Source organism: Mytilus californianus, unplaced genomic scaffold (assembly GCF_021869535.1).
Source record: "Mytilus californianus isolate M0D057914Y unplaced genomic scaffold, xbMytCali1.0.p SCAF_3, whole genome shotgun sequence".
In the NCBI taxonomy this organism is placed as follows: Eukaryota; Metazoa; Mollusca; class Bivalvia; order Mytilida; family Mytilidae; genus Mytilus; species Mytilus californianus.
Genome location: NW_026262679.1, coordinates 69,882,282 through 70,026,460, shown reverse-complemented (window position 1 = coordinate 70,026,460; position 144,179 = coordinate 69,882,282). Strand labels below are relative to the sequence as shown.

Genomic DNA, 144,179 nt, shown 5'->3' with positions numbered 1-144,179 from the left:
GTTATGCTTTTACACTTCATACTTGGTACATGTATATCAATTTTTCTACTTCAAATTAACATAACTTGAAGGATAAAGATTTGCAAAATACCTGATTAACAATAGAATCTTCCAATTACTTTAGACAATTCAGATATAGCTCAAACAATAACCTAACAACAAAAATTAATGCTTTTGGCATAAAGAAAAGAAAAAAAAAACAGTATAAAAAAATCTCATCCATCCTCATTTTTTTTTTTTAATCTTACAAAAAAATTGACTTCAGTGTCTGTAAATAAGTATTGAACTACAAAATATAATTCCTTATTGGGATCAATCACTATTCACTATCAATTATCAATAGAATTGGTTGAAGGTTACCTTCTAACCATATCCACACAAAGATTAAATTCCCTGGGGGACTGAACTAGATGGATCATGGTCTGTAGATCATCATGACTTATACTTTCTTCACTTTTCATTTTATTTAACATCTTCAACACAAAAGTCTCTGAAATAAAAATTGAATATTGTCTTTAATTTTTTGCCCATTTTTTCACATTTCGCATAAATACTGACATGAATTTTGTTTTACTTTGTGCCAATCTGACGAGTCAAGCCCTTTCCAACTGAATTTTACTAGTTTTTTTATGTTGGTAATGGCAGGTTAGAGGGAGGGTTAACGCTCAACAAACATGTCTTACCCTGCCACATTCTTTATCTGCCTGTCCTAATTGTTCAGGAGTCTGTAGATGTTGTTGTTTGCTGCATGCATCAGTTTTTTCTGTTCATTTGTTTAAAGCATTGTTGTTTTTCAATTTTGAATTGTTTCAGATTTGTTATAAGGTATGGGTTTTGCTTATTGTTGAAAACTGAACAGTGGCCTTGCCATCTATAGTTTTTTACTTCCTCATAAATTAGTCTCCGATGGATAGATGTCTTTTGAGCAATCATACCACATCTTATTTCTAAAAAAAAAGGGAAATGTGGTAGATTAGACTTACTTACTAGGCAAGTTGTCTTAAGAGGAAGATTTCCAATTTTTTTGAAATTATTGAGAGGCTCTCATTTATATCTTGAGAGGTTGACACTTGTGTAAAATAAACTCCCAATGAAACTCTCTAGTTATAAACCATGTACCTGATTAAACCAAACACCTGTCAAATTTGAACAAAATCTGTCGACCTTCAGGGTTTAAATTAAAAATGGGCTTGGCTGTAATATGAAGAACATAAATTTCTACCTACTTTTTGAAACCGCATCATATTTTCTTTGATATTCCTCGCATCTCATAAAATATTTATTCATTTTTAGTAATTGGTTATCCATTAAAAATCGTCTGCCTGCAATAATAATACATGAATGAAAATAATTCCATGATGTGCAAAAATATTTTTCATTCTGGAAGCTGATTTTTGTGGTTGATAAAAATGAAATAATATGGTGAATGAAGACATCAATGAACAATAGAACAATTTATAAACTTCTAAGAACTTGTAGAGTTTAACTGAAAATAATATCCAAATACATGTACTACAAACAGGGTGCCAAAGAAAGAAGGTTAATAAAGCAGTGATATCACAATGAACAGAAAATAACTCGTCTTGAACAATACATTCTACCCAACATGCAATGCCAGGTATATAATGCAGTGAAAAAGGGCTTTTATTATGAAAACAAACAAACAAATAAACAAGTAAAATTTGTAACTCCCACTACTTGCATGCTTTTAAAAAAAGAAGATGTAGGGTATCTGTCAATAAGATTGCAGTTCTATTCTTTTCTACCAAATAGTGACCACCTTCAGACCTTCAACAAATAAAAGATTACTTTACTAGAGAATTACAACAAGAGAGATTAATTATATATGCAAATTAAAACAGAGGAAACATTAATGTAACAAAATGAAGAATATATACATTTAAAAAAATATCATGACATCTAAGATTAAAGGCGCATTAACTACGACAATGTACGAGATATAAATAAAATAAAATATGATTTTCTTTTGTTCAAACATTAATGAAAGTGAAATAGTGAAATAATAATTTGGTTCGATTTTGTCAAAATAAGCTAAGAAACATCGCTGACGAGTTATTCACTTGCAAATGAACAATTTCGACCTCATTGAATCCGTATTCATGTGACCTTCAATTTAACCCCTTAGCTGGACATGGGCTACACATCTATTCAGCTATTAAAAGGAAAAGAATGTCAACATTGTAATTGAATAATGGATGAACCATTTAATTGACTAATTCGATCCACAAATAAATCATTCTTATACAGGTAAAAATGATGATACTTTTTAACCTTCAATACGAAATCAAACAGACCAAGAAAAATCCAATTGCACGTGGTCACTATCTGTTTATATTTATATTTATATGGGGCTATATGACCGTCGGCAGTCTTCGGAGGTCATCTCGGTGGTTAATTAGATGGCGTCTAGACAATAATACACACGAAATGTTGATACATATTATTGAGTCCATATATTGTTGATTGTTTATATTAGACATTTCGTAATTTGGATATACGTTCTAGTATGTTGTAAATCAAATATGAGAATTTGAGTCAAATTGGTGAACATGAATTTGACAGCTTATGCACCTTTAAGTAAATTTGTTGTCTCAAATTAAGCTGATTTGTTTTTTTTTATAATATATGCAATTGGTATAACCTGTCACCAATTAATATACATATACATCAATATAGGGCTTTTCAAGAAAAGTTTCATTTAAGGTAGAACTCCAGTCAGTTTTTTCTCGAGTTGAGTAATGATGAGTGGTATTTTAAAACAGAACATTATTAAAATTCTGTCATGTCTGTAGGTGTTATCAAATATGAAAATAGTGTTTTAACTTTTTCCAAAATGAAACTAGAGGCTCTAAAGAGCATGTCACTCATTGAGGACTAGAATAGAAGTCATGACAAAATCTCTTTTTTGTTGACCTTGTATTGCTGATCTTTTTTTCTGATGACAGGATCTCTCTATCTTCTATAGTTTTTGGACAAAATGATTTCAAGATAATAGGCAAAAACACTAAAAATGGGTATAATCATCGTCATTAAAGAATAATAAGTCCAAAACATGTTGTGACTTATTTGTAGATCTTATTTTAAAGAACTTTTTTGTTATATATTTTTGCTAACTATTTCAGTTTATATAAAATTAAAATGGTCATTCAGGAGTAAATACTACTGTAAGGAGTCAGTTGAAAATTTGACTTACTTGTAGATCTTATTTGTTGAACATCTTTCGATATTTAAAATTTCACTCTATCTTTTATGGTTTCTACAGAAAATGCATAAAATGGGTAAAACCATCTTTCAAGGACAATAACTCCTACAGAGGTCAAATTTACAATTTCAGCAATGTTGACTTATTTCTAGATCCAATTTTGCTGACCATTTTTTCGATTTAGACTTTCTCTCAGTCTATCATGGTTCAAAAATTATGTTTCAAAGGCAATAACTCCTATAAGGGGTCAATTGATCATTTCAACCATGTCGATTAACTGGAAGATCTTATTTTGCCAAACATTTTTTCTATATATATATACAGTGTATTTCAAAGTCAATTAATCCTATAAGGGTTCAATTGGCAATTTCGCCATGTTGGTTTAATATTGTAGATCTTATTTGCTGATCATATTTGCTTTTACAATTTATCTCTATTGTGGTATACGAAAAAGAAGGTAAAAATTGGCTTTCAATGGCAATTAAACTTCTATAATAGGTCAATTAATGATTTCCTCATTAACCTTTTAGATGCAACTCCAAAATGGATTGTCCCATATTTCTGAAAATTACATAATTGCTCTAACTGTTTTAGTTTAAGAGATAAAGCCAAAATCCTTTGTAAAAAAATTGATATTTCAGCCATTCAGGGGCAATAACTACAAAAAGGGTATTGCGATTTTTTAGGAATATTATACAGAAAATAGACCTTGACCTGCTGATCATTTTTACCTATGTAAGTTTTCTGTAACTACTTAAGGTTTTTGCAATTGTAACCGTTAAAAATTTTGGCACGCACTAAAACTCCCAATGCTTATTTGGTGTTGTATAATTATAACAGCTATCAGTTCATATAGAGCATTAATTTCCATGTGTAAAAAAGCTAGAAGCAATCATAAACATCATTGACATCAACAATAATAAACTTTAAGCTCACACAATTATTCTAATCATTCACTATTCCAAATCAAAAGGCACTAAAATATTTAGGGTAACTACATATTTTCACACCACCAAAGCCACTTATAACAACAATCATGATTTTCAAACACATTACAATAGTACCAAATAAGCTTTGTTAATACCAATAAACAGTAATCATGAATAATTACCATTTAATAATTTCAATCAAACAATTTATTTCAGAAAAAAAATTCTCGAATTTTTATTCATGAAAATATAAATATTTTGATATATATACATCTTAAAAACATCTAATAATTCAACCTTTATTTGAATAAAAATAGGATTCGAACTTGTAGGGTGTGAACGGCCCCCGAGGGAAACCTGTCGGGTGCTCACGTATAGGGTGCAAATGTATTAAGGGAGCGAACAGACCCAATACCGTCTAGAGCATCAAATCCAGAAACAGTTAGATTAACTCCCTGACATCATATTCATTTGGACTGATAGTATATGAATAGTGTATAAAGGAACTACAATATCTTGTACATCTTCAGGAAACATGATGCACAGATGAACTGACACTGGACTGTGATGATTATCGGGATGCAAATTATTCATCATTTATCCATGTAGCTGGACCCTTATTGTCCTGGTGATATTGACAATTTGCAGACCATAGAAAATTGTCAGAAATTATCACATGTACCATAAGATCTATGGTTTCGCAGCTACAATACATTTAGTTCAACTTGTATGCATCAACATGTCTGAACTATAATTTTGAAGGTCAACAAAACTCCTAATGTATGCCATTGCATTTACTCATATATAACTGCTGATATCTCAACTCAAATTTGGATTAATATAAACTAATTGCTTACTTTGGAATGACGGCTGGTGACTGATGATTGACCATCTCATTATTTGACGGAAAATTGTCCCCATTGGGTCATATTGGTTCGGGAAGAAACTAGAATAACTAAACTATTAATACTATCTGAGTAAATACCTCCTATCTTGTGGAACACCGCCAAAATATGGTAAAGATTATCAAGAATATCAAAATCCTTGAGTAAAAATAACAGATTTATTTGCGCAACTTGCCAGAATATTCATCATGTTGAATGTGGGCAGTATTTGGAAGAAGAAGAAGATTTTTTTCAAGCCAAAGTTAAAAATGTTTAAAAAAAATGCTATTTCCAAAAATATATACAAGTTATTTCTCATAGCTTATATAATCTCAAAACTAGGAACCAAATTGGTTTGGCCTCAAGATATAATTCATATGCAAATAATAGACTGAAGCAATGAATTTTTAAGCTTAATACATACAGACTATAATTAAATGTACCTGATTTAATGCTAAAGCTGCAGCATATGCTCTTGTTCTTAGTGATGTTATTCTCTTGCTGTTGTGATATGTAGCTTGGACTAAATTTGTAGCTTTTTCTAATGCTTGTGGACTGTTCTGAAAAATATATTTAAACAAACTCATTCAAGACAATGATTAAGAATAGTGCTTGACCATTTTGTAGATCTTTCATTTTCAGTCCATAGTAGTGCCAATTGTCACACAAGTCATAAAAAAACTGGTCAGAACCTATGAAAGTACCTCCCTACAAACGCTGGTTGTAAATTGTCAGGAAAATAGACAACTCTGGTTAAGTTGTAGATTATGGCATTCATGGCAAAACTGATCATGTGTTTCATAAAACAGCCAATAAGCATACCTGTCAACTGACCTGTATCCTGTGGGTCACACCCAAGAATTTCTACCCATACCCGGGATTTTTTAAATACCCGCCGTGTCGTTAAATAACCTGTGCATTAGGAAAATGACCTGTTTTCAAACGGATTCTTGAGCCTTTAGACTGATTTCATAAATGATTTTCCTTTGAAATACCAGCAAATTCGTAATTCTTCCTGGACAGGAAGTTCAACTAGCTGTGTTAACTGACAAATTTAGTGACCCATTAAGTGCATGGCTTCACTTGACACCTTTGGTGTTAAACACACTGTTAATATTAACACCAATTACCTTAGTTTAAGGTTGTAAATAATTTGTCTATTTCAAAGTTGCTTGACAAGAAATTTCAGTTACTTCCCCTTTTTTGTCACCTCCTTAATTTTATGTTTTTTTTTATAAAAGGATTAAATCTAAAAAAAATACTGAATGCAAATACATATCACAATATTACTTTCTTTTATTTTTCTACCTTAGAACAATTAAAAAATTATTTTGAAAATTATTTTTTTTATCTCTACTTCCTTTAAATGCGTAATTATTTTATTACATTGCAATATCAAGAAGATGCACAAAATGTTAATTACTGGAAAACAAGTAGCTTTGAGAATTGACATAATACTATGAATGAAACAAGGAGAGGGGGTATGGCTTACTTTGAAATGATAAAGTATAACACAATAATATTTCAATGGCTTATTATGCAATGAAAAAATAAAGCTTTAAATTATTTTTAGTTAGTACTTCACCATGTGAACATATTTTGGAAACTGTTTGATTTAAAATATAAAGAAATGTTTGCTAATTACTTAGATTCAGCTGAATAATTTTTGTATGCGTTTTGATCCTGAGATTTTCTTCTTCAATGCAGGTCATGACCTGCATTTTCATTTTCATAGGTTGACAGGTATGCGAATAAGTAAGAATAAAATTTATTACAAGTATTAAAATCAAGGGGCTACTAAGAGCCTAAATCACTCATCTGTCAAAATATATCTTGCATTGCTGATCATTTTTACTGTTTACAGTTTAATTTTCTACCATATAATAATATTTTTGAGATAAAAGTTAAAAACTAGAAAAAATCTTGTGATATATCCAATTTTTACTGATAAATATCAAAATCAAATGCTTAATTACAAATTTCTTTTCATAGCATTGCATAACGATGTATAAACAACAAAACATTAACCGTCATTTGTTCTGATTTGGTGTTTCATACTACTGCATGTGTTTTGTTTTAGCTAAAGGTCCTTCACATATAAATGTGATGAAAAAATTGAATGTATCTTACTAAAGAACTGCACTGTTTTACTTTCAAAGTCGTATTTCTTGTAATATCTATTAAGTATGGAATTAAATCACACTCTCATCTTATTTGTTTGTAATTTAAACATTCTTTTCCTATCTCCATTAATGACAAAGACAACTTATCCAGCTGTTCTTTTTTTTTTTTACAGTTTTGACTTATTCTAACACTTATGTTCCAGAATCATTTACAGCTATTTTCTACTTCTACTTGATCATGAAAAACAGGAATAAAAAAATTAATGTAACTACTGCAATGATCATGCATGACTTGAAATAACAGAGTATCAGTTTTACTACATGTTTTCAATGCCACTTCCATTTTAGACAAAAACTGTCTGAAAATTAGCACAAATGCTAAAATTGTGAAGAATTCGATAACTTTGCATGAATTAATTATGCTAGTAGTACACAGAACACCACCAAGCCTGTCACTAACTTCTTCGTTTGAACAAATGATGAAGGTAAAATTTTGAATATATCATTAACTATTTTTATAGAACTATGGCACAAGTGTTTTCATAGATATAAGAAGATGTGGTATGAGTGCCAATGAGACACCTCTCCATCCAAGTCAAAATTTATAAAAGTAAACCATTATAGGTCAAAGTATGGTCTTCAACACGGAGCCTTGGCTCAAACCGAACAGCAAGCTATAAAGGGCCCCAAAATTGACTATTATCAGTCTTCTTTCTCTTTTAATATTTTAAATATAAATAGTTAATTGTCTTTTGGTCTTGATTCTAATGATATGATTTTATTTGTTATAATGTAAACATTTACAAGTATTCATCAGTTTAATTTGTGAAATGTCAATTATTTACTGTTGATAAATAATATCTTTAGTCATTTAAAAGTGATAATATATGTACAATATTTTGATTATGATCATTTAATAATCATCTAAAATTGAGTAAATATTGTAAATTCAGAAATTATTGCAATGTTTTTATTATTGCGAAAAATGCGACAGGGTTATAATCGCAATAATTTAAACTCGCATTTTGAAATTTTTTATATGAATTAAACAGGATTTTTCTCAATATCGCAAAAAATAAAATCGCATTTTAGTCCAAAATGACAAAATCGCAATAATTTCTGAATTTACAGTATTTTAATTATTTAATCTGTTAGTAAAAACCACTATTGAATTTCTTAATTGCATGATAATTAAATTATACATGTTGATACGGGAAGGTCTAAAACGCGGAAGTGGGAAAACGCGGAAGGGTAAAATTGATATATTATAAGTGATTTCTCTGGAACTGCTTAAGATAAATTAACACTTGAAACGGATTTTGAAAGCTTATATGATACTCTATAAGTTAAATTAAAAAAAAAAAAATTTTGATAATCATTATGACCAAAAAGTTGACAGGAAGCCTTGTTAAGCGTGACTCTGGCAATCCAATTTCGAATCTTTAAACTTAAATTCACGAAAAAACATATAACCCGGTCAAAATCTAAAAAACGATTTCTATAGACAATTTAATAACAAATAATATGGTATAAAAATAATTAGCAATACATTAGAAGAAAAGGGCAAAATCTTGACCGGAAGCCTCTCTTGTATATAAATGAAGAAGTCAAAATTTCAACTTTGAACTAAAATTCACGAAAAAATATATACAACTTATTGCATTGTTTTCTTACTTAATCTCATTAAGTCATAAAGGTAAAATTCCTTACACGGCCTTCATTATTGACTTGATTGTTAACCATTGGTTGTTTATTAGAAGGCTAAAATGTATTCATAAAATGCTGTAGATTTATTATTTTTATTTTTTATTTTTCAGGTATTATCAAAGCTGAGGTCATGTGGTCCAACTTCATAGCACAGCACAACATCTCCTTTCTACTTGCAGACTGCTTCACAAAGCTGTGTAAAGCCATGTTTACAGACAGCAAGATAGCTACAAAGTTTGCATGCAGCCGTACAAAGACTACACAAATCATCAAGAAGTCACTTGCACCTACTCTTCATCAAGAAGTTGTCCGAGACCTGCAGTCCAAACTGTTTTCCATAGCCATTGATGAGAGCAACAACCACAACTGTGACAAGTCTCATGCCATTCTGTTTCGCTACTTCACTGACCAAGTAACAACCACATTCCTAGCCATGCCAATATGTAATATAGGAAAAGCATCTAACATCTTTGACCATTTTCAGGAAGTGTTTGTACAAGTTATTTTCTAATAAACTTTAATTTCTAATTTTAACACCATTTATTAACTGATTGTCATTGATAGATTGATTATATGCTTTATGTCCAGTGGACAATATTTCATACATATACAGGTATATGACAATAAGAAGCAACAGCTTCAAATTCATGTTAGTAATACTTATAAAAATAAGAAGATGTGGTATAATTGCCAATGAGACAACTCCCTACCAGAGACCAAATGACATAGAAGTCTAAAACTTTATTTTGTTTATACAAGTTCATGTTAATTGTGATTTAAAAGTATATATTGCATGTGTGCATGTACTTTTAATAATCATTAAATAGTACCTTTTGTATTTGACATTACAACTGTTGGTATTGATCTATATTATATATTGTTGCCTTTTTGTTATCAAATTATTAAAATGATTATTTTTTTTATTTCTTTACAATGTACGTATCAGATAAACAACAAGAAATCTTACTGGTGTTTATAACAATAAAGAGAGTACAACAATCATAAAAGTAAAAAAGAAGGGTTATAACCTCATCTTCCATCATCACCCAAAAAAAAGAAGTATGCCACTATTTCTTGGTCCAAATCAGCACATATTTTTTCGTATGTGGTGATTTATTAATTGGCTCGGTTCTTTAATCTTTTGTTATTTTTTTTTTGTTGTTGTTTGTGTCGATCTGTTGAGTCAATCCTTTTTCAACTGATTTATATATTTTGTTCATATGTTGTGCTGTTACACCACTGTTCCATGTTAGGGGAGGGTCAACTTGACCATTCACAAGCATGTTGCATGAGGAGGGAATTACTCAAACTTATTATTTTCTTTTCAATGGGAGTTTTGTGTAACGGTATTATCTATTTTCAAACTAAGTCCATAATCATTATTAATGTCAATTTTTCCCATTCATTATTATGACCATATAGAGTTTAGGAATAATTGAATTTCGCTCACTGTGATGATCAGGTAAATTCCACTCAGTTATGCCTCAATGAACAGATTTCTATTGTTAAATTTAAAATAAAAGTTAAAGGTCAACTGTCCCTATTGTTGTTGATCAGGTGTTCAGATGGTACACAATAGATTGCAAGTTCTGTCAGTTCAGAAAACTCATGGGCGTCACAATTTTTAGTAAAGTGCAATAATTGATACCTTAGATTTTACCCAATAATACTAGAAAATAAAATCTTCCTGCTTTAATCCATTCTAAACAAATATGTTCCTCTATATAAGGATAATCACTCTATACAGGTATTATCACCATATATAGGGGGTTTGTTCCCAACCTAGGCACGGTCAGGCATGTATAAGCTTTTAATCTTCTTCTATTGGATATCAACCCTATTTGCAGGGTCACCACATCAAAAATATAGGCCTATATGCGTTTATTTTAGAAATAATTTACCTTGTTAATAATATAATTATAAATGTTTATTAAATAAAATAATGATAGAATGGTAAAAGGAGAGATTGATTGTTGGTTGCTTAACGTCCAGTGGTAAAAGAAAGAGAGAGCAAGAAAAGGTATCGGTGATTTTTAACACCCTTAGCTACTACCGAAAGAGAGTACATGTATTTACTGTAATACACTGAACACATCCGTGTGACAAGAAATTATAAAACTTATATTATTTCAAAATGGATAAAACTCATTTGATATGACTTTGGTTAGATTATCTATAGCTGAGACTACTATAACTATGTGTTATAGTAGTCTCAGTCTATAGTTAAAAATTTCCACTTGTTATAATTAAAGTTTTCATGGTTTTTCATTGTCTGGGACATAGGGTAATCACACGGGTGCGACTTTTTTTTAAACTTCCAAATTATGTTTAAAACTGTTTTTTTTTTAGGTATATTGGGGTATGTTGGGGTATATTGGGATGTATTGGGGTAAAAAGTCACGCCGAAATCACACTTCCGGTACATGTATAACAGTTATCTTTTCTTTTCCCGCAATCGTCAAGTAGAAACTTTGCAGGTTTTTTGGGGGTTTCGAAAGTTTCTTATGTAAGGTAGGTTTTATTCTTTCTTTATGAATAACATATGGTCTAGTAATATAATGTATAAATATCAAGTTTTAAGTGTTACACAGTACGAAAGTCAAGATTAGTTTGGTGACTCGAAAATGAGTGGAGCCAATTTGACAGCTTGTTTTGTTTGCAATTATTTAAGCATAATAATTTTTTACAAATAAATTTAAGTTTTTAATGTGTGATATTTTGAAAAATATAACCTTAATTCACATTTTTTTTGTCACTCACTATTATGTGACTAGTTGCATCTCTTGTCAAAATCTTCTTCCCTTGAGGGACTAGAAACTCTCAGTACTTTCACCCTCCAAATTTGTTATTTTTAGCTAATGGAAGTATAAGACAATTCTATCGACCTTATACAAAACTTCTTATGAAAAACACCTCAAGGAATATGCAAACAAAAATGAGAGTTATTAATCGGATAAGCAAAATTGGCACCTTTTGATCTAAATAAACAAATTGATTTCATAAACATTTAGCTATAAATGAAAACTTTACTTTCAAATAAGCTTGTATTTATAATTTATTCTATCATTGAGATAACCATCAGCATTTTGTTAAAAAATGTCTTTGGGTGACTTTTACAGACAGAGGCGTTACAAGTTCAATACACATAGATTCAAAATAATTTGTTGTTATATTTGTCTATTTTTTTAGGTTCCATTTCAAACAGGCAAAGTTGAACTTAGATAGTTTCTGAAAAAATGTAAGCACCTAAATCAAGTATTTATACATGGCCATTTTTCAAATAATTGAATTTGAGCGTTCCCGATGAGATAAATAAAAAGTGCTCGACGGATGCACCAAATTATTAAAATGCTATTTTTGTGAGACATAGGTAATATACATCCAGTGGTGGCGGCAATGGTGTAAACTATTTGTTTAAAGCTTTATATTTCAGAAGGTAGAAGACCTGGATGCTTCAGACTTTGTGTGCAGATACTTTATGTTACAAAGTTTCCTTCTGTCATATGTCCATTGTCCTTGACCTCATTTTCATGTTTCAGTGACTACTTGAAAGAAAATTATTTTTTTTGTTAAGTGAAATACTCGCTTATTATGAGTAATTGGATAACTTATTTGGTATATGGGTTCCTCGCAATGTCTACATGTCTGTCGGGTACAATGTAAGGTTCACCTGACCTCGACCTAAATATTCCGTGATCAAGGTTAAAGTTATGTGGTCAAGTCCATATCTCAGATACTATAAGCAAAAGGTCAACTATATTTGGTATTTGAAATGATTGTAAGGCATACATGTATGACTGACAGGTTTCATCTGACCTTGACTTCAATTTCATTGGACAATATTTAGTTTTTGTGGGTTGGTCTATTTCTAAGATACTATAAGCAATAGGGCCACTATATTTGGTGTATGGAATGATTGTCAGGTGTACATGTCTGTCTGGCAGGTTTCGTCTGACCTTGTCAAATATGGGACGAGATTGACATTTGTACTTATAGGATGCACATTTACAATTTTCATTCAGCTGTTAAATAACAGTGACCTTGACCAAATTCAGAATTTTTACATAAGATTCGATACAAGTGATCTCTAGAGATGTTTTATAGATATTAACATTTATAAGTTGCCCTCCCAAAATGTTATTTTTTTGTCTTTTGATAGAAGGTGTTTGTAATGATTTTCTGGGTAAATATCCAATTTTCTTTAGGTGAGTGTAGAAGCACATCAAACTGTACTTAGTTCCAAAACTGGTGTAATATTGACACAGAATGGATTGAATTAGCAGGTCTGAGTATAACTTTGCTTTATAGAAATAAGAAAAACTGCAAACGGTGAAAAAGGGGAAGGGTTTCTGTTAAAGTTATGAAAATAAAATGACAATTAGAAACATGTTAATCACTCCATCTTACACACTTATATGACTTATTAAACATAAATTAATTGGCCTATAATTGACACGAAGTTAAAGGTTATCTACTAAAAGAGGGTTATGTACAGCATCGATGTATTTTACAAACACTTGTAAACAACATCAATCTTATTGAATGTAGATCTCTGATTTTGTTATTCCCATGCATATGAGCTTATATATACGAGCACGGGAGTTGATATAGATCAGAATTTTCATCAGATAAAAACAACATAGAAAAATTGATGAAGCTAGTAAGTAGCTATTACATTTCATTGTCTACTGTTAAGTTGAAAGCCTTCTGACCAGGTTTAGGTTAGAGAGCTAATTTCAGTTGGTTTTTTTTAAGTCGCAGAATGCGAGGCATACAGAATAAAATCTGATGGTGGAGGCGGCAACGCCGTAAATTATTTGTATAGCTTTATATTTCAGAGGTTTTTTTTTGTATAGCTTTATATTTCAGAGGGTAGAGGAATAGGATGTATATATTTTGTATATAGGTCCATTGTGTTATGTACCAGTCTGTCATATAATCATTGTTCTTGGCCGCATTTTCATGATTAAGTGACTGCTAAAAAACTGTATAGCTTTTTTTCGTCATGTACATGTCTTATTTATCATGAGTTCTAGGATAACTATTTTTGGTTACTAATATATGGTATCCTTGCAAGGTCTACATGTCCGTCAAACATGGTTCACCTGGCCTTGACTTCATTTCTTGGATCTGTGAACAAGGTAAAGTTTCAGTGGTCAAGTCCGTATCTCAATTACTTTAAGTAGTTGGTCAAATAATATTTATTGCATGGAATGGTAGCAAGATGAACATGTTTTTGTGGCAGAGTCCATCTGTCCTTATCCCATTTACATAGAAAAGTGATAATGTTAATATTATATAATACTACTTATATAATATAAAAATAAGGAGATGTGGAATTCGAATTAAGCAATTAAAGGCAACCGTACAGACTTCAAAACTGAGAAAACTGAGAAAAACCCATACCGTATGGTCGCCTATAAAAGGCCCCAATATGAAAAATTTGAAACAATGCATTTGAGAAAACTAACAGCCTTATTTATAACAAAACAATTTACCATGAAAAATATGACAAACATGAACCAACGACAACCACTCAAACTCGATCCTGACTTGGGACAGGCATATAAAAAATTTATAATCCTTTTCTCTTAGACTTTCGACATAATTCAGTCAATTAGTAAAGCATGCTGTACCTGTTGAATCCTAGTTTTTACTGTCATGATGTTTATGATAATACTTTTCTCAGACTATTGATGACGTCCTTTCATTAGCTTTGAGTAGGAGACTACCATTTGAGTTAGAAAGGGGGCAGGGGAGGAGGATTTAAAAAGAGAATAACTTGGACTGGTATGAACTGAAAATAAATGACTGCACAAGACAGGATGAAAATAAATACTCTGCAACATGAAATGCAGAATAGTTATGTGTACAAATGTGAAAATAACCAGGCCAGGTGCAGATGCAGGAACATATAAAGATAAGTATATTTTTACTTAAAGTGACCCAATAGCTGTATAATCAATATAAAACTAATTTATACTTTTTGTTTTTCTTTCAGAGTACCTCAGGATGTCTACGTCACAGACCAAGCCAGGCTTAGATGCAAGAACACCTTAAGATAAGTATATTTTTTACTTGAAGTGCCCCCATCATCTGTGTTGTCAATATGAATCTAATATATACTTTTTGGTTTTTTTTCAGAGTGCCCCTGGATGTCGACGCCACGGACCAAGCCATGCAGGCACAGATGCATGAACACCTAGAGATAAGTATATTTTTTACTTGAAGAACCCCCACCATCTGTGTTGTCAATATGAAACTAATATATACTCTTTGTTTTTCTTTCAGAGTACCACCTAGATGTCGACGCTATGAACCAAGCCAAGGCACAGATGCAAGAACACCAAAAGATAAGTATTTTTTTTTTTACTTGAAGTGCCCCCCACCTTCTGTGTTGTCAATATGAAACTAATGTATACTTTTTGTTTTTCTTTCAGAGTACCAACCGGATGTCGACGCCATGGACCAAGCCAAGGCACAGATGCAAGAACACCTAGAGATAAGTATTTTTTCTCACTTGAAGTGCCCCCCACCATCTGTCTTGCAACATGAAACTAATATATGCTTTTTGTTTTTCTTTCAGAGTACCTGACCCAGATGTGGACGCCATGGAACCAAGACAAAGGCACAGATGCAAGGACACCAAGAGATAAGTATTTTTTCTGACTTGAAGTGCCCCCCACCATCTGTCTTGTCAACACGAAACTAATATATGCTTTTTGTTTTTCTTGCAGAGTACCTGACCCGGATGTGGACGCCACGGAACCAAGACAAAGGCACAGATGCAAGGACACCAAGAGATAAGTATTTTTTCTGACTTGAAGTGCCCCCCACCATCTGTCTTGTCAACATGAAATTAATATATGCTTTTTGTTTTTCTTTCAGAGTACCTGACCCGGATGTGGACGCCACGGAACCAAGACAAAGGCACAGATGCAAGGACACCAAGAGATAAGTATTTTTTCTGACTTGAAGTGCCCCCCACCATCTGTCTTGTCAACATGAAACTAATATATGCTTTTTGTTTTTCTTGCAGAGTACCTGACCCGGATGTGGACGCCACGGAACCAAGACAAAGGCACAGATGCAAGGACACCAAGAGATAAGTATTTTTTCTGACTTGAAGTGCCCCCCACCATCTGTCTTGTCAACATGAAACTAATATATGCTTTTTGTTTTTCTTGCAGAGTACCTGACCCGGATGTGGACGCCACGGAACCAAGACAAAGGCACAGATGCAAGGACACCAAGAGATAAGTATTTTTTCTGACTTGAAGTGCCCCCCACCATCTGTCTTGTCAACATGAAACGAATATATGCTTTTTGTTTTTCTTGCAGAGTACCTGACCCGGATGTGGACGCCACGGAACCAAGACAAAGGCACAGATGCAAGGACACCAAGAGATAAGTATTTTTTCTGACTTGAAGTGCCCCCCACCATCTGTCTTGTCAACATGAAACTAATATATGCTTTTTGTTTTTCTTTCAGAGTACCTGACCCGGATGTGGATGCCATGGAACCAAGACAAAGGCACAGATGCAAGGACACCAAGAGATAAGTATTTTTTCTGACTTGAAGTGCCCCCCACCATCTGTCTTGTCAACATGAAACTAATATATGCTTTTTGTTTTTCTTGCAGAGTACCTGACCCGGATGTGGACGCCACGGAACCAAGACAAAGGCACAGATGCAAGGACACCAAGAGATAAGTATTTTTTCTGACTTGAAGTGCCCCCCACCATCTGTCTTGTCAACATGAAACTAATATATGCTTTTTATTTTTCTTTCAGAGTACCTGACCCGGATGTGGACGCCACGGAACCAAGACTAAGGCACAGATGCAAGGACACCAAGAGATAAGTATTTTTTCTGACTTGAAGTGCCCCCCACCATCTGTCTTGTCAACATGAAACTAATATATGCTTTTTGTTTTTCTTGCAGAGTACCTGACCCGGATGTGGACGCCATGGAACCAAGACAAAGGCACAGATGCAAGGACACCAAGAGATAAGTATTTTTTCTGACTTGAAGTGCCCCCCACCATCTGTCTTGTCAACATGAAACTAATATATGCTTTTTGTTTTTCTTTCAGAGTACCTGACCCGGATGTGGATGCCACGGAACCAAGACAAAGGCACAGATGCAAGGACACCAAGAGATAAGTATTTTTTCTGACTTGAAGTGCCCCCCACCATCTGTCTTGTCAACATGAAACTAATATATGCTTTTTGTTTTTCTTGCAGAGTACCTGACCCGGATGTGGACGCCACGGAACCAAGACAAAGGCACAGATGCAAGGACACCAAGAGATAAGTATTTTTTCTGACTTGAAGTGCCCCCCACCATCTGTCTTGTCAACATGAAACTAATATATGCTTTTTATTTTTCTTTCAGAGTACCTGACCCGGATGTGGATGCCACGGAACCAAGACTAAGGCACAGATGCAAGGACACCAAGAGATAAGTATTTTTTCTGACTTGAAGTGCCCCCCACCATCTGTCTTGTCAACATGAAACTAATATATGCTTTTTGTTTTTCTTTCAGAGTACCTGACCCGGATGTGGACGCCACGGAACCAAGACAAAGGCACAGATGCAAGGACACCAAGAGATAAGTATTTTTTCTGACTTGAAGTGCCCCCCACCATCTGTCTTGTCAACATGAAACTAATATATGCTTTTTGTTTTTCTTGCAGAGTACCTGACCCGGATGTGGACGCCACGGAACCAAGACAAAGGCACAGATGCAAGGACACCAAGAGATAAGTATTTTTTCTGACTTGAAGTGCCCCCCCCCCCATCTGTCTTGTCAACATGAAACTAATATATGCTTTTTGTTTTTCTTGCAGAGTACCTGACCCAGATGTGAACGCCACGGAACCAAGACAAAGGCACAGATGCAAGGACACCAAGAGATAAGTATTTTTTCTGACTTGAAGTGCCCCCCACCATCTGTCTTGTCAACATGAAACTAATATATGCTTTTTGTTTTTCTTGCAGAGTACCTGACCCGGATGTGGACGCCACGGAACCAAGACAAAGGCACAGATGCAAGGACACCAAGAGATAAGTATTTTTTCTGACTTGAAGTGCCCCCCACCATCTGTCTTGTCAACATGAAACTAATATATGCTTTTTGTTTTTCTTGCAGAGTACCTGACCCGGATGTGGACGCCACGGAACCAAGACAAAGGCACAGATGCAAGGACACCAAGAGATAAGTATTTTTTCTGACTTGAAGTGCCCCCCACCATCTGTCTTGTCAACATGAAACTAATATATGCTTTTTGTTTTTCTTGCAGAGTACCTGACCTGGATGTGGTTGCCACGGAACCAAGACAAAGGCACATATGCAAGGACACCAAGAGATAAGTATTTTTTCTGACTTGAAGTGCCCCCCACCATCTGTCTTGTCAACATGAAACTAATATATGCTTTTTGTTTTTCTTTCAGAGTACCTGACCCGGATGTAGACGCGACAAAGGCACAGATGCAAGGACACCAAGAGATAAGTATTTTTTCTGACTTGAAGTGCCCCCCACCATCTGTCTTGTCAACATGAAACTAATATATGCTTTTTTTTTTTTTGCAGAGTACCTGACCCGGATGTGGACGCCACGGAACCAAGACAAAGGCACAGATGCAAGGACACCAAGAGATAAGTATTTTTTCTGACTTGAAGTGCCCCCCACCATCTGTCTTGTCAACATGAAACTAATATATGCTTTTTGTTTTTCTTTCAGAGTACCTGACCCGGATGTAGACGCGACAAAGGCACAGATGCAAGGACACCAAGAGATAAGTATTTTTTCTGACTTGAAGTGCCCCCCACCATCTGTCTTGTCAACATGAAACTAATATATGCTTTTTTTTTTTCTTGCAGAGTACCTGACCCGGATGTGGACGCCACGGAACCAAGACAAAGGCACAGATGCAAGGACACCAAGAGATAAGTATTTTTTCTGACTTGAAGTGCCCCCACCATCTGTCTTGTCAACATGAAACTAATATATGCTTTTTGTTTTTCTTGCAGAGTACCTGACCCGGATGTGGACGCCACGGAACCAAGACAAAGGCACAGATGCAAGGACACCAAAAGATAAGTATTTTTTCTGACTTGAAGTGCCCCCCACCATCTGTCTTGTCAACATGAAACTAATAAATGCTTTTTGTTTTTCTTTCAGAGTACCTGACCCGGATGTGGACGCCACGGAACCAAGACAAAGGCACAGATGCAAGGACACCAAGAGATAAGTATTTTTTCTGACTTGAAGTGCCCCCCACCATCTGTCTTGTCAACATGAAACTAATATATGCTTTTTGTTTTTGTTGCAGAGTACCTGACCCGGATGTGGACGCCACGGAACCAAGACAAAGGCACAGATGCAAGGACACCAAGAGATAAGTATTTTTTCTGACTTGAAGTGCCCCCCACCATCTGTCTTGTCAACATGAAACTAATATATGCTTTTTGTTTTTCTTGCAGAGTACCTGACCCGGATGTGGACGCCACGGAACCAAGACAAAGGCACAGATGCAAGGACACCAAGAGATAAGTATTTTTTCTGACTTGAAGTGCCACCCACCATCTGTCTTGTCAACATGAAACTAATATATGCTTTTTGTTTTTCTTTCAGAGTACCTGACCCGGATGTAGACGCCACGGAACCAAGACAAAGGCACAGATGCAAGGACACCAAGAGATAAGTATTTTTTCTGACTTGAAGTGCCCCCCACCATCTGTCTTGTCAACATGAAACTAATATATGCTTTTTGTTTTTCTTTCAGAGTACCTGACCCGGATGTGAACGCCACGGAACCAAGACAAAGGCACAGATGCAAGGACACCAAGAGATAAGTATTTTTTCTGACTTGAAGTGCCCCCCACCATCTGTCTTGTCAACATGAAACTAATATATGCTTTTTGTTTTTCTTTCAGAGTACCTGACCCGGATGTGGACGCCACGGAACCAAGACAAAGGCACAGATGCAAGGACACCAAGAGATAAGTATTTTTTCTGACTTAAAGTGCCCCCAACCATCTGTCTTGTCAACATGAAACTAATAAATGCTTTTTGTTTTTCTTTCAGAGTACCTGACCCGGATATGGACGCCACGGAACCAAGACAAAAGGCACAGATGCAAGGACACCAAGAGATAAGTATTTTTTCTGACTTGAAGTGCCCCCCACCATCTGTCTTGTCAACATGAAACTAATATATGCTTTTTGTTTTTCTTTCAGAGTACCTGACCCGGATGTGGACGTCACGGAACCAAGACAAAGGCACAGATGCAAGGACACCCAGAGATAAGTATTTTTTCTGACTTGAAGTGCCCCCCCCCCCCCCCCCATCTGTCTTGTCAACATGAAACTAATATATGCTTTTTGTTTTTCTTGCAGAGTACCTGACCCAGATGTGGACGCCACGGAACCAAGACAAAGGCACAGATGCAAGGACACCAAGAGATAAGTATTTTTTCTGACTTGAAGTGCCCCCCACCATCTGTCTTGTCAACATGAAACTAATAAATGCTTTTTGTTTTTCTTTCAGAGTACCTGACCCGGATGTGGACGCCACGGAACCAAGACAAAGGCACAGATGCAAGGACACCAAGAGATAAGTATTTTTTCTGACTTGAAGTGCCCCCCACCATCTGTCTTGTCAACATGAAACTAATATATGCTTTTTGTTTTTCTTGCAAAGTACCTGACCCGGATGTGGATGCCACGGAACCAAGACAAAGGCACAGATGCAAGGACACCAAGAGATAAGTATTTTTTCTGACTTGAAGTGCCCCCCACCGTCTGTCTTGTCAACATGAAACTAATATATGCTTTTTGTTTTTGTTGCAGAGTACCTGACCCGGATGTGGACGCCACGGAACCAAGAAAAAGGCACAGATGCAAGGACACCAAGAGATAAGTATTTTTTCTGACTTGAAGTGCCCCCCACCATCTGTCTTGTCAACATGAAACTAATATATGCTTTTTGTTTTTCTTGCAGAGTACCTGACCCGGATGTGGACGCCACGGAACCAAGACAAAGGCACAGATGCAAGGACACCAAGAGATAAGTATTTTTTCTGACTTGAAGTGCCCCCCACCATCTGTCTTGTCAACATGAAACTAATATATGCTTTTTGTTTTTCTTTCAGATTACCTGACCCGGATGTGGACGCCACGGAACCAAGACAAAGGCGCAGATGCAAGGACACCAAGAGATAAGTATTTTTTCTGACTTGAAGTGCCCCCCACCATCTGTCTTGTCAACATGAAACTAATATATGCTTTTTGTTTTTCTTGCAGAGTACCTGACCCGGATGTGGACGCCACGGAACCAAGACAAAGGCACAGATGCAAGGACACCAAGAGATAAGTATTTTTTCTGACTTGAAGTGCCCCCCACCATCTGTCTTGTCAACATGAAACTAATATATGCTTTTTGTTTTTCTTTCAGAGTACCTGACCCGGATGTGGACGCCACAGAACCAAGACAAAGGCACAGATGCAAGGACACCAAGAGATAAGTATTTTTTCTGACTTGAAGTGCCCCCCCCCCCCCCCCCCCCATCTGTCTTGTCAACATGAAACTAATATATGCTTTTTGTTTTTCTTGCAGAGTACCTGACCCAGATGTGAACGCCACGGAACCAAGACAAAGGCACAGATGCAAGGACACCAAGAGATAAGTATTTTTTCTGACTTGAAGTGCCCCCCACCATCTGTCTTGTCAACATGAAACTAATATATGCTTTTTGTTTTTCTTGCAGAGTACCTGACCCGGATGTGGACGCCACGGAACCAAGACAAAGGCACAGATGCAAGGACACCAAGAGATAAGTATTTTTTCTGACTTGAAGAGCCCCCCACCATCTGTCTTGTCAACATGAAACTAATATATGCTTTTTGTTTTTCTTGCAGAGTACCTGACCCGGATGTGGACGCCACGGAACCAAGACAAAGGCACAGATGCAAGGACACCAAGAGATAAGTATTTTTTCTGACTTGAAGTGCCCCCCACCATCTGTCTTGTCAACATGAAACTAATATATGCTTTTTGTTTTTCTTGCAGAGTACCTGACCTGGATGTGGTTGCCACGGAACCAAGACAAAGGCACAGATGCAAGGACACCAAGAGATAAGTATTTTTTCTGACTTGAAGTGCCCCCCACCATCTGTCTTGTCAACATGAAACTAATATATGCTTTTTGTTTTTCTTTCAGAGTACCTGACCCGGATGTAGACGCGACAAAGGCACAGATGCAAGGACACCAAGAGATAAGTATTTTTTCTGACTTGAAGTGCCCCCCACCATCTGTCTTGTCAACATGAAACTAATATATGCTTTTTGTTTTTCTTTCAGAGTACCTGACCCGGATGTAGACGCGACAAAGGCACAGATGCAAGGACACCAAGAGATAAGTATTTTTTCTGACTTGAAGTGCCCCCCACCATCTGTCTTGTCAACATGAAACTAATATATGCTTTTTGTTTTTCTTGCAGAGTACCTGACCCGGATGTGGACGCCACGGAACCAAGACAAAGGCACAGATGCAAGGACACCAAGAGATAAGTATTTTTTCTGACTTGAAGTGCCCCCCACCATCTGTCTTGTCAACATGAAACTAATATATGCTTTTTGTTTTTCTTGCAGAGTACCTGACCTGGATTTGGTTGCCACGGAACCAAGACAAAGGCACAGATGCAAGGACACCAAGAGATAAGTATTTTTTCTGACTTGAAGTGCCCCCCACCATCTGTCTTGTCAACATGAAACTAATATATGCTTTTTGTTTTTGTTGCAGAGTACCTGACCCGGATGTGGACGCCACGGAACCAAGACAAAGGCACAGATGCAAGGACACCAAGAGATAAGTATTTTTTCTGACTTGAAGTGCCCCCCACCATCTGTCTTGTCAACATGAAACTAATATATGCTTTTTGTTTTTCTTGCAGAGTACCTGATCCGGATGTGGACGCCACAGAACCAAGACAAAGGCACAGATGCAAGGACACCAAGAGATAAGTATTTTTTCTGACTTGAAGTGCCCCCCACCATCTGTCTTGTCAACATGAAACTAATATATGCTTTTTGTTTTTCTTGCAGAGTACCTGACCCGGATGTGGACGCCACGGAACCAAGACAAAGGCACAGATGCAAGGACACCAAGAGATAAGTATTTTTTCTGACTTGAAGTGCCCCCCACCATCTGTCTTGTCAACATGAAACTAATATATGCTTTTTGTTTTTCTTGCAGAGTACCTGACCCGGATGTGGTTGCCACGGAACCAAGACAAAGGCACAGATGCAAGGACACCAAGAGATAAGTATTTTTTCTGACTTGAAGTGCCCCCCACCATCTGTCTTGTCAACATGAAACTAATATATGCTTTTTGTTTTTCTTTCAGAGTACCTGACCCGGATGTAGACGCGACAACGGCACAGATGCAAGGACACCAAGAGATAAGTATTTTTTCTGACTTGAAGTGCCCCCCACCATCTGTCTTGTCAACATGAAACTAATATATGCTTTTTGTTTTTCTTGCAGAGTACCTGACCTGGATGTGGTTGCCACGGAACCAAGACAAAGGCACATATGCAAGGACACCAAGAGATAAGTATTTTTTCTGACTTGAAGTGCCCCCCACCATCTGTCTTGTCAACATGAAACTAATATATGCTTTTTGTTTTTCTTTCAGAGTACCTGACCCGGATGTAGACGCGACAAAGGCACAGATGCAAGGACACCAAGAGATAAGTATTTTTTCTGACTTGAAGTGCCCCCCACCATCTGTCTTGTCAACATGAAACTAATATATGCTTTTTTTTTTTCTTTCAGAGTACCTGACCCGGATGTGGACGCCACGGAACCAAGACAAAGGCACAGATGCAAGGACACCAAGAGATAAGTATTTTTTCTGACTTGAAGTGCCCCCCACCATCTGTCTTGTCAACATGAAACTAATATATGCTTTTTGTTTTTCTTTCAGAGTACCTGACCCGGATGTGGACGCCACGGAACCAAGACAAAGGCACAGATGCAAGGACACCAAGAGATAAGTATTTTTTCTGACTTGAAGTGCCCCCCACCATCTGTCTTGTCAACATGAAACTAATATATGCTTTTTGTTTTTCTTGCAGAGTACCTGACCCGGATGTGGACGCCACGGAACCAAGACAAAGGCACAGATGCAAGGACACCAAGAGATAAGTATTTTTTCTGACTTGAAGTGCCCCCCACCATCTGTCTTGTCAACATGAAACTAATATATGCTTTTTGTTTTTCTTGCAGAGTACCTGACCTGGATTTGGTTGCCACGGAACCAAGACAAAGGCACAGATGCAAGGACACCAAGAGATAAGTATTTTTTCTGACTTGAAGTGCCCCCCACCATCTGTCTTGTCAACATGAAACTAATATATGCTTTTTGTTTTTGTTGCAGAGTACCTGACCCGGATGTGGACGCCACGGAACCAAGACAAAGGCACAGATGCAAGGACACCAAGAGATAAGTATTTTTTCTGACTTGAAGTGCCCCCCACCATCTGTCTTGTCAACATGAAACTAATATATGCTTTTTGTTTTTCTTGCAGAGTACCTGACCCGGATGTGGACGCCACAGAACCAAGACAAAGGCACAGATGCAAGGACACCAAGAGATAAGTATTTTTTCTGACTTGAAGTGCCCCCCACCATCTGTCTTGTCAACATGAAACTAATATATGCTTTTTGTTTTTCTTGCAGAGTACCTGACCCGGATGTGGACGCCACGGAACCAAGACAAAGGCACAGATGCAAGGACACCAAGAGATAAGTATTTTTTCTGACTTGAAGTGCCCCCCACCATCTGTCTTGTCAACATGAAACTAATATATGCTTTTTGTTTTTCTTGCAGAGTACCTGACCCGGATGTGGTTGCCACGGAACCAAGACAAAGGCACAGATGCAAGGACACCAAGAGATAAGTATTTTTTCTGACTTGAAGTGCCCCCCACCATCTGTCTTGTCAACATGAAACTAATATATGCTTTTTGTTTTTCTTTCAGAGTACCTGACCCGGATGTAGACGCGACAAAGGCACAGATGCAAGGACACCAAGAGATAAGTATTTTTTCTGACTTGAAGTGCCCCCCACCATCTGTCTTGTCAACATGAAACTAATATATGCTTTTTGTTTTTCTTTCAGAGTACCTGACCCGGATGTGGACGCCACGGAACCAAGACAAAGACACAGATGCAAGGACACCAAGAGATAAGTATTTTTTCTGACTTGAAGTGCCCCCCACCATCTGTCTTGTCAACATGAAACTAATATATGCTTTTTGTTTTTCTTGCAGAGTACCTGACCCGGATGTGGACGCCACGGAACCAAGACATAGGCACAGATGCAACGACACCAAGAGATAAGTATTTTTTCTGACTTGAAGTGCCCCCCACCATCTGTCTTGTGAACATGAAACTAATATATGCTTTTTGTTTTTCTTGCAGAGTACCTGACCCGGATGTGGACGCCACGGAACACACCAAGAGATAAGTATTTTTTCTGACTTGAAGTGCCCCCCACCATCTTTCTTGTCAACATGAAACTAATATATGCTTTTTTTTTTTCTTGCAGAGTACCTGACCCGGATGTGGACGCCACGGAACCAAGACAAAGGCACAGATGCAAGGACACCAAGAGATAAGTATTTTTTCTGACTTGAAGTGCCCCCCACCATCTGTCTTGTCAACATGAAACTAATATATGCTTTTTGTTTTTCTTGCAGAGTACCTGACCCGGATGTGGACGCCACGGAACCAAGACATAGGCACAGATGCAAGGACACCAAGAGATAAGTATTTTTTCTGACTTGAAGTGCCCCCCACCATCTGTCTTGTCAACATGAAACTAATATATGCTTTTTGTTTTTCTTGCAGAGTACCTGACCCGGATGTGGACGCCACGGAACCAAGACAAAGGCACAGATGCAAGGACACCAAGAGATAAGTATTTTTTCTGACTTGAAGTGCCCCCCACCATCTGTCTTGTCAACATGAAACTAATATATGCTTTTTGTTTTTCTTTCAGAGTACCTGACCCGGATGTGGACGCCACGGAACCAAGACAAAGGCACAGATGCAAGGACACCAAGAGATAAGTATTTTTTCTGACTTGAAGTGCCCCCCACCATCTGTCTTGTCAACATGAACCTAATATATGCCTTTTGTTTTTCTTTCAGAGTACCTGACCCGGATGTGGACGCCACAGAACCAAGACAAAGGCACAGATGCAAGGACACCAAGAGATAAGTATTTTTTCTAACTTGAAGTGCCCCCCACCATCTGTCTTGTCAACATGGAACTAATATATGCTTTTTGTTTTTCTTTCAGAGTACCTGACCCGGATGTGGACGCCATGCAACCAAGACAAAGGCACAGATGCAAGGACACCAAGAGATAAGTATTTTTTCTGACTTGAAGTGCCCCCCACCATCTGTCTTGTCAACATGAAACTAATATATGCTTTTTGTTTTTCTTGCAGAGTACCTGACCGGATGTGGATGCCACGGAACACACCAAGAGATAAGTATTTTTTCTGACTTGAAGTGCCCCCCACCATCTGTCTTGTCAACATGAAACTAATATATGCTTTTTGTTTTTCTTTCAGAGTACCTGACCCGGATGTGGACGCCACGGAACCAAGACAAAGGCACAGATGCAAGGACACCAAGAGATAAGTATTTTTTCTGACTTGAAGTGCCCCCCACCATCTGTCTTGTCAACATGAAACTAATATATGCTTTTTGTTTTTCTTTCAGAGTACCTCACCCGGATGTGGACGCCACGGAACCAAGACAAAGGCACAGATGCAAGGACACCAAGAGATAAGTATTTTTTCTGACTTAAAGTGCCCCCAACCATCTGTCTTGTCAACATGAAACTAATATATGCTTTTTGTTTTTCTTTCAGAGTACCTGACCCGGATGTGGACGCCACGGAACCAAGACAAAGGCACAGATGCAAGGACACCAAGAGATAAGTATTTTTTCTGACTTGAAGTGCCCCCCCCCATCTGTCTTGTCAACATGAAACTAATATATGCTTTTTGTTTTTCTTGCAGAGTACCTGACCCAGATGTGGACGCCACGGAACCAAGACAAAGGCACAGATGCAAGGACACCAAGAGATAAGTATTTTTTCTGACTTGAAGTGCCCCCCACCATCTGTCTTGTCAACATGAAACTAATAAATGCTTTTTGTTTTTCTTTCAGAGTACCTGACCCGGATGTGGACGCCACGGAACCAAGAAAAAGGCACAGATGCAAGGACACCAAGAGATAAGTATTTTTTCTGACTTGAAGTGCCCCCCACCATCTGTCTTGTCAACATGAAACTAATATATGCTTTTTGTTTTTGTTGCAGAGTACCTGACCCGGATGTGGACGCCACGGAACCAAGACAAAGGCACAGATGCAAGGACACCAAGAGATAAGTATTTTTTCTGACTTGAAGTGCCCCCCACCATCTGTCTTGTCAACATGAAACTAATATATGCTTTTTGTTTTTCTTTCAGAGTACCTGACCCGGATGTGGACGCCACGGAACCAAGACAAAGGCACAGATGCAAGGACACCAAGAGATAAGTATTTTTTCTGACTTGAAGTGCCCCCCACCATCTGTCTTGTCAACATGAAACTAATATATGCTTTTTGTTTTTCTTTCAGAGTACCTGACCCGGATGTGGACGCCACGGAACCAAGACAAAGGCACAGATGCAAGGACACCAAGAGATAAGTATTTTTTCTGACTTGAAGTGCCCCCCACCATCTGTCTTGTCAACATGAAACTAATATATGCTTTTTGTTTTTCTTTCAGAGTACCTGACCCGGATGTGGACGCCACGGAACCAAGACAAAGGCACAGATGCAAGGACACCAAGAGATAAGTATTTTTTCTGACTTGAAGTGCCCCCCACCATCTGTCTTGTCAACATGAAACTAATATATGCTTTTTGTTTTTCTTGCAGAGTACCTGACCCGGATGTGGACGCCACGGAACCAAGACAAAGGCACAGATGCAAGGACACCAAGAGATAAGTATTTTTTCTGACTTGAAGTGCCCCCCACCATCTGTCTTGTCAACATGAAACTAATATATGCTTTTTGTTTTTCTTGCAGAGTACCTGACCTGGATGTGGTTGCCACGGAACCAAGACAAAGGCACAGATGCAAGGACACCAAGAGATAAGTATTTTTTCTGACTTGAAGTGCCCCCCAACATCTGTCTTGTCAACATGAAACTAATATATGCTTTTTGTTTTTCTTTCAGAGTACCTGACCCGGATGTGGACGCCACGGAACCAAGACAAAGGCACAGATGCAAGGACACCAAGAGATAAGTATTTTTTCTGACTTAAAGTGCCCCCAACCATCTGTCTTGTCAACATGAAACTAATATATGCTTTTTGTTTTTCTTTCAGAGTACCTGACCCGGATGTGGACGCCACGGAACCAAGACAAAGGCACAGATGCAAGGACACCAAGAGATAAGTATTTTTTCTGACTTGAAGTGCCCCCCCCCATCTGTCTTGTCAACATGAAACTAATATATGCTTTTTATTTTTCTTGCAGAGTACCTGACCCAGATGTGGACGCCACGGAACCAAGACAAAGGCACAGATGCAAGGACACCAAGAGATAAGTATTTTTTCTGACTTGAAGTGCCCCCCACCATATGTCTTGTCAACATGAAACTAATAAATGCTTTTTGTTTTTCTTTCAGAGTACCTGACCCGGATGTGGACGCCACGGAACCAAGAAAAAGGCACAGATGAAAGGACACCAAGAGATAAGTAGTTTTTCTGACTTGAAGTGCCCCCCACCATCTGTCTTGTCAACATGAAACTAATATATGCTTTTTGTTTTTCTTGCAGAGTACCTGACCCGGATGTGGACGCCACGGAACCAAGACAAAGGCACAGATGCAAGGACACCAAGAGATAAGTATTTTTTCTGACTTGAAGTGCCCCCCACCATCTGTCTTGTCAACATGAAACGAATATATGCTTTTTGTTTTTCTTGCAGAGTACGTGACCCGGATGTGGACGCCACGGAACCAAGACAAAGGCACAGATGCAAGGACACCAAGAGATAAGTATTTTTTCTGACTTGAAGTGCCCCCCCCCATCTGTCTTGTCAACATGAAACTAATATATGCTTTTTTTTTTTCTTGCAGAGTACCTGACCCAGATGTGGACGCCACGGAACCAAGACAAAGGCACAGATGCAAGGACACCAAGAGATAAGTATTTTTTCTGACTTGAAGTGCCCCCCACCATATGTCTTGTCAACATGAAACTAATAAATGCTTTTTGTTTTTCTTTCAGAGTACCTGACCCGGATGTGGACGCCACGGAACCAAGAAAAAGGCACAGATGCAAGGACACCAAGAGATAAGTAGTTTTTCTGACTTGAAGTGCCCCCCACCATCTGTCTTGTCAACATGAAACTAATATATGCTTTTTGTTTTTCTTGCAGAGTACCTGACCCGGATGTGGACGCCACGGAACCAAGACAAAGGCACAGATGCAAGGACACCAAGAGATAAGTATTTTTTCTGACTTGAAGTGCCCCCCACCATCTGTCTTGTCAACATGAAACGAATATATGCTTTTTGTTTTTCTTGCAGAGTACGTGACCCGGATGTGGACGCCACGGAACCAAGACAAAGGCACAGATGCAAGGACACCAAGAGATAAGTATTTTTTCTGACTTGAAGTGCCCCCCACCATCTGTCTTGTCAACATGAAACTAATATATGCTTTTTGTTTTTCTTGCAGAGTACCTGACCCGGATGTGGACGCCACGGAACCAAGACAAAGGCACAGATGCAAGGACACCAAGAGATAAGTATTTTTTCTGACTTGAAGTGCCCCCCACCATCTGTCTTGTCAACATGAAACTAATATATGCTTTTTGTTTTTCTTTCAGAGTACCTGACCCGGATGTGGATGCCATGGAACCAAGACAAAGGCACAGATGCAAGGACACCAAGAGATAAGTATTTTTTCTGACTTGAAGTGCCCCCCACCATCTGTCTTGTCAACATGAAACTAATATATGCTTTTTGTTTTTCTTTCAGAGTACCTGACCCGGATGTGGACGCCACGGAACCAAGACAAAGGCACAGATGCAAGGACACCAAGAGATAAGTATTTTTTCTGACTTGAAGTGCCCCCCACCATCTGTCTTGTCAACATGAAACTAATATATGCTTTTTGTTTTTCTTTCAGAGTACCTGACCCGGATGTGGACGCCACGGAACCAAGACAAAGGCACAGATGCAAGGACACCAAGAGATAAGTATTTTTTCTGACTTGAAGTGCCCCCCACCATCTGTCTTGTCAACATGAAACTAATATATGCTTTTTGTTTTTCTTTCAGAGTACCTGACCCGGATGTGGACGCCACGGAACCAAGACAAAGGCACAGATGCAAGGACACCAAGAGATAAGTATTTTTTCTGACTTGAAGTGCCCCCCACCATCTGTCTTGTCAACATGAAACTAATATATGCTTTTTGTTTTTCTTTCAGAGTACCTGACCCGGATGTGGACGCCACGGAACCAAGACAAAGGCACAGATGCAAGGACACCAAGAGATAAGTATTTTTTCTAACTTGAAGTGCCCCCCACCATCTGTCTTGTCAACATGGAACTAATATATGCTTTTTGTTTTTCTTTCAGAGTACCTGACCCGGATGTGGACGCCACGGAACCAAGACAAAGGCACAGATGCAAGGACACCAAGAGATAAGTATTTTTTCTGACTTGAAGTGCCCCCCACCATCTGTCTTGTCAACATGAAACTAATATATGCTTTTTGTTTTTCTTGCAGAGTACCTGACCGGATGTGGACGCCACGGAACACACCAAGAGATAAGTATTTTTTCTGACTTGAAGTGCCCCCCACCATCTGTCTTGTCAACATGAAACTAATATATGCTTTTTGTTTTTCTTTCAGAGTACCTGACCCGGATGTGGACGCCACGGAACCAAGACAAAGGCACAGATGCAAGGACACCAAGAGATAAGTATTTTTTCTGACTTGAAGTGCCCCCCACCATCTGTCTTGTCAACATGAAACTAATATATGCTTTTTGTTTTTCTTTCAGAGTACCTGACCCGGATGTGGACGCCACGGAACCAAGACAAAGGCACAGATGCAAGGACACCAAGAGATAAGTATTTTTTCTAACTTAAAGTGCCCCCAACCATCTGTCTTGTCAACATGAAACTAATATATGCTTTTTGTTTTTCTTTCAGAGTACCTGACCCGGATGTGGACGCCACGGAACCAAGACAAAGGCACAGATGCAAGGACACCAAGAGATAAGTATTTTTTCTGACTTGAAGTGCCCCCCCCCATCTGTCTTGTCAACATGAAACTAATATATGCTTTTTGTTTTTCTTGCAGAGTACCTGACCCAGATGTGGACGCCACGGAACCAAGACAAAGGCACAGATGCAAGGACACCAAGAGATAAGTATTTTTTCTGACTTGAAGTGCCCCCCACCATCTGTCTTGTCAACATGAAACTAATAAATGCTTTTTGTTTTTCTTTCAGAGTACCTGACCCGGATGTGGACGCCACGGAACCAAGAAAAAGGCACAGATGCAAGGACACCAAGAGATAAGTATTTTTTCTGACTTGAAGTGCCCCCCACCATCTGTCTTGTCAACATGAAACTAATATATGCTTTTTGTTTTTGTTGCAGAGTACCTGACCCGGATGTGGACGCCACGGAACCAAGACAAAGGCACAGATGCAAGGACACCAAGAGATAAGTATTTTTTCTGACTTGAAGTGCCCCCCACCATCTGTCTTGTCAACATGAAACTAATATATGCTTTTTGTTTTTCTTGCAGAGTACCTGACCTGGATGTGGTTGCCACGGAACCAAGACAAAGGCACAGATGCAAGGACACCAAGAGATAAGTATTTTTTCTGACTTGAAGTGCCCCCCACCATCTGTCTTGTCAACATGAAACTAATATATGCTTTTTGTTTTTCTTTCAGAGTACCTGACCCGGATGTGGACGCCACGGAACCAAGACAAAGGCACAGATGCAAGGACACCAAGAGATAAGTCTTTTTTCTGACTTGAAGTGCCCCCCCACCATCTGTCTTGTCAACATGAAACTAATATATGCTTTTTGTTTTACTTTCAGAGTACCTGACCCGGATGTGGACGCCACGGAACCAAGACAAAGGCACAGATGCAAGGACACCAAGAGATAAGTATTTTTTCTAACTTGAAGTGCCCCCCACCATCTGTCTTGTCAACATGAAACTAATATATGCTTTTTGTTTTTCTTTCAGAGTACCTGACCCGGATGTGGACGCCACGGAACCAAGACAAAGGCACAGATGCAAGGACACCAAGAGATAAGTATTTTTTCTGACTTGAAGTGCCCCCCACCATCTGTCTTGTCAACCTGAAACTAATATATGCTTTTTGTTTTTCTTGCAGAGTACCTGACCGGATGTGGACGCCACGGAACACACCAAGAGATAAGTATTTTTTCTGACTCGAAGTGCCCCCCACCATCTGTCTTGTCAACATGAAACTAATATATGCTTTTTGTTTTTCTTTCAGAGTACCTGACCCGGATGTGGACGCCACGGAACCAAGACAAAGGCACAGATGCAAGGACACCAAGAGATAAGTATTTTTTCTGACTTGAAGTGCCCCCCACCATCTGTCTTGTCAACATGAAACTAATATATGCTTTTTGTTTTTCTTTCAGAGTACCTGACCCGGATGTGGACGCCACGGAACCAAGACAAAGGCACAGATGCAAGGACACCAAGAGATAAGTATTTTTTCTGACTTGAAGTGCCCCCCACCATCTGTCTTGTCAACATGAAACTAATATATGCTTTTTGTTTTTCTTGCAGAGTACCTGACCTGGATGTGGTTGCCACGGAACCAAGACAAAGGCACAGATGCAAGGACACCAAGAGATAAGTATTTTTTCTGACTTGAAGTGCCCCCCACCATCTGTCTTGTCAACATGAAACTAATATATGCTTTTTGTTTTTCTTTCAGAGAACCTGACCCGGATGTAGACGCGACAAAGGCACAGATGCAAGGACACCAAGAGATAAGTATTTTTTCTGACTTGAAGTGCCCCCCACCATCTGTCTTGTCAACATGAAACTAATATATGCTTTTTGTTTTTCTTTCAGAGTACCTGACCCGGATGTGGACGCCACGGAACCAAGACAAAGGCACAGATGCAAGGACACCAAGAGATAAGTATTTTTTCTGACTTGAAGTGCCCCCCACCATCTGTCTTGTCAACATGAAACTAATATATGCTTTTTGTTTTTCTTGCAGAGTACCTGACCCGGATGTGGACGCCACGGAACCAAGACATAGGCACAGATGCAAGGACACCAAGAGATAAGTATTTTTTCTGACTTGAAGTGCCCCCCACCATCTGTCTTGTCAACATGAAACTAATATATGCTTTTTGTTTTTCTTGCAGAGTACCTGACCCGGATGTGGACGCCACGGAACACACCAAGAGATAAGTATTTTTTCTGACTTGAAGTGCCCCCCACCATCTGTCTTGTCAACATGAAACTAATATATGCTTTTTGTTTTTCTTTCAGAGTACCTGACCCGGATGTGGACGCCACGGAACCAAGACAAAGGCACAGATGCAAGGACACCAAGAGATAAGTATTTTTTCTGACTTGAAGTGCCCCCCACCATCTGTCTTGTCAACATGAAACTAATATATGCTTTTTGTTTTTCTTTCAGAGTACCTGACCCGGATGTGGACGCCACGGAACCAAGACAAAGGCACAGATGCAAGGACACCAAGAGATAAGTATTTTTTCTGACTTAAAGTGCCCCCAACCATCTGTCTTGTCAACATGAAACTAATAAATGCTTTTTGTTTTTCTTTCAGAGTACCTGACCCGGATGTGGACGCCACGGAACCAAGACAAAGGCACAGATGCAAGGACACCAAGAGATAAGTATTTTTTCTGACTTGAAGTGCCCTCCCCCATCTGTCTTGTCATTGAACATGAAACTAATGTATGCTTTTTGTTTTTCTTGCAGAGTACCTGACCCAGATGTGGACGCCACGGAACCAAGACAAAGGCACAGATGCAAGGACACCAAGAGATAAGTATTTTTTCTGACTTGAAGTGCCCCCCACCATCTGTCTTGTCAACATGAAACTAATAAATGCTTTTTGTTTTTCTTTCAGAGTACCTGACCCAGATGTGGAAGCCACGGAACCAAGACAAAGGCACAGATGCAAGGACACCAAGAGATAAGTATTTTTTCTGACTTGAAGTGCCCCCCACCATCTGTCTTGTCAACATGAAACTAATATATGCTTTTTGTTTTTGTTGCAGAGTACCTGACCCGGATGTGGACGCCACGGAACCAAGACAAAGGCACAGATGCAAGGACACCAAGAGATAAGTATTTTTTCTGACTTGAAGTGCCCCCCACCATCTGTTTTGTCAACATGAAACTAATATATGCTTTTTGTTTTTCTTGCAGAGTACCTGACCCGGATGTGGACACCACGGAACCAAGACAAAGGCACAGATGCAAGGACACCAAGAGATAAGTATTTTTTCTGACTTGAAGTGCCCCCCACCATCTGTCTTGTCAACATGAAACTAATATATGCTTTTTGTTTTTCTTGCAGAGTACCTGACCCGGATGTGGACGCCACGGAACCAAGACAAAGGCACAGATGCAAGGACACCAAGAGATAAGTATTTTTTCTGACTTGAAGTGCCCCCCACCATCTGTCTTGTCAACATGAAACTTATATATGCTTTTTGTTTTTCTTGCAGAGTACCTGACCTGGATGTGGTTGCCACGGAACCAAGACAAAGGCACAGATGCAAGGACACCAAGAGATAAGTATTTTTTCTGACTTGAAGTGCCCCCCACCATCTGTTTTGTCAACATGAAACTAATATATGCTTTTTGTTTTTCTTTCAGAGTACCTGACCCGGATGTGGACGCCACGGAACCAAGACAAAGGCACAGATGCAAGGACACCAAGAGATAAGTATTTTTTCTGACTTGAAGTGCCCCCCACCATCTGTCTTGTCAACATGAAACTAATATATGCTTTTTGTTTTTCTTGCAGAGTACCTGACCCGGATGTGGACGCCACAGAACCAAGACAAAGGCACAGATGCAAGGACACCAAGAGATAAGTATTTTTTCTGACTTGAAGTGCCCCCCACCATCTGTCTTGTCAACATGAAACTAATATATGTTTTTTGTTTTTGGAAAATGACGCTATCAGCGGCATGTTTCCGATACCATTGACCAGAACTAACGGAAGTTGATTATGCCTCCGCCTACCGCACTCGGTTTCATATTTACTATTTTACATACTAACTGGAATCTGCTTGTATTACGCTACACTCGAACAAAGTCTTTGTTAAAGTGTTGTAGTCGGACGGGAACCAGTCTACATACGTTATTTTATTTACCAAAAAGATACCTTGACCTCCATATGTTTTTTGTTATTTAATGGTATTTGGAGCTATCCCTTTGTTATATTTTTCATATTTATTCGAGCTTTCACTTTTATGCACATGTCTTACAATCGTAAACGATCGGTATGTATACATGATAAATAGATCCGTTTTGTTGTGGTGTTGGACTTTTTACCCTCCAATGATCAGCAATCGCTAGACAAAATAGTTCTCCTAAATAATGTCAGCATTTCATGCCATTTCAACTTTACAATCATTAAAAAAGTAATTATCGGAATCATTTTGATATCCATTGGATAGAAACTGGTCTTTATCCAGATTTACGAAGATTTTAATAATCGGAAATTAGTAATACGGTTATACACACGCGGTGCGTATGAATCTTTGTTTACAAAGTTTTAGCAGCAGAGTCTGTAACTGTATCATTATTAATTAACTACACTGTTATTGTACTTAATATGATGAAAACTGCATATGCAATATAAGATGTCAACTCGGCCAATACAGATTTTTTTTCCGTATTGGCCGAGTTCTGATCCGGCCAAAACAGGATTTCGGAACGTCTCAAGTTTTTAGATCGTAAGTCACGATAAACTCAAACTGAAAGTAAACAGTTGTTTGTACTACGCAGTTTTTATTTACTCACCATAAACAAGCTGAAACGTTCAGTATGGCATATATTTTAGGTTAAAGACGGTCCCATTCATTTGAAAAGCATTTTGAAAGTAGACGATGGAATTATTTCAGGTTTGGGGAACGAGTAAATTATCACAAAGTTCATTTCTTGACGACCTCATAATTTCATCATGTCGATGGTACAAAATGATTTTTACTGTTCACTGTCGCTTCTCATGTTTTGTAAACGGTCTTTTATTTTTAAACCCGAAACAGGCATATGCATTCTGTAATTGCGCAAATCTTCGTTCTTTGGTCAATTGGCTTATGGATAGTTGTATCAATTTCAACTCTTACATTATTTTTTTTAAAAATATATTTGCATTACACATGCAATGGCAGTACCTTTCCAATTACTATTTATGTGTTGTGTCTAAATTAAAGTTGTAACACTTTATAGTGACTGGAAAGGGTAGAAAAATTCATCAGATGAGAAAAGGCTGAAGATACATGGAAAGGGCACCAAATCATTAGATATTGCATCTTATAAAAAGAAACTGAGATTTGGATAGTTCCACTTCAAGGTAAAAATGTTTATCTCTTGTGAAATGAAATAAAAAAATATTGTAACACTGTAGTTTAATAATTAATAAAGATACTATTACATGTATTTCTGTATTGGCCTTATTGTTGGTCCTCGGCCAGCAGTATTGGCCTTCGGCTTCGCCTCAGACCAATACACCAAGACATGGACCAATAACAAGGACAATACGGAAATCCTTACGCAATAATATTATAGAATGACAGTATGGTTCAATAGCGGGAATCAGCCCCTCAACTACTTTTTACATAAATATTAACTTCTGGCTTCAACTCCTTGTTCGTCTTGTCTGGAGATCTTGTTGTAGTTCCAGTTAGGCAAGCATTTTAGAGACGTATCCCGTCCATCATCTCTTGACTTGTAATTTCTGGTGATAGATTTTGACGCTTGACGTATCCTTTCAAGCTTGTTTTTTTTTGTTACCGTGTAGGAGTCCCATACTATGGCTCCATATTAAATTGTAAGATCCATTCCTAAAGGTCTAGATCATTGTTCTAATCTGACACAAATTTCAATAACTGGAATGCTACCCAAGTTGAATATATGGTGACCTACTAGAACAGCATTATCACTATTGAAATTGTGTTTAATACCACGATTGTTCAATGTCATTAACTTAAATGGAGACAGACATTTGACCTGAAAGGTGGTGTGGGAGTGCAAAATCAAAAACTAACTGACTATGATATATGGTTAAAGAATGAATATCAATTACATGGGTCAACATGGTCAAGGGCAGAGTTGTTATAAAATAACAATATGGCAGAGAAGTGGTTTCAAGTTTCATATAAAGCGACCTGACTGACATGAAATAAAAAATCAAAGGAGTTTCCCTATTTGTCTAATCTTCAAGGTGAAATAAAACTAGTAAAACAATATTATACTATTGTCTAAATCTACAGAAATATAATTTGCTTCAAGTAACAGAAATAACTAGGTCACTAGTAACTTATTTAATGAGTATGTGGGGTATAAGAGCTTGATAACAACAGGCTCTTCATAATCATTTGGTTTGAAAAGGATACTAGTAGTCTATATTCTTGATTTAGAAAAATGTAATTGCAAGACAAAAATCACATTACTTAGAATACTTTAGATCATTCAGGTAGTCTTTATTTATATGTACAAAAGAACAGCCAGTAGTCATTGGATATTGTAGATCATTCAAATAGTCTTGACCTATTTATTAGTACAAAAGAACAGCCAGTAGTCATTGGATATTGTAGATCATTGTGGTAGTCTTGACCTATTTATTTATAGAAAAAAACAGCCAGTAGTCATTGGATACTGTAGATCATTCAGGTAGTCTTGACCTATACATTTGTACTAAAAAAAACAGCCAGTTGTCATCTTCACATAACACACACATATACGAATATCAATTATATGCTTACGAGACATGTTGGAATGTTAAACTAATTACGGTATGTGAAAATCAAGACTTGCATAAAAAATATCACAATATTAGAGACAGTGGCGTCATTTTTCCTCAGAGCTTTCAGCTCTTTGATTCTTGCAGAGTACCTGACCCAGATGTGGACGCCACGGAACACACCAAGAGATAAGTATTTTTTCTGACTTGAAGTGCCCCCACCATCTGTCTTGTCAACATGAAACTAATATATGCTTTTTGTTTTTGTTTCAGAGTACCTGACCCGGATGTGGACGCCACGGAACCAAGACAAAGGCACAGATGCAAGGACACCAAGAGATAAGTATTTTTTCTGACTTGAAGTGCCCCCCACCATCTGTCTTGTCAACATGAAACTAATATATGCTTTTTGTTTTTCTTTCAGAGTACCTGACCCGGATGTGGACGCCACGGAACACACCAAGAGATAAGTATTTTTTCTGACTTGAAGTGCCCCCCACCATCTGTCTTGTCAACATGAAACTAATATATGCTTTTTGTTTTTCTTGCAGAGTACCTGACCCGGATGTGGACGCCACGGAACCAAGACAAAGGCACAGATGCAAGGACACCAAGAGATAAGTATTTTTTCTGACTTGAAGTGCCCCCCACCATCTGTCTTGTCAACATGAAACTAATATATGCTTTTTGTTTTTCTTTCAGAGTACCTGACCCGGATGTGGACGCCACGGAACCAAGACAAAGGCACAGATGCAAGGACACCAAGAGATAAGTATTTTTTCTGACTTGAAGTGCCCCCCACCATCTGTCTTGTCAACATGAAACTAATATATGCTTTTTGTTTTTCTTTCAGAGTACCTGACCCGGATGTGGACGCCATGGAACCAAGACAAAGGCACAGATGCAAGGACACCAAGAGATAAGTATTTTTTCTGACTTGAAGTGCCCCCCACCATCTGTCTTGTCAACATGAAACTAATAAATGCTTTTTGTTTTTCTTTCAGAGTACCTGGCCGGGATGTGGACGTCACGGAACCAAGACAAAGGCACAGATGGAAGGACACCAAGAGATAAGTATTTTTTCTGACTTGAAGTGCCCCCCACCATCTGTCTTGTCAACATGAAACTAATATATGCTTTTTGTTTTTCTTGCAGAGTACCTGACCCGGATGTGGACGCCACGGAACCAAGACAAAGGCACAGATGCAAGGACACCAAGAGATAAGTATTTTTTCTGACTTGAAGTGCCCCCCACCATTTGTCTTGTCAACATGAAACTAATATATGCTTTTTGTTTTTCTTGCAGAGTACCTGACCCGGATGTGGACGCCACGGAACCAAGACAAAGGCACAGATGCAAGGACACCAAGAGATAAGTATTTTTTCTGACTTGAAGTGCCCCCCACCATCTGTCTTGTCAACATGAAACTAATATATGCTTTTTGTTTTTCTTTCAGAGTACCTGACCCGGATGTGGACGCCACGGAACCAAGACAAAGGCACAGATGGAAGGACACCAAGAGATAAGTATTTTTTCTGACTTGAAGTGCCCCCCCACCATCTGTCTTGTCAACATGAAACTAATATATGCTTTTTGTTTTTCTTTCAGAGTACCTGACCCGGATGTGGACGCCACAGAACCAAGACAAAGGCACAGATGCAAGGACACCAAGAGATAAGTATTTTTTCTGACTTGAAGTGCCCCCCCACCATCTGTCTTGTCAACATGAAACTAATATATGCTTTTTGTTTTTCTTTCAGAGGACCTGACCCGGATGTAGACGCGACAAAGGCACAGATGCAAGGACACCAAGAGATAAGTATTTTTTCTGACTTGAAGTGCCCCCCACCATCTGTCTTGTCAACATGAAACTAATATATGCTTTTTGTTTTTCTTGCAGAGTACCTGACCCAGATGTGGACGCCACGGAACCAAGACATAGGCACAGATGCAAGGACACCAAGAGATAAGTATTTTTTCTGACTTGAAGTGCCCCCCACCATCTGTCTTGTCAACATGAAACTAATATATGCTTTTTGTTTTTCTTGCAGAGTACCTGACCCGGATGTGGACGCCACGGAACACACCAAGAGACAAGTATTTTTTCTGACTTGAAGTGCCCCCCACCATCTGTCTTGTCAACATGAAACTAATATATGCTTTTTGTTTTTCTTTCAGAGTACCTGACCCGGATGTGGACGCCACGGAACCAAGACAAAGGCACAGATGCAAGGACACCAAGAGATAAGTATTTTTTCTGACTTGAAGTGCCCCCCACCATCTGTCTTGTCAACATGAAACTAATATATGCTTTTTGTTTTTCTTTCAGAGTACCTGACCCGGATGTGGACGCCACGGAACCAAGACAAAGGCACAGATGCAAGGACACCAAGAGATAAGTATTTTTTCTGACTTGAAGTGCCCCCCACCATCTGTCTTGTCAACATGAAACTAATATATGCTTTTTGTTTTTCTTGCAGAGTACCTGACCCGGATGTGGACGCCACGGAACCAAGACAAAGGCACAGATGCAAGGACACCAAGAGATAAGTATTCTTTCTGACTTGAAGTGCCCCCCACCATCTGTCTTGTCAACATGAAACTAATATATGCTTTTTGTTTTTCTTGCAGAGTACCTGACCCGGATGTGGACGCCACGGAACACACCAAGAGATAAGTATTTTTTCTGACTTGAAGTGCCCCCCACCATCTGTCTTGTCAACATGAAACTAATATATGCTTTTTGTTTTTCTTTCAGAGTACCTGACCCGGATGTGGACGCCACGGAACCAAGACAAAGGCACAGATGCAAGGACACCAAGAGATAAGTATTTTTTCTGACTTGAAGTGCCCCCCACCATCTGTCTTGTCAGCATGAAACTAATATATGCTTTTTGTTTTTCTTTCAGAGTACCTGACCCGGATGTGGACGCCACGGAACCAAGACAAAGGCACAGATGCAAGGACACCAAGAGATAAGTATTTTTTCTGACTTGAAGTGCCCCCCCACCATCTGTCTTGTCAACATGAAACTAATATATGCTTTTTGTTTTTCTTTCAGAGTACCTGACCCGGATGTGGACGCCACGGAACCAAGACAAAGGCACAGATGGAAGGACACCAAGAGATAAGTATTTTTTCTGACTTGAAGTGCCCCCCCACCATCTGTCTTGTCAACATTAAACTAATATATGCTTTTTGTTTTTCTTTCAGAGTACCTGACCCGGATGTGGACGCCACAGAACCAAGACAAAGGCACAGATGCAAGGACACCAAGAGATAAGTATTTTTTCTGACTTGAAGTGCCCCCCCACCATCTGTCTTGTCAACATGAAACTAATATATGCTTTTTGTTTTTCTTTCAGAGGACCTGACCCGGATGTAGACGCGACAAAGGCACAGATGCAAGGACACCAAGAGATAAGTATTTTTTCTGACTTGAAGTGCCCCCCACCATCTGTCTTGTCAACATGAAACTAATATATGCTTTTTGTTTTTCTTGCAGAGTACCTGACCCAGATGTGGACGCCACGGAACCAAGACATAGGCACAGATGCAAGGACACCAAGAGATAAGTATTTTTTCTGACTTGAAGTGCCCCCCACCATCTGTCTTGTCAACATGAAACTAATATATGCTTTTTGTTTTTCTTGCAGAGTACCTGACCCGGATGTGGACGCCACGGAACACACCAAGAGACAAGTATTTTTTCTGACTTGAAGTGCCCCCCACCATCTGTCTTGTCAACATGAAACTAATATATGCTTTTTGTTTTTCTTTCAGAGTACCTGACCCGGATGTGGACGCCACGGAACCAAGACAAAGGCACAGATGCAAGGACACCAAGAGATAAGTATTTTTTCTGACTTGAAGTGCCCCCCACCATCTGTCTTGTCAACATGAAACTAATATATGCTTTTTGTTTTTCTTTCAGAGTACCTGACCCGGATGTGGACGCCACGGAACCAAGACAAAGGCACAGATGCAAGGACACCAAGAGATAAGTATTTTTTCTGACTTGAAGTGCCCCCCACCATCTGTCTTGTCAACATGAAACTAATATATGCTTTTTGTTTTTCTTTCAGAGTACCTGACCCGGATGTGGACGCCACGGAACACACCAAGAGATAAGTATTTTTTCTGACTTGAAGTGCCCCCCACCATCTGTCTTGTCAACATGAAACTAATATATGCTTTTTGTTTTTCTTTCAGAGTACCTGACCCGGATGTGGACGCCACGGAACCAAGACAAAGGCACAGATGCAAGGACACCAAGAGATAAGTATTTTTTCTGACTTGAAGTGCCCCCCACCATCTGTCTTGTCAGCATGAAACTAATATATGCTTTTTGTTTTTCTTTCAGAGTACCTGACCCGGATGTGGACGCCACGGAACCAAGACAAAGGCACAGATGCAAGGACACCAAGAGATAAGTATTTTTTCTGACTTGAAGTGCCCCCCACCATCTGTCTTGTCAACATGAAACTAATATATGCTTTTTGTTTTTCTTTCAGAGTACCTGACCCGGATGTGGACGCCACGGAACAAGACAAAGGCACAGATGCAAGGACACCAAGAGATAAGTATTTTTTCTGACTTGAAGTGCCCCCCACCATCTGTCTTGTCAACATGAAACTAATATATGCTTTTTGTTTTTCTTTCAGAGTACCTGACCCGGATGTGGACGCCACGGAACCAAGACAAAGGCACAGATGCAAGGACACCAAGAGATAAGTATTCTTTCTGACTTGAAGTGCCCCCACCATCTGTCTTGTCAACATGAAACTAATATATGCTTTTTGTTTTTCTTGCAGAGTACCTGACCCAGATGTGGACGCCACGGAACCAAGACAAAGGCACAGATGCAAGGACACCAAGAGATAAGTATTCTTTCTGACTTGAAGTGCCCCCACCATCTGTCTTGTCAACATGAAACTAATATATGCTTTTTGTTTTTCTTGCAGAGTACCTGACCCGGATGTGGACGCCACGGAACACACCAAGAGATAAGTATTTTTTCTGACTTGAAGTGCCCCCCACCATCTGTCTTGTCAACATGAAACTAATATATGCTTTTTGTTTTTCTTTCAGAGTACCTGACCCGGATGTGGACGCCACGGAACCAAGACAAAGGCACAGATGCAAGGACACCAAGAGATAAGTATTTTTTTCTGACTTGAAGTGCCCCCCACCATCTGTCTTGTCAACATGAAACTAATATATGCTTTTTGTTTTTCTTTCAGAGTACCTGACCCGGATGTGGACGCCACGGAACAAGACAAAGGCACAGATGCAAGGACACCAAGAGATAAGTATTTTTTCTGACTTGAAGTGCCCCCCACCATCTGTCTTGTCAACATGAAACTAATATATGCTTTTTGTTTTTCTTGCAGAGTACCTGACCCGGATGTGGACGCCACGGAACCAAGACAAAGGCACAGATGCAAGGACACCAAGAGATAAGTATTTTTTCTGACTTGAAGTGCCCCCCACCATCTGTCTTGTCAACATGAAACTAATATATGCTTTTTGTTTTTCTTTCAGAGTACCTGACCCGGATGTGGACGCCACGGAACCAAGACAAAGGCACAGATGCAAGGACACCAAGAGATAAGTATTTTTTCTGACTTGAAGTGCCCCCCACCATCTGTCTTGTCAACATGAAACTAATATATGCTTTTTGTTTTTCTTTCAGAGTACCTGACCCGGATGTGGACGCCACGGAACCAAGACAAAGGCACAGATGCAAGGACACCAAGAGATAAGTATTTTTTCTGACTTGAAGTGCCCCCCACCATCTGTCTTGTCAACATGAAACTAATATATGCTTTTTGTTTTTCTTTCAGAGTACCTGACCCGGATGTGGACGCCACGGAACCAAGACAAAGGCACAGATGCAAGGACACCAAGATATAAGTATTTTTTCTGACTTGAAGTGCCCCCCACCATCTGTCTTGTCAACATGAAACTAATATATGCTTTTTGTTTTTCTTTCAGAGTACCTGACCCGGATGTGGACGCCACGGAACCAAGACAAAGGCACAGATGCAAGGACACCAAGAGATAAGTATTTTTTCTGACTTGAAGTGCCCCCCACCATCTGTCTTGTCAACATGAAACTAATATATGCTTTTTGTTTTTCTTGCAGAGTACCTGACCCGGATGTGGACGCCACGGAACACACCAAGAGATAAGTATTTTTTCTGACTTGAAGTGCCCCCCACCATCTGTCTTGTCAACATGAAACTAATATATGCTTTTTGTTTTTCTTTCAGAGTACCTGACCCGGATGTGGATGCCACGGAACCAAGACAAAGGCACAGATGCAAGGACACCAAGAGATAAGTATTTTTTCTGACTTGAAGTGCCCCCCACCATCTGTCTTGTCAACATGAAACTAATATATGCTTTTTGTTTTTCTTTCAGAGTACCTGACCCGGATGTGGACGCCACGGAACCAAGACAAAGGCACAGATGCAAGGACACCAAGAGATAAGTATTTTTTCTAACTTGAAGTGCCCCCCACCATCTGTCTTGTCAACATGAAACTAATATATGCTTTTTGTTTTTCTTGCAGAGTACCTGACCCGGATGTGGACGCCACGGAACCAAGACAAAGGCACAGATGCAAGGACACCAAGAGATAAGTATTTTTTCTGACTTGAAGTGCCCCCCACCATCTGTCTTGTCAACATGAAACTAATATATGCTTTTTGTTTTTCTTTCAGAGTACCTGACCCGGATGTGGACGCCACGGAACCAAGACAAAGGCACAGATGCAAGGACACCAAGAGATAAGTATTTTTTCTGACTTGAAGTGCCCCCCACCATCTGTCTTGTCAACATGAAACTAATATATGCTTTTTGTTTTTCTTTCAGAGTACCTGACCCGGATGTGGACGCCACGGAACCAAGACAAAGGCACAGATGCAAGGACACCAAGAGATAAGTATTTTTTCTGACTTGAAGTGCCCCCCACCATCTGTCTTGTCAACATGAAACTAATAAATGCTTTTTGTTTTTCTTTCAGAGTACCTGGCCCGGATGTGGACGTCACGGAACCAAGACAAAGGCACAGATGGAAGGACACCAAGAGATAAGTATTTTTTCTGACTTGAAGTGCCCCCCACCATCTGTCTTGTCAACATGAAACTAATATATGCTTTTTGTTTTTCTTTCAGAGTACCTGACCCGGATGTGGACGCCACGGAACCAAGACAAAGGCACAGATGCAAGGACACCAAGAGATAAGTATTTTTTCTGACTTGAAGTGCCCCCCACCATCTGTCTTGTCAACATGAAACTAATATATGCTTTTTGTTTTTCTTGCAGAGTACCTGACCCGAATGTGGACGCCACGGAACCAAGACAAAGGCACAGATGCAAGGACACCAAGAGATAAGTATTTTTTCTGACTTGAAGTGCCCCCCACCATCTGTCTTGTCAACATGAAACTAATATATGCTTTTTGTTTTTCTTTCAGAGTACCTGACCCGGATGTGGACGCCACGGAACCAAGACAAAGGCACAGATGCAAGGACACCAAGAGATAAGTATTTTTTCTGACTTGAAGTGCCCCCCACCATCTGTCTTGTCAACATGAAACTAATATATGCTTTTTGTTTTTCTTTCAGAGTACCTGACCCGGATGTGGACGCCACGGAACCAAGACAAAGGCACAGATGCAAGGACACCAAGAGATAAGTATTTTTTCTGACTTGAAGTGCCCCCCACCATCTGTCTTGTCAACATGAAACTAATATATGCTTTTTGTTTTTCTTTCAGAGTACCTGACCCGGATGTGGACGCCACAGAACCAAGACAAAGGCACAGATGCAAGGACACCAAGAGATAAGTATTTTTTCTGACTTGAAGTGCCCCCCACCATCTGTCTTGTCAACATGAAACTAATATATGCTTTTTGTTTTTCTTTCAGAGTACCTGACCCGGATGTGGACGCCACAGAACCAAGACAAAGGCACAGATGCAAGGACACCAAGAGATAAGTATTTTTTCTGACTTGAAGTGCCCCCCACCATCTTTCTTGTCAACATGAAACTAATATATGCTTTTTGTTTTTCTTTCAGAGTACCTGACCCGGATGTGGACGCCACGGAACCAAGACAAAGGCACAGATGCAAGGACACCAAGAGATAAGTATTTTTTCTGACTTGAAGTGCCCCCCACCATCTGTCTTGTCAACATGAAACTAATATATGCTTTTTGTTTTTCTTTCAGAGTACCTGACCCGGATGTGGACGCCACGGAACCAAGACAAAGGCACAGATGCAAGGACACCAAGAGATAAGTATTTTTTCTGACTTGAAGTGCCCCCCACCATCTGTCTTGTCAACATGAAACTAATATATGCTTTTTGTTTTTCTTGCAGAGTACCTGACCCAGATGTGGACGCCACGGAACCAAGACAAAGGCACAGATGCAAGGACACCAAGAGATAAGTATTTTTTCTGACTTGAAGTGCCCCCCACCATCTGTCTTGTCAACATGAAACTAATATATGCTTTTTGTTTTTCTTGCAGAGTACCTGACCCAGATGTGGACGCCACGGAACCAAGACAAAGGCACAGATGCAAGGACACCAAGAGATAAGTATTTTTTCTGACTTGAAGTGCCCCCCACCATCTGTCTTGTCAACATGAAACTAATATATGCTTTTTGTTTTTCTTGCAGAGTACCTGACCCGGATGTGGACGCCACAGAACACACCAAGAGATAAGTATTTTTTCTGACTTGAAGTGCCCCCCCACCATCTGTCTTGTCAACATGAAACTAATATATGCTTTTTGTTTTTCTTTCAGAGTACCTGACCCGGATGTGGACGCCACGGAACCAAGACAAAGGCACAGATGCAAGGACACCAAGAGATAAGTATTTTTTCTGACTTGAAGTGCCCCCCACCATCTGTCTTGTCAACATGAAACTAATATATGCTTTTTGTTTTTCTTGCAATGTATCTGACCCGGATGTGGACGCCACGGAACCAAGACAAAGGCACAGATGCAAGGACACCAAGAGATAAGTATTTTTTCTGACTTGAAGTGCCCCCCACCATCTGTCTTGTCAACATGAAACTAATATATGCTTTTTGTTTTTCTTGCAGAGTACCTGACCCGGATGTGGACGCCACGGAACACACCAAGAGATAAGTATTTTTTCTGACTTGAAGTGCCCCCCACCATCTGTCTTGTCAACATGAAACTAAAATATGCTTTTTGTTTTTCTTTCAGAGTACCTGACCCGGATGTGGACGCCACGGAACCAAGACAAAGGCACAGATGCAAGGACACCAAGAGATAAGTATTTTTTCTGACTTGAAGTGCACCCCACCATCTGTCTTGTCAACATGAAACTAATATATGCTTTTTGTTTTTCTTTCAGAGTACCTGACCCGGATGTGGACGCCACGGAACCAAGACAAAGGCACAGATGCAAGGACACCAAGAGATAAGTATTTTTTCTGACTTGAAGTGCCCCCCACCATCTGTCTTGTCAACATGAAACTAATATATGCTTTTTGTTTTTCTTGCAGAGTACCTGACCCGGATGTGGACGCCACGGAACCAAGACAAAGGCACAGATGCAAGGACACCAAGAGATAAGTATTTTTTCTGACTTGAAGTGCCCCCCACCATCTGTCTTGTCAACATGAAACTAATATATGCTTTTTGTTTTTCTTTCAGAGTACCTGACCCGGATGTGGACGCCACGGAACCAAGACAAAGGCACAGATGCAAGGACACCAAGAGATAAGTATTTTTTCTGACTTGAAGTGCCCCCCACCATCTGTCTTGTCAACATGAAACTAATATATGCTTTTTGTTTTTCTTTCAGAGTACCTGACCCGGATGTGGACGCCACGGAACCAAGACAAAGGCACAGATGCAAGGACACCAAGAGATAAGTATTTTTTCTGACTTGAAGTGCCCCCCACCATCTGTCTTGTCAACATGAAACTAATATATGCTTTTTGTTTTTCTTTCAGAGTACCTGACCCGGATGTGGACGCCACGGAACTAAGACAAAGGCACAGATGCAAGGACACCAAGAGATAAGTATTTTTTCTGACTTGAAGTGCCCCCCACCATCTGTCTTGTCAACATGAAACTAATATATGCTTTCTATTTTTCTTTCAGAGTACCTGACCCGGATGTGGACGCCACGGAACCAAGACAAAGGCACAGATGCAAGGACACCAAGAGATAAGTATTTTTTCTGACTTGAAGTGCCCCCCACCATCTGTCTTGTCAACATGAAACTAATATATGCTTTTTGTTTTTCTTGCAGAGTACCTGACCGGGATGTGGACGCCACGGAACCAAGACAAAGGCACAGATGCAAGGACACCAAGAGATAAGTATTTTTTCTGACTTGAAGTGCCCCCCACCATCTGTCTTGTCAACATGAAACTAATATATGCTTTTTGTTTTTCTTGCAGAGTACCTGACCCGGATGTGGACGCCACGGAACACACCAAGAGATAAGTATTTTTTCTGTCTTGAAGTGCCCCCCACCATCTGTCTTGTCAACATGAAACTAATATATGCTTTTTGTTTTTCTTTCAGAGTACCTGACCCGGATGTGGACGCCACTGAACCAAGACAAAGGCACAGATGCAAGGACACCAAGAGATAAGTATTTTTTCTGACTTGAAGTGCCCCCCACCATCTGTCTTGTCAACATGAAACTAATATATGCTTTTTGTTTTTCTTTCAGAGTACCTGACCCGGATGTGGACGCCACGGAACCAAGACAAAGGCACAGATGCAAGGACACCAAGAGATAAGTATTTTTTCTAACTTGAAGTGCCCCCCACCATATGTCTTGTCAACATGAAACTAATATATGCTTTTTGTTTTTCTTGCAGAGTACCTGACCCGAATGTGGACGCCACGGAACCAAGACAAAGGCACAGATGCAAGGACACCAAGAGATAAGTATTTTTTCTGACTTGAAGTGCCCCCCACCATCTGTCTTGTCAACATGAAACTAATATATGCTTTTTGTTTTTCTTTCAGAGTACCTGACCCGGATGTGGACGCCACGGAACCAAGACAAAGGCACAGATGCAAGGACACCAAGAGATAAGTATTTTTTCTGACTTGAAGTGCCCCCCACCATCTGTCTTGTCAACATGAAACTAATATATGCTTTTTGTTTTTCTTGCAGAGTACCTGACCCGGATGTGGACGCCACGGAACACACCAAGAGATAAGTATTTTTTCTGACTTGAAGTGCCCCCCACCATCTGTCTTGTCAACATGAAACTAAAATATGCTTTTTGTTTTTCTTTCAGAGTACCTGACCCGGATGTGGACGCCACGGAACCAAGACAAAGGCACAGATGCAAGGACACCAAGAGATAAGTATTTTTTCTGACTTGAAGTGCACCCCACCATCTGTCTTGTCAACATGAAACTAATATATGCTTTTTGTTTTTCTTTCAGAGTACCTGACCCGGATGTGGACGCCACGGAACCAAGACAAAGGCACAGATGCAAGGACACCAAGAGATAAGTATTTTTTCTGACTTGAAGTGCCCCCCACCATCTGTCTTGTCAACATGAAACTAATATATGCTTTTTGTTTTTCTTGCAGAGTACCTGACCCGGATGTGGACGCCACGGAACCAAGACAAAGGCACAGATGCAAGGACACCAAGAGATAAGTATTTTTTCTGACTTGAAGTGCCCCCCACCATCTGTCTTGTCAACATGAAACTAATATATGCTTTTTGTTTTTCTTTCAGAGTACCTGACCCGGATGTGGACGCCACGGAACCAAGACAAAGGCACAGATGCAAGGACACCAAGAGATAAGTATTTTTTCTGACTTGAAGTGCCCCCCACCATCTGTCTTGTCAACATGAAACTAATATATGCTTTTTGTTTTTCTTTCAGAGTACCTGACCCGGATGTGGACGCCACGGAACCAAGACAAAGGCACAGATGCAAGGACACCAAGAGATAAGTATTTTTTCTGACTTGAAGTGCCCCCCACCATCTGTCTTGTCAACATGAAACTAATATATGCTTTTTGTTTTTCTTTCAGAGTACCTGACCCGGATGTGGACGCCACGGAACTAAGACAAAGGCACAGATGCAAGGACACCAAGAGATAAGTATTTTTTCTGACTTGAAGTGCCCCCCACCATCTGTCTTGTCAACATGAAACTAATATATGCTTTCTATTTTTCTTTCAGAGTACCTGACCCGGATGTGGACGCCACGGAACCAAGACAAAGGCACAGATGCAAGGACACCAAGAGATAAGTATTTTTTCTGACTTGAAGTGCCCCCCACCATCTGTCTTGTCAACATGAAACTAATATATGCTTTTTGTTTTTCTTGCAGAGTACCTGACCGGGATGTGGACGCCACGGAACCAAGACAAAGGCACAGATGCAAGGACACCAAGAGATAAGTATTTTTTCTGACTTGAAGTGCCCCCCACCATCTGTCTTGTCAACATGAAACTAATATATGCTTTTTGTTTTTCTTGCAGAGTACCTGACCCGGATGTGGACGCCACGGAACACACCAAGAGATAAGTATTTTTTCTGTCTTGAAGTGCCCCCCACCATCTGTCTTGTCAACATGAAACTAATATATGCTTTTTGTTTTTCTTTCAGAGTACCTGACCCGGATGTGGACGCCACTGAACCAAGACAAAGGCACAGATGCAAGGACACCAAGAGATAAGTATTTTTTCTGACTTGAAGTGCCCCCCACCATCTGTCTTGTCAACATGAAACTAATATATGCTTTTTGTTTTTCTTTCAGAGTACCTGACCCGGATGTGGACGCCACGGAACCAAGACAAAGGCACAGATGCAAGGACACCAAGAGATAAGTATTTTTTCTAACTTGAAGTGCCCCCCACCATATGTCTTGTCAACATGAAACTAATATATGCTTTTTGTTTTTCTTGCAGAGTACCTGACCCGAATGTGGACGCCACGGAACCAAGACAAAGGCACAGATGCAAGGACACCAAGAGATAAGTATTTTTTCTGACTTGAAGTGCCCCCCACCATCTGTCTTGTCAACATGAAACTAATATATGCTTTTTGTTTTTCTTTCAGAGTACCTGACCCGGATGTGGACGCCACGGAACCAAGACAAAGGCACAGATGCAAGGACACCAAGAGATAAGTATTTTTTCTGACTTGAAGTGCCCCCCACCATCTGTCTTGTCAACATGAAACTAATATATGCTTTTTGTTTTTCTTTCAGAGTACCTGACCCGGATGTGGACGCCACGGAACCAAGACAAAGGCACAGATGCAAGGACACCAAGAGATAAGTATTTTTTCTGACTTGAAGTGCCCCCCACCATCTGTCTTGTCAACATGAAACTAATATATGCTTTTTGTTTTTCTTTCAGAGTACCTGACCCGGATGTGGACGCCACGGAACCAAGGCAAAGGCACAGATGCAAGGACACCAGGAGATAAGTATTTTTTCTGACTTGAAGTGCCCCCCACCATCTGTCTTGTCAACATGAAACTAATAAATGCTTTTTGTTTTTCTTTCAGAGTACCTGACCCGGATGTGGACGTCACGGAACCAAGACAAAGGCACAGATGGAAGGACACCAAGAGATAAGTATCTTTTCTGACTTGAAGTGCCCCCCACCATCTGTCTTGTCAACATGAAACTAATATATGCTTTTTGTTTTTCTTTCAGAGTACCTGACCCGGATGTGGACGCCACGGAACCAAGACAAAGGCACAGATGCAAGGACACCAAGAGATAAGTATTTTTTCTGACTTGAAGTGCCCCCCACCATCTGTCTTGTCAACATGAAACTAATATATGCTTTTTGTTTTTCTTTCAGAGTACCTGACCCGGATGTGGACGCCACGGAACCAAGACAAAGGCACAGATGCAAGGACACCAAGAGATAAGTATTTTTTCTGACTTGAAGTGCCCCCCACCATCTGTCTTGTCAACATGAAACTAATATATGCTTTTTGTTTTTCTTGCAGAGTACCTGACCCGGATGTGGACGCCACAGAACCAAGACAAAGGCACAGATGCAAGGACAGCAAGAGATAAGTATTTTTTCTGACTTGAAGTGCCCCCCCCACCATCTGTCTTGTCAACATGAAACTAATATATGCTTTTTGTTTTTCTTGCAGAGTACCTGACCCGGATGTGGACGCCACGGAACCAAGACAAAGGCACAGATGCAAGGACACCAAGAGATAAGTATTTTTTCTGACTTGAAGTGCCCCCCACCATCTGTCTTGTCAACATGAAACTAATATATGCTTTTTGTTTTTCTTTCAGAGTACCTGACCCGGATGTGGACGCCACGGAACCAAGACAAAGGCACAGATGCAAGGACACCAAGAGATAAGTATTTTTTCTGACTTGAAGTGCCCCCCACCATCTGTCTTGTCAACATGAAACTAATATATGCTTTTTGTTTTTCTTGCAGAGTACCTGACCCGGATGTGGACGCCACAGAACCAAGACAAAGGCACAGATGCAAGGACAGCAAGAGATAAGTATTTTTTCTGACTTGAAGTGCCCCCCACCATCTGTCTTGTCAACATGAAACTAATATATGCTTTTTGTTTTTCTTTCAGAGTACCTGACCCGGATGTGGACGCCAAGGAACCAAGAAAAAGACACAGATGCCAGGACACCAAGAGATAAGTATTTTTTCTGACTTGAAGTGCCCCCCACCATCTGTCTTGTCAACATGAAACTAATATATGCTTTTTGTTTTTCTTTCAGAGTACCTGACCCGGATGTGGACGCCACGGAACCAAGACAAAGGCACAGATGCCAGGACACCAAGAGATAAGTATTTTTTCTGACTTGAAGTGCCCCTCCACCATGTGTCTTGTCAACATGAAACTAATATATGCTTTTTGTTTTTCTTTCAGAGTACCTGACCCGGATGTGGACGCCACGGAACCAAGACAAAGGCACAGATGCCAGCACACCAAGAGATAAGTATTTTTTCTGACTTGAAGTGCCCCCCCCACCATCTGACTTGTCAACATGAAACTAATATATGCTTTTGTTTTTCTTTCAGAGTACCTGACCCGGATGTGGACGCCACGGAACCAAGACAAAGGCACAGATGCCAGTACACTAAGAGATAAGTATTTTTTCTGACTTGAAGTGCCCCCCACCATCTGTCTTGTCAACATGAAACTAATATATGCTTTTTGTTTTTCTTTCAGAGTACCTGACCCGGATGTGGACGCCACGGAACCAAGACAAAGGCACAGATGCAAGGACACCAAGAGATAAGTATTTTTTCTGACTTGAAGTGCCCCCACACCATCTGTCTTGTCAACATGAAACTAATATATGCTTTTTGTTTTTCTTTCAGAGTACCTGACCCGGATGTGGACGCCACGGAACCAAGACAAAGGCACAGATGCCAGGACACCTAGAGATAAGTATTTTTTCTGACTTGAAGTGCCCCCCCACCATCTGTCTTGTCAACATGAAACTAATATATGCTTTTTGTTTTTCTTTCAGAGTACCTGACCTGGATGTCGACGCCACGGACCAAGACAAAGGCACAGATGCAAGGACACCAAGAGATAAGTATTTTTTCTGACTTGAAGTGCCCCCCACCATCTGTCTTGTCAACATGAAACTAATATATGCTTTTTGTTTTTCTTTCAGAGTACCTGACCCGGATGTGGACGCCACGGAACCAAGACAAAGGCACAGATGCAAGGACACCAAGAGATAAGTATTTTTTCTGACTTGAAGTGCCCCCCACCATCTGTCTTGTCAACATGAAACTAATATATGCTTTTTGTTTTTCTTTCAGAGTACCTGACCCGGATGTGGACGCCACGGAACAAAGACAAAGGCACAGATGCAAGGACACCAAGAGATAAGTATTTTTTCTGACTTGAAGTGCCCCCCACCATCTGTCTTGTCAACATGAAACTAATATATGCTTTTTGTTTTTCTTTCAGAGTACCTGACCCGGATGTGGACGCCACGGAACCAAGACAAAGGCACAGATGCAAGGACACCAAGAGATAAGTATTTTTTCTGACTTGAAGTGCCCCCCACCATCTGTCTTGTCAACATGAAACTAATATATGCTTTTTGTTTTTCTTTCAGAGTACCTGACCCGGATGTGGACGCCACGGAACCAAGACAAAGGCACAGATGCAAGGACACCAAGAGATAAGTATTTTTTCTGACTTGAAGTGCCCCCACCATCTGTGTTGTCAACATGAAACTAATATATGCTTTTTGTTTTTCTTTCAGAGTACCTGACCTGGATGTCGACGCCACGGACCAAGACAAAGGCACAGATGCAAGAACACCAAGAGGTAAGTATTTTTTCTGACTTGAAGTGCCCCCCACCATTTGTGTTGTCAATATGAAACTAATATATACTTTTTGTTTTTCTTTCAGAGTACCTGACCCATATTTTAGTTGCTTCAAACAGGCCATTAGATGAGGACCATTCACACAACACATTTTGTCTGTGATAATCTACTTTTCTCTAGATTCAGACAGTTCACAAATGAATAATACAACTTGATTAAAGCCTAGAAACACAAATATCGACACATGAAAACCTGTCAGATAGAAAGTCAGAATGCCAGTTATGCATAAAAATTGAAAAGGCTTTGAAATGCTTATTTTGACCATATAATGCCAAAATGGGACATTTTTGCAGAATTTCTATCAAATAAAAGTTTAAATCCTTTAGTTTCATGCTATTTGACAAATTGGCACCATTAAATCATTCAGGGATTTTGCCAAAGTACAGATTCTATATTTACTGATTTCATCTCTTAGGCCCGAGAACACAGTTATTTCGTAGTGCATTTCTTTTAGACAATAAATGAAAATTAAAAAAATCCCACCTGTGCTTTCTCAATAATATTTTTACAGTGTGGTGTACTACTTTTGGGACAAATTATATCAAAATTATAGAAAACTTCGTCAGCACTTAACTCAAAATATGGACAATTTTATGTTAAGGGTGGTCTTGAATTCTTTTGACAGCTTCCGAAATACTAATTTTTAACCTTTTTTAGCTGGACCAAATCACTACTTTACTTTAAAATTCATGACCCAAATTTTTTTACAGTGTAATGTCATCCCCCTACTTGCTATTTTAGGCATAAAACATGAAGAAATAAATTTGGAAAGGGTATAAAACAAAATTGTAAGTAGCACATTGTCCACACTAGGGAAATCAAAGGACGATAACTGTGTTCCTGGACCATATGTTACATCCTATATTTGTAATTGTACAGTTGTAGCACTGTCATGACTATTAAAGAACCACCATATCTGATTCTGACAATTTGAAGAGAGAGACCGACAATTAAGGATCATAATCAGCTCTAAATAGTAGCTACATTATATATAATCACTATCAAAAAAACTTTACTTGTCAGCAAAATGTAGAATTTTATTATGAAAATAAGAAGAATTTGACCTTACCTGACTTCACATTTGTTTTCCACCGCTTCCTATATCCGGTGGTGATGATACACAGTGGTCATATAATGCACTACATTTCCTCTTAATTTTTAATAGCCAAATACTATGAGTGCTTGGATTTCCTTTATTTTGTTGAAAGACCTCTTTATCTCTTTGGCCTTTTCTAATGGGAGATAACTCAAAATATTTTTTTTACTCTTGTGGAAATCTTAATTATTTCATAATTTCCATAATTTTCCAGTATTAATAAACACCAGAACAAATGTGTGCATTCCTTCATTTAGACATTTGTTCCATTCTTATTGACATGAGCCTTGTACAAAGTGTTTAAAAATAGTGAAGGTAAAAATAATAGTTATGAATAAACTTTTATTTATTGACACTGATATTTGATATCCCATCCAGTATTCCAGTTTCACTATTTGAAATCATTTTAAAATATTTTCCTAATTTTATTAACTTTTTAGAATATTTTCTAACATTTTTCACTGTATCGCTAGATTTTTTTCTATATCCACAGTATAATTCTGTGATATACATCCCAATTAAATATTAAATATATTAGATCCAGAAATTTGTGATTTTTGATCATTTCCAATATCACATTCAAAATAGTTATCCTCACTTTACATATTTTTTGGAATATTTTTTTTTTTATTTTGCACTATATCACTTGATTTTACTAGATCCACAGTATTCAGTTTTTATTGCATTTTCCATGAAATATGTCCCAATTAAACAATATAAGATCCAGAATTTTATAATGATTATTTCCAATATCACATTCAAAATTGTTATTCTCACATTATGAATTTTTTAGAATATTTTACTTTTATTTTTCACTTTATCACTAGATTCGACTATATCCACTGTATTCACATTTTACTTCATTTTCTAATATATATCGCACTTAAACAGGTGAATCATCTTCATATTAGGTCCAGAATTTTTTAATGATTATTTTCAAAATCACATTTAAAAGCCACAGAAACATGTTGGATAAACTTATTTCTTCTACTTGCATTCCAGTCTTGAATTTTTTTACCTTTTAGATTAACTTAATTCCATCTTTTTCATATATAAGCCACACAAAACATTTTGAATGAATTATTTCCTCCTTGATACATTCATGACAATCCATTCTAAAAAAAACAAGTCACATTTTAAGAAGCAAAATTATATTGCATCTTAAGAAGTGAATTCAAATAAAATAAATCCCAATATATTATGCACATTGATTCCAAAAGATTTCAAACACTTTGAATAATATTCCAAATGAAAAATTTGAACGGATATTTGAAGAAATGCATAACATATCCATCTGAAAACTGAAACTGAAAACACCTGAATAGCTACTTCTTGTTTCACTGCCAACTGGACAATACCATGTATAAGGGTTAAAAATTTAAAGATTCATATATTATGTAAAAACAGTTTTCATTTTCATTCATGTTAACATGCAGTTAAGAAAATCTCTTACACATTTAGATTTTTGGGTCAAAATTAAATTAATCATTTATATTGGGGATTTAAAACAATGAAAACCAATAATATGTTCTTCCCTATCAATTTTAAAATAGAATAACCCTAGGTGAAGAAAAACTTCAGGAAAAAAGCATGCTGCAAGGTTGAGTTAGGTGAATAAAAAAAAACCAGTACAGGTAGCATCAAGGTTAGACTCAACTCTAACAATACCAACTGGTCAATTTAAATGTCCCAATTGTATTGTCAATTGAACAATAGGTAAAGGTAAATAGTCAAGTCGCAGTAAACTATTTTAAGTTAGATAACTGTACACATATATGAATAATTCAAATAACCTGGAATATGAGGTCCCACCAAATTTTTTAATTTTAAAGCTGTTGATGGAATTTTTCAAAAATTATTACTTGAAAGGTTTCACTTGAAAAATAAAAAAGGGGAGATAATAAAGTTAGGTCAATTAAAATAAATTGATAGATTTCCGATTTTTTTGGGTTTTTTTAAAGATTTACGATTTCCGTATTTTGTTCATTTCCGTTACCGGTAACCGCCGATAATTTCGTTTCATTGAAAACTTCCTGTTTCAAATTTCAGTTTTCGTATTTCTCCTCGAGTAATATAACCAAAATGATTAATTCGACATATTCTGCTGCTCAATGATGACAACATTATCTTCTGAGAATATATATTGATTACTAGAAGGGCATGAAATATTCGGGTGACGAGTAATAGGCGGTGTCCCAAGAACGCTAATCGCGGTATGTCACAAATTTCAGTGATTAGAAAACCGTAGATTTTTTTATTTATACAATGACTTTGTGTCAGGGAATTTTGACTGTGAATAATATCCAAAGCGCAAGAATCGTGGAACACATTGGTACGAAAACATGACTGGAATAAATTAATTGACACAAGCACAAACTTGTGCGATTTATGACCGTACATGTACATGTATAATAATTTTTGAGTACAAAGAGTCTTAGAATAACCCAAGGCTGTCGTTTTTGTTGACAAACAGCAAACACCCTCTGTCCCCAGCCCCTTAATAGAGTCATTAAACAACTTTTTTGGTTCAGTTCATGTTTTAGATTGTAATTATATTTGCACCTTGCATAAGAATCTTCAAAGCATCAACCCTAGTATTTTCAACACAGTTTGAGTTTTCATTTCACTCTGTACTTGTAATAGTTGTATTGCATACCAATGCATATGCTTTATTTTATGAGCACTACAAAAAGCTTAAAAGAAAAATGAATTTGATGTAGGCAGTCTAAAAGAGAACATTTCTACATGTTTTTTGCTTTTTATTAAAAATAGGCTTCTAAAGCGGCCATTACATGTAGATCAGTGGTTGCCAATCAGAAATATTGATTTATGAATTTGAAAATAATGTAGAATTCCTCATGTATACATGATATAAGCTTATTATTACCCTAGTATATGAACAGCACGTTGCAAAAGGGTTTAGGAGGAAATATAATCCTCCCACCTGACCCATTTTTTTCCAAAATCTGGATGAAAATCTAATTAATTTTAGTTGGCCTTACATTGATTGATTGTTGGTTGCTTAACATAACTAAGTTACATATGAATTATGATAGTATGTTGAAAAAAAATTCACTAGGGGAGATAATTCATCTATAAATAATACTAACGACAATTAAGTTAAAGAATTAATTTTTTTAAGGCCAAGAAAGTTGACAAATCAATTGTTTTGTAGCCACTGGTAACTGGATTGAAACTAATTTAACACTGCATGTAATGGATTTTTTTCTAACATAAATCTGAGAGTCTCGTGCATTGATTCTAGAAATAATAGCAGTTAACTAGAAGTAACAATATAATAAGTAAACACATAATGTCTGTTTTTTTCTTTATACTGCAACTATAAACTGTTTTAAAGAAGACAACAACAATATTGAATAAGATGTAGAAGACGTAAATATTCTGCAAAATCCTTATAGATAAAAATTTAAAAAATAAAACATTATCAATGTCACAAACAAGGCCTTATACAGTCAGTGTTTAAACATTAATATGCCCTATGCAATTTGACTGCACAAATTAAACTGTTGCAATATAAATAGAAATAAAGATTTACAGGAATATTTGTGAATATTGTCCAGAGTACATTTTTATTTTGCATAAGCTTTCAACTCTTTTATCGTATAGTAAAGCTTGAAAATAAGTGTAGAATATAATTTGTCACTTATTACATGTATAATTTGAAGCTATATTTGCACTAGTGCATTATAATAGAATATTGCTTGCTAAATTTTTCTTTAAGTTCAGTGGAAAATATTTTGTTGCTCTACAATAATCTTAAATCCTGACAGGGTGAGTCTGACCGATGTCATTTTTCTATGTTTTTTATCATTGTTTAAGGTAGATTCATGGTATACCGCCATCTTGGATTGTACAATTGCAGTACAAAATGGGTCTAGTTATTTGCCTAAATCTGCAAAATTGGAGACAGATTTGCAATTTAATGGTTAGACTGTTTATTTATATAAAGAAAACTTGGTGAATTATTGTATTATACAAAATATTTAAACAAATATCATTTTTGTTTGTTTTTTAGAATCATTTTTCTCAAATGAGCCATTTAAGGAGAGATAACTCTTTTAGTAAAAAAATTATACTAGACTGATAGGGAAATTTTTAATTTTTACTTGTAGCAAGAAAACAAGTTCGGTGACACCATTTTTTCTTTTATTTTATTAAAACGTATTATAAAACCTATCTTCTCACAATTTATTTCAAAATTCTATCTCATAGAATTTTTTTATGCACACAAATGTGTTTTTTCATGAACAATCTAACCAAATTAAGGCAATTTTCAACGACTCATAACTTGAAAAATAGCACGGTGACCCATACTTTTTATTATATTTTTGAAAAAAGCATAGTAAAATCTTCATTCTGGCAAAGTATAAGAAAATTCTATCTAAAAAAATATATACTTATGATCTACCCAGATTTTAAGGGCAATGTTGGACAGTGTATAAATTACCTTGAATATTGCTAGGCTCAGCTGGAGAACATTAGTTGTATTTAAACCATATTCAGAAATTAATGTGTTCTTGATGTTGGTTCCAGTAAGAATTTTTTTTTTTTATCAAATTATCATACCATGAAGCTCTCAATTTAGGCTATTAAAACAGTCGCCTGGGCGACCTATAAAGCCTTCAGGCGACCTTAATTTCATTGTTGCTTACCATTTGGACCTGGCGACCGTAAAATTCCGGATAATCAACCTGCCTCCGGTCGTATTTTATTAAGTTTTATTCACAGTCATACGAGCGCTTGAATGTATGCTAAGTCTTGAATTTGATTTCACGCATTTTTAATCTTAATTTTAAAGCGCTTAATTTAACTGGGAATTCAAGCGTCTGATGAAGTGTTTTTGGGGCCAATACATCATGGCAGCCAAACAGATGTTGCTGTCCAGATTTTTCAAAACAACGATGTTTCACCAGCTAAGAAACATGAAGAAGGGGCGGAGAGTTCCTCTATAGAAACTCCGGCTTCTGATGAGACAAGTACATCTTCTAATGTTACGATTAAGCGAATAAGAAAAATATTAGAAAATTAATTGATATGCTTTTTATACGACCGCAAAAAAATTTTGTGGTCGTATATTGGTATGACGTTGGCGTCGGCGTCGTCGTCGTCCGAAGACACATTGGTTTTCGCACTCTAACTTTAGTTTAAGTGAATGGATCTTTTTGAAATTTAACCATAAGGTTAAATACCACAAAAGGAAGGTTGGGATTGATTTTGGGGGTTATGGTACCAACAGTTAAGGAATTAGGGGCCAAAAATAAGCATTTTCTAGTTTCCAGACAATAACTGTGGAACGGTGTATGGATCTCTCTGAAATTATACTACAAGTTTCCATACCACAAAGGGATGGTTAGGATTTGCTTTGGGGGGTTATGGCTCAAACCGTTTAGGAATTAGGGGCAAAAAAGGGGGAAAACAAGGTTGTCCTGGTTAATGGACAAATATTTTAGTACAAAACATAATTTAAAGCAGTGTAAGGGAGATAAATCAAATACATCATTGAAATTATCTCCCTTACACTGCTTTTCAATTATGTATAAAGTAATGGTTAATGAACAATAAAGATAATTTAAAACAGTGTAAGGGAGGTAATCCAAATACAACGTTTTGGTTACTTCCCTTACACTGCTTTTAAATTATGTTTAAAGAAATGCATATTTATAAAGGAAGACCAGTAAAAATATCTGCAAATGTTGCATCTTTTTTTTTTACAAAAAAATCCATATGAAAGATTTGACACTATATTTTGAATTCCATTACAAAATAGATTAAGTTAGCACTATGGTAAATTTAAATGGGTAATTATGGTTGCCAACTCCATCGGAAATTTGAATTGAGATTATGACCATATCTTGAGGGAAAGAATTATTTTGGGGAAAAAAGGGGGGGGGGGGGGGGGGATAAAAAGAAATTGTGGGGGGGGGCAATTTTTTCTCATTTCAGATTTCAGAAATTAAAAAGAATTATTCTTCAAATATTATTTTTTTTTCAAATTTCAAATATTGAAAAATTTCAAGAAGTAATCTTTAATTGCACAGTATGGCGCATTAGATTTGTAAAATCTTTGATCACATTTATTTATTTGTTATGCCGAATCTAACAGTGTATTTAGATTTTTAATTTTGGGTCCAGTTTTCAAATTGGTCTACATTAAGGTCCAAAGGGTCCAAAATTAAACTTTCTTTGATTTTAACAAAAATTGAATATATGAGGTTCTTTGATATGCTGAATCTAAACATGTATTTAGATTTTTGATTTTTGGCCCAGTTTTCAAGTTGGTCCAAATTGGGGTCCAAAATTAAACTTTGTTTGATTTCAATAAAAATTGAATATATGGGGTTCTTTGATATGCTGAATCTAACCATGTATTTAGATTTTTTATTTGTGGACCCCGCTATCAAATTGGTTCATACTGAGGTCAAAAGGGTCCAAAATTAAACTTTGTTTGATTTCATCTAAAATTGAATTATTGGGGTTCATTGATATTCCAAATCTAACCGTGTATTTAGATTTTTAATTTTGGGTCCTGTTTTTTAAATTGGTCTACATTAAGGTCCAAAGGGTCCAAAATTAAACTTAGTTTGATTTTAACAAAAATTGAATTCTTGGGGTTCTTTGATATGCTGAATCTAAACATGTGTTTAGATTTTTGATTATGGGCCCAGTTTTCAAGTTGGTCCAAGTTGGGGTCCAAAATTAAACTTTTTTTTATTTCAACAAAAATTGAATATATGGGGTTCTTTGATATGCTGAATCTAACCATGAATTTAGATTTTTTATTTGTGGGTCCGCTATCAAATTGGTTCATATTGAGGTCAAAAGGGTCCAAAATTAAACTTTGTTTGATTTCATCAAAAATTGAATTATTGGGGTTCTTTGATATTCCAAATCTAACCATGTATTTAGATTTTTAATTTTAAGTCCCGTTTTTTAAATTGGTCTACATTAAGGTCCAAAGGGTCCAAAATTAAACTTAGTTTGATTTTAGCAAAAATTGAATTCTTGGGGTTCTTTGATATGCTGAATCTAAACATGTGTTTAGATTTTTGATTATGGGCCCAGTTTTCAAGTTTGTCCAAGTTGGGGTCCAAAATTAAACTTTGTTTGATTTTAACAAAAATTGAATATATGGGGTTCTTTGATATGCTGAATCTAACCATGTATTTTGATTTTGGACATTGGACCATAATAGGTAAATTAAAAAAATTCAAGTTCTTAGACCACATTCTTTCTGTGTCAGAAACCTATGCTGTGTCAAATATTTAATAACAATCCAAATTCAGAGCTGTATCAAGCTTGAATGTTGTGTCCATACTTGCCCCAACTGTTCAGGGTTCGACCTCAGCGGTCGTATCAAGCTGCGCCCCAGTGAAGCATTTTATTTTACTAGTCTTCATTAGCTCTACTGACTAGACTTTCATAACAAATTTCTTAGGCGACCTGCAATTATTTCCTGGCAACTAAAATTTTGAATTGGCCACTGAAATTTTAAGTCTGGTGGCCAAAAGGCAACCTGGTCTTTAAACCTACTTTGAGGGCTGTCATGAAGTAAGGCATATCATTTTAATGTTAATCTAAACAAACTTGTACATTTGGTAAGGAAAATATCATCAGAAATTTCAATGTTTTATAACTTATACCAGTCTATAAAAATAAACAAGTAGTTTTGAAAGACGGAGTTATCCATGCAAAATTGAATGTTTAATGTAATGAAATTATCTACATTTAGATTACTTGTTCAAACATATAGTATATATGTTATTGAGAGTTATTTATAACCATTTGAATTGTTACAAAAAAGTATTTTTAAGTGCACACCAAAGTGCTCCTCAGTAAGGAGTTTTATGAATATAACAGGTGAGACAGGAGATGATCATATTATATTGATGCAATAACATATTGCAGAAGGTATAAACAGTTACTTTTCTCCATCATTGTTAAAAATAAATTTGTTGAGTGCTCCTATGTCAGGAGGACTATAAATTACAAGAAGTAAAACAGGAAGTGAATCTTGTTATGTTCAAAGTACAAATTTCTTTGATTCTTCTTTAAATTTCATAATCATGGTTTTGAAACAAAACATTTTTTACCAATTAAGTCAAACTATGTATGCCTTTAAAATTGTTTAAGATTTTATTTTTTATGTTATGCCTACTTAAATAATTTTTTTCAGGTGTACATGCTGTACATTAACATTACAAATGGATAACATGTGGACATTTCATTCTGTATTAGGGAGCTACCATTTGATTTATATGGGGGGCTAGGATGAAAAATTTTGTCCTGCTTATTTATTTTTCCCTCTATTTGGTCCTGCCTTTTTATTTTTCACTGTATTCGGTCCTGCCTTTTTTTTAAAATTTATCCTGACTCTTCTTTTTACATAAATTGTCATCCTGCCTTTTTTTTGCAAATAATCTCGTCCTGCCTTTTTTTTTACTCAAAACTCCTGTCCTGCCTATTTTTTAAAAAATTCATCCTAGCCCCCCCATAAAAATCAAATGGTAGCTCCCTTAGATATCTAGTAATTTTGTTCAATTATCTTAAATCCACTAATTAGCAGTAAACAATCATTAACAAAGGTGATAAAACTGCCAAAGCATTAGGTATTTAACGTAATCCTTAATAAGGAATCAGGTAAAATGCTTAACTCAAATACATCTATTTCATTTATATTTACTGCCTTCAATTTGATAAGCAAATAACTTTTTTTAAAAGGAATACTTGACTACAGAAGGGGGATAATCTTTTTTTTAGTGTTTCCCCTATCACACAAAAAGGGCATGATAACTTAATTGAAAAAGGGCATCTAGAGCACGCAAAAATTTATAAAAAGGGCACCTACAGTGTATGGAAAATTAACAAAAGGGCACCTACAGTATGCTGAAAACAAGAAGGGCAATAAATTGTCATATTGCATTGGTAAAGTTTTTTTATAACAACTTTGAAGTAGATTCCTTGTACTTTATTCTAATGATCAAGTTGAGATACACATATATCAGATATTGATTAATGAAACTCTATCATTGCTTCTGGGAAAGGAAATTATATGAATAGATCAAAATCATGTTGTATTATAACATAGATGTATAAACCCATCTATGATTATACTATAGAAAAACATTTTTACACAAGAATGTGTTAGGTTAAGGGGAGATAATTGTGCAACAACAAGAAAATGTTTATTGTTATTATTTCTTCATTCTATATATGTTATTATTCCTTCATTCTATATAAAGATAAGTCAGCTAGCAGATGACACTACACTTTTTCTTAAATCAAAACTAGATATTTCAAAAGCCTTTAACATGATTGAAACATTTGGTTCACTTTCAGGATTAAAACTTAACAGATCTAAAACGAAGGGTATTTGGCTAGGGATTCCAAAAACACTTTTTTTTTTATAAAATATGTCAGATCTAAATTGTCCCTAGTTTAAATAAAATGTGATTATTATTTAACAGAACAATAGTAAAAGAGAGGCAAAAGATACCAAAGGGACATACAAACTCATATTTGAAAATAAACTGACAAAGCCATGGCTAAAAAAGAAAAACCAACAGACAAACAGCAGTACATAAAATACAACATAGAAAACTAAAGACTGAGCAACACGAACTCCACCAAAAATTGGAGGTGATCTCAGTTGCTCTAGAAGGGAAAGCAGATTCTGCTCCACATGTGCACCTGTCATGTTTCTCATGTTAGTACAAACCAGTTGATAAGTCTAATTAATTAGTAAGTATCTGTTCTTAATATAAGGTTGAAAAACTCAGATTGTTTTATCTAGGTAACACTTATAGAATAAGGAGATGTGGTATGATTGCCAATGAGACTAGTCCAAATGAACTGAAGCAGAGTTAATCAAATGGAAGTCACTTAATATGGCCTTCAACAATGAGCAAAACCCAATACTGTATAGTCCGCTATAAAAGGCTGTAAAAAGCTTAAAATGTAAAACAAATTAACCAAATATTTCCCCATAGTATTAACCAAACTTCCCTAAAATGCATTCACATTATTAATACATGTATGTGTATTTACAGGCGAGTCTCAATTCGTTTGTAGTTTTGTTACTTCAGCAGTACAGCAGTGTGGTCTAATTGAATATAAAAAGACCTGGCCGAGTTGAATTCTTCCCCTAACATGTTGTAAAGATTCAGCGGACTCACATCTTCAAAAATATTCAATAAGTAGTAGAAGTATTGACAGTGAAAGTTCATTATTGAAGATAAGAGCTGGTCGTTTTGAAGAAGACAATGATACGCTAACTACATGTATTTGCCTTAAGCACAGGTACTGGTAATTTTTTTTTTAAGAATAACAATAACATTCAAGAACATAAATGCTGAAAGGTTTATAACAGCATTTCCGACAATTTCGAAAATCAGTGCTGATCAACTTTAAAAAAAAAGAGTTATGCCGTTTGGAAATATTAATCATATGGGAAAGTGCTTTGTAAAAGCTCTAACATGTAGAACTCTTGCCAGATTTTTATCAAATTTATATCAAAGGTTTATAATTAGCAATGTCTCTGACAAGTTCCAAAATCAGGGCTAATCAATAACTTTTAAAAGAGTTATGTCCCTTGGAAATTTAAATTATATGGAATATTGCATTAAAAGGCTCTCAAGCCAACATTTCTCAAAGATATTAATAAAAAGTTAAAAGAACCAAAATAGATTAATAAAAAATTTGTTATTGCCCTTAGACAGAAAAAATATGTGGAATTCCGGAGACATTGTTATCTCATCCGTTATTGTGTATAGGGACTGTGTTTTACATCTTTAGCCCTTGTCTGTCCAAATAACAACTATTTTCCTACAGTTGCAACTGCTGAAAATGTCAATTACCACATTCCTGATAGGAGTTGTGCAATGTATATTTATAATAGAATTTTAGGTGTGCTCGTTCATACAATTTTGCCATTAAAGATTAGGGGGAACTAGATTATTGTATTTTACTGAGTCTAAAAAATGATTTGTCCTTAGGAAAAAAAACAGTCAACCCACCCTCGGGGGGCCACTTCCTCTATACAAGGTGATAGGATGTGCCGCTGGAATAGGTCACCTTTTCAAGCTTGAAAAAATGTGAATATGTTGGGAAAACTATCAGAAATATATGATAAGGTCAATAAAGTTCCCATAACTTCTTCGTCTGTCATCTTTCTTGGTGTTCCCGTCTGTGTTTTTATCAAACAATTTTCTCTCTTTTGACACTGGTATTCCACTCTTACATTACACACCACATGACACCCAAACAATATGGGAAAGGGTTACATTTTTACCTACACATTATATGAAAAGGTATACATTTTTAAAATCTAAATTATATGAAAAGGGTGGGGTAACAGAACCCCAGCAGCACCCCTATCAATTAAGTATTGAAGTGGACCCCTGAGAATCCACCCTCAGATGAATAATCTGTACCTAAGTAATTACAGGATTGGATTTTTTGTGGCTTTTGCAAAGAAAGATTATGGCTGTTTTTTGTTGTGATTTGTACATGTATTTCATTTCTTCTATCGCAAGTTTTGATAATTATTGCCTTTCAATTTTTTTAAAGGTTTGCTCTTGGTGTTGGTTGGAGACCTAGTAAGCTGTGTTTGATACGATGGGAAATTTACAAAAAGTAAGAGCAACTTGAAAGGAACTATCACAAAGGAGCAGTCTATTTTCCTCAAGAAATATCATCATGTTCTGCTTGGAATTGGATCTGACAGGTTTGCTTATTTTTTTGTTGTTCAAATTACCAGCTCACCTGGATCAAATGTTCATGTGAGCTAGTACCAATAACTTGGGTGTCTGTGGCTCTTTTCACAAAAAATCTGATGTACATGTCATTTTGATCCTAATACAGACATAAATTTGGTTTTTAGAGAATGTGTCATTGAATAAAATAAGGTACCCTAGATAAATGAGACAGAAACCCAATAACAAATGTAAACAAATACATCTTGAGGACAACATACAATCTTCATCAAAATACAAGTATATAAATTTAACACAAATCACCCAATTCTCCAAAGAAGGCAAAACATAAAAGAAATGACATGCAAAAACTTCAGACAATGTTCCTGACTTGGGACATGCATACAAAAAAGTTGCAAATTCAAACAAGTTAAAAAAAAATCAAAACTTCCCTTTTTTACTATTATAAGCCAATTAGGGCAAGGAGCCAGGAAGTAATTTACAGGCCCTAAGTACATGGAGTAGTGAATCCGTCCAATGAGCATTTTTATTTTTGAAATAAAAAGAAATGTTATGATACATGCTTTTTTGTTACAATTTAAATTTTCACTTTCAATTTTACAGGGATGTATTCCAGATGCAGAAACGAACTTGTGCAAAGAATGGAAGAGAAGGAAAAAAGATTTGAACCACATGTAAGTAAAAACAAGGACAAGAAAATTTGCTTATGTTCTATTCCTATCAAAAAAAAGAATGTTCTGTGCTCTTTTGCTTATAATCAGTACCTTTAAGTCATTATTTTTGCAAGTAGAAATCACCCAAAAATATTGGCCTGCTTTTGATTATTGGAAGCAACATAAATATCAGTTTATCTTTATAAATTGATATTTATTTTACAATAGTAAACTATACCACCTATATTAGATTTGAAGGTGTGCTCCTTCATACAATTTCCTACTGGATACATGTCATAATGGAACTTGTTTCAATTCTTTGACACAGAAAACTAGGTATAAGACATTTTTTTTATGGCCATCACCCATTTAACTTTCATACATAACCAAGCAATTTGAACTTCCTGACCTGCCTCAATAATCCAACTCTCATAGGTAAAAACCATGTACAGGAGTCAAACAATTTTTACTTGGCATTGCATAAAATGAAATTAAAGAACCAAGCAAGGCCAATATTGACATTTTTCTACAAGGAAATTTTGCTTTATCAATGATTACAGATTTAAAATTTGAATTCAAATATTACAATATGGTAAATAAAAGATTTTGAATAATTCAAAGAAAATCATCTTTATTGGTAAATTTAGTTTTAATATAGATAGCAAAACATGATGACTTGACTTTAAAATTATGAAAGGTTAATGCTACAATTGCGACATATTTTTTCTTTCTTTAAGACATCAATGAATTTGATACACCTTCATGGAATTTTACGAAATTTTGACAGAAGCTTCTTCAGGATCAAATGATAGTATCAAGAGCAAAACTTTGAAAATATTTTTTCTGAGTTTTCCATATTTCACTAAAAATTAAGTGACCATAATTTTAAAAGGTGAAACACCTTTAAAAAGTAGATAGACGACCTCTCTCTTTTTCTTATGAAGGGTAAAAAAACTAAACTTATTGAATGGTTATTTTTTTCGGTAATTAGTCTTATATCTCATACAATATCTTCTGACTTTAATAGCTTAAAGCTGAGATGAAGGTATACATATAAATCCTATAAGAATTGCATGTATATGGTAATAAAATAGTTGAAAATGTTTTCTTTTACAGATTTCACAAAATGAAGCTCATGGAGAAGTAACACAATGCAAACAGACAGCCAGGGATGCAAAAGAAGCTGGAAATATTCAGATTGATGAGGTTAAATAGTCAATGTGTTCAATCACATTTTGGTAGTCATATATATAATAAACCATTTTGACGGAAGACTGCTTGCAACTGTTTACACCGGGTTGTCTGCTAAATAATAGACATTAAAACAGGAAGCAGGAGCAATTGTTGAAAAATTAGACTTTTGTCTTGCTGGACACAAATTTAAATTGCTAGTAAAAATGTCCATGGTTATATAATTTGCTATTATTTTAAGCTCACCTGGCCCACACCTGTCTCAGAAATTGATGAAATTACTGCAGAAGGATCACTAACTAGTGTAGTTCATAAAACTATAACCATTAGACTTGTAACTGTGTTTGTATAATTTTCCAGGGCGTCAGAAAAGACCAAGGTACAATGGTATTTTAGCCATTTCGCCATGATTTGCGCGTAACGTTAAAATTGTTTTCATTAACGTTCTAGTAACTTTATAATCATTTTATCACAAGATTTTTAGTCCCCTACTGACGAAGTCGATGGGGACTTGAGGTTTTCACTCTGTCCGTCTGTCCATCCGTCAGTCTGGCAAATCAGCTTTCCACACTTTTTTCTTCGTTCTTGCAGATATTGATTTGATATTTGGTATATAGTTTTGCCATGACAAGTTATAGATCAAGTTCGAATTTTGTTCCGGTCTGATGATTTAGTCCAGAGTTATGGACCATTACTCTGGACCATATCTAATGTTAGAGTACTATGTTAAACCATATTTCTGTACAAAGGGAGATAACTTATGTTTTAAAAGACATTCTTTGGTAAATTATTTGAAGGATTTTTTGGCAGGTTTGTTTGTTATTTTGTATAAACTAATTTTCTGAATGCTATATATATAAAAAAAATTATGAAGTGAAATCCTTTAATTAGATATTAATCTATTCTTATTAATGAATATATTACATTACATTGTGTAGATAAAAATTGTTGACATTTTATAGATAAGTTACAAATCTATATTAGTTTGTGACAAATAAAAGAAAAAATATTTGGAACTATTAATTATATTTGATTATAATTTGAAAATAGATATACACTGTATTACATCATATCTAATTTTATAGAACTATTAATCATATCTAATGTTAAAGTGTTTTCCACACTTTTTTTCATCATGTTTGAAGATATTGATTTTTTGATTTTTTGATTTTTGGTGTTTTAACGCCACTTTTAAGCACCGCTTTTGGGCTATTTCGTGGCGGCCAGTTTTTATTGGTGGAGGAAGCCGGAGCGCCCGGAGAAAACCACCGACCTTCGATAGGAAAACTGACAATCCTAGTCAATTAAGATTGGAGTCGAGTGCACCCGCACGAGCGGGGTTCGAACTCACAACCTCAGTGTTGACTGGCTAGTGATTACAGTAGTAACTACTTAGACCACTTGGCCACCGAGGCCCCTTGAAGATATTGATTGATAAATGGTATATAGTTTTATCATGACAAGTTATAAACTCAAGTTCGAAATTTTGTTTCGGTCTGATAATTTTGTGCAGAGTTTTGGTCCTTGGACTTGAAAAATTCACTCATTGAATCAGTTTTCCACACTGTTTTTAGTCGTGCTTGAAGATATTGACTTGATATTTTCTTTTTGTATCAAATACTGTTTTTTGACAATTGTGATCTGATAGCAGAAGAATCTAAAACTGAGATGTGTCAGCTAACTGAATTAGCAAATACTGTATTGTAAACATTTGACATTTTTGATCTTTTTTCAAAACCTCTGATCTGATTGATGTAGTTAATATTTGAAAAATTTCTTCTCAATAACTGCTTAAAAAATTGATTGATTGATTGTTGTTTTTGCTTAATGTCCAGTAGCAAATATTTCATGCATTTTCAGGACCACTTATTGAATTGAAACCAAGCTGTGCGACGTAAATCATTTTGTGAGAAGCTGTGACATCCACGGATCCAGTACCCCACCTTTTTCCTATACATGTATTTTGAATATTCAAAAATTTATACCCTTTTATATACATTTTGACCAACAATAGACCTATATAGCTATATTTAACTACTTCATGGAGAGTTAAATAACAAATATCTGATGCATTTATCACTGAGGTTAAAATTTCATCTATAGAAAATATTCAGTTTTAGAAGCTAATGATATGACCAACAACCTTATCAACTATTTGTAATATTTTTCTTGCCCTTTTATATATATTTAATACAGAGCTCATCCCTTCCGCTAAATACATAAAGGGAAACATACAGCCTTCAACAATAGACATGATTTTACTCAATATGTGAAGCTCTAAACATTTACATAACTTGTGAATGAATTAAACAGAAACAACAATAAGTCCCAATTGATTTGAAACTGATGCTATATATAGTGTCATCTGATGATGCAATTTAAAGGTTTTTATTCAGATGATTCTCAGATTGGCATGTGATCCTAAGCTGGTTTTGGTAAAACTGATACTGTTGATTCATTTATTTTCGTGGGTACCAATTTTCGTGGATTAAGGAAAACTTACATGTTCGTGAATATTTAATTTCGTGGTTTTGCCGAAGTCTGCATACAAGCCTATAGAAAATTTGGTATTTGTTGAACATTTAATTTCGTGGTTCACCTGTACCCACGAAATCCACGAAAATTGGTATCCAACGAATAATAATGAATCCACATCTTTTTGCAGTGAACATCGGGATTATTTTGTCAGATATAAAAAATGGTAAAGAAGTAAAGTAAAATCATTTTACCATGCTGTGTTGATAATGTATGGACTTTCACAGTTAAACATGTTAAAGAAAGGTGTTCAGGTCGATATTGGTTATTAATCATGTTTACAGTTAAAGGGGTATTAGCTACGAGATATAAAAAAAATTAGAATATGATTTTTTGTTTGTTCAATCATTAATGAAAGTGAAATAGTGAAATAATAATTCGCTTTTAGCAGCCAGTTTGGTTCAATTTTGTCAAAATAAGCTAAGAAACATTGCTGATGAATTATTCACTTGCAAGTGAATAATTTGACCTCATTGAATCTGTATTCATGTGAACTTCAATTTAACCCATTAGCTAGAGATTGGTTACGCATGTATTAGTCGTGTTCAGCCATTAAAAGGAAAAGAATGTCAACATTGAAAGTGAAACAAGGATGAACCATTTCGTTGACTGATTCGGTCGACAAAAAATCATTCTTAAACAGGCAAAAACGATGATTAACTTATTTTTTTAGCCTATAACGTGAATTCAAACAGACCAAGAAAAGTCCAATTGCACGAAGTCGCTATCTATTTATAGTTATGTTTATATTGGGTTATGTGACCGTCGTAGGTTATTGGAGGTCATCTTGATGATTAATTAGATGGTGTCTAGACTAAAATATACACGAAATGCTGATATATATTATCGAGTCCATGCATTGTTAATTGTTTATTTCAGACTTATCGTATTTTGGATATACGCTTTAGTATATTATAAATCAAATATGAGAATTTGAGTCAAATCAGTGAACATGAATTTGACAGCTAATGCCCCTTTAATGGAATACAACATATTGCTTATCTACATTGTTTTAAAATATTGTACAAAATGTAAGTGCAATTCTAATGTATCATTAAAAGATTGAAATTTTTAGCAAAAACTTCACCCTGTTGCTATGGTAATTTATTTGTTGCTAAGGATTTCATTTTGCTGCTTTCAATGCAGATGTTAAATTTTGACATTGCTTGTATATATTTTCTTGAAACATTGCAGTATACCTGAATACATTAAAAAAAATGTGATTGTAAACATTTTGCATGTCATGTTGCTCATGTTCTATCGTTGTTGCTATGGTCTTAATTGTGTAGCTTTAAATTTTTTCTTTGAATTATACTGAAGCAATTGGGTATTGCTTAAAAAAATTGTGAAGATACATGATACATTTTATAAATTTTGAATAAACCTACAGATTTTCATTTTAAGCACTGAAAATATCATGTTGCTAAGGCACCAATTATGTTGCTATGGAATATTTGTTATTTTTGTTTTTGTCTTTTCTTTTGATATAATTGTAAAAATTCACTGTTGCTTGTATGAGTTTTCTAGATACATGATAAAACATATGAAAATGCCCAAAAATTAAAATTATAAGCAACATATGCCTGTTGCAAAGGTAGATTTTATTGTTGCCATGGTGTAAATTTAGTTGCTATGGGTTTTTTACTAATGAAAATGACTGCAATCATAGTGTGCTTTGACCCTGTTATGTTTTCCATATAAAATGTTTACTAAAATGACAAAAAAAATGTTTGTAGATCTGTCACCAAGGTCCAGAGCACTATTAGATAAGGGGGAGCTAACTCGTATGTACTTGAACCAAGGAACAGGGGGTCAGTCTATCGCTAGACTTAATGTTCTGATAGGCATAGCTTAAACGCAATAAAGGTTTTCATAATTTAATAATGATAACAATTTAGATGAATGATGATAACAATCAATTAGTAAACAATGCCAAATAATAATAATCTAATTCAAGTTCAAAGTATCAAATCTAAATATCAAATTCAAAGTAAAACTATTTCTCTTATACTGTAAAATACAAAATAAATGCCAAAACTACTAATTCATAAAATGAACTTAATCTCAAAATCAAAATGTAAAAGTCTCAAAAATATAATAATTCTCAAATAGAAATTGCAAAAGGTAATAAATGTGAGTCAGAGATAAATTTTGTCACAACACTAAACCGTCAACTGGTAGATTGGTAGACAGTCTTGTAGGTCCAGTATCATGACGTGAGTAGTGAGAGGTTATGGTTCAGAAACACTGACTGCCTTTCCTAAATTTCACAACGATATTTATACTAAATCCCAAAATAAATAAATATGTCTCGACATGTTAAAAGTACTCTCATTAGTAAAAATAGACTTTAATAAACATAAAGCCTAATCCTATAATGTTTTGATAAAAACTTAAACTATCCTAGTGACATATGCTAATTACAATTAATATTTCAAAACAAATTACTTTAATCACACTGTGACATCTCCAGTACTTGCCACAGCATAGGTAAAAATTAATTAAACAATTTAGTTAAAAAAATTTACAAAATACAAACACAAAATTTTCTTTCTAAAGATAAAACACATTATTTATACAAAATCATACTATTAAAAATATAAGCCAAATAACACACCATGACAGATCATAACATTTTATCCAAACATTTACTGATCAATTTCTGAAATTGTAAATAAAAATGCAATTTTTGGTTAAAAAAAATTTCTTGGATTATGAGCTACCAAATTTTATTTGATAAGGTAATAGTATAGTTACGTGTCCTCAAAGAAAATATGATTTAGTAAAGTCAGATCTTTTGTGTTTTTAGGCAGAGGACTTGAACAATTGTAAAGCATTTTTTCATGATTTTTAACTGAAATCCCATGTTTTCTTCAAGTTACCATAGCAACTATACAATAATATATAAAGTTACAATTGACATATTGTTACTTGTTACAAATGATCATATCCTTATGGGAATCACTGAAAATAAATATTATCTACAGTTTCTTTGTTGTTTTGACATTTTAAAATGCCACATCTTTGATGATTTTTCCATAATTATAGACTATATAGCATGCTATATCAGCTTCGTTGCTATGGAAACAGTTTAAGTCCAACATTTGCACAAATATGATCAAAAATGTGTTTTTTGTTATATTCAAAAAAGACATTATATAAATGATGAATGATAATTTGGAAATATTTTTTTTTTCATTTTTGGTAGGTTGGTTTTTTATTCATTTTCAGAATGCTGTATACATATTTATTTACTTTTGATGAAGCGAACTCTTTTCAAAACTTACCTAATATTGTCCATGGGAACCCCTGTAAGAATTTAGCTAACATTGTCAGTCAATGAATAAATAAATCAAATTCTTGGTGTACTTAGACATGCTGAATCTAACTGTGTATTTAGATTTTGAATATTGAACCATAATTGGTAAAAATCCAATTTAAAATTTTTCAGTTCTTTCACCACATTCATTCTGTGTCAAATATTTAATCACAATCCAAATTCAAAGCTGTATCAAATATTTAATCACAATCCAAAGTCAAAGCTGTATCAAGCTGTCATGGATAGATACCCGATATCCTTTGTTTTTCTATTGAATGTAGTGTCCAGACTTGCCCAAACTGTTCAGGGTTTGATCTCTGTGGTCATATCAAGCTGTGCCCCAGCGGAACATTTTATTTTCTATATTCAGTTTTTATGATAACAAAATTAGTCTTATTTTTATATACTGTGCAAAACAAAAAGATGATCTGAAATATAGCTATTGGATTATATTTCTACAGTAACCTTATAAACAGCCCTGTAAAGGTGTATGTTTTTTTAATTCAGTTGTTTAATTAATCCTTATGTGAATATATTGCTAAATGTACTATTTTTGAAAGGATGATAAGAATAATTGTTTCTCTAATTCTTCGTCAATTTATCCCTTTCTGCACCCATTGTATAAAAAAAATTTAATCAACGTGTGGTTCGTTTGATCTCAGTTCTTCATTGGTTAAAATCCGATTATGACGTCGAATTTTCTTGCTTTCCTCTGAATTTCCTATTGTGACGGCATGAAAAAAGGCGACCATGCCTGATGACGTCACATAGAAAGAACATATCTTTTTGCAGATCATTCCAAAAGAAGGAATAAATTTGCCTGCGTATTGTTTGAAAATCATTAGAGAAACAGATTCCACCACCAAATCTCGTGTAATACGATATTTATCCACTCTCGGCAGTTAAATTTTAAATATTTAAAACGCTCGGCGAGTCTCGCGTTTTAAATTTGAAAATTTAACTGTCTCGAGTGGATAAATATCGTATCACACTCGATGCAGTGGTAGAATCTATATATATGAACTTTATATTTATAAAAATATAAGCATGCAATGGCGATAGATTTCATATTAGTCCATTTTTTTTTAAGAAATTTTGCACCTTTTTTTACCTTTTTCTAGATTTTATATGTGGCTCCACTCCTTGCCCATTGACATTTTGGTTAAAAAGTAAAGAATACTATATATATGAATATGTCAGCAAATTATGGTGGCACCTCTATAAATTTTTGAGAATACTGCCATAAATTTTGCCAAATTATGCAAAAAATAAGGTTTTAACAAAATCCACCTACACTTATGATGTCACCGATATATATTTATTAGTGAAAATCTTTGTTTAAATGAAGAAATAAAACATTTTAATGTATGTTTTCATAACAATATCACATGTATAAAATGTTCTTTTTTTTTTTAAAGAAAAACTGTACGATCTATATTATAAACTTTTATTGCTTATTAGATGCAAGAAGAACAACTGGAGGAATATTCGTTGTAATGTTTGTGACTTATGTTGACTGAAATGACTTTGTTTGAAATAAAGTTTTGTACCAAAAAATGTTATTACTTGTTTGAACCCAGTATTGCATGCAAATTAATCATTAACCAATATTACTTCATATTTGCCAACACTTAAATGGCAAATATTCTACAGCTGTGGGGCCTTTTTCCCTGTTTGTAGATTAACTTCAGACACACTAGAAATAAACATGTAATATTTTTTTCATTAGCCTCTATTTGTCCTTGTTCAAGGTCCATAAACAAACAAACATGTGTCATAGCTGATTGATATTTTCTTCAGTACACACCTCTGGATAAGATACGAATGTCTCTGCAGCATTGAAAATTGATAAACATTTTGCTCACCACAAATCACTAAGTTTTGTGTGTAGGGTCTATGTACACTAACAAACTTTGTGCATAGTTCTGATTGAAGGCCTTTGTCTTATTTTGTCTCCACTGCAACGAAAGAGGCAGAATTCTAAACATAGTGTGGAAAACTAATTTGCTGGACTGACGGATGGAAGGACGGACAGACAGACAGACAGACTGAGTGCAAACCTAAAGTCCCCTTCGACTTCGTCTTCGTCAGTATAGGGGACTAATAAGGTTGAGGTCAGATGAGCCCTGCCAGACAAGCATGTATACCTCAAAATCATTAGATACTCTAATTTAGATGACTTTCTGCTTTTAGTATCTATGAAACGGACCCAACAATGAAAACTTAACACAACAAATGAAAAAAGAAGACGAGGTGAATGTCAGTTAAACCCTGGCATACGAACATGTACACTTCACAAACATTCCATACAGTAAATAAAGTTGACCTACTAATTCAAATATCTGAGAAGAGGACATCCTCATCTGGAAAAGTTATAGCATTGACAAATGGACCATAAGAATGAGTTCAAGGTAAATTGAACCCTATCAGATGGACATATCATGCAAGGTCATGCGTTTCTTAGACTGTTTATGACGTCTTTACAATAAATCTGTTGGATGTTTAATGATTGATTCCTTAGTCTGGGAGAACATGATTTATTTATTAGTTGTAATTGGGTTTGAACTAGCTTTCAGTAAATGCACGTACTCTTACTTTGGTGTTTTGAGTCTTATGTTTTAATGTTAGTTATATTGTGCCTTGTGTCTATCCTTAGAGTTAGGCCAAGTGCAACTGATTTTTAGTTTGTTCTTCAGTTGTGCTATGTCAAGCCAAGTTAGGGGAGGGTTGAGTGCTGACAAATATGTATAACCCCGTCATATTTTTCATGTGCCTGTACCAAGTAAGGAGACAGTAGTTCAATGGTTGTAGTTGGTTCATGTCTGGGCTTTTTATAACCGACTATATGGTATGGTTTATTTCTCACTAATGAAGGTCGTACGGTGGCCTATAATACTTGCTTACATCTACTTTATTTGAACTCTGGTGGATAGTTGTCTCATTGGCAATCATACCATATCTCATTATTTTTATATATATCATATTTCCCAAATGAAACAAGAATGTACATGCCCGTGGCATGCTAGAATGTCTGGCATACCTTCCTGATCATGATACAGTTTAACTACAAGTATCACATGAACTTAACATTATAAATGATTCATTTAAACAGGTGAAAGTCAGATAAACCATGCCAGTCAAACATGCTTACCTTGCAATCATTCCATACACCAAACATAATGAACATAGTTGATTATAGTAATTGCGAAACTGACTTAACCTCATAAAATTAACCTCGACTAATCAACAAGGAAAATGAGGTCAAGGTTAGATTAACACTACCAGATGGAAATGCACACCTTACAATCAATCCATATACATCAAAAATAGTTGACCGGTTGCTATGGTATCTGAGAAACAGATCTTATTTCCAAAAAAGCTTCAAATTGATAAATGAACTGAACTATGGAAATCAAATCAAAGTCAGTAGAACCCTGTCAGTTGGACATGCCCTTCTTACAATCATTGTATACACCAACTAGAGGCTCTAAAGAGCCTGTGTCGCTCACCTGCATCTTCAACAATGGCCATTTTTTAGTAAAAAATCAGCATGATAATTTTTCCTTTTAAAGTTTCTTATCAGTTGTAGCCTTTCTAGCCCTGCCTAAAATTATTGCTTCTCTTGTATCATTTTCACCAGGAAATTTAAAATTCACCATCTGATCCGTCTTTAATTTCATGCAATCATTTGCTTGTGTTTTCAGTATTTTGTTCCATATTTTCCATATTTTCCAAACGTCAGGTTAACCTTGTCTGGCATACATGATTGAACACATTTATAGATTAAGTTACATCTTACTAATAATAAGTGAGAAATTCACTTGATAATTAAACTAGTTTTTTAAGCAGTTGCTGAATTATGATAACTAGGAAAAGGACAACTGACATAAGCATGAAGGAAACTTCAGACCATAAGGCATATGAATACCAGATATGGATTATCCAGCTCTTCTGCATTCTGAAATATGAAGCTGTAAAGCAAGAGCTATTAAGCAACATATTAGCATCACTATGACTAGCGTTTTGGTTTAATAGTTCAGATGGTGTTCCTGAAAAAGTGCTTATGAAAACAATATAATGAGATTGAGTACAACATAACACTGTAAAATGACAAAATTTAAAAAAATTTTGAACAGCAAAACCTTAGGAACCTTACTTGCTCACTTGATAAAAATATACATTAGAAATTTATGTTCACCTTATTGGTAATCACATTTTTTTCAAAACTAAACATAGATGTTCCATAAGTTTAGATGATTTTTATTGGCAGACAAGAATCACATGGTGTTCTGAAGTGAGGTTTTATGTTCCAATGAAATAATGATCTTTTTTGTTGTTTGCAGTTTCTGTCTATCTAATGTTACCTTAAAGATGACTGTTATTGCGAACCCAATGAAAGTTTTCCACAGTGCCATCTCTATCTTGACCAGGTATTTAAACTTTTGCAAGTTCACCTGTCCTATTGAATGAATACAATAGCTATTTTTCTCTGTGTAGTTTATTCACTGGGACCTTTAAATTTCTTCTAAGAGAAATCTATCATTCATTGATTAAATTACCTGTGTAAAAAAAAAATCTTATATATAGACAAAAATACTTTTTTTATACTCATTAATTGCGTGTGCTGATGTATTTATTCAATATTAATAATATATTTTCATTCAGTTTAATATAAACATTGATTCAATCATAAAAAGTTGATTTCTAACAAAAGTTTTATCAATGTTCCTATTGAAATTTGATTTTTTTTTGTTTAGTTATAGAATACATTTAAGAAGATCTTAATTTGAAACATCATTATTTTCAAGTTCTTATTCATGTCAAACAAATTTTTTTTTAAAAGGAACAATGTTGAAAGTTTTGTCAGAAATCAAATTTTTATGATTGAATCAATGTTTATATTAAACTGAATGAAAATATATTATTAATATTGAATAAATACATCAGCACACACAATTAATGAGTATAAAAAAAGTATTTTTGTCTATATATAAGATTTTTTTTTTACTCAGGTAATTTAATCAATGAATGATAGATTTCTCTTAGAAGAAATTTAAAGGTCCCAGAGAATAAACTACACAGAGAACAATAGCTATTGTATCTATTCAATAGGACAGGTGAACTTGCAAAAGTTTAAATACCTGGTCAAGATAGAGATGGCACTGTGGAAAACTTTCATTGGGTTCGCAATAAAAGAGCTGAATTTTGTCAAAATTCATCATTTCAGGAAAATAACTCATATAAGGAGTCAATTGATGGATTAAGTCATACAGGTATTTCTTTAGATTTCGTTTTGCTGATGTCTTTTGCTGTTTACACTTCTTGTTCATATATTATAGTTTTCAAGGGACAATAAGTCCTAGAAGAAATGGTCTGATGGTTTTGCTCATATTAGCATTTTTCTAGTGATCTTGTAAAAATTACTGTTCATTTTTGTTGCTTACATTTACTTTCTTTCTATAATAATTTTCAAAGTATCAGCTAGGTAAAAGTTATAAAATTGGCCATTATTGCCGACCAAATGAAATATTTCCACAGAGTCATCTTCTCTTGGTCAAAGGTATTTAAACTTTTGTCTGTTCTATTGTCCCATTGAATAAATACAATAGCTATTGTTCTCTGTGTAGTTTATTCACTGGGACCTTTAAATATCTTCAAGGAGAAATCTATCACTCATTGATTAATTTACCTGATCAAAAAATGATCTTCTTTGTTGATTGAAATACATGTATAAACTCACAAAACTGCATGTGATGTTGTATTTATTCAATATCAATAATATATTGTCAATCTGTTCAATACAAACGCTGATTTAATTATAAAAAGGTTTATTTATGACAAAATTTTTAGTACTGTTCCAAGGAATTTGCATTTTTTTTGTGCTTGTTCACTTATAAAATACATTTATGAAGGCCTTAATTTAAACATCATCATTTTCAAGATTTTATTTGTCAAACACACAAAAAAAAGCAAATTTTAATAGGTAAAATATTGAAAATTTGATCAGAAATCAACTTTTAATTTTTGAATCAGTGTTTATATTGAACAAATTGAAAATGTTTTATTGATATTGAATAAATACAACACCACATGCAGTTTTGCGAGTCCTAAATTATTTAGTATTGGTACATGTATTTTTATCATTGAAAGTTAAATCTTTTGTTCAGGTGAATTAATCAGTGAGTGATAGATTTCTCTTGGAAGAAATTTAAAGGTCCCATTGAATAAACTACACAGAGAACAATAGCTATTGTATTTATTAGATGGGACAAAAGAACTTACAAAAGTTTAAATCGACAGGTAACTTTCAAGTGAATCTGTGGAAAAGTATCATTTGGTTCGCAATAATAGTCATGTAAAGGCAACTATTCCTACAAATCAATTAATGGAGGGGTTCAGTTTTATTGGCTCTTTTTGATGATCTTGTGATGCTTATCTATTTTGCTGTTTTAACGTTCTCTGATGAATAATAAGCAGAACACAAATTGAAAAAAAACAACATTTTATTACAATTATACCTGAGTTGTCTGATAATTTTGTTTAATATTTAAAAAGTACTTGGCTCCTGTCACAATTTCTTTTGCACGATATTTGACATTTTGTTGGCATTTGACCCTTCTGGTTTTTTTTATTAGCAATGTCAGTAATGTTGGTTCATTGGCAAGAACAATAAATCACTAACTGTAAACTAGATATCCTTATGATCATTCATTCCAAGTGTTGTTGAAATTACTCTAGCAGTTTCATAGAAGATGTAGATCACAAAAACAGACGCAAAATGATGACAACAGCTCATATGGCAAATAGGACAGGGTAGAGAACATGATTATTCCATATCCATAAAACAATTATCTGACAAACTAATAAAATGTTCAACTTTTGCCACTTCTGTTACTTTTGTGCTATATTCTGGTGGAAATAATGCAGCGCCCATTGGTATGCCTGCTTTTTGGAATTGCATCAAAGACGGTCTTGATGTTCTAGCTGAACAGTGAAATTCCCTGGCTTTGGACTGTTGTAGAATTCTTGAAATATTGATCTCATTTATACCTCCACCTTAAAAAGTTATTAATATAAAATGTAATCTTCAACAATAGAGAAATTAGAAAAAAAAACACTTTCACAAGGATGTTTAACAATTTAAATTGGTCTAAATATGAACTTGGTTTAGACACAGAGATTGATTTTTATAAACATTTCACCTGTAGGTATTTTATATTTTATAATTTATGGCAAGCCGTTCTCGTCAAAACTATGTTTAAACCATTTTTCGAAAATTTACACACTGAGAATTAAAAAACCTTTTTATGCGCACATATCTAATTGGCATACTTAATCTGAATCTATTACAAGCTTGAAACAACTAGGGGACAGAACTCGTTAGTCCTTCAATTTGGCGCTAACATTTTTATAAAAAACATTAAAAATACAACGTATAGAAAAACTACGTTATTAAAGACCAATAGAACAAAAAAATACCCACTTACTCTCATCACAAAATATAACCAATTGGCGAAAAACTTTATCAAAATTATAAGAAAACATTGGAACAATCTGCAAAATTTACAAACAATGCAGGGAATTTTTTTCCCAAGTGCCTATTATAGTATATATACGTAACAAAAATATAAAAGATTACCTTGCGAATTGAGTAACAGTTGAGAGACCTTTGAAAAGGTACCATGCTTAAACACTTTTAAGCAAAAAATCCCGATATACTGTTAGTAATAATATACAATTATAGCCTTTGTAGGAGGTCGATACAAGGATATATTGACCTGAATGAAGTATATTGACTGAGGACGAAGTCCGAGGTCGATATACTTCTTTGGGTCGATATATCCTGTATTGACCTCATAAATAGGCTATAATTGCTATATTATTAATTTTCGACCATATTTGTATCAAAATCGTCATTTGATTTTGTTGTAATTTTATAGATATGATATTGTCTCCTAGACAATAAAAACAGATTAGTTGTTATTTCATTTACTTTTTTGATGTTTTTTTTTACATGTTATGTATTTGAAGATTTTTTTTCTTCAAATAATCGATCATAGATATTTTTTTATAAAACTTTTAACAATATCATGAAATTCATTACATGACGTCACAAAGTATATCGGTATTTAGATATTCTAAAAATAACCGTGCAATATGCTTTTTGCTATCCGCCGTTTTCTCTCTACCTTCGAAAATATAGTTTAACATGTGACTATCCCTGAACGAATCAAATTAGTTAAAATATACGAATTAATAATATTCTGAATTATAGGCAACAAACTTATGAATATGAGTTCGCAAAAAAAGTTGTTAAGTCTTGAAATTTATTACGAATGTTGGTTGTAGGAACCGCATTTCATTATAATGACAAGAGTTCGGGAGACCAAGATATTAATCTGTTGAATTATTCATCACATGAATATTCATTAGTAATTTGCATATTAATTTCAGTGTGTATTTTGGAAATCTCATTGTGTAATTAACAATTCTCAGTGTGTGTTTTTCAATTTATTTCATCTCAGTGTGTTTTTTTAAAATCTCAGTGTGTGTTTTTCATTTTTTTAAATCTCAGTGTGTAATTTCGATTTCTCAGTGTGTCATTTTAGGTTCTTAATTCGCAGTGTGTAATTTTTTCGAAAAAATGGTTTGAACATGGTTTGATGAGAACGGCTTGCCATACAAATTGGTATTTTACAACTATTACATGCTTATAAATATAGGGATTGCCTTTTGATATTGCTTAAAATGACTTAATCTAACATTGCTTAAATGACTTAATAAATATATTCAAAACAGAAGGCTCATCAAAGACTGAATGTTAAAAATAAATCTTGTATTGCTGATCAATTTTGCTATTCATAGAGTGTACCTATCTACTATAGTTTTGGGGATATTAAGCAAAATTCAGAAAATTGGTAAACAAAAATAGCATTAATTCCAAATAGCTTTGGTCGTTCTGCCATGTAAGTGGACCCTAAGACAAAGTTGTTGATGACTGAAAATTTTTAACCTTAGACTGTATCTAAATGTTAACTATAAAAAAAAAACTCAATTTTAACCTTAGACTCAATCTAAATGTTAACTGAAAATAGAACCTCAATTTTAACCTTAGACTGCATCTAAATGTTAACTTTAAAAAAAGCCATTTATCAGAAAAATACGAAAAAAAAAGAAAAAAATTATTTCTAAATTTTGCTCTGGATTCTATCTTTTGGTCATAATGAAAGCTTCTGTCCAAATTTTTCATAAAAATCCAATAAAGGTTTGACAACGTTATTGGTGTATTAAACAAGAGTGCACATGCTGAAATGTCTCACCTGTTTTATTGACCATATAATTGATGTTGAAAGACATTTTACAATTATTCCATACGAGAAGTATAGTTGATCTACTGCTTATAATATTTGAAAGTAAGTCATTTAAGCAATATTAAATTAAGTCATTGAACCAATAAAATAAGGTCAAGGTCAGATGAACCATGCCAGACAGACATGTACACCTTACAATCAATCTTAGTCTCTATGCATTAAATATGGTGGACCTATTGCTTATAGTATCTAAGAAACAAACTTAACCATGAAAACTTAACATTGAGGTCAAATAAAACCTGCCAGACTGACATGTACATTGTAAAATATTTCCATACACCAAATATAGGTGACCTATTGTATATAGTATTAGAAAAAAAGACCAAAACACAAAAACTTAACTTTAACCACTGAACCATGAAAATGAGGTCAAGGACAGATGACACCTGCCAGTTGGAGATGTACACCTTACAATCATTCCATACACCAAATATAGAAGACCTATTGCTTATAGTATCTGATATATGGACTTGACCACAAAAACTTAACCTTGTTCACTGATCCATGAAATGAGGTTGAGGTCAGATGAAACAGTCTGAGGGGCATGAGGACCTTGCAAGGTACGCATATATTAAATATAGTTATCCCATTACTCACAATAAGAGAGAAATTAATATTACAAAAAATCTGAACTTTTTTTTCCAGTAGTCACTGAACCATGAAAATGAGGTCAAGGATAATGGACATATGACAGACGGAAACTTCATAACATATAGCATCTATATACAAAGTATGAAGCATCCAGGTCTTCCATCTTGGAAAATATTAAGCTTTTAAGAAGTTAGCTAACGCCGCTTGTTGTAGTCGCCACTGCCGCCGCCAGATCACTATCCCTATGTCGAGCTTTTTGCGACAAAAGTCGCAGGCTCAACAAAAAACAGGATATCACATCCTAATTATCACTGCAATGTTGTTTATAAAGCACGGAAATTTAGATTCAATCCATGATCCTTTGAATAAACTAATTCTTAAAGGTCATCATTTAATCACAGTAGTAATATCTTTAAATATTGTTATTATTGGTATTAGCATTGATTTTGTTTTTGAATAATGAAAATAAAAAACTAAATATATATTGCTTTATATCGACAGTTATTATACCGGTAACTCATGATCCTACATCCTGTTGATACTGTTTACATATATTTTGGCATTGCACAATGTCATGTGTTTTCTCCTCAAACTGTTTATGGCCACTTTACACTAAATCTGTTGGATGTGTGAAGATTGATACTTTAGTCTAGGAGAACATGATTTTTTCATTACCGGGTACTTGTAATTGGCTTTGCACTAGCTTTCAGTAACTGTGAGTACTCTTATTTTGGTGCTTTGTGTCTATTGTTTATATCTGAGTTGTTTTTGTGCATTTTGTACAATTCTTTTGAGTTAAACCAAAAATTGCAACTGATTTTTATAGTTTGTTCTTATTCTGTGCTGTAACACCACTGTCCCAGGTTAGGAGATAGGAAAGGGGGTTGAGCACTCACAAATATGTTTAACCCCCATCACATTCTTTATTAGGTCTCAAGTTAGGAACCAGAAGCTCAGTGGTTGTCAAAAAAGGTTCATGTCTGTCACATTTGTTTTCCGTAAATTGTTTTGTTATAAATTAGGCTGTTAGTTTTTTCACATTAATTGTTGAAGGACATACAGTTGCCTATAATTGCTTACATCCACTTCATTTGATTTTTGGTGGATAGTTGTCTCATTGGCAATCATATCAAATAAAAGTCTCCTTATTTTTAAATAAAGTTCCTTATAAGTTGATTATATAATAACATCTTGTTCCAATCTAATGAGCTTAAATTACCATCATCATCTTAAGGAATGTAAACAATTTTTAGATAATTTCTAAGTTTAAAATCCATACCTGGCATCACTATAATTCTTCCTTTAGCCTGAAAAATATTATTGAACTTTTAATTTCATAAACAATGTCATTGACTACCACTAGTGGTTATAGTAACCTTTAAACTAACCTAATCACAAACTAATACATGTAAACTAAGCAAAAGTTTCAAAGTCAATAGACCATGACAGTGGGGCAGTGCCATATAATCTCCATGGAAATGAGATGTACCAGATTGAATGGTTGATTGATTGATTGGTTGGTGTTAATGCCACTTTCAGCACTATTGTGCTATTTTGTGGCAGTCAGTTTTCATTGGTGGAGCCGGAGTGCACGGAGAGAACCACCTACCTTAGGTAGAAAACTGACAATCCTAGTCAATTAAGATTGGAGTCGACCTCATTATTTATTATATTGCTTTCACTAGCATAAGATACTGATAAACTACTTAAATTTGATAAACAAATGTACCAGTACTACCGTTTTTTTTTTTAATTCATAAATAGTAATATATCAATACATATTGATTTACAATTGAACTATATGCAAGTGTATATCTAAAATTAAGTAGCTGTTCACCCTCTATTTTCTAAATTTAAAGGCAAACCAGATGCTCCGCAGGGCGCAGCTTTATACGACCGCAGAGGTTGAACCCTGAACAGTTGGGGCAAGTATGGACACAACATTCAAGCTTGATACAGCTCTGAATTTGGATTGTGATTAAATAGTTGACACAACATAGGTTTCTGACACAGAATGAATGTGGTCTAAGAACTTAAACTTAAAAACTTAAAAATTTTAAATTGGACATTTACCTATTATGGTCCAATATCCAAAATCTAAATACATGGTTAGATTCAGCATATCAAAGAACCCAAAGAATTCAATTTTTGATGAAATCAAATAATGTTCAATTTTGGACCCTTTAGACCTCAATGTGGACCAATTTGATAACCGGGCCCAAATATTAAAAATCTAAATACATGGTTAGATTCAGCATATAGAAGAACCCCATATATTCAATTTTTGTTGAAATCAAACAAAGTTTAATTTTGGACCACGATTTGGACCAACTTGAAAACTGGGCCCATAATCAAAAATCTAAGTACATGTTTAGATTCAGCATATCAAAGAACCCCAAGAATTAAATTTTTGTTAAAATCAAACTAAGTTTAATTTTGGACCCTTTGGACCTTAATGTAGATCAATTTGAAAACGGGACCAAAAATTAAGAATCTAAATACATGGTTAGATTTGGCATATCAAAGAACCCCAATAATTCAATTTTTGATGAAATCAAACAAAGTTTAATTTTGGACCCTTTTGGCCCCTAATTCCTAAACTGTTGGGATCAAAACTCCCAAAATCAATCCCAACCTTCCTTTTGTGGTCATAAACCTTGTGTTTAAATTTCTTAGATTTCTATTTACTTATACTAAAGTTATTGTGCAAAAACCAAGAAAAATGTTTATTTGGGCCCTTTTTTTGGCCCCTAATTCCTAAACTATTGGGACCAAAACTCCCAAAATCAATCCCAACCTTCCTTTTGTGGTCATAAACCTTGTGTTAAAATTTCATAGATTTCTATTTACTCATACTAAAGTTATTGTGCAAAAACAAAATAAAAATGCTTATTTGGGTCCTTTTTTTGCCCCTAATTCCTAAACTGTTGGGACCAAAACTCCCAAAATCAATCCCAACCTTCCTTTTGTAGTCATAAACCTTGTGTTAAAATTTCATAGATTTCTATTTACTTATACTAAAGTAATTGTGCGAAAACCAAGAAAAATGCTTATTTGGGCCCTTTTTGGCCCCTAATTCCTAAACTGTTGGGACCAAAACTCCCAAAATCAATCCCAACCTTCCTTTTGTGGTCATAAACCTTGTGTTTAAATTTCATAGATTTCTATGTACTTATACTAAAGTTATAGTGTGAAAACCAAATGTCTTTGGACGACGAAGACAACTTTTAATTTTTGCGGTCGTATAATAATATGTTATTTGGCAGTAGATGATTAAAATGGTGTATACACTTTCTGCAAGTCATAAAACACATAATTAGATTCATGATTATTCTTCAACTCAGAATTCTGCACCATCTTAAAATCTGGAGTGAATACATAGATCCAGCATGGCTCACACAGTATCAATAATTACCAGAAAATGAATCGTTGCCATTACAAACACTTGGATCTTCTAAAAAAATTCAAGAAAATCCAGAAAAACTTATTGCTTTAAATCAACTAGAATGCCTTAACACGAAACACGAAACACGAAAACAGTATTAGTAAAAATTATGTTGGTTTACAGTATACAAAATAGATGAAATTTAATTGTATAGAAAAGCAAATATTTTGGCACACAAAATTTACTTCGTCATTACCTATATTCTTTCACAATTGCAATAAAACACATATAACAACACAAAGACATAAAAACCCAAGAGATCTAGATATTAACATACAGTATTCCAAAACTGATAGGTGTTTATGTTTGGACCATATGAGTATTTGGACCAACACATATGGTCATAACCATATGGGTATATACATGTGTTCTTATTAACGAGCCAGACCATATGAGCATTTAGACCATATAGGTATTTCTAATATAAATTCTTACTTCGTTCCTTTCCAGAACCAAAATTGACACAAGTTAATAACTAAAACCTTAATTTTTAAACGGATTTCCGAAGGAAAATTGGTTATTGATTTGGGGATGTACAGCGGGTGGGCATCAGGGCGGGGGGCTGCTGAACAGTGTCCGTGCATTTACTGATGAACCGTTCAACCAAAGCTTTTCAAATTTTAATATGTTGTTACTGATGACAAAATGGAGGTCAAGTTCAATATTGACGATTTTCATTTTCATCGTTCAGGAGTAATGGTTCTTGAAAGATTGAAAAATGGTGTTTCCAGTGGTGTCCATGCTTTAAGTCATGAACCATTCAACCAAAAGTTATAAATTTTAATATGTTGTTACTGATGACAATATTGAGGTCAGGAGTTATGGTCCTTGTGATATTGAAAAATGCCAGGACACAAATAAATGTTAAAAAATCCGGTTTGCTGTCGCTCTGACAGCCTCTTGTTGATATATTGTCAACATCTTGGAATATCTGTTATTTCACTAGTGTCAATGTTTAAAGCCCAGTTTATCACGAGAGTTTGGGGCCAGAATTTTTTTCCTTTTTGACCCAGTGTTTAGATAAGTTTTTTTTAAAGATTTATTTTTTAATTTCTACTTATTTTCACTTAAGTAATGTGTTCTTGCTCTTAATTCATACGACCTTAGAATAACAATACCTAGTTTATACATTCTGCCCTTTATTCCAATTTTCCACATAAGAATTGACGGATAGCTGTGATAAACTTCAGTTATTGTAAGATCATACGAATAGGAGCAAAGAACACATTTTAAAAATAACTAAAAATAATTTAAAATATTTAAGAATCTATTTTACTAAAAACAAACTATAAACAATGCCCCAAGTACCTATTTTTAAATGGTTCATTAAGATATTTCTTGATGTTATTTTCCAAACTCGATATATTTCATTTTGTATGGAAAAATAGATAATGATCTACACGTGAAAATGCTTTTACTGTAATTTTAACTAGTGAATAAGATTTACTTTATATCATAAATCATGTTACAATGATTACCATATGATAAAAATAAGCCAAGCAAAATTTCATTTTTAGAAACTCTTGATTAACGACACCTTGAAGGGTACCTTATCACTATTCATCGTATAATTTACCCGGACTATAACCGTATGGTCGGACCACATGAGTATATAGGCATGTAATGATTTTGTGTCATGGATGGAGACCCCTTTTTCTTTGTTTTTCTATTATATTGTCCAACTACTCATATGGTCTGGAACATGTACACAATATGTCAAACTCTTAATCAACTTTAGTCTAAAACAGATGCAAATAAATTTAAACAATATAACATTTGACATCAATAGATGTGTCTTTATGTCTTTATGAAGTGTAGCCTTAACTGTGATTCATAACAGTCAAGTTACAAATCTTCAATATTTGGGGCATGGTTGGACCACTGCTGAATTAAACATCAAACCGTTAGGGGTTAACCGATTTTTTGAGGTGGTGGGCAGGAGGATTTTAGAAATGAATAAACAGGCCTGGTAAGAATTTAAAATTAAAATTGCCCAAGACAAGGATAAAAATTAAAATTTTGCCCCACAAAATTCACGAAATAAATGTGTACAAAAGTGAAAATAAATTTTCGAAACAATGTTGATCTTAAAGCATCAGATGAAAATGAAAATTCCACCAAAAAACGAGAAAAATGACATGTCAGCAAGGGCCCCACTTGCACATTTTTATGTAAGGCAAAGAGACTGATGCACATACAAAGCAAATGTTCATAGGTTGTCAATTTCAATAAATTTTGACACCAGCAATTAATTCAGGATGTTCATCTGTATTCTTACCCTTTTAGGGTTTTAGTGGACAGTTTTCATTCATTCCCTGTCCATTTATCAAATCAAAAGTGAACAGTTTTTCCAGTGATATGCTGTGTTGGACAACATTAAATCCTAAAATTGAAATTAAAATACCAGCATTTTCAATGATAGTGATAACTACACATATATGCAATGGATTGTATTGTTTTCCCAAAACAGTGTCAAATGCACATTCATGTTCTGAATGTAAATGCACAGTGCATGTAATCATTTTTCAGTAAAATAAATGGTAATGAATGTTAATTATTGAATATTTATTTTATGTTTTCTATGTTCCTATGGACAAGTAATTAAAACTTAGCAAACAAATGCAACTTAACATACAGAAAATCAAACAGAACGCATGCATGACAGATTGAACACAATTTCAGAGGAGACAAATATAATTGGCTGTAATGTTTTGATACAGATTTTGTATGTTGATCGCAGCAAGGGAAATTCCAAAAATATAAAGGCTATTGTTCATGAACAGACTGAAAAGGATATTGCATGGATATGAAACAGATTTTTGCTCGGATCCAACCAAAAAAATTAATTTGAGGTGGCTGATTCAATTTTTTGGCACCTTGTAATGATTATTTTTTCTCTTCAACATTCAATAAAATCAGATTCAATTTGTGAAGGACAATGTTTTTTTTTTTCAACAAGCGGATGGTGTTCCAAAAAAACACAAAAGAAACCACAATAAAATGCTCCGCTAGGCGCAGCTTGATACAACCGCAGAGGTCGAACCCTGAACAGTTGGGGCAAGTATGGACACAACATTCAAGCTTGATACAGCACTGATTTGGATTGTGATTAAATATTTAACACAGCATAGTTTCAGACACAGAATGAATGTGGTCTAAGAACTTTAAAAAAATCTAATTTACCTATTCAAACCATATCATTATTATTTGCTTTTATATATAAATCAGAAATAACAAATTTAAAATGGAAAATTTTAAAGAAAAAAAAAGGAAAAAAAGGAAACCCCCCCCCCCCCCCTATTTTTTGAACCCCCTAATTATTCACCCCCAAACTCAATCCCAGCCTTCCCTTTGTGGTATGGTACCTTGCAGTACAATACCAGAGAGATCCATACACTTGAACACAAATTATTGTCTGGAAACTAGAAAAATGCTTGTTTTTTGGCCCTTTTTTGGCCCCAATTCCTAAACATTTAGGGCAATTAGCCCCAAACTCAAACCCAGCTTTCCCTTTGTGATATGGAACCTTGTAGTACAATTTCATAAAGATCCATACACTTACACACAAGTTATTGTCCTGAAACTAGAAAAATGCTTGTTTTTTGCCCCTTTTTGGCCCCTAATTCCTAAAATTTTGAGGCAATAACCCCCAAAATCAATCCCAGCCTTCCCTTTGTGGTATGGTACCTTGCAGTACAATTTCAGAGAAATCCATACACTTGAACACAAGTTATTGTCTGGAAGTTACAAAAATGCTTATTTTTGGCCCCTTATTCCTAAACGTTTTGGGCAATTACCCCCAAACTCAATTCCAGCTTTTCCTTTGTGATATGGAACCTTGTAGTACAATTTCAGAACGATCCATACACTTACACACAAGTTATTGTCACGAAACTAGAAAAATGCTTGTTTTTTGCCCCTTTTTTGGCCCCTAATTCCTAAAATCTTAAGGCAATTACCCCCAAAATCCATCCCAGCATTCCCTTTGTGATATGGAACCTTGTGGTACAATGTCAGAGAGATCCATATACTAACATACAAGTTATGTCTGGAAGTTACAAAAATGCTTATTTTTGGCCCCTTTTTGACCCCTAATTCCTTAACGGTTCGTACCATAACCCCCAAAATCAATCCCAACCTTCCTTTTGTGGTATTGAACCTTATGGAAAATTTCATAGAGATCCATTTACTTAAACTAAAGTTAGAGTGCGAAAACCAATGTGTCTTAGGACAACGACGCCAACGTCATACCAATATATGACCGCAAAATTTTTTTGCGGTCGTATAAAAAGCAGTGTATGGAAAAGCTTAATTGGTCAATCTGCAATAGTAGATGCTATCCAAATTTACAATGTAGTTTGTGAAAATAAATGATTTGTATAAGAGTATTGTGCTTAACATTTCAATATTTAATATTTATGTTTATAAAGATGTTTAAATATGATTTTATAGAATAAGTTACATTGTCTCATCAGTCCAGTTATAATGTATAATCCCTGACATTTTTCTAGTGATATATGCATAATTTCTGAAGGTTTTAGTGATTTCATATAACTACTCAAGTTGCCAGTGATCACATATATTCCTAAAAATTTCAGGGATTATACATAATCCCTAATTATACACATTTACTGTAACATATACACATCTACATATGCAAAACAACTGAGCAGAAATTCATTGGTCTCTTACATACTCTTTTGGAGTTTTTGTATTTATAAAAAGACATTTCTCAAAATTTCTGATTTATTAACAATAACAAAGTTTTTTCCCCAAAATTAATGAGCTGAACTTCATCAAAATATAATAAGCAAATAGACAGACAGAAGGACAAAGTAAAAACTCTAGGACTCAATGATGTGTGGCCCTAAAAATCCTCTAATGGCTCTTCCAGAATATCAAATGATTGTTCCTTTACTTGTTCATTTGTCGAATGAATGCAATTACACAAATATGTGTCAACACGAAGATACAGATGTTACAGTATAAATTGGAATTCAGTAGGATCCAGAATCCTCCTAGTAAAAACTGGAGTTCCAATATCTACTGGTAGAAATTGGGATGTCCAGATTTGAACTAAGGGTATCCTGGATTGTACTAGATGATTACTGAGAAAGTCACAATTAAAGAAATAATTTGTTTTTCTTTAAAATGAAATAAACTGTTATATTCGAACTCATCTGAATAAAAAAAAAATAGTAACCAAAAAAGCATGATACATATTTTGCATATTGAAATTGTTGCAAAAATATCAAAATAGGATATTTAGAAAGTATTGAATCAGAAGCAAATAAAACGGCTATGTAGAATAAAATGCTCCACTGGGTACAGCTTGATTACGACCGCAGAGGTCAAACCCTGAACAGTTGGGGCAATTATGGACACTGCATTCAAGCTTGATACAGCTCTGAATTTGGATTGAGATTAAATATTTGACACCACATAGGTTTCTGACATAGATCAGGAGTTCAAATTAGCGGTGGTCTGAGGTCTGTGACCTTGTATTTACCGGTTTGCCCTTCCCCCGGTAGTAAGTTACACTTGAAGGATTTTCGTATTTTTGCAGGTAAAAAAAATATTACAAAATTATTCTGAACAAAAAATATAAAATTCTAGTATAAAAATAATCTTAAACTATGTAACTTTACTGAAATGAAACTTTCCTTAAATTCTTCACAACTGATTTCATGTGTAGTCACATGGCCGGTCGTCGCACAAGATACCAGAAAAATCAAGAATATAATAATAAATCATAACTAGTAAGCGGTATCAGTTGTTTGGTTTTTGGGTAACCTCTTCCAAAACAAAACCTGATGAAACGGGTGATACAGAGGTATTGTTTGATGAAACGGATTAACGCAGCAGGAAAGACAAGAACTGGCTTATACATATCTTTTCTAACAAGCATTCTGTGAGTATTGCCTGGCAATACATAGTCCCCTACCAGTTAAAAATTCATTGTACTGGAACAAAATGCTAACTTGATCTATAACTTGTCATGGTGTAAACTATATAACAAATATCAAAGTCAATCTCTTCAAGCATAACGAAAAAAAAATGTGGTAAATTGATCATTTGACAGACAGACAGACAGACAGAGTGCAAACCTAAAGTCACCTTAGACTTCATCAGTAGGGGACTAAAAATTAAATTTATGCTACATCTATCTTTAACTTGAATCTACTTACAATTTCTATTAATTAGTTGCGCAATACAGCTCTGAATTTGGATTGTGATTAAATATTTGACATAGCATAGGTTTCTGACATAGAATGAATGTGGACTAAGAACTTAAAATTTGAAACTGGACATTTACCTATTATGGTCCAATATCCAAAATATATCAAAGAACCCCATATATTTAATTTTTGTTGAAATCAATCAAAATCAAATTTTAAACCCCGATTTGGACCAACTTGAAAACTGGGCCCAAAATCAAAAATCTAAATACATGTTTTTAGATTCAGCATATCAAAGAACCCCTTGATTTCAATTTTTGTTTAAATCAAACTAAGTTTAATTTTGGACCCTTTTGACCTTAATGTGGACCAATTTGAAAACCTGGTCTAAGGGCCAAATTCAAAAATCTAAATACACGTTTAGATTTGGCATATCAAAGAACCCTAATTATTCATTTTTTATGAAATTAAACAAAGTTTAATTTTGGACCCTTTGGATCTCAATGTGGACCAATTTAAAAACATGGCAAAAATTCCAAAATCTAAATATACGGATAGATTCAGAATATCCAAGAGTCCCAAGAATTCAAGACTTTGAATTAAACCCCATTGAAATTGGTCAAGAAATAAGCAATTTATACAAAGTATTAGAAAAGTATTGATTTTGGTACCTTTTTCCATAACCCCAAAATCAATCTCAACCTTCCTATTTTGGTATGGAACCTTGAGGTACAATTTCATAGAGATCCATAAACTTATACTCAAGTTATTGTCCTGAAACCAGAAAATCCTAGTTTTTGGCCCCTAATTCCTTAACAGTTTGGGCCATAACCCCCAAAAACAATCCCAATCTTTCTTTTGAAGTGGTACAATTTCATAGTGATCCATACACTTATACACAAGTTATTGTCCTGAAACAAGAAAATGCGTGTTTTTTTACCCCTTTTGGGCCCTTAATTCCTAAGCAGTTAAGACCAATGGAACCAATGGAACCTTGTGGTATAATATCATAGAGATCCATGCACTTATACTCAAGTTATTGTCTGGAAACCAAATGTCTTCAGATGACGACGATGTTGACAATGTCATACATAACAAAAATTTTGCAGTCATATAAAAACATGCATGAGGATACCTTTGGGCATATAAGTATTGTGTCAATTATGACCCCCAGTTTTTGTTGGGGTTCGTGTTGCTAAGTCTTTAGTTTTCTATGTTGTGTCATCTGTACTATTATTTGTCTGTTTGTCTTTTTATTTTTGGCCATGGCATTGTCAGTTTGTTTTCGATCTGTGAGTTTGACTGTCCCTCTGGTATCTTTCGTCTCTCTTTTATGACATTTTCAAAATCAAAGGAGTACATTCACCAATCCCAACAACAGTTTTAAGTTTGTAGTAATTTGATCCAAGCACATTATACATGTGGTCCGAGTACAGTTATCATCCTTTGATTTTCATTGTCCACGAATAAAGTCCCTAGTGTGGACAGTGTGTTACTTCCCAATTTTTTGTATACCTCTTCCAAATGTATTTCTTCATGTTTTACGCCTCGCATAGCAAGTAGGGGGATGAAATAATTTGGGTTATGCATTTTAAAGTAAAATAGTGATTTGATCCAGCTGAAAAAGGTTAAAAATTAGCACTTCGGAAGCTGTCAGAAGATTTCAAGACCCCCTTAACATGAAATTGTCCATATTTTGAGTTAGAGCCGATGAAGTTTTCTTAATTTTGATATAATTTGTCCCAGAAGTAGTACAACACACTGTAAAAATATTATTGGGAAAGCGCAGTTGGGATTTTTTTAATTTTCATTTATTGTCTAAAAGAAATGCACTATGAAATAACTGTGTACTCGGACCATGTATCTAGTGCAAGACATTTGAAAAATGCCTTTATTTATCTGATGGTCAAAGTTCCATAGCTCTGGAATGACATATCTGATTTTGTTTAAATTGAACAGTTTGCTATGCACAAATTCCAATAATCATCATAATCATGTAAAGTTGTCATTAAATCAACCCAAATAATCTGTAGTTATAGTGCAACATATAAAAAATTTACTTAAATCTGAAAATTTAAGTCCTGTAACTCTGGAATTGAAAAAAAAAAAAACCATGTTAAAAAGTGCCTTAATTCAAGCAGTCCCATAACTCTGGAGCGGAAAAACAGAAAATTAAAAAAAAATGAAAGGGAGCTTCCTTTTATTAATCACAACAATAATGTAAAGATTAGAGGAAATAAATCCAGGCATACTCGAGCTATTGAGTGATATGTGAAAAATTGCCTTAATTCAAACGGTTCAAATCCTGTAATACTGGAACTACAAAATACAAGAATTTCAAGGTCCAAAGAGAGCTTTCTTCTGTCAATGCTAATGTTGTGTTAAAATTACACGAGAATTGGTTATATCAAATTGGAGTTGTCAAAAAAGTGTTGATGGACAGCTGGATGGATGGACATTGGTATACCATAATGCAACCTGTCTTTGACGGGTGTATAAAAAATGGTAGAGCCAATTTCCTGTTCATTTATTACACAGCAAGGCCTTTTCCAATCTTTTCTAAAATTCACAGTATCATTTAAAGTTCATCTGAGGTACTTTAAGGTTTTATTTAACACTTTTGTGATCATGTATTTCAAAATATTTGATAAAATATGTGACTAGCCATGAGATTTCCAGGCTTATGGAGGTACCTGGGTTAAAATTGGTTTATTGCTTATTCATCAAGTACAGACTGACACCATGACAATATGATTATGAAAAAAATCAAAAGAAAAACCCGGAAACACTTTTTTCAGCATAAAAAACAAGTGTTGGAATTATATCACTGGGTGAGGCATCAACTCCACAACAAAAATAACACAGACACCTTAGAGTAACCATACAGTCATCAACAATAGACAGGTGGCCACACAATATTTCGCTTTTAATAATGCCGAGTCATTTTGAATTTATGGCTAAAAAATCAAAAATATTTCAAATCTGCTATATATGCAGAAAAAATTTTACACACATATCGGACAACCTATTTGGGCATTTATTGTTTCTATTTTGTTGATAATACCCGTATATTTCTTGGATGCGGTGCATTAAATATCCATGTTTTTATATAATTGTTTTTGTCCTAACCAATTAAACACTTGTGAGTTAGCAAATAAAAAATACAACTCAGCGTATATGACTAGCACAAACAGATTTTGTTTTTACATCTCATTGACAAGTTGCTGTAATAAATATCCATGGAATATTTGCCACTGGACACTAAACATAGTATATCTAACAACTTGGTTATATTGTATAAATGAGCCAGTTAAATTGTCAAACTGAACAGTAAATCTTTAAACCAGTTTGTGAGATTGATGACATTTCTTCCCTAATTATAACAAGAATTATTTATGAAATATTTTTTTTAAAAAGAGTAAATCGAGGCATTAAGAAAAGGAAAATAGACATTTTATTTTATTTGAAAACAATAGTTTTGAAAATAACAAGGCTATACATGTGAAATGTGTATACTGGTAACTGTACCCTTATTCTTGTCTGTTGATATGTTACACATACAGCAAATATATTGAGAGTAAAGTTTGTCTCTGGTTTAAATAAGCAAAAGAATAAAATGTACATATACAATTAAGACTTTCATAATATAATAATGCTTGAAAAGAAATGGACCAAAACATTTTGGGCATAACTCCTTAAAAGAAAGTTGATTGGCCACCATTATAGAACTTGTCCGAGATATTGCTGATATTAACCTATAGTATAAGTTTTATAAAAATCTGGCAAGACTTGTACCCGTCAGAGCGCTAACAAGGCCATTTTCCATAAATTTAATATTTCCAAGGGGCAATTGACTCCTTAAAAAAAAGTTGATCGGCCACCATTATAGTACTTGTCCAAGATATTGCTGATATTAACCTATAGCATAAGTTTTATAAATATCTGGCAAGACTTGTACCCGTGAGAGCGCTAACAAGGCCATTTTCCATAAATTTACTATTTCCAAGGGGCATAACTCCTTAAAAAAAAATCAATCAGCCACCATTGTAAACTTGTCTGAGATATTGCTGAAATTAACCTATAGTATAAGTTTTATAAAAATCTGGCAAGAATTGTACCCGTGAGAGCACTAACGAGGCCATTTTCCATAAATTTAATATTTCCAAGGGGCATAACTCTTTTTAAATAAATGGGGAATGTGTCCATGGGACACACCATGGACACAGATGATGCCCACGCTTGCATATCATATAAAGTTATAAAGGGACATAACTGAAGAATGCTAAAAGTGACGCTACCCTAATTTGTACTTGATCTGAGTTTTGTGGTTATAAGTATTGTGTATAAGTTTCATAAAATTTGGTTGAGGCTAACTAAGTTAGAGAACAGAAAAGAAAAATTCAGCAATTTTTCCATTTATAATGGGGCATAACTCTAGAACTGTTAAAGTGACACCACCAAAATTCAAACTTGTTCTGTATTTTGTGGTAATAAGCATTGTGTATAAGTTTCATAACATTTGGTTGAGGCAAACTTAAGTTAGAGAACAGAAACGAATAATTCAGCAATTTTTCCATTTGTAATGGGGCATAACTCTAGAACAGTAAAAGTGACACCATCAAAATTCAATCTTGATCTGTATTTTGTGGTAATACGCATTGTGTATAAGTTTCATAACGTTTGGTTGAGGCTAACTAATTTAGAGAAAGGAAACGCTGAATTTTTCCATTTTTAATGGGACATAACTCTAGAACGGTTAAAGTGACACCACCAAAATTCAAACTTGTTCTGTATTTTGTGGTAATAAGCATTGTGTATAAGTTTCATAACATTTGGTTGAGGCAAACTAAAGTTAGAGAATGGAAACGAAAAATTCAGCAACTTTTCCATTTGTAAAGAGCATAACTCTAGAACGGTTAAAGTGACACCACCAAAATTCTAACTTGATCTGTGTTTTGTGGTAATAAGCATTGTGTATGAGTTTCATAACATTTGGTTGAGGCAAACTAAAGTTAGAGAACAGATACGGAAAATTCAGCAATTGTCCGAGATATTGCTGATATTAACCTATAGTATAAGTTTTATAAAAATCTGGACAGAATTGTACCCGTGAGAATGCTAACAAGGCCATTTTCAATAAATTTAATGTTTCCAAGGGGCTTTACTCTTTTTAAAAAAGTCGATCGTCCACCATTATAGTACTTGTCCGAGATATTGCTGATATTAACCTATAGTATAAGTTTTATAAAAATCTGGCAAGAATTTTACCTGTGAGAGTGTTAACGTGGCCATTTTTCATAAATTTAATATTTCCAAGGGGCATAACTCCTTAAAAAAAGTCGATCAGCCACCATTATAGAACTTGTCGGAGATATTGCTGATATTAACCTATAGTATAAGTTTTATAAAAATCTGGCAAGAATTGTACCCGTGAGAGCACTAACAAGGCCATTTTCCATAAATTTAATGTTTCCAAGGGGCATAACTCCTTCAAAAAAGTTGATTGGCCACCATTATAGAACTTGTCAGAGATATTGCTGATATTAACCTATAGTATAAGTTTTATAAAAATCTGGCAAGAATTGTACCTGTGAGAGCGCTAACAAGACTGGACGGACAGACACAAGGACACCAAGTATTTCCATGTCCCCCGCAACGCGTTATACAGGGGACAAAAATCATCAAGTATGGAGGGAACTCAATCTGGACAAAACAGTAATCAGAATGAATTGTGAAGTAAGTCATGTCCTATTTTTCTGAAAATGTTCACCGTATAAAACTAATGAAAAAATAAAGCCCATTGATCTTCTTGTATTTAAACGTTTGTTCAATTAAAAATAGCTATTCAAGATTTTAAGAAAGTAATTGTATACATCTCAATTCATCAGAGTTTTACAGGTGTCATGAGCGTCGGAAAAAGTCAGAGGGTATTTACGATCTTTTAAAAGAGATTTTATAACAAGTACATATACAAGTATCTATGTTAAATAAAAGTGTTGTAAATGGAGATATGGGAGATTCAATAAGACTGCAACTGGCCAATTAACGACACACAAAAACCAAAGACATCTAGATAACACAGGACAAATGCAGGATGGACAAGAATTTTTATACTGCTAATTTGTAGATTTAGAAAAGATAATTTGGTCCCTTGAATTTGAAAGTTAATAAGTATATTTACTATAGTAAGTATAAAATCTATCTATTGATAACATCACACGTTCACAACATTAGTCATATTAATTATAATACAAACATATGTCAATCTCGTAAGGTACAAATTTGTTAGTCTTTAAACAACTCGTATTTCAGATGAAAACTTAAACCATTATGAAATAAGGATAATATATATTTTGGTCCTGGAAGCATACTGTTTTACCCGTGTCAGTATGACCGCCCGTCCCTGACTTGGTATATATAACTGAGGGTTTATTCAGTTTATTTCTTATTGCTAAGTTTTTAAGATTCAACTTTAAATTATGAACCAGGTCTTAGTATTTTACCAAAAGTGCGCATATTGTCAGGATTTTTGTTTGTTTTTTGTTTTAAAAGTCAGGTTGCTTAATTTGGCATTTTGATAATATATAAATGCATGCAGAATACATAGCCCTGCTTACTCCTTCTACGACTACATGTACAATTTCAAGCTTGAACTTTTATATTTGCGCCGAGTGTTTTACTTATATAGAGGGTGCATATATATTCTCAGGATTTTATATTGTATAATTTTTCACGAATGACAGAATGTTGAACTTTGTCTTTTCAAGTGAAATTTTGAATACAATTTGTAAGGTGCCTTTATATATTATCAAAATGTTAAAATGAGCAAACTCGATCATTAAAAAATAAATCACTCGTTTACACCATACAGTATACTTGATTAAGAATATGTATTTCATCAAGATATTGTTTGTATCTATCATTTTTACAACTAACAGAATGTTTAACCTTTTTTGATGGTTGCATTAAATGTGCCTTTTAAACACAACTATTTCTAATTGTATTGAATCGTCCTAAACATGCATGAAATATTTGACACATGGAAGTTGCGGTGGCATCACCCTTGTCTAATTTGGCTAGTAGGGTTAAGTTGAAGATTTGAATTTCTTTATAAGCTAATTATGCACCCGGTTAGGACGAAATGTAAGTAACCGGACAGGGGAAATGAAAACAAAATAACAAACACCATTCAGATCCTGTTACATATTTTCATACCTCTCCGTAAAAATAACGTTATTTGATATGCAGAAGCGTCATCCCTTTTCTGTCAAATTCTTTGCATATCGGTCAACTTTGACGCAATTTATCTAAAAAACAGGGATGGTAACATGTTTGTTTCTATAAATGCATGGATTCAGAATACAATCATTGATATTCTGTTAGTTTTTAGTCTTTCTCCGTACACATAAGAGATCGTAATGATTGAATAAGTGACGACGCTTGGCGTATTTATGAGGTCGTTTTCATTAAGCCTACTATGTCATTTATTAGCACTTTCTTCAAGCTTTGTATTATCTAATTTAATAAAATAATCAATTTCCGACTCACTTTTAATATTTTTTATAAACATTTTTGTCTCCCTTATCTACCCCTTTTCTCCTTTCTCCTGCCCCTTCTCTCCTTTCTCCCGCCCCTTCTCTCCTTTCTACCGTCCCCTCTCTCCTTTCTCCCGCTCCCTCTCTCCTTTCTCCCACCCCTTCTCTCCCTGTCTCCCTTCACCCTGTCCGCCCCCTCATTATTGAGGTGGTACATAATACTACAGGGAGATAACTCTGTAAAAATCAGATAATAGTTTTAATCACGTTCTATTGTTAAGGCAATATTAAGCTTCTCAATGATCAAAATATATGTTTGTCAAACTGCTATATATCCAATGAAATTTTTAATATATGCTATATATCCAACGATAAGTTTTTTGAAATTTTTCTATTTTTGTCAAAGGGTTTAATTTATGAAAATTAAACGAGCCAAATTAATTTAAGTCGAGGTATTTGGTACCACCTTTAATAAATGGTAATACAAAAAGGTTATGTACTATGTGCTTATGTAAAGAATAAGGACTATGAAAAATGTTATAAACATCCACGTTCGTTTTCTATATATATAGATTACTCTATCTATATATAACATTATGCATATTTATTAAAAGGTTAACTCCTAACTATCCTACTGCCCGTTGATACTGTTATTTTGGCATTGCACAAGTCATGTCTTCTTTGACTGTCCATGAAGTTAAAACATTAAATCCCTGGGATGTGTTTTAGTTGATTTTAGTCTCTGATGCATGATTTTTTATTATTAACTGTTTTTGGCTTTTAACTAGCTTTCAGTAACTGCGAGTACTCACAAATCATACTATTGTGTTATTTAACCTGTTGATACAATTTGTAATGTATTTTTGTTATTTAATGTTTACTTATTTAGTGTTATATCTCGTCTCACTATTTTAAATATTTACCACCTTTGATAAGTATTTAGTATGACGATAAATTTTCACTTCTGTTCTCGTACTATGAACAACAAAATAATCTATTTTGTAAAAAATATTTCCGTACTCCATGTATACCTAACAACAAAATTTATTTTTATTTACCTGTGTACGTTGTTTTATTTGGCGGCATTTTGTCTAAGGTTATGGTTGTCTTTCTGATATTGTTTTACATCTAACCCCTTGTTTTATTAATTTTGTATTTACTTTGTATTTACATTGTGTCTTAGATCAAATTTATTCCTTCAGTGTATATTCACTTGTTTTTGTTAATATACCTTTTGATAGAGTTAAGCCATTGCAATTGATATTTTATAGTGTGTCTTTCTATGTTGTGATGTTACACCATTGTTTCAGGTTAGGGTGAAGGTTGGCACCTATTAAAACGTTTAAACCCACTGCATCTGTTTGCAACCTGATGTTCAATGGTTGTGGTTTGTTGATGTGGTTCATAAGTGTTTCTCGTTTCTCATTTTTATATAGATAAGACCGTTGGTTTTCCTGTTTGAATGGTTTTACACTAGTCATTTTTGGGGCCCTTTATAGCTTGCTGTTTGGTGTGAGCCAAGGCTCCATGTTGAAGGCCATACTTTGACCTATAATGGTTTACTTTTACAAATTGTGACTTGGATCGAGAGTTGTCTAATTGGCACTCATACCACATCTCCTTATATCTATTTGCTAAAATATCAAGTTTATAAAAGGAGAAGTAAAACATGTGAAAAGTACCAAACTGCATGTTGCCGAATAATATGATTATTTCTAAGGTTATAGTGAAAACCTTAAAAATATATTTCATATTTGATAATAAAAAGCATCCAGACTCTACATTCAGTATAGAAATAAATTTGTATTAAACCCCATACATAATTTGATGTAACGTTAATAGCTATGTTTTTCTCACAATAAGTCTGGAAATGTCATGGCGGGTCACATAAATGTACACCTTTAATGCCCATCTGGTGCAGTAAAATTGGTACTGTTTATATCATTACTTTAATTGTTACATTCACACTTTTTTCATTGATATTAATTTTATAAACCCCAACTATAATAAGAAATCAGCAATAAACAAGCATTCTGTGAGTATTGCCTGGCAATACATAGTCCCCTACCTGTTAAAAATTCATTGTATTGGAACAAAACGCTAACTTGATCTATAACTTGTCATGGTGTAAACTTTATACCAAATATCAAGTCAAATTATCTTCAACCATGACGAAAAAAAATGTAGAAAATTGATTATTTGAGTAAATTTTCTAATTCCAAGGACCATAACCCTGCACAAAATCATCAGACCGGAACAAAATTCGAACTTGATCTGTAACTTGTCATGATAAAACTATATACCAATTATCAAATCAATATTGTCAAGCATGATGAAAAAAAGTGAGGAAAACTGATTATTTGAGTGAATTTTCTTCATTATTTGAGTGAATTTTCTAAGTCCAAGGACCATAACTCTGCACAAAATCATTAGACCAGAACAAAATTCGAACTTGATCTGTAACTTGTCATGCTAAAACTATATACCAATCATGAAATCAATATCTTCAAGCACGACAAAAAAAAGTGCGGAAAACTGATTATTTGAGTGAATTTTCTAAGTTCAAGGCCCATAACTCTGCACAAAATCGTCAGACTGGAACAAAATTCAAACTTAATCTGTAACTTGTCATGATTAAACAATACACCAAATATCAAATCAATATCTTCAAGCACGAAGAAAAAAAAGTTGGAAAACTGATTTGCCGGACTGACAGATAGACAGACAGATAGACAGATGGGTGCAAACCTAAAGACCTCTTCGACTTCGTTGGTAGGGGACTAATAATGTGCTACTATATATTGGAGGAAGGGAAAGAGAAAGAAGGTTTTAATGTGGTTTTCATTTGGTGCGTATATTTGTAGAGCACATGAATTTTATTTGAATGCAAAAATAAATGGTTACAATAGTTCAAGGACTTGCATCTCTCCAACAGATTTGTATAAAGAGGTTTAAATTGTTTTAAGATGTTTTTAATAGGAAAATTGATATTTGCAAATGGCAAATTCTATAAATGACAGGACATTAAATTGTAAGTCAAGACTTAAAAACAGTATGGATAGTAAAATAAAGCATACTTTCAGAGTAGATAAATTCATCTAAAACAAGGTAAGTGTTCAGCATAATATGGTATAAAATAGAATTTGAATATTCTGTGCCAACATGAGAGACAGAGATTTTGATAATTTTTAGATTGAATTGTTTCCCTTTGTAGTTATTGAAATGAAGTTGGGAAAATAATTGCCTAAATTATGCACCTGTGGTAGATCCCAAACAGGTAATGCTTTTTTGTTCATAAGAACCTGGGGTAGAGCCCAGACAGGTGAAATTTATTAGAACCTGTGGTAGAACCCAGACAGGTAAACAATCTTGAAACCTGTGGTAGAACCAAGACAGGTGAAAAATGCAACAACCTGTGGTACAGAAACCAGACAGGTGAGCATTAAAAACATACATGTATAAGAACCTGTGGTAGATCCCAGACAGGTGTTTTTAATGAGAATTCCTGTGGTAGATCCCAGCTCCTGGTAAAAATAACTTATTTATACAAAGTCCTCAGAAATGGACCAGATTATTTTTAACTGTAATTTGTTCCATGTTTGACTTATATAGAGTACCGATTCTGGATTGTAGATATACTAAAGGTCCATTCATAATTTGTTGTAATGTTGTACTTAATATTTAAGTGTCTGTTGTTTATACTGTACATATTTCTCCTTTGGTCAGTGGATGTGTGTTTTGTAATAAGGAAAAGCATATAACGCCTGAGTAAACATCCAGAAAAACAGTTACCTCCTTGCAAAAATCTTTTGACCTGACATTAAAAACCTGTTTGAGTATAAGTCTAACTTGCCGAAATGTGAGCCCAATGAATAAAATCCTCAAAGTCACACATAATGAGTTCTTAAGACAATTAATTTAAGCAACATTTTAATTATCCTGATTTGCTTCAGAACTCTCCATTTGAACTCATGATATGTAAAATTAAGCATTTAGTACTCATATCAACAATATAATCAACATAATTCAAAATCCTGCTCTATCCCATTATAAATAAACTTCTGTGTAATACATGTATTGCGTAGCAGTGCCAGTTGTATCCAGGTTTGAATGAAACATAAATCATAAATGAACTATAACTTTTATTATTTTATATTCATCACTTAATTTTGGCCCTTTGTGAATCTACTCAGCTAAAATTAAAATTTTTGCTCCATGCCTAAGCCAAGAGCCTATGTGCATACTGAAAAGTAGCAAAGTAAAGACCCCTGGCTTGACATCACACCAATCCAATTGGATCTATGGTTCCAAATAAATGTGTGAGGCTATCAGGAAGCATATGAGGCTATGAGGAAGCCTATGAGGCTATCAGAAAGCCTATGAGGCTATGTCTGAGGAAGCCTATAATGATGCTATGAGGAAGCCTAGTATGTGGCTATGAGGAAGCTAAGTAGTGTTGATGTTGAATTGGTGTTGGAATGAATTCTGTATGAAATTTGACAGTTTATCCCCAGAAATTCTTGGGGGGGTAAGTGAAATTTTTGAAACAACCAGTGATAAAATTTCATAAATGTCCAAACATGATGGACTTGTTTCAGATGCTGAGGTTATTTATCTGATCCATGCCTAAACCAGCAGCCTATGTACATGTGCGTATTGAAAAGTAGCAAAGTATAGACCCCTGGCTTGACGTCACACCAATCCAACATAGCTCCTAAAAGTAATTTTTGCACTACTGGTTGCTGAGATCTACTGATATGAACTGGTGTTGGAATGAAATTTTTAAGCACTTTTGTAACATATACATATACAGAAAAATCAATAAGAATCTTATATAAACTGTGCTGAGATTGATTCCCCTGTCATGGCAATATTGAAGGTGTAAGGTTGGGGTTGGTGGGGGGCAAGTTTTTAGCTAAGCCACTTTTTGAGCAAAGATTATTCTTTTAACTGCATTGAAAAAACTGGACACTAAAGGCAGCATGTACTGGTTTTCAATATACAACTACTTAATGGGATATTCCTAAATGGGAGGAGCTAAACTACACCCAAGTTTATGTGCAAACAAACAAAGGATAAAGGAAAGCCAGATGCCACAAGTGGTCACTAATTAACAAAACATGTATATTTGTAATGGAACTGATGTAATTAAAACCCCTTCTAAGAACACCTGATAAACTCACATGTAGCGGATTAAGATATGATAATCAATCTGTTTCTTCTCAATAGTAAAGAAAACAAAAAATCCTGGGAAAATCCTAAAATAATGACTACTGAGTGTAATGTAAATCAAACTATGTATAAACATAACTTATATAACATATAAGTAACTACTTAATCATGACCCTTAAATTAAACAAAACCTTAATTATTTATAAGATGTATTAATGAATTGGGGGAAAATATTTCCCTGAAATTAAGTTGGCAATACAAACAAAAACAAAACAAAAACAACATATTTTTATGAGTAGCCCCTTTTAAAAATAAATAAAAATAAATTTTTTAGGTGAAGCTGGGGACGGTGGGTGGGCTGAATTACTTTTCTACAAATAAAAATTGACTGCTAACAGTGCAATGATCAACAAACAACTGGCCCCTTTATCAAAATTATATACAGATGCTTCACTGATTACATTTTGTGATTTTAAATATTCAAAATATATATATAAACAAGAAAGTGTCCAAAGTACACAGATACCTCACTCGCACTATCATTTTCTATGTTCAGTGGACCATGAAATTGGGTTAAAAACTCTAATTTGGCATTAAAATTAGAAAGATCATATCATAGGGAACATGTGTACTAAGTTTCAAGTTGATTGGACTTCAACTTCATTAAAAAAGTACCTTGACCAAAAACTTGAACCTGAAACCAGACGGACGGACGAAACGAACAGCGCACAGACTGAAAAACATAATGGTGGGGCATAAAAAGAAGATAATTAAGACAAAAATAAATGGATTTTGATTTTATTGTAAAAAGAGATTTTGAAGCTCTTACATGTTAGAGATTATTGTGATTGCACAGATAATAGTCTGAGTAGTTTGATGAGAGGTTGACTGTCATTTTTGTCGAAAATTTTCCATCATTTATACAGGTAGTTATTTATGTCTTTGATACGGTCCCTCTATGGATAGGCTACCACATGACATTATATATTTCAACAATCCGGGAAAAAGTTCATTTGTAGATTTGAAAGTAAAACAATAAAGACTAGGTTGCATTCTAAAATCATTTATATGTTAGAACCTATTTGCCTTTTTACATAACAAATATGTTTTTAATTATATGAATATTTATTGAATATCAAGTATAATGATAACGCGATTATATAATTCATGCTTTGAGACGATCCCTCTATGCGTTGTGTGTGTAGTATTTTATAAACCTGGGAATACTTTATTGATAAACAATGACCCAGAATAAACTGATTATTTCTGAACGTTTATCATTTGATATTTAGTATTTCAATCAGGCCATGAGAAAATGTCGGAAAGCATGAAGAAAATCAAGAAAAAGATATTTCTGTTAAAATATTTATCTAAGGTCGGAAACACAGTGGTTGGAAAGCAGAAAGATAATCAAACAAAAGGATTTTTCTTTAAAAAATACCTAATTTCATTAATAGATACTACCAAACTAAGAGAATATTCATTGTTAAGGTAAAACTGAGACTGAATTTATTCCTAATAATTATAGAATATAATTAAAATTGTAATGTATACGTGCATTATGTCTCACAGATTGATCAGTCATTACATTTATGAAAATTATATGTAACGTATGAGCCCCAATGAGCAGGGGTGCGTACCCAAAGTTAGCTAAATAACTGAATTTTAAACGGTCGTGAATGAAAAAATACTTGCATGGTTTCAATTCACAAGGATTTTAAATACTTGCATCTCACAAAAAAGGTTATTAACATTTTACAATAATCATAACAAAATTAATTACTATCATAATGCCAATTATTTTATACTGTTTTAGAAGGGATTTATAAGTCTCAACTTATATTTTGTATAGTAATATATTCATATAGTGGAATGTTAGACTTTAAAAAGAGATTCATTTGATAAATAAATGTCCATTCGTAAATACTTGACATTTGTGTTTATTGATATTATATTCAAGCCATTTTCGGAAAAAAGTTCACTAACAGGAATGTATGTTTTTTATAAAATTTCAATTCTTTTTTTCTTTTATTAGTTCAACCTTATAGCATCTAAATATTTGTATACATTGTGGTGACCAGCTATCCTAAAAGTCTTGATTCATTCACATTATACAGCACCCTGTTCCCCATCACACTATCGGTTTGCGTTCACAATATCAATGAATCTGGAGTCAAAACACTTGAGGTAGGTAGTTTGACATCCAAATTCAACTATTAGATTAATATATGTGATGACGCAAATGCATGTTCTTATCCAGAGTATCAGTGCATATGCTTTCTATTTACTATTTCTTGCGCAAAAATACCACGTTCATGCATAAATATTTATTTCACTCGCGAATGCAAATTTTCACGTTTCTTATCTAAATTCAGGACACGGCAGTGAGAGCTTGACATGTGACTTTCAAGCACAGTCATCATTGCTTACGGTATTCTGACCTCTAGCTGTTTCTCTTTTGTTTTCTTTTTTTTAGTTACTGTCCTTTTATAAACTTTGACATTTTTTAATGCCAAGGAATTTCTACCCATATATTGGTGGAGGGTGATACGGCATGTGATACGGATTTTGCCATGTTTTATACGCTTTATCATATATTTAAACAGGAGAGTATATATGAACTGCTTTCTGATCCCTAGCACCTGGGTTACCTTCAGATTTACTTTTGTTATGTTTTAAAAGCTTTAAAAGAACTGCTTAATTATCCATCAGAAGCACCTGGGTAACCTTACAATTTGCGTTGTGTTGTTCATAAAAATATTTTGTTTATTGTATTTTTGTGTGTTTTGTATTGTATTTCATTGAGTTCTTTTTTATAGTTGCATTTCGTGTGCCAGAAAATATGAAAGCTCAATATCTGTGACGTCACATGCCAAACAATGACGTCATTGGATAAATGACATCACGCCCTAATGACCGTTTCATTTAGGACCCATTGAGGAAAAATATTTCTTGAGAAGCTTGCATAAATTAAAACATGGACTTCATGTAAATTTAGTCAGAATCACTACTGTCATGAATGAGAAATTTTAGTAGGGGTGTGATAAAGGGTGTGCATCAAAGTTGAGCAATACGGATTTAACAGCAGGCTGTTTATCAAATATTCAAAACTACTGTATTTACTACTAAATATATGATAAATATTTATAGAGAATATTTCATATTGCTTTTTCAATATCACACCTGTATCAACCAATTTAATCCCTCGAGCAGAGCTCTTGGGATTATATTGGTTGAGGGTTGATACTGTGTGTGATATTGAAAAGGCCATATCATATACACTTTATTATATACATGTACCTCAAGTAAAACTAATATCCCTTAGATATTTTTCACGAGACATGACATAATGCATATTAGAGGTTTGATAAAGCTTTTTGTAACTGACTGATATCGATTACGTGACTTCATACAGATTAGGGGTTTGATTAAGCCTTTGCAACTGTGACTGATATCGATATTATCATGGATGGCTGATACCTGTATTTACTACTAAGTATATAATAAAATATATTATTATACTTCACGTTAAAATGCAATATTTTGATTGGCTAATAGGAGGGTGTTAATTTACTCTATCACATGGCTGTTCGGGTGACAATTTTTTTGAATGTCACCCTCTCGTCCAGACCAATAAAAAATCGATAATTTAAAGGACAATGAATTGAATTTACATCAAGTTATTAAAGGCGATGTTTAAGTTCTACGTTTTGGCTCAGATTCTATTATTTGACTGCCAAAATAAAAAAAAAAAAAAACCATTTTGCTTCACTTCTGTTGATTTTTCTAATACCTGTAACGTTGTTATGTACATGACGTCATAGAAAATACTTTTAAATAAAATTCATCTGTAAAAGACAATAATGATAGGACATTCAGTATAATAAATTAAATAACACAATGCTGAGAGGGTGATAGAGCAGATTGGTACCCCTAGAAAAAGCATTGTCAACCTTGGCTTTGCTGCGGTTGACAATGTATTCTCAGGGTAACAATCTGCTCTATCACCCTTTCAGCTATGTGATATTTATATACTATTGCCAGGTATATGCACAGGATTCAAAATATGACATTATGTCTTATTTTAGAAAGATGTAAAAAAAAATCAAAACTTATCTGACTGAAAATTCTGAGCATTAGAAAGAGAAATACAAAATTTTATTTTTTTACATTGATCTACCAAATGTTTACAAATTTTTTTTAAAGATCTTTTGAACACTCCAATTATCATAGGACATGATAAAGGAAGTGTTATTTTCTGATCACAGGGATTCTGGATAGGTCTTTTTTCCAGACCACACTGAAAATTACCAAATCTGAATTTTTGTTTTTTTTTTGGAATAAACTGTTGTCACAGAGATATGTCTCGCCTTTTTGTAATTTTGATTGTGCAAATGTTGAAATTAAAATAGCAATACTTTCACATGTAAGTTATGCAAATATTCAAAGTCAATGAACCATGACTGAAGGTACATGGCTTAACAATCTCCATGGAAATGAGATGTGCCAATGCTAATACAACTGCATACCAAATACCATTGACTTATTATAAGTCGTTCTCTATAAACAAACATAAACACAAACATTAACTTGTAAACTATGTAGAAGTTTCAAAGTCAATGAACCATGATGAGGGGGTGGGGCTATACAATCTCCATGAAAACAATACTTCCACATGCAAATAAATTTGCATACCAAATATCATTGACTTAACATTAGCAGTTCATCTTAAACTGATCTAATCACAAACTAATACATGTAAACTAAGCAAAAGTTTCAAAGTCAATAGACCATGACTGAGGAGAAGGGGCCAAATAATCTCCATGAAAATGAGATGTGCTAATGCTTATACAACTTAATACCTCTTAACATTGGCCTACCACTAATGGTCCCCCTTGAACTGACCTAATCACAAACTAATACATGTAAACTAAGCAAAATTTTCAAAGTCAATAGACCATGACTAAAGGGGCAGGGCCAAATAATCTCCATGGAAATGAGATGTAGCAATGCTAATACAACTGCATACCAAATATCATTGACCTACCACTTGTAGTTCACCATAAACTAGACCTAATCACAAACTAATACATTGTTGACGCCGACGCCAGAAACAGCATACCTATGTCTTGCTTTTTGACTCCGTCAAGGCGAGACAAAAAACTGCTAAAATTCAGAGCCTATAAATTAGTGTTGGTCAGGTGACAGGAGACACACCTATTTTTTTTTTTTGGCCTAAGTGTATTTAAAGGATTTAATAAAAAAAATTTTGCTCATCCTGTTGGTTTTGTATAAATTCTGCCTTGTAAGAGTACAGAAGGATATTGGCACACTAGCAGATAGCACCATGTAATGATTGTTTTAGTTTTTATAAATGTATTTTGATCTTAATTATTTGAATACATGTCATACTTGTACCTTGCAAATCATTTCCGATATACAGGGAAGACCTTCTAAAGCAGTTGAGCAGCCCCCACTTGTTAAAACCCGTGTAAATCCAATTTTTATCACTACTTCCAATGCTGACATTATATCAACTGTTGTATCTATTGCTGAAAGTAAGTATTGTTTAAATGTAAAGTATGAGTGAAGTGCAAAAAAAAATGTCCAAAATATATAATAAATAGTTCACAACTGACATGACTGATCTTGTTTAATATTGACTGATTGGTCAATTCTATTTATTATGCCCCCCAGAATAAAAATGTCTGGCCATTTTGCTTTACCCCTGTACTGTCTGTCATTCCAAAATAGGATACATGGTTTGCCCAGGTGACCCCTCTTGACAAAATGTTTACCTTCAGTTTATGTACTTACATCCTGCATAACATAAAAGTTCTAGCTTGAGAACTGTAGGAGGAGTTGCCAAACATACCATGTACCATGCATGCATAATTTCACCAAGAATGACAAACAAGGTTCAACATCCTGTCATTTGTAGAAAATTTGAAAATCAAAATTCTGATAATATTCACACCTTAAGTAAAGGTACTTACACTGTATAATAATGTACCCCACATGCACAATTTCCCTGCCCCAAAAATGAAAAAGTTTTTAATCCTGTCATTTGTGGAAAATTTCAATATAGTCAATATCCTCTAGTATAAGTCATAACTACCTGCATAATACATGTATAAAGGTTGTAGCTTGAAAACTGAAGAAGGAGTTAGCTGGACAAAGCATGTACACTATGTGGGCAAGATGGACAGGGGTAAATCAATACAGTTTATTGCAGGGAGCATAAAAATCAACCACAATCTTTATGGAAGTACAAATCTTTATGAAATATCTATTTTCTCTTAAGTTATGTCATCTACTTACCACGATGGAATGTTGCTGGTAAAGGTCGAATAGCATCTGAAAAAACAAAGAAGAGCTAGAATGTGTGTGTTGTATATGGATCATTTTAAAAAAATGTCGAATTTTGAATTTGCAAAATTGAAACAAAGTTACTAATTCAAATAACCCTCTTCATAAGGAAAGCAAAGCAAAACAAACAGTAATTATGGAACAACACATAAAAAAGATGCAATCTTTGATAATGTCATACAAGAATATATTGAAACATGTTTTGATAGGTGGTGCAATATTTTGTCTCTGAGTGACTGTTACCATGTTGAAAAGAAATTTCGGGTTATTTAGAAAAGGTTTCGATAAAATTTTAAGCTTGTTTTTCAAAGCCAATAAGATGGTTTTCAAGAGTGTAAACTTCTATATATTTCATTCTGTGTAATGATAGATTATTTGTCAATTTTCCATGTTGTACTGCAAAATACCTCTACAAATTGGTTTTCAAAGGTTATAAAAATATCCACCCGCAACACAAGTCTAAGATAGCAATTCATAATGTTAAGCATTTTTTCTCTTTCTAATAAACCCAACATCAAGTGATTCCCTTGCATGTTGGTTTACTTTAGTCGTTTTGTTTTTGGTAATAGGAATGTATGTTAACGATACATCACCATATTAAGTTCTATCTTGTTACCCTTTTTGTCTATCATGTTACCCATAGCAGTATTGGATTTGTATATGCTGAATTGCAAAGGTTAAGATGTTGTAACATTTAAATGAGTTCAAACAACCAAACATTTAATTATGTGTAAAACTATATGTAATTATAAACTTTTTAAAGGCGTTTCTGTCAAATATTGTCTATCTTGTTACTGTAACCATATATAGTAACAGGATAGACAAATTTCTTCATTTATGAATGCTGTTGTGAAATAACTACTCCCTTTGATGAAGTGATAATGTTTTTTTTGTTGTGATTTTGGTTTCCAACACGTAATTGCACTAGCTTTTTACAAGTATAATATTGGTGTAATTAATAAATATGTTGGTATGTAATAGAACAGACATGACAAAAGGGTACCCACTAATTTTTTTTCACTAAATGTCTTGAATTTTCTTTTCTCTACACTGTTATGCAAGAAACATGCCGTGTTAAATTTTTAGGATGCTTTGTGCTTTTTGAAATCATCACTGAATAGTTCCATAATCATAGGGGGGAAAACAATTTAACGGTTGATTTAGTAGCGGTAACATGCACTTCATGTACGCCGATTGAATTTAGTTTGTAGAAAAAATGTTACATAGAATAAAAAAGAAGCTGTGATTTTTCATTAGAGTTATTATCAACATTCTAAAATAATTCCTTTTGCAGATAGCAAGGCATTCGGAAAATAGGTAAAAAATCGTTTTGAAATGTGTTACCCTGACACTGTACGCACATAAATTAAGCAAAAATCTGACTTAATATATTTTAATCTTATCAAAATAGATCTAAATCGTGTTCATTATTGATGTTCTGAATCGTATATCCCACAAACTTTCATTTAAACACTTACAACTGCATTTTCCACTGTAAATAAAATGTTTAGCATAGGTGTACTGAAAATTTGACATTTTTTGAAAATTCAAAGTAATTAATTTAATTTTGGTTCATTTGTATGTTTCAGAGTATAGTGTGGCGTCCATTTCGCTGAATTAGTATACATTATTATTTAGGGACCAGCGGAGCCCGCATCTGGATGCGGGATTTTCGTGCTGCATTGAAACCCATTGGTGGCCTTGAGCTGTTTTCTGCTCTCTGACATATTCCCCGTGTCCACGCTCTATTCTAATTTAATTTTTTAATTGCTGGATGATAGGCAGAATATACCAATAACATGAAAGTTAAAAAATATTCACTGTTCTAAAAATATTTGTTGAACTTACATTTTGTGTATGAAGCATTATTGCACTTCATACATAATGTGTTTGGATCAATGCTATACTTTAGAATTGAATGCCGTTTTTGAAAATTTACACAAAATGAAAGCAAGCCACTTTCACATTTTGCATGAAGCTCTTCTTGCTTATAATATGATGGTCATTAGTTTTTATTTCATATAAGTTTCAAAAACACAGCATTCAATTCATATATTTACAGATTTACTTAGTTAAAACAAAATCTGTTATTGACATTTTGAATATGAAAGTCCAACTTAACTTCAACAGAAATTTTCTAGTAATATGAAATCAATTATAATATGGCATAGAGCTGAAAATGGCATAATGAAGATGTCAATTTCAAAGTTACAAGCTAGCTTGTGTAATATTTATCAACTTTCAATCATTATTATATATGTACATGTATATCATAGAACAATAATAAATCATTATATATTTACATCAGTTATCAATATTTACATGTCATATTGTCAACAACTTTTTTTCAATTTAATAGAATTTGTGATTTTTTTGAAAAGCAAAATGTTTGCACAAATTACATAAACAATGGAAAAAACAGTGTTGATTAATTTGATGGGCAAAGCTTATAATTTCAAATCTTGAGTTCAAAATAAAAGCATATGCAAGAATAGAATGATTGGTCTATCAGCCAATTAAAGATCAGCATTCGTATGAATTGAACACCTTCTGTAGATGTAAGACAATAAAAGTACAAAAAGGATCATATCAATTCTTAATATAATTATATGACTCTATAAAGATTACAGAAAGTGAAAAGAATTAGGCATTATAGGTTTGTATCATGAAGTTAAAGATTTCAAAGGTTACTGCAGAAGGATATTACAATGTTTATTAATTTTCTCTAATTCTTAGCATATTTATAGTTTCCCTGAATAAATGATCATTTTTTTTGTTATCTGCATGTGGTTGATATAAGTGCTTCATTGGACAAAACTCAGATATGACGTTAACTTTTCTTCTTTCCTCCGATTTAGTTATTGTCACATCACAAAAAATGGTGACATAATTCATGAAGTCCAATTAAAATAACAAATTCTCTTTGCAGATCATTGAGAATAAGAAAGATAACGTTTGCCTACATATCATCTAAATATCATTAAAATCATATTTCAACATTGTATCTTGTGCAATACAATATTTCTCCACTCTTGAGAATGAAATTTTAAATATTTAACTGTCTCCAGAGGTAAAATATTGATTTAATCTTGATGCAGCACTTTGTAGAATTTCTATATAGTTTATATTTTTTTATTGATCATTATATTCTTTACTTCCTCATGATGTTGTACACTTTTAAGACATATAGCTTTGGGCACTATAGAATTTTATATCATCATGCATAAAAAAAAACTTTACTTACAAGAATCATAGATAGGCTGAAGTGAGTGGAGTAGAATAATGATGATAATCATATTAACTTGGACACTTCAAATTAAATCAAAGTGCTTAAGTGTAAGCACTGAAGGGTTAAGATTGCTTTCATTTTGCAATTCTGTGAATTTTTAAATAAAACATTGAATTGTATTTTGCTATGCAAGTTAAAAATTTTAGTTGGAGTTATCTTTCTTTATTTGCGATTGTACATATGCAGTTGAACCTATTTTTATAACAGATTCATACACCATGCATTACTTATGTAATTTTCAATAAAAAAATATTTTCTAGACAAGTATGGTAATTCAAATACACACCATATTTTAACTTAAATATAAAAGTATAACATATCATCAATAAATTGCATGACATTGACTAGATAGGATCTAAATAATGATCATTTCACTGCATTATTTTGTTTGAACTATTAAAGGCAGTAGTAAACCTTGGAAGGTATAGATATCAAGTCAGTACCATAGGGTTTTGATTGCATTTCATGCAATCTTTACTCAAAATATGAATAATGTAGAGCTGTTTTCAGCACAATTACAGAATTGCACATTTTTTTTTACAAAACTACTAGTTTTAAGGCTGACTCAACCAGAACCTTGTCTTTTTCAAAAGGTAAAATATGATGACAATTTAAAGCATATGTTGTTTATAATTAGCATTTTATAATATTAAAAACTAACCTAAGACTTCTTTGCAGCGGTCTTTGTCTACAGTACCATTCCTAAATCAAACATAAAAGCATATGATCACAATCTAAGTTTGTAAAATATTACACACATTAATTTAATTAAAACTATTATGACAACATATTTTCATTAAAGGAATGCACCATGATACAACACAAGCAGGTCGACCTCTGAAATATCATAAGCAAAAGTGAACACTGTCAATGTGACTGTATCGTGCTTTTAATTTTTTGTGATATGCTACAAACAGCTACCAGCACTCTTTTGATAACTTTAAGAACTGCATGACAGTGAAACATACAAAGCCTGTTTATTTCCTGAAGAATAAAAAAGAACTCATACTTAAATACAAATCTTGCAGTTTAGGATTACTCTCTTAATTAAAATTTACTACTTGGGGCAAATTCTCTCTAAGTTCAAACCCTGATATTTGACAAGATAATAGACAATCACTTGCATTTTACCCTTATGTTCATTTTTAGCCATGGAGGGCCATGACAGTTAGTTATAAGGGACAAAAAGAATGTACTTATGAATACCCTAAAGATCATTCAGGCCAAGTTAGGTTGAAATTAATCCAGTGGTTTCTGAGGAAAAAAATATTTAAAAAATTTAGGTCGACAAATGTGATGTCATGACAATACCTTGTCTATCTGAGCAGGTTACACAACTAAAAAGAACATCAAATAGACACTCAGTGTTTAATAATACCATTGTAACTTGAAAGATAATTATTTCATTTTAGGCTTCATATTGGATTGTCTGTAAAATGATTGTGAATGTGAGCTCCTCAGAATATTTGCTAAACAATTACAGACCATAAAGAATGTCAAGGAAGCCTTTTTTAGGGTACACGATGCTGCAAACAGTCAAGGTGTTACTCAAACAAGTTAAGTAAACCTAAGAAATACATGTAAATGAGGTCAAGGTCAGATGAAATCTGCAAGAATGACATGTACATCTGGCAATCCTTACATCCACCAAACATAATTAACCTATCGCTTAATTTGAGACAGAACCCCAAAAACTTAACATTGACCAAGGAACCATAAAAATGAGGTCAAGGTCAGATGAAACCTATCAGATAAACATGTACAATCATTCCCTACATCAAATACAGTTGACCAATTGATGACAGTATCTAATAAACAGATAGAATCACACAAAAATAAACATTACGCAATGAAATATGAAAATGAGGTCAGGGTCAGATCAAACCTGCAAGACAAATATGTACACCTTACAATCATTTCATACACCAAATACATATAACAAGAGGCTCTAAAGAGCTTGTGTCGCTCACCTTAAGTAAAAATCATCATTAAAGGGCAATAACCCCAATAATAAGTCAACTGAAGGTTTCGGCCATTTGGCATATTTGTAGGTCTTGTCTTGCTGATCAATCGTGCTTTTTAAAGTTTCTATCTATCTATTACAGTTTTCAAGATAATAGCTATCAATTGCTTTGCCGAGCGCAGCTGGATACGACCGCAGAGGTCCAACCCTGAACAGTTGGGGCAAAAATGGACACAATATTCGTGCTTGATATAGGTCTGAATTTGGATTGTAATTCAATATTTGACACATAATAGGTTTCTGACACAGAATAACTGTAGTCAAAGAACTTAGAATTGGTTATATGATTTGAATTTATATTCAATTTTTTGCTTTTGTGCAATACACTATGCTGTTGCGAATTGACCTATCCCTCCAAAAAAATTTTTTTTTACCCCTCTCCCCCCCTTCTTTTACAAAAATTTTTTTTTTATCCCTTTGTGGTATGGAAACTTGTGGTATAATTTCAGAGAGATCCATACACTGTTCCACAAGTTATTGTCATGAAACTAGAAAAATGCTTATTTGGGCCCCTTTTTGACCCCTTATTCCTAAACTGTTGGTAATATAATCCCCAAAATCAATCCCAGCCTCCCTTTTGTGGTTATAAACCTTATGTTTAAATTTCATAGATTTCTATTTACTTATACTAAAGTAATTGTCCGGAAACCAAATGTCTTTGGATGACGAAGACATGATACCAATATACGACTCCAAAAAATTTTGCGGTCGTATAAAAATAGGAAAAAATGGAAAAAACTGAAATTAAAGGGCAATAACTTTAATAAGGAGTCACCTTACCATTTGGGTCATGTTTGACTTATTTGTAGATCTTGTCTTGCTGATCATTTTTGCTTTTTACAGTTTCTATCTATTATAGTTTTTAAGATATGAACAAAAGTGCAAAAAAAATGGTAAAAATCAATACTTAAGGGCAACAACTCTTACAAGAAATCCACTGAAGATTTAAGCTACCGGTACAGTAAATTCAGAAATTATTGCATGCACTTATTATTAATAGCAATTTTTGAAGAATGGACAAAAACTTGAGATAAATTAATGCGATTTCAGGAAAATCTGCATACAGCTATATATATCAGATATCAAAATGCGAGTTTTTACTATAGAGATACTCATCCTATCACATTATTCGGAATAATAAAAACCTCGCAATATTTTCTGAATTTACAGTATGTTTACTTATTTGTAGATTCTGTGGTGCTGATCTTTTCTGCTTTTTAAAAATTCTATCTATCGATTATAGTTTTTGTCGAGCCTGCGACTTTTGTCGCAGAAAGCTCGACATAGGGATAGTGATCTGGCGGCGGCGGCGGCAGCGTTAGCTAACTTCTTAAAAGCTTTATATTTTAGAAGGTGGAAGACCTGGATGCTTCATACTTTGTATATGGATGCCTCATGTTACGAAGTTTCCGTCAGTCACATGTCCAATGTCCTTGACCTCATTTTCATGGTTCAGTGGCTACTTGAAAAAAAAGTTAAAATTTTTTGTTATGTTAAATTCTCTCTTATTACAAGTAGTAGGATAACTATATTTGGTATGTGCGTACCTTGCAAGGTCCTCAAGCCCGTTAGACAGTTTTCACTTGACCTCGACCTCATTTCATGGATCAGTGAACAAGGTTAAGTTTTGGTGGTCAAGTCCATATCTCAGATACTATAAGCAATAGGTCAAGTATATTCGGTGTATGGAAGGACTGTAAGGTGTACATGTCCAGCTGGCAGGTGTCATCTGACCTTGACCTCATTTTCATGGTTCAGTGGTTATAGTTAAGTTTTTGTGTTTTGGTCTGTTTTTCTTATACTGTATGCAATAGGTCTACTATATTTGGTGTATGGAATGATTGTAAGGTGTACATGTCTAGCTGGCAGGTGTCATTTGACCTTGACCTCATTTTCATGGTTCAGTGGTCAAAGTTAAGATTTTGAGTTTTGGTCTTTTTTTCTAATACTATATGCAATAGGTCAACTATATTTGGTGTATGGAAATATTTTATGATCTATATGTCAGTCACACAGGTTTTATTTGACCTTGACCTCATTTTCACAGTTCATTGCTCAGTGTTAAGTTCATCTGACCTTGACCTCATTTTCATGGTTCATTGGTCAATGTTTAGTTTTCTTGGTTAATGTTAAGTTTATGTGACAGTTGTAATAAAGCTTTATATTAAGGACTATCAACATAATATCAGTGATTAGTAAAGAAGGCGAGACATTGCAGCGTGTGCACTCTTGTTAAGATATAAGACAATAAAGCAAAAAATTTGCAAAATCTTTATTAAAGGGCAAAAACTCTTACAAGGAGTTATCTGAAGATTTTAGTCATGATAACTTATTTGTAGATCTTGTCTTGCTGATCATTTTTGCTATTTAAAGTTTCTGCACATATCTTATCTGTCCAATGGCAATAGTTCCAACACAATATTTTGGGATATTTTAATCTTTTTGTAGAATTATCCTACGAGAAATAAAGTTGTTGGATTGCTTATAATGCAATTTTTTATATAATTTCTATTTCCAAGGAGTACAACTTCTGTAAAAACAGCTGATGGACACTAATTATCAAACTCATCCAGGCCTTCCTGATAAAAAATTTTAATACAAGTTTCATAAAAATCTGACTGTTACTGTAGGTGAGAGAGTGCTTTTAATGCTTTTCAATAGAATTTACATTTCAAAGGGATATAACTCATGTAAATATAATTGATCAGCACTAATTATCAAACTTGCTAAACATTGCAGATATATAAACCTTTGATATAAATTCCATAAAAAGAGGCTCTAAAGAGCCTCCGTTGCTCACCTAGGTCTATATCATCTTCAAAAAGGAACAATCTCAAACACTGTGGACTAGAAAAGAATTCTTGACAAAAATCTCTTTTATTTTTCTTGTACTCCTGATCATATTTCTATCTACTTCAGTTTTTGCCCAAAACACAAAAGAGAGTAAGTGGCTTAGGTGGCCGAGTGGTCTTAGTAGTCGAACTACTATATCACTAGCCTGTCAACACTGAGGTTGTGAGTTCGAATCCTGCACTGGGCACATGCACTCGACTCCAATCTTTATTGACTAGGATTGTCAGTTTTCCTACAGAAGGTTGGTGGTTTTCTCCAGCCACTCCAACTTCCTCCACCAATAAAAATTGACTGCTACAAAATAGCATAATAGTGTTGAAAGTGGCATTGAACACCCATAAATCAATCAATCAATCAAAAGAGAGTGAACATTTGTAACTTAAGGGCAATCATTTCTGTATAGTCTACTGACTATGACTTATTTGTAGAAATTATCTTGCCAATATTTTTGCTATTAAAACAAGTGCTGACTTTCATAGTTTTCAAGATAATAGACAAAAATGTAAATAAAAACTGTAAACACAGAGATATGTCTCCCCTTTTTTGTAATTTTGATACTGCAAATGTTGAAATTAAAATAGCAATACTTTAGCATGTAAGTTATGCAACTATTCAAAGTCAATGAACCATGACTGAAGGTACATGGAAAAAAATCTCCATGGAAATGAGATGTGCCAATGCTAATACAACTGCATACCAAATACCATTGACTTATCATAAGTCGTTCCCTTTAAACAAACCTAAACACAAACATTAACTTGTAAACTATGTAAAAGTTTCAAAGTCAATGAACCATGATGAAGGGGTGGGCTATACAATCTCCATGGAAACGAGACTTGCAAATGCTTACCAAATATCATTGACTTAACATTAGCGGTTCATCTTAAACTGATCTAATCACAAACTAATACATGTCAACTAAACAAAAGTTTCAAAGTCAATAGACCATGACTGAGGGGGCAGGGCCAAATAATCTCCATTGAAATGAGATGTGCCAATGCTTATACAACTGCATACCAAATATCATTGACCTACCACTAGTGGTTCCCCATTAACTGACCTTATCACAAAATAATACATGTTAACTTAGCAAAAGTTTCAAAGTCAATCGACCATGACTGAGGGGGCAGGGCCAAATAATCTCCATGGAAATGAGATGTGCCAATGCTAATACAACTGCATACCAAATATCATTGACCTACCACTAGTGGTTCACCATAAACTAGACCTAATCACAAACTAATACATTGTTGACGCCGCCGCTGCCGCCGGAAACATCCTATGTCTCGCTTTTTGAGTCTGTCAAGGCAAGACAAAAATTTGTAAGTCATTAAAGAGTATGTTCTCCAATAAGGAGTCGATGACGATTTCAGCAATTAGACCTATTTGTAGATCTTGTCTTGCTGATCACTTTTGCTTTTAAAGTTTGTATCTACACAAAAATTATCTATCTATTATAATTTTTAAGATATAAATCAAAAACGCAAAAGATTGGTAAAATTGTCATTAAAGGGCAATAACTCAAAAAAAATTTCAGCCATTTTGACTTATTTGTGAGTATTGTCTTGTTGATCATTTTTGCTATTTGAAGTTCCTCTCTATCATGTCTATCATTTTCAAGATACAATGTACTTGACATTTTAAAATGAAAAAAAAAAATCAGCCCTTGTCAGATTTTCTCTATGATGTATAGCGGTTTTCAAGATAAAAGACAAAACTTACCATTTTACCCCTATGTTTTCATTTAGCCATGACGGCCATGTCAGTTGGCAGGCCAGGTCACCGGAAACATTTCTAAACTAGATACCATAATTTTTTTTTTTTTTTTTCATTATAATGATTGTGGCCAAGTTTGGTTCAATTTAGCCCAGTAGTTTTAAGAAGATTATTAAAAAATTTAACTGATGAGGACAGGCAAGGGATGACAGACACTAAGTGATGAAAAATGCTCTTCTGGCTCTTTAGGCAAGTTGAGCTAAAAAATCTCACAAGAAATGTAGACTTTAGAGTCCAAATTCAATTTTCCATAAAATTTACATTTCCAAAGGGATTAACTAATGTAACAAGAGTGCACATGCTGAAATGTCTTGCCTGCTTTAGTTACGATTGAATTTATGTTAAAAGTGTATAATATGATGATTTTACTACAAGTATCAAATAAACTTAATATTATCCAAGATCCATAAAAATGAGGTCAAGTTCAGATGAACCATGCCAGAACAACATGTACATGTTAGGGCTGAAAATTTGACAATATTTTACTTTAATGATTTTATTTATTTCTATAAGATAAGGGATAATTAATATCTGCAGAACTGTTTATGAAGTGAACGAACTGTACTAACTAATGTGTCTGATTTATAGTTTTATACTTAGACTTTCCCATAGCCATTGACAGAACTTTCCGGTGATATAATTAGAAAAACAATTGAACTTTATAGTTGAAGGAATGTAACCTCCAGTGGTGCTAACTTATATATGCGATGACAGAACACATTAATTTATAGAACTTTTGTTTATAGAAGACCAAACCCTGTTCGGGTGAAGCTGTTAATTCTGCAGAATACGCAAATATTTTACATTTCATTATTGTAATTTAATCTAATATAAATTTAGGGACTTCCTACACTTTTCAGTTTCTCAGTTGCTTGTAGATGTATTTACATGTTTTGTTTTATATGTTATACACCTGTACCACGGATTGAAAATAATTACAATTTGTCGGACTTGAATATAGTTTTGGATGTTTTACGAAGCCAAAGTATTTAAGGACAATTTTGCGTGTAACAGTACACCTTACAATCATTCCATACACCAAATATAGTGTTCCTAGTGCTTATAGTACCTGGAAAAAAGACCAAACCACAAAAAATCAACATTGACCAATGAACCTTGAAAATAAGGTCAAGGTCATATCAAACCTGCCAGACAGACATGTACACCTTACTATCATTCCAATTTTTCAAAGTCCAAACCCCGTAGTTTCAGCAAAAATCAATGGCGAGGAACCAAACGTAAACTCAATCTGTAACTCATCATAGTTGACTCACATACTTAACATCAGCTCAATATGTTTAGACGTTTAGAAAAAAAGTTGGTAAAATGGTTATTTTCATGAAATTTTCATAGTCCAAAGCCCGTAATTTCTGCAAAAATCACCGGAGTGGAACCAAACGTTAACTCCATCTGTAACTCATCATAGTCAATTTACATACTAAAAATCAGCTCAATATGTGAAGGCGTTTAGAAAAAAAGTCTATAACTGTTTCTTGTGGAATGATTGAATGACGGAATGACAGAATGACGGATAAGGATAAAATTATATGGTCACAATATCTTTGATGCTGGGCCATTAAAAACAATAATTTTTTCAGGCAATCACTGAACAAAAATGAGGTCAAGGACAATAGATATGTGACAGACGGAAATTTCCTAACATAAGATATCACCATACAAGGTATGAAGCATCCAGGTCTTCTACCTTCTGAAATATAAAGCTTTATACAAATAGTTTACGCCGTTGACACCAGATTGTAATCCCCATATCTCACTTTCTGCAACTTTCATTGCAGGCTCGACAATAATTGTGCCGATTTTCGAAATTCGCCCAAAATATTACTGATAAATACCTGTAATATAAATTTCTTAAAAATCCTAAAAGAAATGTAGGATTGAGAGCGCTCATAATGCAAATTCCCCCATATAATATTTATTTCCAACAGCATATAAACTTTAAAAATAGTTGATCTGCACTGAGTGTCTCACTCGTCTGAGACACTGCTGATATGAAAATCATACAAGCAAATTGGTCTTGACAGCACTAACAATACAATTTTCCATATTATTTTATTTAACTCCTATAAAAGTAGTTGATTAGCACTGATTTTGAACTTGGACTTGAGAAATTGCTGATATAAATCTTTGATATAAATATAATAATAATCTGGCCAGAAATGCATGTGTGAGAGGGCTTACAAGATCAGTATGACAAACAGACACATGGGCGGAAGGTATTTCTATATCTGTAGCAACACGTTGCATCTTTGAACAATAAATGAAAAACTGTAAATATTAGATATATAGTGAACTTGTATTCATCACAACAGAAAAACATGACAAAATGAGTATACAATAACAAGATTATTATAATCTTAAATATCAATAAGTTTACAAAGCCAAAAAGAAATATTTCACTTTTCATACTTATTTCCTTCCACTGTAACATTACCATTTAAAGTTTTTTTTGAAATATTATACAAAATTTTATAGCCTTTTGATGAGGTAAATACAAGTTTTTATTGACCATATGAGAGTATACTAACATAAGGAGTTGACAGTATGATTTGATTGTGGCCAAGTTTGATTCCAATTGGCCCAGTAGATTCAAAGGAGAAGAAATTGTAAGATTAAGGAAGTGATGAGAATAGCTCACTTGACCATTGCATTTCAACTATATTGTCTATTTTCAGACATGGCAGTACTGTTGGTTGGTTGGTTGGTAGGTATGAAAGAAATACAAAATTTGTCTTAGATACTATAAGGATCATTCAGGCCTAAATTGGTCCGTTATTTCAGAGGAAACGATTTTTAAAAAGTTTACAGAATGAATAGGACAGACATTAAGTGATGACAATTGCTAACACAACCCCTTTGTTACTAGTGTGTGACTTTATTCACTGAATGGATATATTTGTGGAGTAATTGTATGACTAGAGTGTTACTTGTAGCTGTTAACTTCATAAAAATGAACACATACGAATTAAGATAACCAAACACGAATCCATCTGCTCCTAAATTCTTCAATAATTTTAAATCTTCCATTATGACTTCAAACTCGTCGTCACTGTAGAAGAAATCTCCACCACGTGGTCGCAGCATCACATAAACTGGAATCTTCAAACGTGATTTAACCACCTTCAAAAGTCCTTAAATAAATGACAGCCAAATTTAATTTTAAAAATAATTAATTTTTGACACATAATAGACAAAATGGATGTGGAGTGGATATAAAGACATGTATTTGGATTTATATGTTTTTATCTAAATATTACTACACCATAACATGTATACATTCAGTAACTTAGTATACTTACAAAATTAGGCACTGCGCTAAGACTGATAGGACCACTCTCCAAAATTATCAGGGCCTGGGGAGAACACTGAGTTTGGTCAACATTTTATGGTACAAACGTTATGTGCAAGATACAAATCAGACAAGGTTATACTATTTTACTAGCAAAGGGGTCAAATTCAAGGCCAGATTGACCTCCCCTTGAAATGTATATGACACAGCCTATCCCATGATGCCACTGCATACCAAATGTGGTTACCCCAACTTTTATTGTACAACAGTTATAAGCTAGAAATGCATTGAACAAGGATTTACCTTAACATGTATAATAGGGGTCAAATGTTAGTCAAGGTCAGAGTATATGACACACCCCTTACCCATAATGAATCTGCATACCAAGTTTCATCAACCTTCATATATATTAGCTACGTTTAATAGTACTCAAGTTATGCCCCAGACATGAAGTGGGACGGAAGGGACAGACAGACAGACAAGAAGATTCCTCTGTACCCCCAAAATTTGTTTGCAGGGGTTATAAGATAAGGTTGATTCAGCCAAGCCAAATGTAAACAACTAGACATTACAACTAAGATAAGACTAAGAACTATGTTACTGGTGCAAAGTTCTTTGTGTGTTGTAGTAAAATCTTTCTGTTTTAGATACTTTATTTAATATAAATAAATTCAATTGAAGAATAAATCTGTAGTGAAATTAATATCCAAAAAAATGTCCAAAAATCAATAACAAGCTTCATACACAAGAGTTTATTTTCATATGTGATCTAACTCTATTTATTCTGAGAAAGTGAAATAATGACTTGTATCATTCCATCTATCGAAAAGGTGTTTGAGAGTGGAAAGCAATTTATAAGTTCCAAGTTTTAGAGGAAAGCAATTTGGGATTTTCCATGGAGCTATGCAAATTTTCAGGAATAAAGTTTCACTTTATTTGTCATTTGTTATCCTTGGGTTTTAAATATTCGTCTTTGAGCATTCCAGATGAAGGTAAATCCAGAAAAGCATTTCGGACGCGTAAAAGGAATAGGAGCAATAAGGCCCTTATTTGGCCCAATTATTAGCGAAATAAAAAAGCTACCATTCATGATCATGATTCATGTTCTTAAATTGGTTCTAACTTTACTAAGGAACAAGATGTTTAGAAAATAAAAACAAAATTCACATTTAATGAGTTACAATGGCAACAGACCATGACAAAATTTGTATATTTTGTAAAAATTTTCAATTTTCCTTGTGTAACATCCACTTGAAGGTATATTATGCATTGGAAAATTATATGCACAACACCAGAAACAACTTTATATTTTGTGAGATTATGTTAATAGCTTTAATAAAGCTTCTCTAAAATTATTTTGTTGTTTCTTGATTGCAAGTAGTTGCCATAAAGGAAATATGGATGGAAAACTGCATAAACTGAGCTGTTTTCTTTGTTTTCATGAAAAGGGTGCATATAATGACGCAATTGTGACACTATATCATCAAAATTCTTGTGTAACTCATTTATATTTCTTGACAGCATACATTTCCAAGCATAATGTGTAAATTTAAAATAGTTCTCAAAAACTTTATTTTTTGGGCCAAAAATTGGCTTTAATGATCCTTCTCCTTTACAATGTGTTGTTTTCATTTTTCAAATATAAAAGACTTGTAAATAGAAAGTTTTGTCGATGAATTATTTCATACAATTGTTATTTAACATCTTTATTAAAAGCACGGAAGATAAAAAAAAATTGTAAGGGGTTCCGAAGAATTCTGTGTCTCGCATACATTGCTGTTGTCAGTGTAAAAGTGTAATGTTGACAAAGTGAGTCCATTTATCAGTAAAAAACAGAATTTAAAAAAGAATTAGAACTTTTTCTTTAGATGCTTTTTCTTGGTCTTGAAGATTAGCTTCTGTCTAAATTTTTTAACAATCCAAGATGGCTTACAAATTTATCATGTATACATTTTGCTCTGAATACTGTATTAAGGTCATAAACAAACTTTTGTCCAAATTTCATAAAATTCCATGAAAGTTTGACAAAGTTATTGATGACTGAAAAACTTTAACCTCAGACTAAATCAGAATGTTAACTGTAAAAAAAACACTAAATCCATTTATCAGTAAAATGAAAATAAATATTTTCAAAATTTCCCTCTGGATATTGTCTTTTGGTCATAAACAAGCTTCTGTCTAAATCTATAAAATTCCATGAAGGTCTGACAAAGTTATTGATGACTGAAAAACTTTAAACCTCAGACTAAATCTGAATGTTAACTGTAAAAATCAAAGCATCGTCGATGTTGTGATCCAGCCATATTCATAGCTAGTCTGATATTCTTTCTGACCACACTTTTTTCAATATTTTTTTTTCTTTCCATTTCCAATCTTACTGTAAAATTTCTATGTTATTGTCCAAAGGTAGGGAATTTCGCAATATTGATGCAAATATTGATATATATATATATATTGATATTTCAATTTTAAACTCTTGTCAGATTTTGTTATATAAATATTTGCAATTTTTGAATTGAAAAGAAAGGAAAGGGAAATCATCACACAAGTAAAATATTTTTTTCTATGCCATTAATAATGAATCGGTGTTCATTCTTCATTAAGAAAAAATACATTTCCTGTATTTAAATTTAAATGTACAAATACCTAATGCTGAGATATTTCCAATTACTGATGAATAGCAATATAATGGGTTATAAATGTAGAACAAACAAATAAATTTTATTGCAGAAAATGCTCAAGTAAGAGTTATGCAATTTTGTTTATTGTTAAATCAACCAAATTTCTGATAATTGTAAATAATTAATTAGAACTTGATTATTGTCTTATGATAGATGATAATGACAATAATTTTACAAGTGAAATAAAATTTGCTTGTATTTTTTACACATGTTTTTTTCATTTTTTTTCTTTTCATTTTAAAAAAAAACACATCTAATTAATCATTCAGCTAGCTAGCAAAATTAACAGAATATTTATATGTAGTGTAGATCAAAATAAGTAATACATTTGTAGGTTTACTATTGAGGTCAAGAATGTGTGTATGTAAATGCTCTTTTGTTCCGACGTTGGAAAGTTCCGGGCGGAAAGAACTAACTAGCCGAAAAGTTCCGGAGGAACTTATTAACTAGTTACTTTGTTCTTCCTCTGGTTTAAAAGTTCCACCGGAACAAAGTGACTGGTTGAAAAGTTCCAACGGAACATATCAGCTAGTTAGAAAGTTCCTTTTTGCCAAATTAGTCAAAACCGGAACTAACAAACTAGCCCAAAAGTTCCAACGGAACTTATCAACCAGGCAGAAAGTTCCATTTGGAGAATTGATGCAAAGTAAAAGCCCAACATATTATATTTGAACCTTTCAAAGGGAAACCAAGATACTGATTACAAAAGTCAGAAGGAACTTATCAACTAGCCACAAAGTTCCTCTTTGGCAAATAAGTCAAAACCGGAACTAACAAAATAGCCCAAAAGTTCCAACGGAACTTATCAACCAGTCACAAAGTTCCATTTGGAGAATTGATGCAAAGAACCACATGAGGAGGGGGGTATTCTTCCCTCTCTTGAGGGTACTGTGAATATTAAATTTGCATGATAATGCAACTTATTCCGTTTTATGTGAGCTATAAAATACAACTTAAATTTTGCATATTTGTCCCCAAAGAAACCCCTTTCAGTGTGTTGGGTATTCTTGTAAATTAATGATTTGCTCTTATATATACTGATACTCATTCTTCCCCCTCTTTCTACAAAAAGGACGAAATATGGTATATTCGGAACAATGTAACTAGTTGTTCTGTTCCGTCAGAACTATTCAACTAGCTACATTGTTCCGGGACTTTTCAACTTGCTACTTTTTTCCGGAAATTTTCGACTGCACTCGGAATAAAACAACTAGTTGGAAAGTTCCATCAGAACGAAATAACTAGTTGAAAAGTTCCGCCCGAAAAAAAGTAACTGACGGAACATAGTGGCTGTTACATGTATTCAGTTGGGTGTGTAATAAATTGTGTCTATTTGATTATGTAACAGGTCATGAGATATAAACTGTGGTGAACTAGATATCATTGAGATGGGAACCATCTCTGTGGGCCCTGCTGTGAATAATGTGTGGTTGTCAACTGAAACGAAGTTTATGACCTTGATGTTTGACCTAGGAAGTTGTACATACATTATGACACACCCTCTGGTGTTGGTTTATATACATGTCAAGTATAAACTTTGAAATCATAACGGTTCTCAAAATATAGAGTGGACCCGATCTTTACCATAGGACATGGGGTTGTCAACTAAAACCAAAGTTTTTGACCATGACCTTTGACCTAGGAAGTTGTACATACATTATGACACACCCTCTGGTGTTGGTTAATATACATGTCAAGTATAAACTTTGAAATCATAAAGGTTCTCTAGATATAGAGCGGACACAATTTGTTACGGACAGACGGACGGACAGACTGATCACTATAGGGCGTCCGCCATTCGGCGGTGCCCTTATTAAGACTGGAGTTGTTTCCAATTAATACTTACACCTTTGAGTGTAAATATTTGAAAATCATTACAGTTGATTATCATACTGACTCTTACTTGCCTATGGAAAGAATTGGAGTAATACCATTTCAAAAAAGTGTGGGAATCAACTTAGATATACTAATACACTTGTTGACCCAAATTTCATTGAACAATAACTTACACAAGCATAAGATACTAATATAATACTTTCAAAATTCTAACCAACTGATTCAATTGATGTACAAACACTTTTTCAAATTAATTCATAAATAGTAAATCATTATAAATTTTGATTAACAAAGAAACTATATGCAAGTGTATATCTAAAATAAAAGGATTGTTCGACCAATCTTTTCTTAATTTAAGGGCAAAAAACTTGTCAAAAGTTGGCAGTTGATGATTAAAATGGAGTAGAAAGTTTCTGCAAGTCATAAAAACATATAATTAGTTTCATGATATGTCTTCAACTTAGTATTCTGCACCATCTCCAAAACCAGAGTGATCACATAGATCCAGCATGGCTGAATCAATAAACTGCTTCGCTGAGCGCAGCTGGATATGCCCGCAGAGGTCCAACCCTGACAAGTTGGGGCAAAAATGGACACAATATTCAAGCTTGATACAGGTCTGAATTTGGATTGTAATTAAATATTTGACATATTATAAGTTTCTGAATAAATGTAGTCAAAGAACTTGAAATTGGTTATATGAATTGAATTTATATTCAGTTAAAGATTTCTTGCTGTTGTGCAATGCACTGTGCTGTTGTGCAATACTTAGTAAATCTGTTGTCAGACTATAAACAAATAAAGTTCAATTTCTTCTCAATGTCATATTTGAAATTTATGAAAATCAATAGGGAGATTACATCAATAGCTATAATTAGTTCACCAAAGTTTCATGAGAACTGCTGAAAGAATTTTTGAGTTATTGTCCAAAAACTGGAAAATCCCCCCTTTCTTAATGAATAAAACCCCATAACTCAGAAATGTAAAATTTATAAAATTCTAAAGGGAGCTTACATCAACAGATATAAACAATTCACCAAAGTTTCATGAGAACTGCTGAAAGCATTTTTTAGTTATTGTCCGAAAACTGGAAAATCCCCCTTTTTTTTATGAATAAAACCCTGTAACTTGGAAACCTTTAATCTAAAATTTATAAAAATCCAAAAGGGAGCTCATGTAAATAGATAAAAACAATTCACCCCTTTTTTAATGAATAAAACCCCAAAACTCGGAAACTGTAAATCAAAAATTTATAAAAAACGAAAGGAAGCTCACGTCAATAGATATAAACAATTCACCGAAGTTTCATGCATATTGGTTAAAGCTTTTTTGAGTTGATGTCCGACATGTTGACGACGGACAGACGGACAGACGGACAGACGGTCAACGGTATACCATAATACGTCCCGTAAAAGGGCGTATAAAAACTAAGTCCCTTTATTAGTGAAATAAAAGCTTCTGTCTAAATTCATAAAATTCCATGAAGATTTTGACAAAATTATTGATGACTGAAAAACTTTAACCTCAGACTAAATCTGAATGTTAACTGTAAAAAAAAAACTGAGTCCATTTATCAGTAAAATGAAAATAAATATAATCAAAATTTTGCTCTGGATACTGTATTTTGGTCATAATCTAGCTTCTGTCCAAATTTCACAAAATTCCATGAAGGTTTGACAAAATAATCGATGTATAAAAAATCTATTATAATAGACTGAACCTAAATGTTGACTACCGCTGTCGACAGAATCTAGGATTGCTATGTCTCACTTTCGCAACATAAATTTTGTAGACTCAACAAAAACAATGTAAGACTTTCCAGTGCATTCTAGGATAAGCAACACAAGCTGTGCATTTTATAGGAAGCAAAATATACCTTACACAAGATAGAAAAGATATCATAACAAAACGGGTCAAAGTTTCACTGGTTTTGCTTACCTACTGATGGTGTGGTTCCACCTTCTGCCAAATTGCTACATAATTCTATTCTTATTGCCCCTGTAATAGAAATGACAATGAATGATACATGGCTTATTGCTAGTATATAGGATATCGTTCAGATCTCAAAACCCATTTGGCTAAATTCTACTGGCAAAAAAATGATAAATAAATTAATAAACATGATAAAGCTGTCAAGGCCCTCATGTCATCCTGTTTTAAAAGTCACCTTTCCAGTATTTTAGAATACAATAGATAATAAACCCAGACATGCCTGCATCCTGTCAACAAGAGAACTTTGAACACTTCTGTTTTAAAAATAACAAGTGCCAAGTAAGGCTTATTACATAGTGTGCTTGCAATTGTAAACTTGTGAACACACAAAATAACACAATAATTTGTGGTGCTCTTTCAATAGTTTTTTTTCCCAATTAGTCTGTGTTAAATTGGCTTTTTTCAGGAAAATTGTGCAGAATTTATCTTCGTTTCAAAATAAAGAAATACTTGCCAGGCATCAGTAAAGTTTTGTCCTGTCCAGTACTACATGGATGCTTTGAATAATCCAAGATATGTTTATGTTTATGACTAAGACATTTTTTTCTGCAATGAAATGCAGGGTTAATTTCTTACAACTGTCAAAGTCAAGGGAATATCTATTTTTAACCCAACCCTTTTACCAATTATTAAAATGAAACCAATTGTGACATATGATATCATGTTTTGGTGTTATTACACCTAATGAAAACGTTTTTGTTGAATAATCTGAATTTGAATTTTTTCCTTTGAATTACTGTTTATTTCAAGCATATCTGTCAAGTTTTGTCATAATCAGTTTCTTGAGAGAAATTTAGTATAAAAATGTATAATGTAAGACAACATCTACAGCGATTTAAGCATTTCTTCGAAAAATACTAATCATGCCACATCATGATAGAATATAGTGTGGACAAATAAATGATCAAATATTCATCTCATATGCATAATAAACTGTTGACACAGAGATATGTCGGCATACTAAATTTGTGTAACAATTCTTTGGGAATAATTCAATTTTATTCCGTTCGCACCCTTTATATTGGTTTTGTGTTTAATAATTTTGTAATCGAGTTTTGGTAAGTGTATTGCTGTATTTTTTTTTTTTTTCATTGTTACAAAATAAAGTGAGATTCTGACAACATTTTTTTGTGTTGAATAAATCTTAAACATGTTTTGGTTAGTGTATTGCTATAAAAAAAAATCATTGTTTCTAAATAAAGTGAGATTCTGACAACGTTTGTTTTTTGTGTTGAATAAATCTTAATCATCTTTTGGTTAGTGTATTCCTATAAATTTATATTTTCATTGTTTCAAAGGTTCATTCCTCCTATTCCCACTTTTTATAAATCTGGTAAGAAAAGTTAAAATTGCATGTGGGAATAAGGGGAAAACTTGTGCAAACAAAGGATTATACTGTATAAACATTGTTTAATCAACTTTTAATTGACAAGGTTTTTTTTTATAGGTAATAGGTTATTTTTGTATGTGTATGAATTCTGTGTTTTTAATTTAAATAAATATGCAAGAAATGGAAACAAATATAAGTAAATTATTTTATTTCTTTTATAACACAAATTCAACAGTAGATTCAAGCAAGCATTATAATATGAAACAACCTATACAAATTAACAAGATTCAAGATTCTTTATTCCTCAAACACCATATAGGTACAATGGTACAAAGAAGTTCATCAAAAGTTATAACATAACATGATCACACATGACAGGATGAGATGCAAAAAAAAATAATAAAATAAACAGTAGTGGGGAAGAGCGGTCATTAACCAGGAAGACTTACTTGAAAAGTTATAACCCTGATAAATTTGAACAGCTTTTTTAACTTATTTTTGTATTTTAACTGAAGTAGTTTTCCAAACTTTAGTATTAATTCTATGCAAGAAAAAAGTATCCAAATATTGTGCTCGAAAATTTGCCAAAGAGCTGAAATGTAATGAAATTCATCACCAATCACGTTCCATTGACATAAATTACAATATCTATAGTTACGTTCAAATTTATTCCATCTACCAGTTTCGATGGGTAACTTGCGGTTTCCCGTTCTAAATCTACAATATGTTATTCTATCTTTATCATCACTCTAGATGATGTGTAGTCCTCAGTCCCTGTGTTTTGTAATGGTCCCATCAGTATTTTGTTACATTGTCGGTAAAGGGCGTTTAGCTGATATTAGATTCTATCTGATCAATGTCGGTTAGGGCATTAAACCACACATCTTCGACCTCAGCAGTAGGTACAAGTTGAAGGACAGCAGCACGGCATACTAGTTGATGAATGTTGTTGTCTTTCTTGTATGAAACCTGAATCCCCTTGTCATTGTGATTTTCTCCAGATGCATTGTGTGTAGTGGAAAAACAGTGGTTTGCGTTGATGTAAAGAAATACATAATATGCTGCATTTCAGATGGCGACATACATCCTTGAGTAAAGTCAGGAACCTTGTGTATATAAGTTCGCTCTTGGCTGGAAGTGAACTGTGTACCAGTGGATAATAAATTGCGCGGTCAACCATTGCGTGAAATGTGTAAAGTTTGAAGAATAGGCTTGGACAGGAGTAAAATGTACCTTCACCATACTAGTATATGATATCTGCTGCTGCTTATGTGTTAGATTCGTTTGAGTACTGAAGATTAACATACACCCAACTGTGTTGTCGTCTGTTATCAGGAATGGGTCACCTTTGATAGTACGTGCCCAAATACCCTCTTTGTTGATTTTATCAACGTTTTTGGTTAAACTGGTAGGTTCTTCTTGTGTTTGTTGTACATGGTAATCTTGCAAGATGGGAAAGTTTGTTTTAATATTAACTATCATCAGTTTATGTGGTCGGATGACAATTTGTTAGGTTTACCAATTCAATATTTTTTTAATCTTACTTCTGTTTATCTGACTTATTATTATTTATTTTAAGGTAATTCTTTGAAGAAGAAAAAACATATTCAAACAAACAGTGTATTAATTTTTTTTTTAAATAATATACTTAAACAGTGTAAGAAATGTGTTTTCTTTTTAAAAAATACAGGTAAATCTTAGGTGAATTCTTAATTAACCTTGATTGTTATAAAAAAACAAATTATTTATCAAAACATCTATTGTTATTTGCATGTGGGAATAGAAGGAATAGTGATTTTTAAAAAGTGGGAATTGGAGGAAGACACCGTTTCAAAATAAAGTGAGATTCTCAGGTTTTTTTGTGTTGAATAAATCTTAAATTATGATTTGGTTAGTCATGTTAGTGTTGTGATATAAAGTGAGATCAAAGGGGCCAAGCTGTTAAAATCAATTTTCTTTTGTGTTTTTCTTTTAAAATGTTTTCCTCATACCAAGCTAAATACATGTAGTATTTACATCAAAGCAAGTTAAAACAACAATCATGATTTTCACACACACAACAATAATACCAAATTTAGCTGTGTATAAATACCAATTAGCAGTAATCATACATTTGTACATAATTTAATCATCAAATTGATAAAAAAAAAAAAAAAACATTCATATAACAATTCCCCAATTTTTAATCAGGAAAATATATTTTTTTTTGGTATATATATATATATAAAAATATCTAATAATTCAACTTGAATTTGAATAAAAATTGGGTGCGAACGGACATAGAGGGCGAACGTGTAGGGTGCGAACGTGTATTGGGCGCGAACGGACCTGATACCCCTGTAACTGTATCGTATATGTCCTTTTGTGCCAACAAACTACAATAAACCAAAACTTCAGTAGACTGTTTAATCCGTTAACTCCACTTGCATCACAAAAAACAAACCTCCCTTTTCTGCATTTACTGATGACAGTACAGAATCTGCACAAACTTCCATTACAAAAACAAAGTCGCTCTAACAATGCTTGATTCTTTTTTTTTCGGAGTACGCCTACATGTATATAATAAACTTTATGTTAGCGCATTGCGTGAACCCTGAGGGGTTTCACGCATATATATTAATTGAGGCTGTAGTCTTTCGGAATACCGGAAATGCCTATTGTCTTTTCGGAATACATCTGTTCTTTTCTGTGGCCACCTGCGTAATAGATAATTAATTGACCTTATGAATATGTATTAGCGTCTTACAGTTGCTATAGAAATAAGTGTTAATCGAGAGTCGAGGCGGATTGATATTTTACATCAGTAGTTAATTAAATTATAGTCGCATGATATGTTAATTTTTCTGAAATACAAGCTGTGTAAACATTAAGCGAAAAAAAAATACCGTCAAATGGTTAGGCGTTTTCAAGATTTTTAGCCATTTTAGCGAAATCAAATAAGAACTAAGTCCGTTTATGCAGTAATTTAGGAGTTTTTAAAAATTGTTCCTATTTTAATTAAAATTACAAAAATGGAATTATTATAATCATATTATTTTATTGGTAAAATATTGGAACGACATATTTTTTTATCGTTATTAAAATACAAATTGAAATAAAAAGGAAACAAATTAAAAGAAAAACAAACCGAACCTTTAAGAATCGTTGAGATGTGTAAAATGCAGATATGAGATGCTACAACGAAACATTTCATTTTTTAATAAACATTTAACTTATCAAATATTTTTAGCGGTATGATGATGATTCTGAAAGAATAATTAAATTTTATGACTTGATGTCTGAGATTACGGATAATAGGAAAACATTATGCAATAGCAGGAGTGAAATACTCAAGTACCTTTTTGCATGGACTGGGTCATATAGATGATATCGGCTAAAGTACCATGTAAGTTCTAGGTATAGTAAATAAGTGATTTTTTTTTTAAATCAATATATCTTAGATGTGTTTTTTTGCAAAGTATATGTTGTGATAGATGCCAAATCCATTGGAAACGGCTGCAAATTATTGCTAAATCATTGGGAATATGGACATTAGCTGATTGGTGTGTGGTTGCTAAGGGTAGAATTTTAGTTGCTATGGATAATTGTTTTTTTCTTCAAAATTCGCATAAAATTATAACGTTCGATATAAAGTATTATGAGTATTTTCTATTTCCTATCTTTCGGCAATTTTTTTTTGTCACTTTGAAAATGATATGAGCCAGCCCATGCGAAAAGGTACATAAAGTCCGTTTTATAAACTTTACAGAACACGTTCGTTAAAATATTTTTGAAAAACGATTTTATCCGAAAAAAAAATATACTATTAATGTAAACATTGATAAAGTTGTCCATTATGTCCCAACAAATTTGTCAATTAAAACGGAAAAAGACGTAGAAATATCTGAATTTTTGTACTTAAGCAAGCGTAAAATCATTTGTGTTCGGAACAATGCTATACTGAGCAGAACCATTTACGACACTATAGAGACAAAAGGTAAACAATTTTCATCATCTCTACCTATGTTTAAAGAAAGGAAGACAACATTTAAACGTAAGGGAAAATGCAAAAATTATGTCATCTTGTGTTTTTGAAATCAACCGTCCTTGCACGGGATTCGAACCGTTACCCCCTTTCATTGCATTGCTATCTGCATTGTGAGCGAGAGCTTTTTTTTTTTATCATTAATAAAATTTTTATTACATATTTACATACTGTCCCATGAGACATTCCTCATTGGTGAGAAGTTTTCTATTTACAGAGTTGTTAGTTGTTATCCTCCTATATTGGTAAAAAATAAAATACATCTAGATGATACACGTTAAAAACTTAAAAAATGTATAGCATATTGGTCCCGATTTATTTTATAGTGATTCATTTATCAAAAAGTGTATATGAATTGAACAGGACAGATTCAATATAAGTTATATATTGAAAGCGAGACAACTCTAAAATATTTTCAAAAGTCGAACACACCTAAATGCGATCGATAATTTTACATTGGAATGTGATCTTTTGTTCTAACAATCAATCAAATTGAAGTAACTGTCTAGACAAACAAAACTATGTTGTCATGCATTGTGAGCGAGAGCCATATCCCCACGATATCATCAAAAGGCAATTTAAGCTATTTAAACTAAACATGGAAAATGATTAAAATATATGAACTAATTCAGTAAAATTTGAATAAAACAAGGGGGGTCAGCACATGAAGATGTGTATAGCTGACAGCTTAAGGGTATTAGGAAAAGTAACTGGGTTTTATAGATCACAAGTCTGCTACCAATAATTATGCACACTTTAGAATTTGGTAGTTTTTTCGTTGTTGTACCTTTTTGCATGGACTGGGTCATATAGGTGATATCGGCCAAAGTACCATGTAAGTTCTAGGTATAGTAAATAAGTGATTTTTCAATAACTTTTTATTGAAATCAATATATCTAAGATGTGTTTTTTGCAAAGTATATGTTTTGATAGATGCCAAATCCATTGGAAACGGCTTCAAATTATTGCTAAATCATTGGGAATATGGACATTTGCTGATTGGTGTGTGGTTGCTAAGGGTAGAATTTTAGTTGCTATGGATAATTGTTTTTTTTCTTCAAAATTCGCATAAAATTATAACGTTCGATATAAAGTATTATGAGTATTTTCTATTTCCTATCTTTTCGGCAATTTTTTTTTTTGTCACTTTGAAAATGATATGAGCCAGCCCATGCGAAAAGGTACATAAAGTCCGTTTTATAAACTTTACAGGACACGTTCGTTAAAATATTTTTAAAAAACGATTTTATCCGAAAAAAAAAATATATTAATGTAAACATTGATAAAATTGTCAATTATGTACCAACAAATTTGTCAATTAACAAGGAGAAAGACGTAGAAATATCTGAATGTTTGTACTTAAGCAAGCGTAAAATCATTTGTTTCTCGGAACAATGCTATACTGAGCAGAACCATTTACGACACTATAGAGACAAAAGGTAAACAATTTTCATCACCTCGCTTATGTTTAAAGATAGGAAGACAACATTTAAACATAAGGGAAAATGCAAAAATTATGTCATCTTGTGTTTTTGCAATCAACCGTCCGTGCCACAGGCACTTGTTTCTATCCATGGGAAGCCCCACTATCAACGTATATTTACCACAGGCACTTATTTCTATCCATGGGAAGCCCCACTATCAACATATATTTACTCGTAAATATACGTTGATAGTGGGGCTTCCCATGGATAGAAACAAGTGCATGTGGTCCGTGCACGGGATTCGAACCGTTACCCCCTTTCACTGCATTGCTATCTGCATTGCAAGCGAGAGCCTTATCCCCATTGCTACCGGAAAGATCATCATCAAATGACAATTTAAGATATTTAAAATCAACATGGAAAATGATTAAACTATATGAAATAATTCAGTAAAATTAGAATAAAACAAGGGGGGTCAGCACATGCAGATGTGTATAGCTTACAGCTTAAGGGTATTGGGAAAAGTAACTGAGTTTTATAGATCACAAGTCTGCTACCAATAATTATGCACACTTTACAATTTGGTAATTTTTTCGTTGTTGTACCTTTTTGCATGGCCGACTGGCTCATATAGGTGATATCGTCGCGAGTACCAAGTAAGTTTAATAAGTGATTTTTGCCATAACTTTTTATTGAAATCAATATATCTTTGATGTGTTTTTGCAATCTATATGTGTTGATAGATGCCAAATCCATTGGAAACGGCTTCAAATCATTGCTAAATCATTGGAAATATGGACTTTTTGCTGATTGGTGTGTGGTTGCCAGTTAAGGATATACTTTTAGTTGTAATGGATAATTGATTTTTTATTAAAATTCGCATAAAATTATAACGTTCCATATGAGGTGTTATGAGTATTTTCTATTTCCTATCTTTTCGGCATTTTTTTTTTTTTTGTCACTTTGAAAATGATATGAGCCAGTCCATGCGAAAAGGTACAAAAAGTCCTTTTTATAAACTTTACAGGACACGTTCGTTAAAATATTTTTGAAAAACGATTTTATCCGAAAAAAAAATATATTAATGTAAACATTGATAAAATTGTCAATTATGTACCAACAAATTTGTCAATTAACAAGGAGAAAGACGTAGAAATATCTGAATGTTTGTACTTAAGCAAGCGTAAAATCATTTGTTTCTCGGAACAATGCTATACTGAGCAGAACCATTTACGACACTATAGAGACAAAAGGTAAACAATTTTCATCACCTCGCTTATGTTTAAAGATAGGAAGACAACATTTAAACATAAGGGAAAATGCAAAAATTATGTCATCTTGTGTTTTTGCAATCAACCGTCCGTGCCACAGGCACTTGTTTCTATCCATGGGAAGCCCCACTATCAACGTATATTTACCACAGGCACTTATTTCTATCCATGGGAAGCCCCACTATCAACATATATTTACTCGTAAATATACGTTGATAGTGGGGCTTCCCATGGATAGAAACAAGTGCATGTGGTCCGTGCACGGGATTCGAACCGTTACCCCCTTTCACTGCATTGCTATCTGCATTGCAAGCGAGAGCCTTATCCCCATTGCTACCGGAAAGATCATCATCAAATGACAATTTAAGATATTTAAACTCAACATGGAAAATGATTAAACTATATGAAATAATTCAGTAAAATTAGAATAAAACAAGGGGGGTCAGCACATGCAGATGTGTATAGCTTACAGCTTAAGGGTATTGGGAAAAGTAACTGAGTTTTATAGATCACAAGTCTGCTACCAATAATTATGCACACTTTACAATTTGGTAATTTTTTCGTTGTTGTACCTTTTTGCATGGCCGACTGGCTCATATAGGTGATATCGTCGCGAGTACCAAGTAAGTTTAATAAGTGATTTTTGCCATAACTTTTTATTGAAATCAATATATCTTTGATGTGTTTTTGCAATCTATATGTGTTGATAGATGCCAAATCCATTGGAAACGGCTTCAAATCATTGCTAAATCATTGGAAATATGGACTTTTTGCTGATTGGTGTGTGGTTGCCAGTTAAGGATATACTTTTAGTTGTAATGGATAATTGATTTTTTATTAAAATTCGCATAAAATTATAACGTTCCATATGAGGTGTTATGAGTATTTTCTATTTCCTATCTTTTCGGCATTTTTTTTTTTTTTTTGTCACTTTGAAAATGATATGAGCCAGTCCATGCGAAAAGGTACAAAAAGTCCTTTTTATAAACTTTACAGGACACGTTCGTTAAAATATTTTTGAAAAACGTTTTTTAACAGAAAGAAAAATATATTAATGTAAACATTGATAAAATTGTCAATTATGTCCCAACAAATTTGTCAATTAACACGGAGAAAGACGTAGAAATATCTGAATAAAATCATTTGTTTCTCCGAACAATGCTATACTGAGCAGAACCATTTACGACACTATAGAGACAAAAGGTCAACAATTTTCATCATCTCTACCTATGTTTAAAGATAGGAAGACAACATTTAAACGTAAGGGAAAATGCAAAAATTATGTCATCTTGTGTTTTTGAAATCAACCGTCCGTGCACGGGATTCGAACCGTTACCCCCTTTCACTGCATTGCTATCTGCATTGCAAGCGAGAGCCTTATCCCAACTGCTACCGGAGAGATCATCATCAAATGACAATTTAAGATATTTAAACTCAACATGGAAAATGATTAAACTATATGAAATAATTCAGTAAAATTAGAATAAAACAAGGGGGGTCAGCACATGCAGATGTGTATAGCTTACAGCTTAAGGGTATTGGGAAAAGTAACTGAGTTTTATAGATCACAAGTCTGCTACCAATAATTATGCACACTTTACAATTTGGTAATTTTTTCGTTGTTGTACCTTTTTGCATGGCCGACTGGCTCATATAGGTGATATCGTCGAGAGTACCAAGTAAGTTAAATAAGTGATTTTTGCCATAACTTTTTATTGAAATCAATATATCTTTGATGTGGTTTTGCAATCTATATGTGTTGATAGATGCCAAATCCATTGGAAACGGCTTCAAATCATTGCTAAATCATTGGAAATATGGACTTTTAGCTGATTGGTGTGTGGTTGCCAGTTAAGGATATACTTTTAGTTGTAATGGATAATTGTTTTTTTTTTCAAAATTCGCATAAAATTATAACGTTCCATATGAGGTGTTATGACTGTTTTTTCTATTTCCTATCTTTTTCGGCATTTTTTTTTTTTTTTTTTTTTGTCACTTTGAAAATGATATTAGCCAGTCCATGCGAAAAGGTACAAAAAGTCCGTTTTATAAACTTTACAGGACACGTTCGTTAAAATATTTTTGAAAAACGTTTTTTATCAGAAAAAAAAAATATATTAATGTAAACATTGATAAAATTGTCAATTATGTCCCAACAAATTTGTCAATTAACACGGAGAAAGACGTAGAAATATCTGAATGTTTGTACTTAAGCAAGCGTAAAATCATTTGTTTCTCGGAACAATGCTATACTGTATTACTGAGCAGAACCATTTACGACACTATAGAGACAAAAGGTCAACAATTTTCATCATCTCTACCTATGTTTAAAGAAAAAATTACCAAATTGTAAAGTGTGCATAATTATTGGTAGCAGACGTGTGATCTATAAAACCTGAGACTACTATAACACATGTGTTATAGTAGTCTCAGATAAAACTCAGTTATTTTTCCCCGCCAATAACTAAGCTGTAAGCTATATATACACATCTGCATGTGCTGACCCCCCCTTGTTTTATTCTAATTTTACTGAATTATTTCATATAGTTTAATCATTTTCCATGTTGAGTTTAAATATCTTAAATTGTCATTTGATGATGATCTCTCCGGTAGCAGTGGGGATAAGGCTCTCGCTTGCAATGCAGATAGCAATGCAGTGAAAGGGACATAGCATCTTGAGGGAACGACATAGCATCTTGAGGGAACGAGATAACGACATAGCATCTTGAGGGAACGAGATAACTTTCTTGAGGGAACGACATTGAATCTTGAGGGAACGACATAGTATC

The 144,179-nt window shown here is 34.6% G+C and overlaps 1 protein-coding gene and 2 long non-coding RNA genes across 5 annotated transcripts in view; 1 reads left to right on the top strand and 2 right to left on the bottom strand.

Moving 5' to 3' along the window:
* The window catches only part of LOC127734986 (uncharacterized), a 16,573-nt gene extending 11,539 nt beyond the window's left edge, over positions 1-5,034 (bottom strand). Inside the window, exons 1-3 of the long non-coding RNA XR_007997909.1 lie at positions 5,010-5,034; positions 1,227-1,322; positions 361-490 (exon numbers count right to left, since the gene is read on the bottom strand). This is a non-coding gene — a long non-coding RNA (uncharacterized LOC127734986). The remainder of the gene's footprint in view (positions 1-360; positions 491-1,226; positions 1,323-5,009) is intronic.
* Positions 5,035-57,510: 52,476 nt separating this feature from the next.
* Positions 57,511-76,484, top strand: LOC127734985 (uncharacterized). Of its 3 annotated transcripts, none has more exons than XR_007997906.1 (5): positions 57,511-57,705; positions 65,560-65,809; positions 67,079-67,235; positions 67,828-67,898; positions 68,994-76,484. It is a non-coding gene; the product is annotated as an uncharacterized LOC127734985 (long non-coding RNA). The 3 variants fall into 3 exon arrangements; XR_007997908.1 differs by lacking the exon at positions 57,511-57,705 and adding an exon at positions 63,697-64,119; XR_007997907.1 differs by lacking the exon at positions 57,511-57,705 and adding an exon at positions 63,697-64,150.
* A 4,923-nt stretch (positions 76,485-81,407) lies between these two features.
* LOC127734984 (copper homeostasis protein cutC homolog) lies at positions 81,408-137,342 on the bottom strand. Its single transcript, XM_052245040.1, has 8 exons — positions 137,115-137,342; positions 133,288-133,347; positions 126,506-126,674; positions 117,535-117,575; positions 113,537-113,572; positions 112,634-112,767; positions 86,164-86,191; positions 81,408-81,978 (listed from the first exon to the last, which is right to left on the bottom strand). Exons 1-8 carry the CDS (start codon positions 137,164-137,166, stop codon positions 81,749-81,751), a joined length of 750 nt encoding a protein of 249 aa, XP_052101000.1. The 5' UTR covers positions 137,167-137,342; the 3' UTR covers positions 81,408-81,748.
* Positions 137,343-144,179: the final 6,837 nt, after the last annotated feature.

Coding starts and splice junctions, on each gene's coding strand:
- LOC127734984 (XM_052245040.1), bottom strand. CDS start 137,166: ATGGAAGTTTGTGCAGATTCTGTACTGTCATCAGTAAATGCAGAAAAG. Junction 117,576..126,505: donor GTGTTTGGTTATCTTAATTC/GTATGTGTTCAT, acceptor TGTTTGATTTAG/GAATGGTACTGTAGACAAAG. Junction 81,979..86,163: donor AAGAATTATAGTGATGCCAG/GTATGGATTTTA, acceptor TAACTTTTTAAG/GTGGAGGTATAAATGAGATC.